Raw genomic sequence first — 120,133 nt, forward strand, 5'->3', positions numbered from 1 at the left:
TGAGATTAAAATATCAATTCTAGTTATTGTGTCGAAAACATGTTTGTGATTGAAGACGAAAACTTTAACCAATATCTTCACATTTTGATTTGTGTGCTTCATTTATTTACTTGCTTTTAGTTTAATTTCCTTTACATAAAAATCAGAAAACCCCCCTTGTTCTATTTAGGAAACCGAAACATTTTGACAACCAAGCCCTCTTTGTGGGAACGATCCTTTCTTGCCCTTGCTTCATTATATATTTTGGGTAGTAAGAAAGTGTAATTATTTTTGATGCCTACGACAGCGATCATAACGCTTGGCGATTTCCTTTTCGATTCACAAAACATGAATTTACTTCCTTAAAACATATGTAAAAACATTGTTTCCTAGGATGAAATCCTCACCTCATACCCATACATAATCACAACAGCATTCAAACAATTATGTCGATGTCTTATCTACAAAGTTTAATGGTTAAGCAATAAACCTCGTATTGTATTCCTTAATACTATGTCTATCTACAGTTCAATCATGCTTCGCAGTTTTGTTTTCAATATGCATGACTTGAAAGATACGTTAGGAAATGAAACAGTTCAAGTCAAATATCACTAACCTCAAGTGGAAGGATGATGTTGTCGTTGTAGCTTCTTATTTCTTCACTTCTTCAAGTCTTCGCAATACATGTAATGTCTCATATCCTAATACTTTCAAGCTAACCTATACGAAGTTGACTCTAGTACATAATCAAGCGACTCTTTAAATGAGTTTTGATTCACTAAAATATGACAACCAAACTTGACATACCAACGCTTGGTGGGTTCAACCGAGCTATGCTCTAACAATCTCCCCCTTTATCAATTTTAGTGACAAAACTCTTACATCATATGGATAAACAAATTACAAGAATTCATTACACATACGCTTGATTCCCGAATTCAACAACACAATAACCTGTATACATTCAATCCTTTAAATGTCGTTGTTGACATTATAATGACAAAGCTAATAGTCGCCCTAAAGGTAAGATAGGTAGATTTTCAATCTGCACGTCTTTGTTATTCACTTGGTAATGATACGTTACTCCTCCTTAGTCTATGCTTTCACTCTTTCATTAGATAATCGTTTAAGCACCATTGTCCTTTTTCTTAGTGATACCAATCAATATAAAATCAATGCCAGTATCACTTGTTTACTCCATATATTCCTCCCCCTTTTTGTCACAAAATGACAAAGAAACGAAAAAAATGAAGGACAAACCGAAAAGAATCTTACAAATCTCAAAAAACTTGTAACCTATAGAGTTAAGCACGAGGGTTCCACACACCATTTCTGATAACCAATATCAAAACCGAAACTACAAAGTAATTTGTTTTGATATGTTATAAAGGAAATAATTTCCCGAAGCAGTTTTCCCTAATAGTTTAGCAAACCAAAAAACAACTAAGCACCTTAGTCCCTTTGCTAAACCGATTGTACAAATACAACCGCTTTGTTCGATAAGACCAAAATAAAGATAACTCTATTTTTCTCATCAGGTTCTAATTATCCATATAACTTAGACCTTTAACTTTTAAACAAGACAAGTACTAGGTTAGTTAACTAGTGTTTCTTGTTAAGGCATTCGATTAGACTTGAATAACCGAAACCTCCACTTTATAAGTCTAACTAAGATCATAATTAACTTAGTTTCTCTTATCCGGAATCGAATTGGACTAAATAACTTATCCCGTAAACTTTTTCTTTCGTTAAGCCATCAACAATTCATACAAACCAAATAAATCAACTTGCATAATTATTCACCTCAACCGGAAGCAATTGAAACAACATAGACATTAAAGCACCGCAATTGCACCAAAATTTTGTAAGCATAAAAAATTGATACCACACAATAAAGCAAGATAACAATAGTTTTTATTAACCGGAAACAATTGAATCACACACACATCCATACACAAATAATGGAAACATCAATTGTACCGAAATTTTGTTAAGCAAAGGCAATAAATATATGAAATATAAAATCAGGCTTTTATTAAACAGGAAAACGATTAACTAACAAACTCGTTACCTCAAATTTCGCATTCGCTTCTCCAATATGTTTGCATCTTCGTCCAGGGAGAATTGATATCGAAATATCATTATGTTGTCATCCTTATGCAAAACAAAAGAATAACAACAACTAACCTTTACCAGAAAAAGGTTGAAAATCTATTTTAACAATTGCAAGAAAAATTTGAAAACCGCCGAAACACATATGCTTTTATGCTAAACCAAAACAATTCAGCATATTGTGACTTTTTCACATATTGTTTCCATCAGAACCCCTCATGATCCTTTGATAAAGCCTACCAACATGGGCTAGAACTTAATCCTGCTAAATCAAAAAGTCACCCAAACCATAAGGGTTCACAACATTATGAGATCGAATATCAAGGTAATAAAACCGAAATCAAACATCCATAAACATCCGTAGCAATAATATAAAGCATTCAAGCACAGGCTATGCAAATCAAAAACTATCACAAGAAAAATTATAAATCAATTAATTTTATTCATAATAAGATAGTTTTATTCATAATAGACTTACATAAAGTAGCCTAGTTTCAAATAAGAATTTAATCTTGTCTTTTCTTTGCATGCCTTACTGGAAAATTCCTTTAGAAGAATCTTGGTTTTGGCTTGATCCATTTTAGAATATTCTAAATTTCTTCTAAATTTTCCAATGTCTTCGGGCCATCTATATCTTGCAGTAGATTCTTTGTATCCAGAGATACTCACCTTAGCAGCAATAAGGTTATCCTTGAGAAGATCTCTTCTTCCAATGAGTTTCATTGTTCCCTCCAACATATTTTGAGCAAGAATAGTTGAGACACATGTCTTGACAGGGAACGAACAATAATTAGAACAGATTCCATATATTCTTTTCTCATAATATGTGCAGCTAGACTCAAGAGTTCTTTCAATCTTTTCCATACAAAAATTACAGATAACATCATACCGTTCTTTTCCTTCCACAATGAAAGGGATCATATGAAGAATTTTTGAACGAGGCAAAGTAATGCATGAGCTAATTATTTCCGAAATTTCTTTCGTCAAGTCTTCCTTACTTTCTACATAAGGTGAAAGCATTGTAACACTACATCACAAGAGAAGCACATTCAGACTTATTTATAATCCCTACTTTCCCTTTTTCTTTTCTTTTTTCAAAGCAAAAGACTCAAAAAAAAGATTCCCTAACCAATTACCGAACCACAACACTTTCCTTACAGAAATGAGGGAAAAATCACTAAGATTTGAGGGGTTGTAGAATCCTGGTCGACCCCCTTTTTTCTCTTCTACTGTGAAGTAGGTTATTAAAAGATATTTGAACATTGATATCGCTGGATATCTCTAGATCCTTTTTGAGTCTAAGAACTAGTGAAAAAGCAGGGGTCTAACAACCACACCAATATTTCGATTAACAACCTGTACGGACTAACTCCAATATACTTTTAAGAGAATCAACTAGACAGTCAGACTCAATCTTAATAAAAGTATATCAAAGATTATATCTCACTTTCTCGATTCAATACTTACTCAAGCAAATAGAAATCTCCGAGTCTAATTGAATACAAGAGAAATCACTTGAACGGTACCAAAGACCAATGTTCAGGGATCAATCAATTTTTATCAACAACCAAAGGTTGGATTTCCCAATTGATTGATTCAACGCACAACCTGTGATATTTCAATTATATAAAAAAATATAATGCAAAAAATAAATAACACAGACACCAGAAAAAAATTTAACGAGGAAACTGCAAATGCAGAAAAACCCCGGGCCTAGTCCAGATTGAACACACACTGTATTAAGCCTCTACAGACACTAGACTACCACAAACTAACTTCGGTCTGGACTATAGTTTAACCCCAATCAATCTCACACTAATCCAAGGTACAGTTGCGCTCCTTACGTCTCTGATCCCAGCAGGATACTACGCACTTGATTCCCTTAGTTGATCTCACCCATAACTAAGAGTTGCTACGACCAAAAGTTGAAGACTTTAATAAACAAATCTGTATCACACAGAAAAGTCTACGATAATATATAAATTTATCTCCCACAGAAATACCTACGAGTTTTTGTTCCATCTTCTGATAAATTAAGGTGAACAGGAACCAATTGATAAACCAGACTTATATTCCCGAAGAACAGCTCAGTATTATCAATCACCTCACAATAATCTTAATCGACTAGCGAAATAAGATATTGCGGAATCACAAACGATGAGACGAAGATGTTTGTGACTTCTTTTATATCTTGCCTATCAGAGAAATCAATCTCAATCCAGTCTTACGATTGTACTTAGTACTATAGAAACAACAAGAGCAGATCACACAACTACAAGAAAGTAGTATCGGTCTGGCTTTACAATCCCAATGAAGTCTTCAAGTCGTTAACCTACAGGGTCTCGATAAAAACCTAGGGTTAAAAGAGAATCGACTCTAGCCAATACAACTAGTATTACACAGGAGGTGTGGGGATTAGGTTTCCCAGTTGTTAGAGTTTTCCCTTACATAGTCTTTCAAATCAGGGTTTGTAATCAATGTTAGCTTAGTAACAAAGCATTCAATATTCATCGTTAGATGAAAACCTGATTAGATTCAAGCTAATATCTTTCAACCGTTAGATAGAAACTTATCTTGTTACACACAAATGAAATGCACGTTAATTTAGGTTTGGGTAACCGTACCCAAACATGTACATCTAGTTGGTTCAACAGTAGTTAACCAAATGGTTAGCATATGAGCACTTTCATATCAACCATATTCTTCTTTACCATAACCAGTTCAAATGACTCAAATGAACTAGTTAGAGAGTTGTTTAATTTCTTAGATCTTATAGAAGTATACGAGACACAATCGAAGCAAAAACGATTTGATTCACTCGAATCGATTCATAAAGTTTATAGCCACGATTTGCAAACTTGCATTCCTTAGTTTATATAAGTTAAGTTCATGAATAATCGTTTTTAGAAAATAACCAACTTAAGTACGCGGACTTAATTACCCGGAATAAGTTTGTTTTCAGTTCACAAACTCCAGCAGAAATTCTCGGGATGAGAACCTCCGACAGTACGCGGACTTGGTACGCGGACTCTAGTTCCGGTTTTACTGAGAAGCAAAGTACGCATACTTTGGTTCAAGGAATAAGAACTTATACACGTATGAGTTACCACACAGTGTTTATATCCAACCATACTACACCTTATCCTGGTTTTAGCAACGCTTAGATTTCGGAGGTGTGCAACGATATAGACGTTGCACAATTTGTACCGTTTATATCCGTTGTGCACCAATATATCCGTTGCGCAAATTAAATTAATTTTGATTTATTAAAAAAACTTGTGGTGCAACGTTTTCAAACGGAGATAACCGTTGTGCATTTTTGATATATATATATTTAATAGTTCGGTTTTTCCTTTTTTCTTTTTATTTTCTGTTTTTCTTTTTTCTTTTTTCTTTTTAGACAATATATTTTCCCCCTTTAGTATTCCCATGCACCTGTTTCTCTCTCTCTTATTTTTCAGACAAATTTTTTTCCCGAGAAGAGAAAAGAGAAGGTCGTTTTTCATCATAGATCTTCTTAGGTTTCAGATGTTTCCTCAAATCAAAACCTTCATTTCAACATCTCAGATAACCTAACCAAAACCCATCTTTTATCATCACAGATCTACTATCTCAGATAACCTAATCAAAACCTAGAAAATCAATTTTTTTCCCTGAAATCTAAAATCAAACTATTCAATAGTTGATTCGGCATCAGTTTGACAGTTCAGTAAGGATTATCATTAGGTATAAACGTTCAACTCTGGTTAATTTTATTTTTTTATCATTTGATAGTTTGTGATTTTGACCTAACTCTGTGAATAGTATCTGAAAGAGTTAGGGATTGTGATTTTGGCGTTCTTTTTTTTTTTTTTTTTTTTGTAATGGGTAGTTTTGAAGAATTGGTTATGTTTTGATTCAGTTGAAGTTGAAGTTTCTGTGAATGACTCAGCTGTGTGAAGAGTTGTTGTGTATTACGGTTGGGTTTGTGGCTTTGGGGTCGATTTTAAGTCATCAGATGCTATTTTGAGCCATTTGTGTGTAAAGTTTTAGTTTGTGTGTAGAGTCTTTTGGTAATTTTTGGTTTCAGTTTTCATATGTTTTGGTTTAGCAACAAATTTCCGTAAGTATAGATTTCAGATTTCACTAAGTATAGATTTCACTAAGTATAGATTTCAGCTTGCATGTTTGAAGACACAGAGCTATAATTATTATTGCTGTCTATATTGGTTTCTGTGTTAGTATGAAGCAACAAAATTCTTAAGTATGGTATTTGTGTATTGTCGCAGGGTTGTGGGCTTTTGGTATCTGAAGGTGTTTATGTATCGAGCTTGTTGGCTGTTCTCGTAGATAGAGGTTTGTTCGCTGCAGAAATTTTAATATTTTGTTTGTACTTGTCTTAGTAGCACTCAAGATGTTGTATGCTTTTTGATTCTTTTGTATTGAATGTTCAACTTCTTAATCTTTTTTTTGTCTGTTTACTTAGGTATTGACGTATTGAGCGCGACTATTTACCTCGGTTTATCCGTGGTTCATTATTATTTTTCTTAGACTTTAGACATTTTATCTATGCTGTTATCACTCAATTAACTTCATAACTTTCATCTTGATCAATCATGACTTTTTTGTGTTAAAATAGGCTAGGATAGCACTTGAGCGAAGGAAGTTTCTGAAGAATGCTGAGACGGCTGTGCACCGGCAAGCTATGTGGTCTAACCTGGCTCACGAAATGACTGCTGAATTTCGTGGTAGTTACGCAGAAAAGGTAAATGGTAACTCCTGTTTGTTCCCCCTCGAGTGGGTTTGAATTCCAATGGATCGTATTATTATGTATCTCGTGTTTTTTAGGTTCTTACATTCTTTTCCAACTCCTGCAACACAAGCGTATCTGCAGCAAGAGCTGGAAAAGCTACAAGATTTGAGACACAAAGCCAAGTTAGATGGGGAACTGTGGGGCGACCGTGTTTCTAGCTCCTTGGATCAGAATTTACATTTGGTTCCCAAGGCAACTCGCTTATGGGAGTCTTTACTTCCGCGCAAGAGTAAGCACATATTATTGACATTGGTAATCAAGTAGTAATAACCATTTTAGTTGTAAACTTCCCCTAACTGGGTCTGGGCTAATTGTATTAGTTCTTACTTTGTGCCTACTGAAGTCTAACATCAATTTATTGTTTATTACTTAGGTCAGCATGAAGTTTTTGCTTCGTGTCGTATTGAGGATTTGATTGCTCATCGTGAACATGGTTGAAGCTTTTTTTTTCCTTAGTGTTTTAGTTGGTACTTGTCTGACCAACTCTGCAAAGTCAACAATTTCATTCAGGTACCGAATATCCGGATCATCTTTGCTTGCAGCGATGGATCGAAGTTGTCAAGTTCGATGTCTTATTTATTCACTCTGGTGACACGGTATCAACACGTGCAGATGATAGAACTGGTGAATGGAAAGGTTTCAACTCGTATCCAATCAAGTGAAGAAGTACTTTCCCGAGTGGATGATAGAAGTTGTCTGGTTCATCCTAATGTTGACATTGCAGAAATGTTTAGGCGCTGGACACATGCTTTATGACGTATTCATAAGAAGTCTCTCCATCTGGTATGTAACCTTGTGTAAGTGTTCATAGAGCACAGATAATCAACTAACTTTAACTTACCGGTGTTAACATGGTGCTTATATCTCTGGCTATTTCCTTCCAATTTCCAATGAGACAGTATACTTTTGACTAAGTCCTTACATTCACATTATCAACTTACTTTAACTTACTGGAGTAAGTCTGATGCTTATATTATCTTCTTTCTTGATAAGCATGGGTTGTTAGATTTTTTTGATTGATGGTAATTGGTACTACAGGTCAAGGCAAATATTTGCGAGGGTCCGGAACTTTTACTGGAGTTAACCTGATGCTTATATTATCTGCAGGGTGTTTGTACTTAACCTTGTAATTGATATTAACTCTTGAAGGAAAATTGTGTCAGAACATGAGCAGATAGCATCTCGCATTATGGGTTGCAAATGGGTTTTATTCTGTAGTTGAATTCGACCCATCTATAGATACTGAGTTGCAGATTACAAGCTCTGACTCTTCTAAAAAACAATTCAAGTTTGATCATGTCTTTGGTCCCCACAGAAATCAAGGTAATTGGATTGAGTCTAACTAGGAAGATTTAGTTGTACAACACTTAGTTTTGTCGATTTTATATATCCGTGCTTTGTTAAATGATATCTATGCATTGAAGTTTAATTTGCAGAGGCTGTTTTTGCTCAAACGTCGCTGGTGGTGACTTCCGTGTTGGATGGGTTCAACATATGCATATTTGCCTACGGGTAGACAGGTACTGGCAAGACATATACAATGGAAGGGACTCTAGATGATAAAGGAGTCAATTATAGGACCTTGGAAGAGCTCTTTCGGATTTCAGAGGAGCGAAGTGATACCATGCGATATGAGATTTTTGTTAGCATGTTGGAAGTCTATAATGAGAGAATTCGTGATCTTCTTGTGGACGAGTCCAACCAACATCCCAGAAAGTAAGGCATTCTCTTCAACCTTTTCAATTTTATTAATTTGTGAAATCTGATTTTAAAAAAGAATAGCAAAGTATTTATGTTGGTTAATGTATTCAAGGTTGGAGATAAAGCAATCAGCAGTGGGAACACAAGAAGTGCCAGGGCTAGTTGAAGCTAGTGTTCACAATACAGTTGAGGTCTGGGAGCTGCTACAGACTGGAAGTCGAAACAGAGCTGTTGGATCGATAAATTGTAATGAACTTAGTAGCCTCTCTCATTGGTAAGCAATAATTCATCTTATATTCTAGTAAAAATTGGTGATTCTATCCCCTCTTAGTTTATCCGAAGAACATTGTGGGTATCCATAATAGTATGTGTAAGCTAGTTAGGTCAGTGAATCAAGGATTTATTAATGTTTTAACATTGATGTTTTGAGTTATGTTGTATGGAGATGAAATAAAAATTACTATCTTCTGATAATCCAAATATATCATATATATGCAGCTTGTTCCGTGTTACTGTGAAGGGTGAGAATTTGGTGAATGGGCAGAGGACTAGGAGTCCCTCTGGCTCGTAGATTTGGCAGGTAGTGAGCGTGTTGGAAGAACTGAAGTCGAGGGTGAAAGGCTGAAGGAGTCACAGTTCATTAATAAGTCCCTCTCTGCCCTTGGTGATGTCATATCTGCTCTAGCATCAAAGACATCTCACATTCCTTGCAGGAATTCTAAACTCACCTATTCGCTGCAGAGCTCCCTTGGTAAGTGTTCTTAATTCTCTCTAGGAACAAATTGAACGTGCAACTGTGTATTCCTTGAGTCAGTTCTCTGTACTCGTGTAAAGTCCGTAACTGACTGGAACAAAAAAAATGCAGGAGGAGACTGCAAGACCCTGATGTTTGTCCAGATTAGCCCAAGTTCTGCAGATTCAGGGGAGACCCTTTGCTCTCTGAACTTTGCAAGTCGGGTCAGGGGAATTGAGCATGGTCCTGCACGTCAACAATCAGATCCTACCGAGATTTTCAAGTACAAATAATGGCAACATTGAACTACTTCTTTATCTTACGATAATTGAATCACCTCTTTATGCACTACATTAACATTAACTTTGCTTTCCCCACTTGTGTAACAGGCTGAAAGGTTAAAGCAGGACGAAAAAGAAACAAAGAAGTTGCAGGATAGCTAGCAGTCCTTGCAATTAAGATTTGCTGCGTGTGAACAACTCTGTAGAAGTTTCCAGGAGAAGGTATCAACAACATGATAAGAAAGATAAATGGACATTTTTTTTTCATTTGCTCTCTTCCAAAATGTTCAATTGAAATAACTCAAAATTCTTACAAGTAGACAATTCTTTGAAATCCTTAACAGCTACGAGACTCTGAGAATCAACTTGCAGAAGAGAGAATCAGACTCCAACAGGAAGCTCGAGCTGTTGCTGCATATTCGACTAAACCACAGTACCCTCCAGAGCCCCAGCAGAGAAGAAGCTACCACTAGGTCCTTCAAAGTTGAGACCACCATTGAGAGGAATCACCAACTTCATTCCCCCCTTCGTCACCTCTTCAACCCTGCAAAGTTGTTGCCACTGGTCATCCAACCTTTTTATTGCTACACTCCATCCAGAGTCGAAACAAGGTTAGTCATAGTTTCAAATTTAGAAACTTGTGTTTCTAACGTTTGGGATTTTGCATAAGTTGTTTAATATTGTATGGGTTTATGGTTCATCTATCTATTCTGATGTATGAATTGTTCTTGATGGATTTTGATGTTCAATAATTGTTCTTGATGATATTGAGGTTCCATTCTAAATTGGGTCTTCTAGTTCATCTAGAATGGTATATGCATGCAGGTGCAGAAATCTGCCGGAACTAAAGCAGGCGACATTTTTTTTTTTGCCTGAAAATAATTTTGCAACTTATATAAACGTAGGTAAAAACATCCGTTGCACAAAGCACCTAAAATGAGAAATGGGACCCACGGAAGTGTTATTCTATTAATAATACCGTTGCACAAAAAAGAACAATAAACCGTTTCCCGAACAATTGTGCAACATTTATAAGAGTTGCTCATATTAATTTGTGCAACGCCAAAATGCGTTGCACACAATGCGCAACGCCGTTTTGCCAACAGTTTAAACGTTGCAAATTTATGCGCAACGTTTATATACGTCACAAAAGGCTGTTTTTGGTGTAGTGATTATGTAATCTAAACTCTCATTTCAATCATTGAAACATTCTTAGAGGACGTTATATAGTTGTTATTCACACACTATTTTTCGTCAAAGAAATTTTCATTAATTGAAACTTAATATGACTTTCGTCACTAGTAAAGATGAACTTGACCAAAGCGAAAGCTTACCAACACATATTTCGAGAAATAGATAAGCGAGATAAACTCGGCTCGAAGTAGCAAATGTGCATAATCAAAGTCTATATGGAAAAACGACTTTTGTCTCAAGATTGGAGATATAGTAGATAGACTTTTTGAGTGATAGATAAGTTCAAGTCTCCGCATACCTTTTAGTCGGTGAAGTTCCACCAGTTCCTTGAGTAGTTCTTCGTCTTTGTATGACGATCACCATGGAGTCTTGAGCTCAACTACACTTTCTATCCTAGTCCGAGACTTAGCTATAAATAGACTATAAATCAAGACTTATAGTTTTGATCACTAATATTGACAAACATGCTTGAGATATCAACGCATGTGAGTTCGACCGAGCAGTGCTCTAACAATCTCCCCATTTGTCAATTTTAGTGACAAAACTATCAATACATATGGAATACAAAAATAGATAAATAAACTTTTGTAGCTTCTCTTCCACATGTATGATCTTCTTGGTTCTTCAACATTACTCGAAACCTTCGTCACTTCCAAGTACTCCAATGATCCCCAAGGTTGTAAGTTTAGTATCACCGTTGTTGAAAATCTGTAGCCATAACAATGAAAAAACAAGATTCTCAATCATTGTTATACAGTGTCATAGTATTATTACACAACATCAAATTTCAATTGTATCACAACTTCGACAACAATACTATGGTGATATGTATCATTCCCCCTTAGTCAATACTCCATCTCACATGGAAACCACTCCCCCTTACATAATGATCCGAAAACCATATGTATTTATAGTGTGAACTACACATTAATTCTCCCCCTTTTTGTCAATAAAATTGGCAAAGGTACGAAAACTAGTGGGATCCTAATGAAATTTCCATAGAGACATTTCATGACCAAAAGAAATCACATATCAACTTTTTAGATGCAATCATATAGCCGAAGCTAAATGCTTTCATCAAAGAGTTTATAAAGATACAAGATAACCCCTATAATATTCCACAGCCGCACTCCCCACAAAAATTTGGCAATTAAGTGCAAGTTCAATTAAGAACTCTCCCCCATAAAATGCCATTCCCGAAAGAACATCAAGAGAGACCTTATTGTTACAAGAAAAGAAGGATTTCTTTGGACTATTACACTAAGCAACTTGACAGAAAATCAACCTACTGAAACAAATGCAGAATTGAAATAAACACTTACTGGAGTTCAAAACTCAATTGCCCAAAAGATCGAGATAAGCATAGAGGCAAGAGTTTTAGGAAAAACTAATGAACCAAAACAACACCAATAGACTGTCGTAAGTGTTGAACTGTAGGAATGTCTAATAGTTTGGTAAGAATATCATCCAATTGTTGTTCGGAAGGCACAAATTACATATTTATGATACCATTTTCATAGAGATCTCGAATAAAATGGTACCTTATATCAATGTGCTTTGTTCTTGAGTAGATTCTCAGTGATTCGAATCGCGCTAGAGTTATCACAAAAAATCTTCATTATTCCAGTGTCAATTCCATAATCAGCCAACATTTGTCTCATCCATAGAAATTGAGTACAACATGAGCCAGCAGCAATATATTCTGCTTCACATGTGGACAGGGACGGTGAATTTTGTTTCTTGCTATACCAAGACACAAGATTCAGTCATACGTAGTAGAAACCCCCTGATGTACTTTTTCTATCTTTTACACATCCTGCCCAATCAGCATCTGAATAAGCAGAAAGGTCAGTGTTAGTATCAAAAGTGTAAGATAGACCATACCTGACTGTGTGATTTACATATCGTATGATCCTCTTTGCAGCTGCAAGATGAGATTCCTTTGGATTAGACTGAAATCTAGCACAACAACCAACACTAAAAGCAATATCGGGTCTAGTAGTTGTAAGATATAAAATACTACCAATAATGGATCGATACATTTTTTGATCTACATTTACTCATTTCTCATCTATGTGTAGTTTACCAGTAGTGGGCATAGGTATCAGTTTTGGAGTTGACTTATCCAGACCGAACCTTGAGACAATATCCTTTGCATATTTTTCTTGGAATAAGTAAATGACATCCTTATGTTTCTGAATTTGTAATCCTAAGAAGAACTTTAATTCACCAACATTGCTCATTTCAAATTCTTTGCCAAGTGAGACTTGGAAATCATTTGCAAGTTTCTCAGAAGTTGAACCACAGATGATATCATCTACATAGACTTGAGCAATGACAACATCTTTCCCACTCCATTTGTAACAAGGTTTTATCATCTCCGCCTCTCGAAAAGCCTTTCCTAAGAAGAGAAGTAGTAAGTTTTTCGAACCAGGATCTAGGTTCTTGTTTTAACCCATATAATGCCTTTTTAAGCTTAATAACATGATCTGGTAAATCAGGGTTTTCAAACCCTTTGGTTGAGCGACATAGACTTCTTCCTTTAGAATTCCGTTTAGGAACGCGGATTTTATGTCCATTTGAAACAGCTTAACCTTAAGAAAACAAGCATGAACTAATAACAACCAAATGGACTCAAGGCGTGCCACAGGAGCAAAGGTTTCGTCAAAGTCGATTCCTTCAATCTGTGAATATCCTTGAGCGACAAGTATGGCTTTATTTCTGACAATTGTGCCAAAATCACCAGACTTATTCTTGAATATCCATTTAGTACCAACAATATTGATATTGGAGGGACAAGGTACTAGTTCCCATACGTCTTGTCTTTGAAATTTATTTAACTTTTCATGCATTGCATTCACCCAAAAGGGATCGATAAGAGCTTCATCAATATTTCTCGGTTCTACTTGTGAAAGATAACAACCAAAATTGCAATATTTCTCACATGGAAACCACTCTCCCTTACATAATGATCCGAAAACCATATGTATTTGAAGTGTGAACTACATATTAATTCTCCCCCTTTTTGTCATTAAAATTGGCAAAGGTACAAGAACGGGATCCTAATGAAATTTCCGAAAGAGACATTTCATGACCAAAAGAAAGCATATATCATCTTGTTTAGATGCAATCATAAAGCCGAAGTTAAATGCATTCATCAAGGAGTCTATTAAGATACAAGATAACCCCTAAAATATTCCACAGCCGCACTCCCCACAAAGATTTGGCAATTAAGCACAAGTTTCAAAAGAACTTTCCCCCATAATATGTCACTCCCGAAAGAACAATAAGAGCGACCTTAATTTCAAAAATAAAAGAAGGATTTCTTTGGACATAACAAATTACATACAAGTATGAATTTGAATCCGAAAAAAACTCAATTAAATTAATCATAAGAGAACCCATGATTTACTCAATTGGAAATGCTCAACACAAGTAAACTTATGGAGACTTAAAAACACTCAATTAGATTAATCACAAGAAAACACACAATTAATCTAATCGAAATACACAACTAAACTAATCACAAAAGTAATCAATTTAATTGGTCATACTCGACATAAGAGAATCTATGGAGCGATGACTAAGTTAATCATGAAAATAATCAACCCAGTCAAAAACGCTCAAACATAAGAAGACTTACAGAGTCATAACTAAATAACTAAACAAGATGATTAATTTAGTTCAAAATGCTCGACATAAAGTATGTCACGGAACAACAACAAAGCTAATCATAAAAATAATCAACTTGGTTGTTTAGTGCTCAGTATAAGACACATTACGGAGCCTCACATAAAATATGGATCAGGGAAGATCAATTACTGCGGAATACGCAAGGATTCATTCTATTTTTCCATCACCATTTGCACAATGACATCCAATAGACATAATCCTTTAGAACAAAAGATTTAACCTATCTTCCATCAAAAATTGACATAATAGGCTTAACTTTTGTATTTTTCAAAAGTCAATCAATACATACATATCAACTCACGAACGATTTTACTTTTGACAAAGTATGGGACAATCAAGTTCACGGATGTAAACACACATATCCCATAAAAATATTGCAATATATAAAACCATAAAGATTAATACTGCAAAAATCATCTTCCAAACAAATTTAGAATATAAACCAATAAATCTAAAAACCTGAAGATGAAAACGTTGGACATAGCTCTGTGTAATCACAATAATGGTTATTCCTAACTCTAGTTATTCTTCTAAGCAAAACAAGAAAAATAGAAGATTTACTAGGCAAACTAAAATCAACAAGATAAGAAAAAACGGACTCCAGTGTCATGGCCGAACACGAACTACAATCACATAGACGGTTCAGAAACTTCACGAGTCTTGAGATCTTTGAGCTTGTGACTGACAGCATCCCTTGCAACTTCAGAGAAGAAATTCTCTTTGTGAAGATCATTGATGTGAGATTTTATGAGACCAAGGTGAGTGGTAACCTTTTCTAACTCAGTTTTCAACAAATCAAGACTTTTCAAGGTATCAACGAGCTGCAGTTTAGATTCCTTAAAGTATTTAAGAAAATCATGAACTACTTAGGCAGAGATCATCTCCTCTTCTCAACATCCTCATGCATGTAGGCAAAGTAACATGAGGCATTGGGATGATCATATTTAACAAGAGTTCTTTTCTTCCTTCTTTTGGACTCAAAACTAATACCTTTATCAAGAAAACCTTTAACAAAACCCCTAGCATGTGAAGAGGAAGACATTCTTGACAACCCAAAATAACCACGAGTATGCAAATGTGACTCAAGGTTTTGGTATTTAAGGGTTTCTTAGGGAAGAAGGTTGTTAGGGTTTACAAACTGTTGACCCGTGATGGTAACCGTGTACACGTACAAATATAACATGACCCTCAAAGAAAAACAACAAAAAAATTTTGCTACATGAAAGACTCATACATGGCTCAATAAATTCCATGACCTTGATGAAGAAGTTTAGAGAACAATTGTAGCAGGCAATAAGAATTGCAAAGAGATAAAAAATACTAGACACACACATACTTTTTAGGCAATATTATCTTCAGACACTAGTTTAGCTATAGACGATAAGAAGATAGCTCAACTAATCTGAATACAAAAATTGCCATAGTATGCCTGTTTTTTACACAACTTGCTCAACAGGAGTTTTATGAGCAAGTTCGTATCCCTTGTAATTAATTAGCACAAGTATGAGCCTTGAGCTCATCAAATGTCCGTAGATTACAGTTGACTCTATTTTTCCAAAATCTTGAGGAAAAACGATTATGATGTGAAAAGTTATCATAAAATTTGCTATCATCAAAATAAGATGCATAGTTTTTATTTTTATCTGAAGTATCTTGACCAGGGAAATTTGACAACCTGTTAATGATCTCTTTATATCCTTCAATTATCATTTTTAGATTGTCTTCGCCATCTTTGCTTCTTTCTTCTGGTTCCTTTTTCACATCGAGAACAACATCATTTACCTTTCTATCATAAGAAGATTTATGAACTCTTCTTCGATGAAATGATTTAGGAAGACTGACTCTCTTTTGAACATTTGAGGAACATCTTGAACTGACCTTCCTGGTATAGAACACGGGGAGATTACTAAAAGAAATTGGTTTAGACATGTGAATGTCGATTACACCTTCAAAAATCAAATCTAAGGTGTGTTGAAGACGATCAATAGATTTGTCATTCAACCTGAATTTTATCTCTCGTTCAACATGTCCTTTTGAATCACAAAATAGACATACTTTCTGATCAAAGAGGAGATCAGGAGAAACAGTTTTACAACCATTGTCAAGAGACTTTTTTCTTCCATGTGGTGTAGAAGACACAATCACATCATTTTTTTCAGGAAGGTATTCTGATTTTACTTCTGGTTTAGGAACGTTTTCAGTCGTAGCAGAAGTACTTGGTATATTAGACTGCTTAGAGCATCCTTGAATAGAGAGTTTACTAAAGCGATGTTCAATTTCCAAGGCATCCTTTTTCAGGATAGCCTCAAGAGTCATACGTGAAGAATGGTCCCTCTTTTCTTAGTAGTAGAATCTCTTCCTCGAATAATACTGTTGGGATCATGATTCCTTTGAACCAAGAGGTGTCATGGAGGGACACGTTCTTGTTTGACAGGAGTAGCCTGATCAGTGCTCTTCTCCTCGTCACTATAAATATCAGGATCAGTAACAGTTGGGGTAACTTCAACTGAATCTGGGATTTCTTTGACTTTTTCAATTGTCTCAGTTGGAGGCAATTCAGCATGAGGATTATCATGATGAAAATTACTTATCATCGATAATAACATTAGAAGATTCCATCATGACCTGGGTTCTGAGATTAAACACTTGAAAACCACGACTATCAGAAGCATAGCCAAGGAAGATACCTTCATCACTTTTGGTATCAAATTTCCCTTTGTGTTCTCGATCTTTTAGAATGTATCACTTACTTCCGAACACTCTGAGATAGTTTAAGTTGGGTTTTCTACCATACCACAACTCATAAGGAGTCTTTAGGTTTTTAAACAGTAGGTAGACACGGTTGATCAAGTAGCATGTTGTAAAGACAGCTTCTCCCTAAAACCTTAATGGTAAGTTTTTGTTATGGAGCATTACCCTGGCCATTTCCTGAATGTTCCCGTTTTTTCTTTCTGCAACTCCATTGGCTTGAGGAGTGATGGGTGGTGAATATTGTTGAATAATCCCCAGTTCCTCACAAAATTCAAACACCTTACTATCCTTGAATTCAGTTCCACGGTTGCTTCTAATTTTTTTTAGTTTGCGACCTTGTTCGTTCTGGATTCTTTTTACAATATTCTTGAATTCATCAAGGGTTTAATTCTTATGAGATAGAAATGCAACCCAAGTGAATCTGGTGTAATCATCTACCATAACTAAAGCATACTTCTTACCAGCAACCGTGGGTTATTGAATTGGTCCGAAGAGATCCATATGAATTAAATCAAGTGGAGCTTTAGTGAGAATATCTCGAGATGATTTATGGTGAACTTTCGTTTGTTTACCCTTTTGACAGGCACCACATACACCATCAATATTTGCATTGATTTTGGGAACGCCTCTAACAAGTTCTTTGTTAATATTCTTAGTTAGAAGACGATAATTGATGTTACCAAAACGCTCATGCCAAAGATGCGTAGATTCCACCTTAGTCAAATTGCAACAATTTATGAACTGAGTATCCAGAAGATAACAGTTGTTTTTACCACGAGTTCCCTGAAAAATTACTTTCCCAGTTTTGTCTACGATGTCACATCCATTCGCATTGAAGAAAACTCTATGGCCTTTATCACAAATTTGACTAATAGAAAGAAGATTTGCAGTCATACCTTTTACGTATACTACATCATGGATTTCAGGTACGCCAGGAAGTTTGAACGTCCCCTTCTTGCTTATGTAGCAGCAACTCCTATCTCCAAATGTCATCGGACCTCCTTCATAGTCGTTTGAAGAAACAAACAATGTGAGATCACCTGTCATATGTCGGTTACATCCACTATCAAGAGACCACTGAAAGAGCGATGCTGATTTTAAAGTAAAAGCTCCCATAATAACACTACTTTCCTGTGTTAAGATTTCTTGTTAGTTTTGTACATCCTTTTAGAGTAGCAACCAGTTGTTCAGTTTTCTTATGAAGATTAATTGCAACTTTCAAACTCTTTTGGAAGGACATACAAGTATATTGAAAGTGATTGGAGGAATCACAAAATAAACATGGACCAACATATTTAAGCTCGTATGAGCAGTTCTGAGTCATATCAGTTTCCACAACGTCTGGACGTTGTTTACCATCTGACTTACGACTGTTCTTCATAGAAGAGAAACTAGAGTTATTTGAATCCATCAAAGGAATTTTGACAGATTTCAAATCCTTAAGCATTGAAATTTCTGCAACAAGATCAGAGTTGATCCAGATTTGTTCATCCAACTTTTTCTGGAGAATAACCAGTTTATCAGAACTTTCTTTACGATTGTTTTTCAATCTTGGTGAAGCGTTTCTAGAGATTTTACTGTCCATATAGTCATATCGCTACAAACACATACTTATAAGATCTTTAAACGTGTTTGTCTGCTTTGATACCAATTGAAAAAGCGGGGGTCTAACAACCACACCCAATATTTCGATTAGCAACCTGCATGGACTAACTCCAATATCTTTTTAAGAGAATCAACTATACAGTCAGACTCAATCTTAATAAAAGTATATCAAAGAGTTATATCTCACTTTCTCGATTCAATACTTACTCAAGCAAGTAGAAATCTACGAGTCTAATTGAATATAAGAGAAATCACTTGAATGGTACCTAAGACCAATGTTCAAGGATCAATCAATTTCCATCAACAACCAAAGGTTGGATTTCCCAATTGATTGATTCAACGCATAACCTGTGATATTTCAATTATATAAACAAATATAATGCGGAAAAGAAATAACACAGACACCAGAAATTTTGTTAACGAGGAAACCGCAAATGCAGAAAAATCCGGGGACCTAGTCCAGATTGAACACACATTGTATTAAGCCGCTACAGACACTAGACTACTACAAACTAACTTCGGTCTGGACTATAGTTTAACCCCAATCAATCTCACACTGATCCAAGGTACAGTTGCGCTCCTTACATCTCTGATCCCAGCAGGATAATACGCACTTGATTCCCTTAGCTGATCTCACCCACAACTAAGAGTTGCTATGACCCAAAGTCGAGGACTTTGATAAACAAATTTGTATCACACAGAAAAGTCTACGATAATAGATAAATCTATCTCCCACAGAAATACCTACGATTTTTTGTTCCGTCTTTTGATAAATCAAGGTGAACAGGAACCAATTGATAAACCAGACTTATATTCCCGAAGAACAGCTCAGTATTATCAACCACCTCACAATAATCTTAATCGACTAGGGAAAGAAGATATTGCGGAATCACAAACGATGAGACGAAGATGTTTGTGACTTCTTTTATATCTTGCCTATCGGAGAAATCAATCTCAAGCCAATATTACAATTGTACTTAGTACGATAGAAACATCAAGATCATATCACACAACTACAAGAAATTAGTATCGGTCAGGATTCACAATCCCAATGAAGTCTTCAAGTCGTTAACCTACAGGGTCTCGATAGAAACCTAAGGTTAAAGGAGAATCGACTCTAGCTAATACAACTAGTATCACACAGGAGGTGTGCGTATTAGGTTTCCCAGTTTCAAGAGTTCTCCCTTATATAGTCTTCAAATCAGGGTTTGTAATCAATGTTAGCTTAGTAACAAAGCATTCATTATTCACCGTTAGATGAAAACTTGATTAGATTCAAGTTAATATCTTTCAACCGTTAGATCGAAACTTAGCTTGTTACACACAAATGAAATGCACGTTTATTTAGGTTTGTGTAACCGTACCCAAACATGTACATCTATTTGGTTCAATGGTATTTAACCAAATGGTTATCCATATGAGCACTTTCATATCAACCATATTCTTCTTTACCATAACTAGTTCAAATGACTCAAACGAACTAGTTAGAGAGTTGTTCAGTTGCTTAGATCTTATAGAGGTATACAAGACACAATCGAAGCAAAAACGATTTGATTCACTCGAATAGATTCATGAACTTTACAGCCACGGTTTGCAAACTTGCATTCCTTAGTTTATATAAGTTTAAGTTCACGAATAATCGTTTTTAGAAAATAACCAACTTAAGTACGCGGACTTAAGTACCCGAAATAAATTTGTTTTCAGTTCACAAACTCCAGTAGAAATTCTCGGGATGAGAACCTCCGACATTACACGGACTTGGTACGCGGACTCTCGTTCCGGTTTTCCTGAGCAGCAAAGTACGCATACTTTGGTTCAAGGAATAAGGACTTATACACGTATGAGTTACCACACAGTGTTTATATCCAACCATGGTTATGTAACCTAAACTCTCATTTAAATCATTGAAACATTCTTAGAGGACGTTATATAGTTGTTGTTCACACACTATTTTTCGTCAAAACAATTTTCAAGTAATTGAAACTTAATATGACTTTCGTCACTAGTAAAGATGAACTTGGACAAAGCGAAAGCTTACCAACATATATTTCGAGAAATAGATAAGCGAGATAAACTCGGCTCGAAATAGAAAATGTGCATAATCGAAGTCTATATAGCAAAATGACTTTTGTCTCAAGATAGGAGATAAATTAGATAGACTTTTTGAGTGATAGATAAGTTCAAGTCTCCATATACCTTTTAGTCGATGAAGTTCCACCAGTTCCTTGAGTAGTTCTTCGTCTTTGTATGATGATCTCCATGGAGTCTTGAGCTCAACTACACCGAGACTTAGCTATAAGTAGACTAGAAATCAAGACTTATAGTTTTGACCACTAACATTGAAAAACATGCTTGAGATAGCAATGCATGCGAGTTCGACCGAGCAGTGCTCTAACAACTAGACTTTCATAGTCATCTTTGTCTATTATTACAATAGGATTGTTTTTCTTAGACTTTGTTTTAGATGACTTCTTTTTGGATACCTTTTCATATTTTGGTATCCACTTGTAGGTAGACTTTGAATGAAGATTCTTCATCTCCAGTGACATTGCATCTTTTCATTTTCGAACATCAGATCTCATATCCTTATTGAAAAAGGCATTACCCTTTTGATTATTTATCCTTTTAGGAATGTTTCTTTTAGGATATGACTTTGAATTCATGTAATAATTCGTTTGTCTCACAGGACAATGATGATCTGAGAGGTTTTTGGAAGTGAAACTATTTAACTCTTTTAAGAAAAAAGATAGAGCATTCCACATCATTCGAATCTTACACTCCCTTTGGATATGACCTTTATCTCTACAATAAAAACAATGCTTATTGAAAGGTGTATAGTTTTCCGATTTACCTTTATGAGAGTTTCGGTCATGATGCAGCTTCTTAGTTGGAATCTTCCTCTGTTTTCATTTGGAGATCTTTTCTGTCCGAGTCTCACTTGAGCACTTGGGCGAATCATGCGTGCATACTTTTTTAGGTGGATCTTCTTGAGTGGACGAGCATACATCCTTTACGAATTTTACTTATTTATTGATTGATGAAGTATCAATCCCATCATATCCTAATCCACGTTTGTTTCCATGACTTATACCTGCATCTAACATGGAAGATAAATTGATTATGCTATCATTGAGTCTTCTCAACCTTACATCTTCTTCTTCTAACATCTTGATTTTTTCAAGAGCTTCAGCTAGTTGATCCTCAAGAGGATTTTTCTTGAATAAATCAAATTCATATTGTTCGTTGCTCGTTGATTGTTGAGAATTAATCATGTCTTTTGTCTCAAGAAGTTTTTTATTCAACAAGTAATGTTTCATGTTGAGGTTCTCAAACTCAAGGGTTTTTAAGTGAAGACTTTCTTTGTAGTCTTTGAGTAGATATCTGGAATTCTGATATCCATAGAAGAAGCCAGGAAATACTTTTCTTAGTTTCCTATTTTCTCTGCTGAGAGGAGCAAGAAGTCCAAGCACATCTGAGGAAGACAGTCTTTTTGTGGATACAACTCCTAGTAGTGAGGAAAATTCAGATAGATCATCTTCAACATCTTGATCAATTTTTGAGTCACCATCTTCAGAAATCTCATCAAGTTGCTTTTGAAGGCAAGTTCGCCAGTCACCAGAGTCTACATTATAGTGGTCATCATGTTCAGTAGATTCACAGAAGGTGTTATTCTCAAGTGTTGATTTATCATCTTGACTTACGTTAACTGAATCGACCATTAGATTCAATTTCTTATAGGTTGGATCGCACCAAACACATATTGTTAGATATTTTCGTGTTTTCCTACTCTGATACCAATTGAAAAGGCGAGGGTACCCAAATATACCTCAAGCTAAAACTTTTCCTACCTATAAGTCTTTTCTCCGAAAGTGATTGTCTATGGACTGAGTCGATACAATACAACTAATCGGTTCACACTTCGTTTGATCGTCTATGGATACGAGATTGAGACAATACAACAACGAAGTGTGTTTACTTGATAAAAAGGTTCGTACTTAACCAAACACAATAGGATTACTTATCGAGTAAATAGGAATTAACGTTTTTGTAATTTACTTAAATTATAATAACAAACAATTATAATTGCGGAAAATAAAATTAAATGACACAACAAGATTTTGTTAACGAGGAAACTGCAAATGCAGAAAAACACTGGGACCCTGTCCAGAATTGAATACTCTCAGGATTAATCCGCTATACAAAATAAACCAACTTCGTATAGTTGAGACCAAGCAACTAAACCTATAGTTCACCTAGTTCCGTTTGTATTCCCACGCCTCCAACTTATGAATAAGTCACGTACTTGGAACAATTCCTTTGGTTCGTGTTCCAAACAGTAAAGGAACAACAAATCTGTTTGGTAGCAACTCTCATCAACCAAGTGATGTGAGTTCGACAAAGCCTCTTCTGTTTATCTCAATAAACTCCTTCCTCAGGTTCTTAGATCTATCTTATTCTCAACTACCGAAGTAATTGTTAAGATTTTTCAATCAATACTTTTAATCACAAAGAATTGTATTGATGCCGATTTACACAACTAAGCAATCTAATCTATCACCAGGATAAATTGATTATAGTTGGATTCTCTATACCGAAATAAGTATTGTACACACCAAAGATTATAAACCCCAAATCAGAAATCTTCAATATATTCTTAGATCTTCAATAAACACCTGCACACAACAACTTGAATCTCGTGTGATCAATCACGCATAGAACGGAGTATGTTGACAATGGATTATCACAAGATGTTTTTAGATCTACAAACAGTATAAAGATCCTTGTCGAAACTTCGATCTAGTTTGAGTGAATCTTATATCAGAAGAGAAGATTCTCAAGCATAAACAAACTGGGTGCAATCAAAGTTCAACCACCGTTAGTCAATCAAATCAATCGAAAACAAAAGATAAACCGCAATTATCTAGTTTCCCACCTACGGTACTAATAGAGATTCTCAATCCCAAAGAAGACTTTAAACTGAGTGTCCGTAAGATATTTCGCCTAATTAGGTTACTCTCCTCTCCGAATAGGCGGCTTCACCAGTAACCACATAACCGAGGAAGTTTGCTGTCACGAAGGATTAGTTTGCTATAAATGCAAACTTCAAGTATTTATAGACAAGGAAGTTTGGACGCCAAGGAATTTCCAAAACCGGAAATATTCTCAAGATATGCAATAAAGTCCAGATTTGGTTTTCATAATTCCTGGAAATGCTCTATCCAAAATAATGACCGAAAATATCTTTGGAAAATCTCTAACTAGTAAATGCACATTACTAATTCTCATTTTCCTAAAATAAAATTAACAACCTTAATTTAAAGATTCTTAACTTATTTATATTTCGATCCTGGGATTTTCTTCTTTTATCTATTAAGGAATAACTTTGAACAATTAAAGATAAACATTACTGCACGTGTTCAAAGTATGTCCACATCCTTACTTTATAAGTCCTCTTTCATACTTACAATCTTGAAACCGATTTTCCACTCTTCCAAACAAGTTTAGAATTGGTTCATCTGACTTTCAATAACTATGTGATTGATCAAGAACACCCAATCACAAATCATGGGTTTAACGGTTCTACCTCCATGTGAGTACTGTGCATAATCACACTAGCTTTCCAAAATTCAGTTGACTAGGTTCTATGATCGGTTCCCCACATATATATGGTATCTAACTTGAATGTGTTGCACATGTTCATAGGATTGGTTCCCCTTTGCCTAAAAACGTGTTGCACATGTCCATAGGATTGGTTCCCCTTTGCCTAAAAACGTGTTGCACATGTCCATAGGATCGGTTACCCTTTCTTCTATAAACTTGTTGCACCTCATACAAGGATTGAATCCCCTTTGTGATGTTTTGCACCTCTTACAAGGATCGGTTCCCCTTTACCCAGAGTCGATCATACACAAATCACAAACTCGATCATACCATCTCAGGTGATTATTTAAGATCGGTTTCACTAATAAAAGTCATACCAATACATAAGTCAGGCCTTTGTGAATAGTTTTACCAAGAACACAAAAAAGTCATGAGCAGTTATACTAATCACACGTATTGGTTGTTCACAAGATATGCAATGAATAACAATACCAATAACGCCTGGCGATTTACTTTTCGATTCACAAAACAAGTTCATGAATTTACTTCCTTAAAACACATGTAAAAACATTATTTCCTAGGATAAAATCCACACCTCATACCCATACATAATCGCCTGGCGATTGGTTGTAGCTTCTTACTTCTTCAAGTCTTCGCAATACTTGTAATGTATCATATCCTAATACTTTCAAGCTAACCTATATGAAGTTAACTCTAGTACATAATCAAGAGACTATTAAATAAGTTTTGATTCACTAAAATATGACCACCAAACTTGACATATCAACGCTTGGTGGTTTTAACCGAGCTATGCTCTAACAAGCAGGATACTACGCACTTGATTCCCTTAGCTGATCTCACCCACAACCAAGAGTTGTTACGACCCAAATTCGAAGAATTGATAAACAAGTCTGTCTCACATAGACAAGTCTATATGATTGAATAAATCTGCCTCCCACAGAAATACCCAGGAGTTTTTGTTCCGTCTCTTGATAAATCAAGGTGAACATGAACCAATTGATAAACCAAACTTATATTCCCGAAGAACAGCCTAGTATTATCAATCACCTCACAATAATCTAAATTATATGATGCCGAAACTAGATATTTTGGAATCACAAACGATGAGACGAAGATTGTTTGTGATTACTTTTCTATCTTGCCTATCGGAGAAATAAATCTCAAGCCAATTTTACAATTGTACTCGTACGATAGAAACAACAAGATCAGATCACACAACTACAAGAGAAGTAGTATCGGTATGGCTTCACAATCCCAATGAAGTCTTCAAGTCGTTAACCTACAGGGTCTCAAGAAAAAACCTAAGGTTAAAGGGGAATCGACTCTAGCAATACAACTAGTATCACACAGGAGGTGTGGGTATTAGGTTTCCCAGTTGTTAGAGTTCTCCTTTATATTGTTTTCAAATCAGGGTTTGCAATCCAAGTTATCTTGGTAACAAAGCATTCAATAATCACCGTTAGATGAAAAAACTGACTAATATTTTTCAACCGTTAGATCGAACTTAGCTTGTTACACACAAATGAAATGTACCCTCATTTAGGTTTATGTAACCGTACCCAAACATGTACACTCATGTTGGCTCAAACATTAGTTAACCGAGGTTATCCATATGTTTATTCTCATATTAACCTTATTCATCTTATCCGTAACTAGTTCAAATGACTCAAATGAAACTAGTTAAAGAGTTGTTCAATTGCACAGAAAAAACAACTAAAACCAAATCGGTTTGATTCACTCGAATCAATCATGAACATTATAGCCACGGTTTGCAAAGATTGCATTCCTTCAGATTTAAATGTATAAGTTCATGAACAGACCGATTTGACAAAATAACCAGCTTAAGTATGCATACGGGTATGCGTACTTAAGCAACCAGATTTGAGTTTGTTAAGTTTCTAAACTCAGCAGGAATTCTCGGTTGGAAAACTTTCTCTAGTATGCGTATGGGTACGCATACTTAAGGTGACTAGTTTAGGAGTTTTTAATTCCCAAACTCAGCAGATATTTTTGGTTCGAAAACTTCCTCTAGTATGCGTATGGATATGCATACTTAAGGTGACTGGTTTAGGAGTTTGTAATTCCTAACACAACAGATATTTTCGGGTTGAAAACTTCCACCAGTATGCGTACGAGTACGCATACTTATGCTGTCTCCTTCACCAATATTGTATACACACAAATGCATACACTTGGTTCCCGGTTTATGGATTTGTACACTAATGTGCGAACACACTATATTTGCTTACATCCAAAGATGGTTATCTCATCAACTCTTAATTTCAATCATTGAAACTTTCTTAGAGGACGTTATATAGTTGTTGTTCACAAACTATTTTTCTTCAAAACGATTTTCAAGTAATTGAAATTACCATAATGAAACATTCCAAGGCTACACCAAAAGATTGTATCACACAAACCATGTTATATGCAACTCGGCAATTTTCATATGATCTTATTCGGACTTTCGTCACGAATGTAAGGTGAACATGGCTAAAGCGAAAGCTTGCCAACACATATTTCGAGAAATATATAAGCGAGATAAACTCAGCTCGAAATCTCAAATGTGTATAATAGAAACCTATATCGTAACACTACTTATGTCTCAATATAGGAGATAGAGTAGAAATAGACTTTCCAAGTGATAGATGAGTTTAAGTCTCCACAAACCTTTTGTTGATGAAGTTCCACAAGCTCCCCTTAGTAGTTCTTCGTTTTCAAATGATGAACGCCGAGATATCTAAGCTCAACTACACTATCTATGTCCTAGTCCGAGACATCTATAAATAGGCTAGAAATCAAGACTTATAGTTTTGATCACTAACATTGACAAACATGCTTGAGATAGCAACGCATGCGATTTCGACCGAGCAATGATCTAACAATCTCCCCCTTTGTCAATTTTAGTGACAAAACTATCAATACACATGGATTACAAAATAAATAAAAATTGAAGCTTCTCATCCACATGCTTGATCTCCTTAACATCTTCAACACGACTCGAAATATTCGTCACTTCCAAGTACTCCAATGATACCAAAGGTTCTAAGTTTAGGATCATCGTTGTTGAGGATCCGTAGCTATAACCATGATAAAACAAATGCTTTCAATGATTGTTATACAATGTCATAGTATTATTACACATCATCAAAGTTCAATTGTATCACAACTTTGAAAACAATACTATGGTGATATGTATCACCCCCCCCCCCCCCTAGTCGATACTTTATCTCAACATGAAAACCCCTCCCCCTTACATAATGATCCGTAAACCATATGTATTTGTATTATGAACTACACATTAATTCTCCCCCTTTTTGTCAATAAAATTGGCAAGGTACGAAAATTAGTGGGATCCTAATGAAATTTCCACAGAGATACTTCATGACCAAAAGAGAACAACATACCAACAAATTTAGATGCAATCATAAAGCCGAACCTAAATGCATTCATCAAGGAGTTTATAAAGATACAAGATAACCCCTAAAATATTCCACAGCCGCACTCCCCACAACGAAAAGGCGATTAAGCACAAGTTCAAAAGAACTCTTCCCCATAAAATGTCATTCCCAAAGGAACAAAGTCGACCTTACTTTCACAAGAAAAGAAGGATTTCTTTGGACATAATCAAATCACATGAACATATGAATTTGAATCCAAAATATTCAATTGAATTAACCACAAGAGAACCCGTGATTAATGCAATCGAAAAAATACAACCAAATTAATCACAAAAAAACCCACGATTAATTTAATTGGAATACACAACCAAATTAACCACAAAGGTGATCAATTCAATTGGTCATGCTCGACATAAGAGAACTTACGGAGCAACAACTAAAATAACCACAAGAGAATGATAAATTTAGTTGGTCATGCTCAAACATTTACGGAGCAACACAGTACATACACAAAAATGTGGATCGGAGATCGACCAATACTACGGAATATACAAGGATTCATTCTATCTTCCATCATTATTTGCATAATGACATATTGTTGATGGTGGATTTTCGACAAAGGTCAAAATCGTAAAATCATGATACTGCATGTTTCTGAAACGACTTCAGGAACGCGTGTGATGATTCGTGTTTTACGAGCCATGATGAATATGTTTGTCGAAAGGCCTCCACTAGCTGAGCGCTCGATGCCTCGTATTTCATCATGCCCTCTATATAGAATAACATGATTGGGTCGTTCTCCGTATGATTGAGAACTTAACACCTTCAGGACGTCGGTGATACTCATTGTTCCCTGACTACATAGGGAGACCCCCCCTCTACATAGAAGAACGATTGGGCGGTTCTCCGTAATATTGAGAACAATAACGCCTTCAGGACGTCGGTGACACTCACTGTTCCCTGATTATGTAGAGAGACCGTGTATAGATTCAGGCGGTTCTCCATACATGATTTCTGAGAGGGAAAAACGCCTTCATACATCGGCAACACTCGTTGTTTCCTGACTATGCACCTTTCAGGACGGGTATGACGCTTTAACTGGATAATATTCCTTCTGCAATAGATTAATTCTACTGTGACATTCACCACTGAATTCCTAGAAGATAATCTATTCTATCTCCGATTTCGTGATCGAATCCACGGCTGATCTCATGAAATTGTAATAGATAATCTTGTTACTCCGATTTCATGGTCGAATCCACGGCTGATCTCACAGAATGGTAATAGATAATTTTATTACTCCGATTATATAGTTGAATCCACGATCCTATGGGATGGTAATGCTCATTTTATTATTCCGAATCCATGGTTGAATCCACGACTGATTCTATGGATTGATAATAAATAACTACTCACCTTTATTACTCAGTTTCATGAACATTCTCCATTGAATTTCATAAATTAGTAATAAGTACTCAACAACCGGGCATCTGGACCATCACTGAGTAAGCCCCAAGAAAATGGTGCAAGTGTTCTCGACAATGATGCACGATCGAGCACTCGAATGCACGAACGAGCATTCGAAAATATGAAAAAATGAGGAATCCTACACAAAACAGGAGAAAGAAAATAATAATATTAAAATAATAAAGAGGCTCCCAGGGACCGGGCCCACCGGACGGCCGACCATGCCCTAGACGTGGCCGGTCCCCATGCCTCTTCCATTATTTTTCCTTATTTTATTATTTTCATGAACTCATGAAAACTCCTTGTTTGAGAACAACTCATGGTTTCTCCATATTTTCACGGTTTCATGAAAAATAATAAAAATAGGGAAAGGTGTCGTGGGACCGGGCTACCTGGACGGCTGGCCATGCCCTAGCCATGGCCGGTCCCACACCTTACAATCCCTAATCTTCCATAATTATTATTTCCCTCATCTCATGAAACTCCTCAGTTTGAGCAAAAATCATGGTTTCTTTATATTTTCTCAAATATTGCTCAAACCATGAAAAAGCCAAAAAGTCAAATGGTCACATGACTGACTAGGCTATTCACGAAAAATATTCAAATATCATTATTTTAATATTCTCAAAATTGATGAAACGAGCAAAGTTCTACTTTGCTCATTCGAGCAAAATCAGGAATTTTAGTCAAAGATCAAACTCTTCTGAAAATCCAACATATTGCTCAAACGCACACCAGAAAATACCGAAACTCTCAGGACTGAGACACTGGCATTATGGTGACACGAGCATGCTCCCTTGACCGACCAAGGGTGGCCCTAAGTCTTGCAATGAGCCGGTCCCACACGTTTTCATGATTTTAACCTAATTTGTGCAATTGCTCATATTGGGTCCAAACTCTTTCCAACCAACTTGGAGTTTGCTCAAACGACCATCAGTTGGTCCCACGACCACCAAGGGCCGGTTTCATTCCCTCTTGGTCGATCCCTCACTTTTCTATAATTAGGTTTTATCACCTAATGCTCAATCGAGCACTACTTCAATAAACAATGAAACCGGCATTTAATCATCATTTTTTCACCAACTGGCCAACTAAAGACCCTGGTGCATGCTCACTCGAGCACTCAGGCGCCACATGGACGTCCATCATCCCATGTGGTCAGTACCTCTATCACTCATGACCTAATTTTAGCGATTCATCAATTGATGAACAATTGATCAAAAATTAGGGTTTCGAATAAACGCCCCACAAATCATCATTCTGAGCAAAATTCAAACACTAATAAATTTATGCCGATTCATCAATCAACATCTGGATTAATTATATAATATTCGGTAATCTACCAATATTTTGATTAATATTTTATTGGGTCACGCCACCAATAAATAATTCGTCGAATTGAGCAATAGTTTCTCAGTTGCTCGAATATTAATCCAACTATCAATATTCAGTAATTTATCAGTAATTCGTCGAACTGAAAAATATTTTCTCAGTTGCTCGAATATTGATCCAACTATCAATATTTTATCGATGCTCAGTTGCTGATCCAATTATCAATATTCAGTAATTCGTCGAATCGAGCAATACTTGCTCAGTTGCTCGAATTTAACAGTATTTGCTTAGACGAGCAATATCAACATAAGAACACGTATGTTCAATCCATGAATCACTGATCATTCGTCACTCATGCTCAATTCAACAAAACTTAGATTCACTGCCTAATCAGTCAACAACTGACTAATTAATACACGTATGCCTTGCAGACTTCACAAATCATGAGACATCAATCATGTCACATGGGGGGATATCAATTAGATTTTTGGTATAGTGGCATACGGCACGTGGATTCATCCACGATGAGAAATGTGAGTAAGTCGTGCAAACGGTTGAAGGAGTTAGCAAAGTAGTGGGTGGACGGTTAACCAAGTCTCCGCACGGCCTGGAACTGGTTTCACTACGATTTCCCACTTTCCCACTCTTTCACTCAAGAAACCGTCACACTTACATGGATAAAGGTGTTTACTATTCTGACAATATAAATAAGTCTCTGGATCCATGATTGAAACATGACAATTCTTCGTGTCATCACTCTCAGAAATTCCATCAATCGACCAGAACTTACTTTGAACTCAACAGTTCACAGAAAACTTGCATAAACCTTCAACACATCCACAATCCTTGATCATCATTGATCCCACACAATTCTCAGCTTCCCTCCTACAGATCAACCTATCTCCCTCTTTGTGACCGAATTGACTCTGGAACGGCCATTGACTTGGTTTAGGCCGGAGTCCTACAGATTGATCTATCGAATCTAAGCACTCCCTTTGCAGTGCATATGTGTGAGGTTGAGAAGTTTGCTCGGTTGAGGAGTCTCGACAACACGTCCATCTCTTCAATTCCCTGAAAAAATCAGCAAATCGTTTTTCCCCATCTACACATATAACAGACTTAATCCTTGTGAACAAAAGTTCTATCCTTTCTCTTATCAAACTAGTGACATAAAAGGCTTTAACTTTTTTTTGTCAAAAGTTCATTCTATCTTTTATCAATACATTCGTATCAACATAATAGAGATAACTTTTGAACAAGTATGGGATAATCATAGTTCACGGACGCAAACACACATATCCCATAACAATTTGCAATACATACAACCATAAAGATTAAAATTGCAAATATAATCTTCCAAAAAACTTAGAATTTAAATTAATAAATCTAAAAACATTGAAGATGAAAATCGTTGGACATAGCTATGTGTACTCACAATAATGGCTATTCCAAACTCTAGTTATTCTTCTAAACAAAAACAAGAATAAAAATTCTCATAATAAGATTTACTAGACATTGAGACCTCTGAAGAATTCTTTATCATCCCCGAACTCCTTGTCGTCAACAGCCATGGGAACATAAGGTTCGTGGAGCAAGGAGTCAATTCCAACAAAGCTTCTAGGTTGATGATGTTGAACCACGTCCTTCTGAATTTCAAGAGTTCTCATAACAAGAGCCTTTATTTGCTGAATCTCCTTCCTTGTTTCCTTCAATTCTTCAAGAACACCAGAAAACTTCTGAGAATTTGAAGGAACAACTCTTGGCTTCCTCACATTCCTTCTTTTTCTTTTTAAAGTTGGAGGCAACGAAGTTTTCTCTTTTTCCTTCATGATTGATGGCTTAACAATCGTATTAACATATTTTCCATCAGAAGACATGATGCTTGGAGTATCCATACGAGTATGGGTTTGTGAGAGGAATTCACAATTTAAACTCAATAGGAAATCTTTAGATGAAAGGAGTTTCATAGAAAGAAAAAATAAATGTATGGTTACGAAAACTTTATCCACACAGGTTCATGCACGCACAATCACAACCCTAAAGAGAGTAGAATTGTAGAGAATAACCCTCTTTTGTTGATTCAATAGGGAAGTCCCTTCCAACATGAAAGAATCCCAATCTCAAAAAATAAGAAAAACAAAAACATGTATTTCTCTTTAAGCCTTAGGTGTGCACAATCTTGTCTCTTTTAATCAGGCACATGAGACAAGATGCACAAAAACAACACAATCAAGTTGTGCTGTGGTAAACAACAATTTGTCCACCATACCCTTTTTTAGAGGAATTCATAGACCCCTGTCTATCAACATGTTTATACCATACTCTTTTCTCTAGTGGTCTTGACCTATCTTTGGAAACCAACGTCTTTGAAGACGATAATATCTTACATACCTCTGCGGTTTGTTGAACAAGTTTAAGCTTGTCTGCCAGGCGATTTGCTCTTCGTTGAAGTTTATTGACATATCTCATCTTGTATTTGTACTTGAAACACTTAGACAGTTCATGACCTTTGAGTGAACAATAAGACCATGTCAATGGATAAGATGATTCAGATCCCAAAGATGTGCAAACGTCTAGACACAGATTGGTACCTGAAAAATCAGACAAAGAGTTTCCAAAAGAAGGATTAATTTTTTCTTCCAGACTGGTTGAATCTTCTAGAAGGATATCAAGATTGATGTATGTATTGCTACAATTATCAAAATCAATATCTTCACAAAGAAGTGAAACACTTGTTTTGTCTTCATCATAATCATAGTGATCCGACATTTCGTCAAGGGTTACAGCAATACCTTTGTTCCCAATGTATTTTCTACGGTTTGGACACTCATTTGCAAAATGGCCGAAACCCTTACACTTAAAGCATTGTGGCATATCCTCGTCAGCATCCCTGTTTTTAGGAGGAATGCGATTATGAGGTTTAACTGGTGACCTAGGTTTGTCTCTGGAAAACCGTTTACTTCTCTTTAATAAGAGATATCTAAACTGTCTTGTGATCATCGAGACCGATTTGTCAAGATTTTCATCTGATGAATCAGTCTCAGAAAGATCATCCTCAGAGACGAAAACACTTTTACTTTTGTCAAGTAATTTAGTGTTTCTTTGTGCTTTGAAGGCAACATCTTTTCCGGTTTTGGATGTATGCTCATGATCAAAGATCTTTAGCTTTCCAACCAACGTATTTCTGGAGAGCGTATCAAGGTTATTTACTTCAATGATAGCATGCTTCTTAGAATCATATCTAGATGGCAGCGATCTGAGAATTTTCATCACAATGTCCTTTTCAGGAATAGTCTTACCCAATGAAAAAGATGCATTAACAATTTCAGACACTTTGTGATTAAACTCATCAAATGAATCTTCATATGCCATACTAAGGTTCTCCCAATCGGAATTAAGGTTTAGAATCCTAGCTTCCTTCTCGCTGGTATTACCTTCAAATAGGGTTTCTAAGATATCCCAAGCATCTTTTGACCGAGTGCACGTAGTCACATGGTACTGAAGATCTGGGGTAACGGCATGAATGATGGCATTCAAACCTTCGGAGTTTTGCTTTGCAGCAAGTATCTCGGCAGCATCATATCAATTAACTACATAAACCCATGATTGAAAATCACACGATTAAAGAAAAGCTCGCATAGCAATTTTCCACCATAAGTAATTAGAACTATCGAAGACTGATGGTACGTTTATATAGATAATACCTTTGTCCATATCAGATCGCTACAAACACAGACTTATAAGGTCTTTAATGTGTTTTCCTGCTCTGATACCAATTGAGGACAACCATACCCAACAATTCATTTGGAAATCTGAGAGGACTTACTCCAATACACTTTCTAGAGAATCAACTAGACAGTCAGACTCAATCTAGAGAAAAGTATATCAAATAGTTTAATATCTCTAACTCTTAATTCAATCCGCAATCAACAAATAGAAATCTGCGAGCCCGATTGAATATAAGAGGAGTAAACTTGAACGGTACCAAAGACCAATATTCAAGGATCAATCAATCTCATTCAACAACCAAAGGTTGGATTTCCTAATTGATTGACACAACGCACAACCTGTGATATTTCAATTATATAACAAAATATAATGCGAAAATGAAATAACACAGACACCAGAATTTTGTTAACGAGGAAACCGCAAATGCAGAAAACCCCCGGGACCTAGTCCATTTCGAACACACTATATTAAGCCGCTACAGACACTATCCTACTACCAATTAACTTCATACTGGATTGTAGTTGAACCCTAATCAATCTCACACTGATTCAAGGTACAGTTTTGCTCCTTACGTCTCTGATCCCAGCAGGATACTACGCACTTGATTCCCTTAGCTGATCTCACCCACAACCAAGAGTTGCTACGACCCAAAGTCGAAGACTTGATGAAAAAATCTGTCTCACATAGAAAAGTCTATAGGATTGAACAGATCTGTCTCCCACAGAAATACCCAAGAGTTTTTGTTCCGTCTTTTGATAAATCAAGGTGAAATAAACCAGACTTATATTCCCGAAGAACAGCCTAGTATTATCAATCACCTCACAATAATCTAAATTATATGATGGCGAAACTAGATATTGTGGAATCACAAACGATGAGACGAAGATTGTTTGTAACTAATTTTTAATCTTGCAAACCAACTAGTATCACACCGGAGGTGTGGGGACTAGTTTTTCCAGATGCTAGATGTCTCCTTTATATAGTTTTCAAATCAGGGTTTGCAATCTAAGTTACCTTGGTAACAAAGCATTCAATATTCACCATTAGATGAAAAACCTGATTCAACCAAGCTAATATCTTTCAACCGTTAGATCGAAACTTAGCTTGTCACACACACAAATGAAATGTATTCATTTAGGTTTGAGTAACCGTACCTAAACATGTACACTTAGTTGGTTCACAAATAGTTAACCAATGGTTAGCCATATGACCACTTTCATATTAACCGTATTCATATATTTCTCATAACTAGTTCAAATGACTCATAAGAACTAGTTGAAGAGTTGTTCAATTGCTTATAACTTTTTTCATAGAAATGAAACAAGATCATTTTGATCCACTTGAATCAGTTCATGAAAAATATAGCCACGGTTTGCAAAGATTGCATTCCTTATAATTTATTGTTTTAAGTTCATGAACTACCAATTGAGATATCACCAGCTTGAGTACGCGTACGGGTATGCGTACCTTAGCTACCGGATTTGAGTTTACAAACTCAGCAAAAAAATTTGGTTCGAAAACTTCCATGAGTACGCGTACGGGTACACGTACCTAAGGTGACTGGTTTACTAGTTTGCAAACTTACAAACTCCAGCAGAAATTTTCGGTATGAAAACTTCTGTGGGTACGCGTACGGGTACGCGTACTCAACCTGTCTCCTTCACCAATACCGCATGCACACATATGCACGCACTTGGTTTCCGGCACATGGATTTATACACTAATGTGCGAACACACTATATATGCTTATATCCATAGATGGTAATATCAACTCTACATTTCAATCATTGAAACATTCTTCTATAATGTTATAACAATCGTTATTCACGACTATCGTTATCAAAGCTATTTTCAAGATTGAAATGGCATCATGACTTTCGTCACGGGTAAAGATGAAAATGGCTAAAGCGAAAGATTACCAACACATATTTCGAGAAAAAGATAGGCGAGTAAACTCGTCTTGAAATAGCAAATGTGTATGTATGAAAACTATCATACTTATACGACTTTGTCTCAAGTGTAGGAGATAGAATAGACTTTTGAGTGATAGATAAGTTCAAGTCTCCACATACCTTTTAGTCGGATGAAGTTCCACCGGTTCCTCGAGTAGTTCTTCGTCTTCGTAAGATGATCGCCATGGAGTCTGGAGATTCAACTACACTTGAAATAAGTAAACTAGAAATCAATACATATATTTTTTATCACTAATATTGACAAACATGCTTGATATAGCAACGCATGCGAGTTCGACCGAGAAATTCTCTAACAATCTCCCCCTTTGTCAATTTTAGTGGCAAAACTATCAATACATATGGATTACAAAAAAAAGATAAAACTTTGTAGCTTCTCGTCCACATGCTTGATCTCTTTGGTGCTTCAACATTACTCGAAATCTTCGTCACTTCCAAGTACTCCAATGAATCCAAAGGTTGTAAGTTTAGCATCATCGTTGTTGAATTTCCGTAGCCATAACAATGAGAAAACAAAAGCTCTCGATCATTGTTATACAGCGTCATAGTATTATTACACAACATCAAAGTTCTCATATCACAACTTGGAAAACAATACTATGGTAATATGTATCACTCCCCCTTAGTCAATACTTCGTCTCAACACGAAAATCACCTCCCCCCCCCCCCCCCTTACATAATGATCCGAAAACCATATGTATTTGTAGTGTGAACTACATATTAATTCTCCCACTTTTTGTCAATAAAATTGGCAAAGTTACGGAAACGGGATCCTAATGAAATTCTCATGGAGACACTTCAATACCAAAGAAAAGTACATATCAACTTTGTTTTGATGCAATCATAAAGCCGAGCTAAATGCATTCATCACGGAGTTTATAAAGATACAAGATAACTCCTCAAATATCCACAGCCGCACTCCCCACAAAGATATGGAAATTAAGCGCAAGTTCAAAAGAACTCTCCCCCATTTGATGTCATTCCCGAAAGAACAACAAGAGCGACCTTACTTTTATAATAAAAGAAGGATTTCTTTGGACTCCAATACCTAAAACATGATTTTGTTATCCAAAAATTCTCAATCAAATTAGCCACAAGAGAACCCATGATTAATCTAATCAGAACACACAACCAAATGAATCTATGATTAGTTTAGTTGGAAATTCTCACACAAGAAGACTTATGGAGCCACACAGTATATACATAAAATATGGATCTGGGAAGATCAATACTGCGGAATATACAAGGATTCATTCTATTTTCCATCACTATTTGCATAACGACATATGATAGACATAATCCTTGTAAACAAAAGATTTTAACCTATCTTCCATCAAAGAATTGACATAATAGGCTTAACTTTTGTTTGTCAAAAGTTCATTCATTCTTGTATCAATACATGCATATCGACATATAAACGAGATAACTTTTGACATCTTATGGGACAATAATAGTTCACGGACGCAAACACGCATATTTCAATATATAAAACCATAAAGATTAATACTGCAATCATTATCTTCCAAAATAATTTTTTATAATTTAAACAAATAAACCTAAAAATATGAAGATGAAATCGTTGGACATAGCTATGTGTACTCACAATAATGGCTATTCCAAACTCTAGTTATTCTTCTAAACAAAACAAGAATAAAATTCTCATAAGAAGATTTACTAGACATTAAGACCTTTGAAGAATTCTTTATCATCCCCGAAATCCTTGTCGTCAACAGCCATTAGTACATATGGTTCATGAAGATAGGAGTTAATATCAATAAACCTTCTTGGCTGATGATGTCGAACCAGGTCCTTCTGAATTTCCATTGATCTAAAAACACAAACCTTTATTTCCTGAATCTTTTTTCTTGCCAGCTTCAACTCTTCAAGAACATCAGAAAACTTCTGAGAGTTTGAAGGAACAACTCTTGGCTTCCTCACATTCTTTCTTTTTCTTTTTAAAGTTGGAGATAATAGAGACTTCTCTTTTTCCTTAGTGATTGATGGGTTAAAAATCATATTGATATCTTTCTCATCAGAAGACAAGGTGCTTGGAGTATCCATGAAAGCACGGTTTTGTGAGAGGAGTTCACAATCAAACCTCAACAAGCAGTCTTAAGATATAAAGAATATCAGAGAAGGAAAAATGAATGTAGGGTTTTTAAACCTTTAAACGGGTTCGTACACGTCAAACTGACAACCCTATAAAGAGTAGAATTGTCGACAATAACCCTCTTTTAATGACATACATGGAATTCCTAAAAACTAAGAAAATAATAAAAAAAACTTTTCCTACAGCCTGAGAGGTACAAAATCTTGTCTCTTTTGATCAGACATATGAGAAAAAATTTACAAAATCAACACAATCAAGTCGTGTTGTGGTGAACAACAATTTGTCCCCCATGCTCCCCGAGGGAGGAATCCACGGACATCTGTCTATCAAAACGATTTGACCATACTTTCTTCTCTAATGGTCTTGTTTTGTTCTTGGAAACTAATTTCTTCGATGAAGATAATATCTTACATACCTCAGTTGTTTTCTCCGTGAGTTTAAGCTTGGTGGCAAGACGATCTGCTCTTCGTTGAAGCTTGTTGACATATCTCATCTTGTGTTTATACTTGAAACACTTGATCATGACCCTTAAGAGAACAATAGGAGCATGTCAATGCATAAGATGATTCAAGAGCTTGTGAAGTGCAAGATGCTAGGCACAAAGTAGATCCTGAAGTATTAAACATAGAGTTTCCAAAAGAAGGGTTATTTGATTCTTCCATATTTATTGGATTCTCTTCTGAAAGATTAGCAAGATTGATGTATGTATTGCTACAATTATCAAAATCAATATTTTCACATAAAAGAGCAACACTTTATTTTTTGTCTTCATCAGAATCATAATTGTCAGACATCTCATCAAGCGTCGCAGCAAGACCTTTGTTCCCAGTGTATTTTCTACGGTTTGGGCAGTCGTTAGCAAAATGACCAAAACCTTTACACTTAAAGCACTGAGGCATATCATCATCATAAGTTTCATCTGTGTCCCTATTTTTGGGAGGAATACTATTATGAGGTTTAACTGATGCTTTTGCCTTATCTCTGGAAAACCGTTTACTTCTCTTCAACAGAAGATCTCTAAATTGTCTTGTCAAGATCTTCATCCGATGAATCTGTCTTAGAATGATCTTCTCCAGAGATATACACATTTTTAATTTTTATCAAGTAATTTTGTGTCTTTTAGTGCTTTGAACGCAATATCCTTAGATTTGGATGAATGCTCGTGATCAAAGATCTTAAGATTCCCAACCAGCGTATTTCTGGAGAGATTATCCAAGTTATTTCCCTCAACGATGGCATGCTTCTTAGAGTCGTATTTAGATGGCAGTGATCTGAGAATTTTTCATCACAATGTCCTTTTCCGGAATAGTCTTACCCAATGCAAAATATGCATTAACCATTTCAGACACTTTGTGATTAAACTCATCAAATGAATCTTCATCTTCCATACGAAGGTTTTCCCAATCGGAATTAAGGTTTTGAAGCCTAGCTTCCTTTTCACTGGTATTACCTTCGAAATAAAGTTTCTAATATATTCCACGCATCTTTAGACCTAGTGCATTTGACACATGGTGCTGAAGATTTGGGGTAATGGCATGTATGATGGCATTCAAAACTGTCGGAGTTTTGCTTTGCAACAAGTATCTCAGCAACGACGTATTCGCCAATATTTTTTGGAACATTAATGTTACCTATTGCAACAATGGGAGCATCATAGCCATTAACAACATATACCCATGATTGAAAATCACGCGCTTGAAGAAAAGCTCGCATAACAATTTTCCACCATAAGTAATTAGAACCATCGAAGACTGGTGGTACATTAATAGAGATAGCACCTCTGTCCATAGAGTCATATCGCTACAAACACAGACTTTTGAGGTCTTGAACGTGTTTTCCTTCTCTGATACCAATTGAAAATACGGGGGTACAACAACCTCACCCAATATTTCGATTAGCAATCTGTATGGAATAACTCCAGTATACTTTCTAGAGAATCAACTAGACAGTCGGACTCAATCTAGAGAAAAGTATATCGAGGAGTTAATATCTCAATCTCTTGATTTGATCTTTACTCAAGAAAATAGAAATTTGCGAGTCTTTATCAAATACAAGGATAAAAACTTGGATGGTACCAAAGACCAATATCCAAGGATCAATCAATTTCCAATCAACAACCAAAGGTTGGATTACACAATTGATCGATACAACGCACAACCTGTGATATTTCAATTATATAACAAAATATAATGTGGAATAGAAATAACAAAGACACCAGAAGTTTTGTTAACGAGGAAACCGAAAATGCAGAAAAACCCCGGACCTGGTCCATATTGAACACCACACTGTATTAAGCCGTTACAGACACTAGCCTACTACAAACTAACTTCGGTCTGGATTGTAGTTGAACCCTAATAAATCCCACACTGATTCAAGGTACAGTTGTGCTCCTTACGTCTCTGATCCCAGCAGGATACTACGCACTTGATTCCCTTAGATGATCTCACCCACAACTAAGAGTTGGTACGACCCAAAGTTGAAGACTTGATAAACAAATATGTCTCACACAGAAAATCTATAGAATTGAATAAATATGTCTCCCACAGAAATACCCAAGAGTTTTTGTTCCTTATTTTGATAAATCAAGGTGAACAGGAACTAATTGATAAAGCGGACTTATATTCTCGAAGAACAGCCTAGTATTATCAATCACCTCACAATAATCTAAATCGTATGGTGGCGAAACTAGATATTGTGGAATCACAAACGATGAGACGAAGATGTTTGTGATTTCTTTTTATCTTGCCCTACCGGAGATATAATCTCAAGCCAATTATTCAATTGAACTCGTACGATAGAAAATGGCAAGATCAGATTGCTCAACTACAAGTAAAGTAGTTTTGTATGGCTTCACAATCCCAATGAAGTCTTTCAGACGTTAACCTACAGGGTCTCGAGAAGAAACCTAAGGTTAAAGGAGAATCGACTCTAGCAAACCAACTAGTATCACACAGGAGGTGTGGGGATTAGTTTTTCCAGATACTAGATGTGTCCTTTATATAATTTTCAAATCATGGTTTGCAATCTAAGTTACCTTGGTAACAAAGCATTCAATATTCACCCTTAGATTAAAAACCCGATTCAACCAAGATAATATCTTTCAACCGTTAGATCGAAACTTAGCTTGTCACACACACAAATAAAATGTATTCATTTAGGTTTGAGTAAGCGTACCTAAATGTGTACACTTAGTTGGTTCACAAATAGTTAATCAATGGTTATCCATATGAGCACTTTCATATTAACCGTATTCATCTTTCTCATAACTGGTTCAAATGACTCATATGAACTAGTTGAAGAGTTGTGCAATTGCTTAGGTATTTATTCATAGACACAATTGAAACAAAATCGGGTTGATCCACTTGAATCAATTCGAACAATATAGACACGGTTTGCAAATATTGGATTCCTTATAATTTATTTGTTTTAAGTTCATGAACTACCGATTTGAGATATCACCAGCTTGAGTACCCGTACGGGTATGCGTACCTTAGCTACCGAATTTGAGTTTACAAACACTCAGCTGAAATTTTCGGTTCGAAAACTTCTGTGAGTATGCGTACCTAAGGTGACTGGTTTACTAGTTTGCAAACTTACAAACTCCAGCAGAAATTTTCGTTATGAAAACTTTCGTGGGTACGCGTAAGGGTACGCGTACGGGTACGCGTACTCAACCTGTCTCCTTCACCAATACCGCATGCACACATATGCACGCACTTGGTTTCCGGCACATGGATTTATACACTAATGTGCGAACATATCATATATACTTATATCCATGTATGGTAATCTCAACTCTACATTTCAATCATTGAAACATTCTTCTATAATGTTATAACAATCGTTATACACGACTATCGTCATCAAATCTATTTTCAAGATTGATACATCATCATGTCTTTCGTCACGGGTAAAGATGAAAATGGTTAAAGGGAAAGCTTACCAACACATATTTCGAGAAAAATATAGGCGAGTAAACTCCGCTCGAAATAGCAAATGTGTATGTATGAAAACTATCATACTTATACAACTTTGTCTCAAGAGTATGAGATAGAATAGACTTTTGAGTGATAGATAAGTTCAAGTCTACACGTACCTTTTATTCGGATGAAGTTCCACCGGTTCCTCGAGTAGTTCTTCGTCTTCGTAAGATGATCGCCATGGAGTCTGGAGCTTCAACTACACTTGACTATCCTAGACCGATACTTAGTCATAAGTAAACTAGAAATCAAGACATATAGTTTTGATCACTAATATTGACAAACATGCTTGAGATATCAACGCATGCGAGTTCGACCGAGCAATGCTCTAACAAGTATAAATACACTTTCCAAGTGATAGATGAGTTCAAGTCTACACATACCTTTTGTTGATGAAGTTCCACAAGCTCCCCTTAGTAGTTCTTCGTCTTCAAATGATGAGCGCCGAGAGATCTAATCTCAACTAAACTATCTATGTCCTAGTCCGAGACATCTATAAATAGGATAGAAATCAAGACTTATAGTTTTGATCACTAACATTGACAAACATGCTTGAGATAGAAACGCATGCGAGTTCGACCGAGAAATGCTCTAACACATGGTATTATTACACAGCATCAAAGTCCAATTGTATCACAACTTTGACAATAATACTATGGTGATATGTATCACTCCCCCTTAGTCAATACTCCATTTCACATGAAAACCACTCTCCCTTACATAATGATCTGTAAACCATATGTATTTGTCGTGTGAACTACACATTAATTCTCCCCCTTTTTGTTAATAAAATTGGCAAAGGTATGAAAACTACTGGGATCTTAATGAAATTTCCATAGAGACACTTCATGACCAAAAGAGAACAACATATCAACTTTGTTTAGATGCAATCATATAGCCGAAACTAAATGCATTCATCAAGGAGTTTATAAAGATACAAGATAACTCCTACAATATTCCACATCCGCACTCCCCACAAAAGATTTGGCAATTAAGCACAAGTTCAAATAAGAACTCTCTCCATAAAATTTCATTCCTGGAATAACAACAAGAGCGACCTTACTTTCACAAGAAAAGAAGAATTTCTTTGGACATTAACAAATCACATGAAACATGAATTTGTATCCAAAATACTCAATTAAATTAACCACAAGAGATACCATGATTAGTTTAATCAGAAATGCTCACATAAGAGAACTTATGGAGCTGCACAGTATTTACACAAAGATGTGGATCAGGGAAAGACCAATACTGGGGAATATTCAAAGATTCATTCTATTTTTCACCCATATTTTAATAGAGACATATACTAGGTTTCCCAGTTGCTAGGGTTCTCCTTTATATAGTCTTCAAATCATGGTTTGCAACCGATGTTACCTTGGTAACAAAGCATTCAATATTCACAGTTAGATGAAAAACTGATTAGACTCAAGCTAATATCTTTCAACCGTTAGATCGAACTTAGCTTGTTACACACAAATGAAAAGTAACTTCATTTAGATATGAGTAATCGTACCTAAATGTGTGCACCTTGTTGGCTCAACAATAGTTAATCGAAGTTAGCCATATGAACACTTTCATACCAACCATATTCATCTTAACCATAACTAGTTCAAATGACTCAAATGAAACTAGTTCTAGAGTTTTTCAATTGTTTATATTCTCATAGAAGTATATAAGACACAATGGAAACAAAATCGATTTTGATTCACTCGAATCAAGTCATGAACATTATAGCCACGGTTTGCAAAAGATTGCATTCCTTAATATATAAATGTATTAGTTAATGAACAAACCGATTTTAGAACATTATCCACTTAGGTATGCATACGGGTACGCGTATCTAAATGGCCGGACTAAGTTTTGGTTTCTCCAATACGCGAACTGGTACGGATACCTTCCAAACTCAACAGAAATTCCCGGACCTGAACCTTACGCCAGTATGCGTACCGGTACGCATAAAAGGTTCCCGGACTTTCACAAAACCAACTAGTACGTATATGGGTATGCATACCATGGTTCCCGGACTTGGATTACATATATGCAAGTACGCGTACTATGCTTATATCCAATTCTTTTAAACTCCATTTCAACCATTGAAACATTCTTGGAAGACGACAATAGCTGTCTCACACAAACTATTAGCTTCAAAGCAATTTTCAAGTGATCGAATGAACAATACGAAACATTCCGAGTCTACATCAAATGACTGTCTCACACAAATCATGTAAGATGTTACCAGGCGATTTTCACATGATCATCTTTTGACTTTCATCAAGAATATAAGATGAACTTGGTCAACGCGAAAGCTTACCAACACATATTTAGAGAAATATGTAAGTGAGTTAAATTCAGCTCGAAATATCAAATGTGTATAACTGAAGTCTATATAGCTATAAGACTTTTGTCTCAAATAAGAGATAGAGTAAATAGACTTTTGAGTGATAGATGATTTCAAGTTTCCACATACCTTTTGTTGATGAAATTCCAAAAGTTCCCCTTAGTAGTTCTTCGTCTTCAATCGATGAACGTCGTGAAGTCTAATGCTCAACTACACTTTCTATCCTAATCCGGGACTTAGCTAAAAGTAGACTATAAATCAAGACTTATAGTTTTGGCAACTAAACTTGACAACAAGCTTGAGATAGAAATGCTTGCGAGTTTCACCGAGCAGTGCCCTAATAGGAACTACAACAGGTTTCTTGATGAGTAGCGTGTGACCTGGAGCTACGATCTCCGATCCTTCCCCTGTTTACTTCATAGACAATAGTTGTTTATAATTTTATTTTGAGTAGTGGAGTCTTTATCTGAATGGTTGACCTCACGAGTAACTACGGATTTGTTTTTCCTTGATATTTAGTTCAGGGCTAAAATTATAAAACCCTGTATTTAATGTGCTGTCATTCTGCAAAGAAAGAGAGCCGTTTAGAAGTGATGAGTGCCTATGCGTCTTTGCTTACATATGTATTGAGCAATTCAATATACTTATATATGAAATTTATTCATAATAGTGTTGGTTACAAAAATCCCAGATATTCTGTAAATTTTATTTATCTCTCACCTGCATTATTCTCTAATGCATGGCTTGCTGAGTATTTTCCCTATGCTATGTCCATAGCTGAACTCTTAATATTGACATGATATGACAACTAATGTTCGTTCGCAGCTGAGCAGCATGAGTTTCCCGAAGTGTCAGGATTAAGATGTGCATGAAAATACTCAATTAGAGACACGCAAGCTGCGCTGCTCTCTGAGATAAAAATTAGTGATTTTGTGTCAACGCGCAAAATTCATTAAAATTGATTAATTTTGTGTCAGCTCGCAAAATTCAATTTTCTAACCTAATTTTATCAATTTACAAAATTAGGTTTTTCGGTCTGTGCAATATCTCGATCTCTATTGGTCGAGACTAAACCTATGCAAACTAGGAAATTTATCCATCATGGATTAGTTGGAGCAGGATCCTACCAAAAGTTGGAAAACAAGAAATAAAGGGAAACTGTGAAAAATAAAGGGGGCGCGGTAGCACCGCTTGGTTGTCCGGTTTTCCCTAGATGGTGCCTCGCATGGCCGACCGTCCATGCCATATATCGTTGTATGTCGGCCCCTCTTTCCCATCGACCAATCAAATCGCTCCAAAGTCGCAGCCTATACTCTTAATTAAAGTTAGAAGTTGGCTGGCCGATGCGCTTAATTTCTTAAGAAATTAAATCTAGATTGTTCATGTCAGTCTTAAAACGATCATGGACGTCCAACTTGGCCGACCAATTTAACGAGCTTGGACTTCTCCCGGCGTGACCAAACAAGCTCCATGATACTCAACGACCAGCCCTCTGTTATTTCATCCAATCAGAACTCTCTTAGCACGTAAGCAGCATCCGCAATTGCTAGCCAAAGTAGGCTAGTCGAGCCGCCTGAAAAGGGTCTTAATTAGGTCATTACCGCCCATGGAAACCAATGAGGTGACATTATGTTCAAGTTTGAGCAACCAATGAGGTGCCATTATGTTCGCTGACAGCCCGTCTTTGGCTTCGACCAATCATATCTCTTCAACTTGGTCGGACGATATCCAAAAGGTCACCAAAGATTGGAAAAACAGCTGGGATCATTTGGTAAATAATTTAAGTATGAGCTACATGCCAAAAGTGTTAGATCATTGCTCGGTCGAACTCGCATGCGTTGCTATCTCAAGCATGTTTTCCAATGTTAGTGATCAAAACTATAAGTCTTGATTTCTAGTCTACTATATCTAAGGTCTCGGACTAGGATAGAAAGTGTAGTTGAGATCAAGAACTCCATGGCAATCATCATACAAGACGAAGGAATACTCAAGGAACTGGTGGATCTTCATCGACTAAAAGGTATGTGGAGACTTGAACTTATCTATCACTCAAAAGTTTATTTATCTCCCATCTTAAGACAAAAGTCGTTTTGCTATATAGACTTAGATTATACACATTTGGTATTTCGATCCGAGTTTACCTCGCCTATCTATTTCTCGAAATATGTGTTTATAAATCTTTCGCTTTGGCCAAGTTCATCTTTACCTAGTGACGAAAGTCATGTTATGTTTCAATCACTTTGAAAATTGCTCTGACGAAAAATGGTTTGTGAATAACAACTATATAACGTCCTCTGAGAATGTTTCAATGAGTGAAATGAGAGTTTAGACTATATAACCATTTGGAGGATATAAGCATTGTTTTGGAAACACATATATGCATAAGTCCTTATTGCTTGAACCGAAGTTTGTGAACTTTGTTGATCAAGTGAACCGGAGAAGTGTTTGAGCTAAGTCCGCGAACTGGCGAATTTCTCAAACCCGAGAATTTCTACTGGAGTTTGTAAACTCCATCCGCGAACTTGAGTAGGTTATGTCTAAAAACGATGTTTAGTGAACTTATCTTTATAAACTAAGGAATGCAATTGCAAACCGTGGCTATAGAGTTCATGAACCGATTCATGTGAATCAAATCGTTTTTGCTTCAATTGTGTCTTGTGTAGTACATGAGATTTCCTTGCAATTGAAAAACTTTCTAACTAGTTCATTTGAGTCATTTGAACTAGTTATGGTGGAGAAGAATATGGTTGATATGAAAGTTATCATATGGCTAACCATTTGGTTAACTATTGTTGAACCAACTAATGTACAAGTTTGGGTACGGTTACACAAGCCCAGGAACGTGCATTTCATTTGTGTATAACAAACTATGTTTTCGATCTAACGGTTGATAAATATTAGCTTGAATCTAATCAGGTTTTCATCTAATGATGAATATTGAATGCTTTGTTACCAAGCTAACATTGATTGCAAACCCTGATTTGAAAGACTATATAAGGGAGAACTCTAGCAACTAGGAAAACTGATCCCCACACATTCTGTGTGATACTAGTTGTGCTAAGCTAGAGTCGATTCTCCTTTAACCTTTGGTTTCTTCTTCTAAACCAGGTTAACGACTTAAAGACTTCATTGGGATTGTGAAGTCAGACCGATACTACTTTTTTTTGTAGTTGTGTGATCTGATCTTGATGTTTCTATCGTACGAGTATAATTGTAATAATTGGATTGAGATTTCTATCTCTGATAGGCAAGATAAAAAGTAATCACAAACATCTTCGTCTCATCGTTTGTGATTCCACAATATCTTTTTTCGCTGCGTCGATTAAGACTATTGTGAGGTGATTGATAACACCAGGTTGTTCTTTGGGAATATAAGACCGTCTTATCAATTAGTTCATGTTCACCTTGATTTATCAAAAGACGGAACAAAACTCATAGGTATATTCGCCGGAGACGGATTTATCTATTATCGTAGACTTTTCTGTGTGATACAGATTTTTTTATTAAAGTCTTCGACTTTGGGTCGTAGCAACTCTTAGTTGTGGGTGAGATCAGCTAAGGGAATCAAGTACGTAGTATCCTGCTGGGATCAGAGACGTATGAGAATAATTGTACCTTAGATCATTGTGAGATTGGTTGGGGTTCAACTACAGTCCAGATCGAAGTTAGTTTGGAGTAGGCTAGTGTCTGTAGCGGCTTAATACAGTGTGTGTTCAATCTGGACTAGGTCCCGAGGTTTTTCTGCATTTGCAGTTTCCTCGTTAACAAAATTTCTGGTGTCTGTGTTATTTCTTTTCCGCATTATATTTGTTTATATAATTGAGATAATACAGGTTGTGCGTTGTTAAATTAATTAGAATATCTGACCTTTTGGTTGTTGATTTAAATTGATTGACACTTGGATATTTGTCTTTGGTACCATACAAGTTTATCTCTCTTGTATTTAAATTGAGACTCTCAGTTTGCTTGAGTAATATTTAAATCGAGAGATAGAGATAAAAACTCTTTGATATACTTTTTATCTAGTTTGAGTCTGACTGTCTAGTTGATTCTCTAGAAAGTATATTGGAGTTTGTCCATACATATTGCTAAGCAAAATATTGGGTGTGGTTGTTAGACCCACGCTTTTTCAATTGGTATCAGAGCTGGCAAACACGTTTAAGACCTTATAAGTCTGTGTTTGTGGCGATCTGACTCTATGGACAAAAACATCTCTAATAACGCAACATCAGTTCAGAGTCTCTCATGCGAGACTCAAAGTCATGGAGCTTTCGAGAAAAACTCTATCTCATGTTCCTTAACTGAATCTGCGTTCGAATGGTAAAAATATCTTGATGAGAAATTGGATGATCTTTCCGATGACAGTGATTCAGAAGGAGGACAGAGCATTGATGAGGAAGTCTCTCAATATATCAAGTTGTTTAAATGTTCTTTGAAAGAAAAGAAGTCAACAACTTGCTTGAGTAAGTTCATGGCTCCTCTTTGTCAAGAAAACAGAAAATTGAGAAAACTCTTTAAAGGATATGATGGTGGATATAATCTCCTAAAATCTATCGTTAAAGATCGTGAAGAATATGTACGCACAAAAAGGGCCTAATATGATAATCTTATTCGAAATCTCTTCGTGTTGAAATAAAGACTTGCAGATGCTGAAGCAAGATATGACTCTCAACAAAAATGTTTTAATGACAAAGAACTCGGTCTTCTCGCCAAAGAAAAATCCTTCGAGACTGACCTTGCAGCTGCTCTTAATAAAGTAAAATCACTGGAAGAGAATCTGAGAAGATTCAATTATAGATCTACAAAATTATATTTTATGCTTGGAGCATGTAAAGAACATCGTGAGACACGTGGTCTGGGCTATAAGGGAATAGACGCTCCAAAAACTAGTAAGATCAATTTTGTTAAAGACGTTGAAAATTTCTCATGTGAAAAGCTTTTCGCAACTTGTAATGTGACTAAAAACAAGGATTCCACTTCTTCCAAATGTACTCACACGAGAACAGTTAAGAATTCCTTTAACTGCTATTATTGCGGAAACAAAGGACATTCTGAACGAAGATGTCGTTTTCGTTTGAAGAATGAAAAACTTCACAACATTCTGGTATGGATGTATAAATAAGTTATCAAACCTGTCTCTCACAGTGTTAGAGTAAAAGGCACCTTCAATAACCAAGAAAATCTTAATCATGTCCTTGGAACAAAAAATGCCTACAGTGGTGGAAGAAAGAACGACAAAAGAATATCTGACTCCATAAACTATTCTGAGAAGACGAAAAGACATAAGAGAAAGAAAGAAAGGTCAAGTTCCTTATCTCTCCCTGAGAAAGGCTGCGGATCCAAGATTTCAGCTCCAGATTTCTTACATATCAACAATCGAGTCTCAGAACTTAAGATAAGCATAAACGGACTCAATCGGGGAATCAAAAAAACATGGAAAGCAGTTGGCTCAGGTACTCCTAGTTCCTCTCATAATAAAACTTCTTCAATCTTGTCTAAATCCCCTTGATAGAGAAAAAGAAGAAGTCAACATTGATGAGCAAAATGCTCATCTCACAACGCCATGACTGCTCTCTATAACATCCTTTTTTTAAAATAAATTAAGAAGGATGATCCTTGTTCTCAAGAAGCTGTCTTGAGAAAGCTATCATGGTTGTGTGTTTTCTTTTTGATGATCTTAAATTTTTGTTGAGCCTCGCTCCATCCTTTTCTCCTTCGTGAAGTTTGTTCTATTTATCCTCTTTTGAGGGAAATTCCTTGTTCAACTGTCCTTCCACCGGGTTTTTGATCCTCCATTTTTCCTTGGTCACATAAGTATCATGACCACTAGTGCACGTTCACCAGACCCACACGAACGATTCCTAGGATGTTTATGGAACCTCTTATATATATACATGTCATCAATTGACACCTTGTTCCATAATGTCAAAAATATTCTACTGAATCTTCTCTTTGTGCACAATGGATGGAAGTAACAAAGATGTGGTCGAGGAAGAAAAGACTATCGAGTTCCATGAAGATCCTGCTTTCATAATATGTCATCATGTTGTTGATCATGAAAAAAAAATACCAGTTCAGATGTCTTCACAACTAGTAGGAAATCTTCTTCGGGATTTTGAGGTCGTTCCTGAACAACTTGGAATTGCAACAAGGAATCTTGAATTCCTGAAGAATGAACTAATGAAAGCAACTGAAGAACTTGTTCTTGTTCAATCTCTCGTTTTTGAACATGTCTAGGGTTTTTCAAATCATGTTCTCCATTTGATTTAGTTTGCCTAGTAAATCTTTTATTTTTCTTGTTTTGCTTAGAAGAATAACTAGAGTTTGGAATATCCATTATTGTGATTACACATAGCTATGTCCAACGTTTTCATCTTCATGTTTTTAGATTTATGGTTTAAATTCTAAATTTGCTTGGAAAATGATTTTTGCAGTATTAATCTTTATGGTTTTATATATTGCAATATTGTTATGGGATATGTGTGTTTACGTCCGTGAACTTGATTGTCCCATACTTTGTCAAAAGTAAAGTCGTTCATGAGTTGATATGTATGCATTGATGAAAGAATGAATTGACTTTTGACAAAAATACAAAAGTTAAGCCTATTATGTCAATTTTTAATGGAAGATAGGTTAAAATCTTTTGTGTTTAAGGATTATGTCTTTTGGATGTCATTGTGCAAATGGTGATGGAAAATAGAATGAGTCCTTGATTATTCCACGGTATTAGGTCGATCTCCGATCCACAAGTTTTGTCTACATACTGTGTTGTTTCATAAGGTGTCTTTGTTGAGCTCTATCGACTGAGTCATTCTTTTGGTATAGTTCTTGTTCCATGAGATACTTTGTGTCGAGCATGACCAATTAAATTGATTACTTTTGTGATTAGTTTGGTTGTGTATTTCGATTAGATTAATTATGGGTTTTCTTGTGATTAATCTAATTGAGTTTTTTTTTAAGTCTCCATAAGTTTACTTGTGTTGAACATTTCCGATTAAGTTAATCATGAGTTCACTTATGATTAATTTAATATTTTGGATTCAAATTCATACTTGTATGTGATTTGTTATGTCTAAAGAAATCCTTCTTTTCTTTTTGAAATTAAGGTTGCTCTTGTTGTTCTTTCGGGAATGACATTTTATGGGGGTGAGTTCTTTGAACTTGTGCTTAATTGCCAAATCTTTGTGGGGAGTGCGACTGTGGAATATTATAGGAGTTATCTTGTGTATTTAAAATCCTTGATGAATGCATTTAGCTTCGCTTTATGATTGCATCTAAATAAGATGATATTTGCTTTCTTTTGGTCATGAAACATCTCTTTCGGAAATTTCATTAGGATCCCGTTCTTGTACCTTTGCCAATTTTATTGACAAAAAGGGGGAGAATTAATATGTAATTCACACTACAAATACATGTGGTTTTTGGATCATTATGTAAGGGGGAGTGGTTTCCAAGTGAGATGGAGTATTGACTAAGGGGGAGTGACATATCACCATAGTATTGTTGTTAAAGTTATGATACAATTGAACTTTGACGCTGTGTAATGATACTATGACACTGTATAACAATGATTGAGAACTCTTGTTTTCTCGTTGTTATAGCTACGGATTTTCAACAACGATGATGCTAAACTAACAACCTTTGGGATCATTGGAGTACTTGGAAGTGACGGAGATTTAGAGTAATGTTGAAGATTAGGCATGTGGAATAGGAGCTACAAAAGTTTATTTATATATTTTTTGTATTCCATATGTATTGATAGTTTTGTCACTAAAATTGACAAAGGGGGATATTGTTAGAGCATTGCTCGGTCGAACTCGCATGTGTTGCTATCTCAAGCATGTTTGTCAATGTTAGTGATCAAAACTATAAGTCTTGATTTCTAGTCTACTATAGCTAAGGTCTCGGACTAGGATAGAAAGTGTAGTTGAGCTCAAGCACTCCATGGAAATCATCATACAAGACGAAGGACTACTCAACGAACTGGTGGATCTTCATCGACTAAAAGGTATGTGGAGACTTGAACTTATCTATCACTCAAAAGTCTATTCATCTCATATCTTGAGACAAAAGTCGTTTTGCTATATAGACTTAGATTATACACATTTGGTATTTCAAGTCGAGTTTACCTCGGCTATCTATTTCTCGAAATACGTGTTTGTAAAGCTTTCGCTTTAGCCAAGTTCATCTTTACCTAGTGACAAAAGTCATGTTATGTTTCAATCACTTTGAAAATTGCTCTGACGAAAAATGGTTTGTGAATAACAACTATATAACGTCCTCTGAGAATGTTTCAATGATTGAAATGAGAGTTTAGACTATATAACTATTTGGAGGATATAAGCATTGTTGTGGAAACACATATATGTATAAGTACTTATTGCTTGAACCGAAGTTTGCGAACTTTGTTGATCAAGTGAACCGGAGAAGTGAGTGAGCCAAGTCCGCGAACTGGCGAAGTTCTCAAACCCGAGAATTTCTGCTGGAGTTTGTAAACTCCATCCGGGAACTTAAGTCCGCGAACTTGAGTAGGTTATGTCTAAAAATGATGTTTAGTGAACTTATCTTTATAAACTAAGAAATGCAATTGCAAAACGTGGATATAGAGTTCATGAACCGATTCATGTGAATCAAATCGTTTTTGCTTCAATTGTGTCTTGTGTAGTACATGAGATTTCCTTGCAATTGAACAACTCTCTAACTAGTTCATCTGAGTCATTTGAACTAGTTATGGTGAAGAAGAATATGGTTGATATGAAAGTTATCATATGGCTGACCATTTGGTTAACTATTGTTGAACCAACTAATGTACAAGTTTGGGTACGGTTACACAAGCCCAGGAACGTGCATTTCATTTGTGTATAACAAGCTATGTTTTAGATCTAACGGTTGATAAATATTAGCTTGAATCTAATCAGGTTTTCATCTAACGGTGAATATTGAATGCTTTGTTACCAAGCTAACATTGATTGCAAATCCTGATTTGAAAGACCATATAAGGGAGAACTCTAGAAACTGGGGAAACTAATCCCCATACATTTTGTGTGATACTAGTTGTGCTAAGCTAGAGTCGATTCTCCTTTAACCTTTGGTTTCTTCTTCTAAACCAGGTTAACGACTTAAAGACTTCATTGGGATTGTGAAGCCAGACCGATACTACTTTTCTTGTAGTTGTGTGATCTGATCTTGTTGTTTCTATCGTACGAGTACAATTGTAATAATTGTCTTGAGATTTCTATCTCCGATAGGCAAGATAAAAAGTAATCACAAACATCTTCGTCTCATCGTTTGTGATTCCACAATATATTTTTTCGCTGCGTCGATTAATACTATTGTGAGGTGATTGATAACACTAGGTTGTTCTTTGGGAATATAAGACCGGTTTATCAATTAGTTCTTGTTCACCTTGATTTATCAAAAGACGGAACAAAACTCATAGGTATATTCGTGGAAGACGGATTTATCTATTATCGTAGACTTTTCTGTTTGATACAAATTTATTTATTAAAGTATTCGACTTTGGGTCGCAGCAATTCTTAGTTGTGGGTGAGATCAGCTAAGGGAATCAAGTACGTAGTATCCTGCTGGGATCAGAGACGTAAGAGCATAACTGTACCTTAGATCAGTGTGAGATTGGTTGGGGTTCAACTACAGTCCAGATCGAAGTTATTTTGGAGTAGGCTAGTGTCTGTAGCGGCTTAATACAGTGTGTGTTCAATCTGGACTAGGTCCCGGGGTTTTTCTGCATTTGCGGTTTCCTCGTTAACAAAATTTCTGGTATCTGTGTTATTTCTATTACGCATAATAATTGTTTATATAATTAAAATAATATAGGTTGTGCATTGTTCAATCAATTAGAATATCCGATCTTTTGGTTGTTGATTTAAATTGATTGACACTTGGATATTTGTCTTTGGTACCATCCAAGTTTATCTCTCTTGTATTTAAATTGAGACTCGCAGTTTGCTTGAGTAAGATTTAAATCGAGAGATAGAGATAAAAACTCTTTGATATACTTTTTTATCTAGATTGAGTCTGACTGTCTAGTTGATTCTCTAGAAAGTATATTGGAGTTTTTCCATACAGATTATCTAGTTGATTCCATGTGAGATGGAGTATTGACTAAGGGGGAGTGATACATATCACCATAATGTTATTGTTGAAGTTATGATACAATTGAACTCTGACGCTGTATAATAATACTATGACACTGTATAACAATGATCGAGACCGGTGCTTTCTCATTGTTATAGCTACGGATCTTAAACAACGGTGATGCTAAACTTACAACCTCTGGGATCATTGGAGTACTTGAAAGTGACGAAGATTTCGAGGAATGTTGAAGATTAGACATGTGGAATAGGAGCTACTAAAGTTTCTTTATCTTTTTTGTATTCCATATGTATTGATAGTTTTGTCACTAAAATTGACAAAGGGGGAGATTGTTAGAGCATTGCTCGGTCGAACTCGCATGCGTTGCTATCTCAAGCATGTTTGTCAATGTTAGTGATCAAAACTATAAGTCTTGATTTCTAGTCTATTATAGCTAAGTCTCGGACTAGGATAGAAAGTATAGTTGAGCTCAAGGACTTCATGGCGATTCATCATACAAGTAGAAGAACTACTCAAGGAACCGGTGGAACTTCTCGACAAAAAGGTATGTGAAGACTTGAACTTATCTATCACTCAAAAGTCTATCTACTCTATCTCCTACTCTTTGAGAGAAGAAGTCATATGCTATATATATAGACTTTGATTATACACATTTGGTATTTCGAGCCGAGTATACCTCGCCTATATATATCTCGAATTATGAGTTGGTAAGCTTTTCGCTTTAACCAAGTTTATCTTTACCATGTGGCGAAAGTCATGATATGTTTCAATCATCTTGAAAATTGCTTTGACGAGAAATGGTGTAACAACTGTATAACGTCCTCTAAGAATGTTTCAATCATTTAAATGAGAGTTTAGATTACATAACCAATGGTGGACATAAGCATTGTTGTGGAAACACATTTATGTATAAGTCCTATTCCTTGAACCAAAGTTTGCGAGCTTTGTTGATCAAGAGAACCGGAAGAATGGCGTGAGCCAAGTACGCGAACTCATCCCGCGAACTGCCGAAGTTCTCAAACCCGAGAATTTCTGCTGGAGTTGAAAAACTACTTGCGTGAAGCTAAGTCCGCGAACCGGTGTAGTTCTCATACCCGAGAATTTTTGCTGGAGTTTGTAAACTCTGCCCGGTAACTTAAGTCCGCGAACCTAGTCTGCGAACTTGAGAAGGTTATATATCTGAAGATGATTTCTGAACTTAAACTTAAAAAGACTAAGGAATGCAGTTTGCAAACCGTGGATATAAAAGTTCATGAACCGATTCAAGTGAATCAAATCATCTTTGCTTCAATTGTGTCTTGTGTAGTACATGATATTTCCTTGCAATTGAACGACTCTATAACTAGTTCATCTTGAAGTCATTTGAACTAGTTATGGTGAAGAAGAACGTGGTTTATATGAAATGCTCATATGGCTAACCTTTTGGTTAACTATTGTTGAACCAACAAGTACATACGTTTGGGTACGGTTAACAAACCTAGAAGCGTGTATTGTCAAGTTTGTGTAACAAGCTAAGTTTTCGATCTAACGGATGAGAAATATTAGCTTGAATCTAAATCAGGTTTTCATATAACAGTGGATATTGATTTCTTTGTTACCAAGGTAACTTAATTGCAAACCCTGATTTGAAAGACTATATAAAGGAGACATCTAGTATTATGCAAAACTAATCCCCACACCTCACGTGTGATACTAGTTTGCATACTAGAGTCGGTTCTCCTTTAACCTTTGGTTTTCTTCTCCTAAAACCAGGTTAACGACTTAAAGACTTCATTGGGATTGTGAAGCCAGAACGATACTACTTTTATCGTAGTTGTGTGATCTGATCTTGGATCTTCTATCGTACGAGTACAATCATATTGATTGGCTTGAGATTGATATCTTCGATAGGCAAGATATAAAAAGTAATCACAAACATCTTCGTCTCATTGTTTGTGATTCCGCAACATCTTGTTTCGCTACCATGCGATTAAGATTGTTGTGAGGTGATTGATAACTCTAGGCTGTTCTTCGGGAATATAAGACCGGATTATCAATTGGTTCCTGTTCACCTTGATTATTATCAAAAGACGGAACAAAACCTTTTAGGGTTTATCTGTAGGAGACAGATTGATCCTTTGATAGATTTGTCTGTGTGAGAAAGATTTGTTTATTGTCAAAGCCTGCAATTTTGGGTCGTAGCAACTCTTAGTTGTGGGCGAGATCAGCTAAGGGAATCAAGTGCGCAGTATCCTGCTGGGATCAGAGGCATAGGGAGTACAACTGTACCTTGGATCAGTGGGAGACTGATTAGGGTTCAACTACAGTCCAGTCTGAAGTTAGCTTGGAGTAGGCTAGTGTCTGTAGCGGCTTAATACAGTGTGTGTTCAATTTGGACTTGGTCCCGGGGTTTTTCTGCATTTGCGGTTTCCTCGGTAACAAAATTCTGGTGTCTGTGTTATTTCTATTTCCGCATTATATTGTTTTATCTTTATAATTGAAATAATACAGGTTGTGCATTGTAGATCTTCAATTAGAATATCCAACCTTTGGTTGTTGATTTAAATTGATTGATCCTTGGATATTGGTCTTTGGTACCATCCAAGTTATTCCTTGTATTCGATAAAGACTCGCTGATTGTTATTAGCTTGAGTAAAGATCGAATCAAGAGAGAGATATTAACTCCTCGATATACTTTAATCTAGATTGAGTCTTACTGTCTAGTTGATTCTCTAGCAAAGTATATTGGAGTTATTCCATACAGATTGCTAAGAGAAATGTTGGGTGGTGTTGTTAGAACCCCGCTTTTTCAATCAATTTCACAAATAACTTAATTATTTGACCTAAAAGCACTGTGTGCTATTTTTTGCGGCAAGTCTCACAACTTGACATGTTATATATGACTTCTTGCCACCTAGCTTGCGCGTGATTGGTCGAAATAATTAGGTCTTGCAAGCAAGACCCGCTCAGCAGCTTGCTACATATTTGTTAGAGCACTGCTCGGTCGAACTCGCATGCGTTGCTATCTCAAGCATGTTTGTCAATGTTAGTGATGAAAACTATAAGTCTTGATTTCTGGTCTACTTATAGATGTCTCGGACTAGGACATAGATTGTGTAGTTGAGCCTTAGACTTCAAGGCGCTCATCATTTGAAGACGAAGAACTACTGAGGAAAGCTTGTGGAACTTCATCAAAAAAAGGTATGTGGAGACTGAAACTCATCTATCACTTGGAAAGTATATTTCTACTCTATCTCCTATATTGAGATATAAGTCGTGTTACGATATAGTTTTCTATTATACACATTTGAGATTTCGAGCTGAGTTTAACTCGCTAACATATTTCTCGAAATATATGTTGGCAAAGCTTTCGCTTCGACCGAGTTCATATTATATCCTTGACGCAAGTTAAAAGATGATCATGTGAAAATTTCCGAGTAACATCTTACATGGTTTGTGTGATACCATCATTTTGTGTAGACTTGGAATGTTTCGTTACGATTATTTCAATATCTTGAAAATTTCTTTGATGCTAATAGTGTGTGAAAACGGCTATTGTCATCCTCTAAGAAAGTTTCAATGATTGAAATAAGAGTTTAGAACACTCAACCATTATTGGATATGACATGTTGTATACTCTTGCACATATGTAATCCATGTCCAGGAACCATAGTACGCATACCAGTATGCGTACCTGTTGGCTTGAGAAATCCGGGAACCTAAGTATGCGTATCGTTCGCGTACTGCGTAAGGTTCATGTTCGAATATTTCTGCTAGGATTGGAAGTACGCGTACCCGTTTGCGTACTGGAAAAACCCAATCTTGGTCCGGGTATTTTAAGTGTGCGCACCCGTTTGCATACTTGAAGGTTAAAGTTCTTAAATCGGTTGTGTACATGAACTTAAACATTTATGTAATAAGGAATGCAATCTTTGCAAACAGTGGCTATAATATTCATGAATTGATTCAAGTGAATCAAACCGATTTTGCTTCAATTGTATTCTTGAATAATTCTATGAGAATATAGCAATTGAACAACTCTTTAAATAGTTTCATTTGAGTCATTTGAACTAGTTATGTTTAAGATGAATAAGGTTGATATTAGAGTGATCATATGGCTAACCTCGGTTAACTATTGTTGAGCCAACATGGTGTACACGTTTCGTACGGTTACATAAACCTAAATGAGGGTACATTTCATTTGTTTATAACTAGCTAAGTTCGATCTAACGGTTGAAATATATTAGCTTGGTTGAATCAGGTTTTTCATCTAACGGTGAATATTGAATGCTTTGTTACCAGGTAACTTAGATTGCAAACCCTGATTTGAAAACTATATAAAGGAGACCTCTAGCAACTGGGAAACATAATCCCCACACTCTGTGTGTTACTAGTTGCATAAGCTAGAGTCGATTCTCCTTTAACCTTAGGTTTCCCCTGAGATCCCGTAGGTTAACGACTTAAAGACTTCATTGGGATTGTGAAGCCAGACCCAATGATTTTCTCTGTAGTTACGTGATCTGATCTTGTGGTTTCTATCGTGTTGACTACAATTGAAAGGATTGGCTCGAGATTTATATCTCTGATAGGAAAGATAGAAAAGTAATCACAAACACCTTCGTCTCATCGTTTGTGATTCCACAATATCTTGTTTCGCTAGTCGATTAAGATTATTATGAGGTGATTGATAATACTAGGATGTTCTTCGGGAATATAAAACCGGTTTATCAATTGGTTCATGTTCACCTTGATTTATCAAAGGACGGAACAAAAACTCATAGGTATTTCTGTGAGAGACAGATTTATCTATTCCAATAGACTTTTCTGTGTGAGATAAATTTGTTTATCAAGTCTTCAACTTTGGGTCGTAGCAACTCTTGGTTGTGGGTGAGATCAGCTAAGGGAATCAAGTGCGTAGTATCCTGCTGGGATCAGAGACATAAGGAACGCAACTGTACCTTGAATCAGTGTGAGATTGATTAGGGTTCAACTACAGTCCAGTCCGAAGTTCATTGGTAGTAGACTAGTGTCTGTAGCGGCTTAATACAGTGTGGTGTTCAAAGCTAGACTAGGTCCCGAGGTTTTTTTTCATTTGTGGTTTTCCTTGTTAACAAAATTCTGGTGTTTGTGTTATTTCTTTTCCGCATTATATTTTGTTATATAATTGAAATGTCACAGGTTGTGCGTTGTATTGATAAATTAGGAAATCCAACCTTTGGTTGTTGACTGAAATAGATTGATCCTTGAACATTGGTCTTTGGTACCGTTCAAGTGACTTCTCTTATATTCAATCGGGCTCACAAGTTTCTATTTGCTGATTGCAGATTGAGTTAAGAGTTAGAGACATAAACTCTTGTATATACTTTTATTTAGATTGAGTCTGACTATCTAGTTGATTCTCTAAAAAGTATATTGGAGTAAGTCCTATCAAATTTCCAAACGAATTGTTGGGTTTGGTTGTTATACCCTCGTATTTTCAATTGATATCAGAGCAGGCAAACACATTAAAGACCTTATAAGTCTGTGTTTGTAGTGATCTGATATGGACAGAAGTGTTATCTCTATAAACGTACCACCAGTCTTCGATGTCTCAAATTACTTACGGTGGAAAATTACTATGTGTGCCTTTCTTCAAGCGCGTGATTTTCAATCATGGGTTTATGTAGTTAATTGCTAGGTTGCTCCCGTTATTTCAGTAGGAGATGCGACCGTTCCAAAGGATATTGGTACATATGACCCTACTGAGATTCTTGCTCCAAAGCAAAATTCCGACGGTTTGAAAAAAAAAATTCATGCCATTACCCCGGATCTTCAGCAACATGTGACTACGTGCCCTCGGTCTAAAGATGCTTGGGATATCTTAGAAACCGTATTTGAAGGGAGTACATGTGAAAAGGAAGATAGGCTTCAAAACCTAAATTCCGATTGGGAAAACTTTCGTATGGCAGATGAAGATTCATTTGTTTGACATTGTTAATGCATCTTTTGCATTGGGTAAGACTATTCATGAAAAGGACATTGTGATGAAAATTCTCAGATTGCTGCTATATAGATACGAATCTAAGAAGCATGCCACCGTTGAGGGAAATAACCTTGATACTCTTTCCAGAAATACTCTTGTTGGAAATATTAAAATACTTGATCATGATCAGAATACAGTTAGAACCTTTGCGTTCAATGCTGTGACCATTGCAAGTGAAGCTTTTAACTTGTCATGGGCTGATGAATGATGTTCTAATCACTTTGATCCTAATAGATCACTGATTACACAAAAGATCAAGGATATTGTGAAGAAAAGCAAACAATCCGAGAGATTGTCTTCTCTCTCTATTGCTTCTGATGATTCAGTCCAAGAGAAAGCATCTCAATATCCTAAAGTCTTACGTACTACTGAAGGATGTACATAATTTTCAGCCTTCTCGGCAGAAGTTCCCATTAACTCAAATTCATGTTCTGAATGCGAGTCTGATACTGAGATCCTAGATTTCCTGGACAACTGTGAAGAAATTCACCAGGAAAATATTCAACTGAAAGATATGTTGAAGAAACTTGAATCATCATTTCAGGTGAAAACTCTTGAGATTGACTGTCTTAGTGATGAATTCACCAGAACTCTATTTCTAAAAGAAAAAGAGATTAACTCTATCAAGTGTGACCTGCAAAGGTTGTCCGGAAGCTCGGACAAAATTTCAGCAATGTTGTTTGGTCAAAAGGCTTTTGGAAACACAAAAGGTTTAGGGTTCAAAAGTAAGACTGTAAGCACAACTAACTCATTTGTACCAGCCGGCTCTGGATCAATTGATCTTGCTTGTCGTGATAAACATAAGTCATCTCTGCAAAGCAATATCTCTTCTCTGTTTTGCTCTTTTTGGGGAAGTGCGAGTCATGTTCAGAGCAAGTGCTGGAAATTCAAGAGAAACAACAAAAGAATTTCCAAACTTCAAAATGACATGCAAATGATGAATCTGACTCTGGAGAAGCAGTCTGTGACGCCTGGGAATAAGAAGAAGTCTAAAAGAATCAGAGTCAGACGAGGTAAGTCTGCTCATCCAACAAACCATGAGATGTCACCTTGTGACAAAAGAAGTGAACATTTTGTTCACTCCATTACTATCTAATTTTGTAGTAATGAACTGTATCCTTATTTTGGACTTGAGAAATAAGGATTATGTCAAATTTGTTCAAGTCTTGTAATTGTTTGTTGATTTCTTTTTTTCTATTTTGAGCAAGTAAATATTTTGTTGTTGAGATAGATAATGGATCACGAACTGTGGATAATTTTTCAAGTTCCTTTAGGGTTTTGCTATCCTAGAGTCTATTTTATATTCATTTTTGAATAATACTTTCCTTTACCTTTCTCTCTATAAAAAGATACAGTCTCATGGCCCCTATAACAAGAGGTACCACAAAAAAAGATGTTGTTGAAGCTGTCAATGTGTATCTATGTGAAGGATACGATTGATAATCCAGATTCTTTCTCCAACTGCCTACTGTCTGTTTGTCATTCTGATAATAACTTTAGGGCTATGGTGAAAGATTTCATCGGATAAAGAAATGATTTAAAATCTCGAATCATTTCGTCTTTAGAAGATATCTCTTACTATGAACAAATTTTGTCTCTAACCAAGAACACTCTGCGTGAACTGAAAAGAGAACTTAGTGAGTTAACTGATATTTCTGAAGATGTGGAGGAATTGAATGATCCCATTATCAATGGTTTTTCAATAATAAAAAGGAATTCTCTGTAGATGCCCTGAGAAAGCTCTACAATGTCTAGAAAACTTTTATAAGAATTTTATTCTTGTGTTTTTTTAAGAATGATAACTAGGGTTTGGAATAACCATTATTGTGATTACACATACCTATGTCCAACGTTTTCATCTTCAATGTTTTTATATTTATTTATTTAAATTCTAAGTTATTTGGAAGATGAGTTTTGCAGTATTAATCTTTATGGTTTCATATATTGCAAATTTTTATGGGATATGTTGTTTACGTTCGTGAACCTTAATTGTCCCATACTTGTTCAAAAGTTATCTCTATTATGTCGGTATGAAATTATTGACAAAAGATAGAATAAACTTTTGAATACAAAAGTTAAGCCTTTTATGTCATTTTTTGATGGAAGAAAGGATGAAATTTTGCTTACAAAGATTAAGTCTATTATATGTCATTGTGCAAATAGTGATGAAAAATAGAATAAATATTTGTTTATTCCGCAGTATTGGTCTTTCACTGATCCACCTCTTTGTGCATATACTGTGTTGCTCCGTAAGTTCTCTTATGTCGAGCATGGCCAATTGAATTGATCATTTTTGTGGCTAATTCAATTGTGTTTTTTGGATACAAATTCATGTTCTCATGTGATTTGATTATATCCAAAGAAAATCCTTATTTTCTCGTAAAAATTAAGGTCGCTCTTGTTGTTCTTTCAAGAATGACATTATATGGGGAGAGCTCGTTTTTGAACTTGTTCTTAATTGCCAAATCTTTGTGGGGAGTGCGGCTTTGGAATATTGTAGTAGTTATCTTGTATCTTTATAATACCCTTGACGAATGCATTTAGCTTCGGCTGTATGATTGCATCTAAATAAGTTGGTATGTTATTCTCTTTTGGTCATGAAGTATCTCTATGGAAATTTCATGAGGATCCCACTAGTTTTCGTACATTTACCAATTTATATTGACAAAAAGGGGGAGAATTAATGTGTAGTTTCATACTACAAATACATATGGTTTACGGATCATTATGTAAGGGGAGTGGTTTTCATGTCGAGATGAAGTATTTACTAAGGGGGAGTGATACATATCACCATAGTATTGTTGTCAAAGTTGTGATACAATTGAACTTTGATGTTGTGTAATGATACTGTGACATTGTATAACAATGATTGAGAGCATTTGTTTTCTCATTCTTGACGCTACGGATCTTCAACAACTATGATGCTGGGTTGAACACGTTTAGAATCATGGAGTACTTGGGACTGACGAAGATTTCGAGTCGTGTTGAAGATTCCAAGAAGATCAAGCATTTGGATGAGAAGCTACAAAGTTTTATTTATTTTGTAATCCATATATATCGATAGTTTTGCCACTAAAATTGACAAAGGGGGAGATTGTTAGAGCATTGCTTTGTCGAACTCGCATGCGTTGCTATCTCAAGCATGTTTGTCAATGTTAGTGATCAAAACTATAAGTCTTGATTTCTAGTCTACTTATAGATGTGTAGGTGAGCCTTAGACTTCACGGCGTTCATCATTTGAAGACAAAGAACTACTAACGAGAGCTTCTGGAACTTCATTAACAAAAGGTATATGGAGTCTAAAACTCATCTATCACTTGGAAAGTCTATTTATACACTATCTCCTATATTGAGACATAAGTCGTGTTGCGATATAGTTTTTACTTCGAGCTGAGTTTAAGTCGCTTACATATTTGTCGAAATATGTGCTGGCAAAGATTTTACTTCGACCAAGTCAAAAGATGATCATGACTTACATTTGTCGAAATCTTATGTTCTTGACGCAAGTCAAAAGATGATCATGTAAAAATTTCCGAGTAACAACTTATATGTTTTGTGTGATACAATCATTTGGTGTAGACTTGGAATGTGTCGTTATGATTATTTCAATATCTTGAAAATTACTTTGATGCTAATAGCGCGTGAAAACGGCTATTGTCATCCTCTAAGAAAGTTTCAATGATTGAAATAAGAGTTTAGAACACTTAACCATTATTTTATATGACATGTTGTGTACTCTTGCACATATGTAATCCATGTTCGGGAACCATAGTATGCATACCCGTATGCGTACCTGTTGGCTTGAGAAATCCGAGAACCTAAGTATGCGTACCCGTTCGCGTACTGGCATAAGGTTCATGTACGAATATTTCTGCTGGGATTGGAAGTACGCGTACCCGTTTGCGTACTGGAGAAATCCAATCTTAGTCTGGGTATTTCAAGTATGCGTACCCGTTTGCATACTTGAATGTTAATGTTCTAAAATCGGTTGTGTAAATGAACTTAAACATTTATATAATAAGGAATGCAATATTTGCAAACCGTGGATATAATGTTCATGAATTGATTCGAGTGAATCAAACTGATTTTGCTTCAATTGTTTTCTTGTATAATTCAATGAGAATACAACAATTGAACAACTCTTTAACTAGTTTCATTTGAGTCATTTGATAACCTCGGTTAACTATTGTTGAGCCAACATGGTGTACACGATTAGGTATGGTTACATAAACTTAGATGAGGGTACATTTCATTTGTGTGTAACAAGCTAAGTTCGCTCTAACGGTTAAAAGATGTTAGCTTGGTTGAATCAGGTTTTTCATCTAACGGTGAACAATGAATGCTTTGTTACCAGGTAACTTAGATTGCAAACCCTTATTTGAAAACTATATAAAGGAGAACTCTGGAAACTGGGAAATTTAATCCCCACACTTCTGTGTGTTACTAGTTGCATAAGCTAGAGTCGATTCTCCTTTAACCTTAGGTTTCTCTCGAGACCCCGTAGGTTAACGACTTAAAGACTTCATTGGGATTGTGAAGCCAGAACCAACTATTTTCTCTATAGTTGTGTGATCTGATCTTGCTGTTTCTATCGTGTTGAGTATAATTGAAAGAATTGTCTCAAGATTTATATCTCTGATGGGCAAGATAGAAAAGTAATCAAAAATACCTTCGTCTCATCGTTTGTGATTCCACAATATCTTGTTTCGCTAGTCGATTAAGATTATTGTGGGGTGATTGATAATACTAGGCTGTTCTTCGGGAATATAACACCGGTTTATCAATTAGTTCATGTTCACCTTTATTTATCAAAAGAAGGAACAAAAACTCATAGGCATTTCTGTGGGAGACAGATTTATCTATTCCAATATACATTTCCGTGTGAGACAAATTTGTTTATCAAGTCTTCGACTTTGGGTCGTAGCAAATCTTGGTTGTGGGTGAGATCATCTAAGGGAATCAAGTGCGTAGTATCCTTCTAGGATAAGAGACGTAAGGAATGCAACTGTACCTTGAATCAGTGTGAGATTGATTAGGGTTCAACTACAGTCCAATACGAAGTTCATTGGTAGTAGGCTAGTGTCGGTAGCGTCTTAATACAGTGTGGTCTTCAAAGCTGGACTAGGTCCCTGGGTTTTTCTGCATTTGCGGTTTTCCTCGTTAACAAAATTCTAGTGTCTCTGTTATGTCTTTTCCGTATTATATCTTGTTATATAATTGAAATATCACAGGTTGTGCGTTGTATCGATCAATTAGGAAATCCAACTGTTGGTTGTTGATTGAAATTGATTGATCCTTGAACATTGGTATTTGGTACCGTTCAAGTTACTTCTCTTATATTCAATCGGGCTCGCAAATTTCTATTTGTTGATTGCAGATTGAGTTAAGAGTTAGAGATATAAACTCTTGTATATGCTTTTCTCTAGATTGAGTCTGACTGTCTAATTGATTCTCTAGAAAGCATATTGGAGTAAGTCCTCTCATATTGCCAAACGAATTGTTGGGTGTGGTTGTTATACCCCCGCATTTTCATTATTTTTCTACAAAATACTCGAGACATCAAACATATCACAAAATGGAGGATGTTCATCAGGGTATTGGTCTGGCGGTTTACGGGGTGCGGCGTGCAACACGCCCATTATGAGAAAGTGTCAGGAAAGGCGGATAATTAGTGGCAGTAGAGAAATAGTGGGTGTAAAACCAACCAGTCTTCACTTCATAATAGAAACGTGGTTTTCACTATTTTACATGATCCTCACTTCTCCATCACTCAACTACTTCCACTTTCTATGAGATCAGTGTGTGTTCGACTATGACTTGTATAAATATATTTTCAATCTATTTAAAACAAAAATGGTTCATTAACGCAAGAATCCAGAAAACACCAAGAACTTATAGCTAACGTTCCGCAAGCAGGTTCTACATTCTGATACAAGTCATAAAACAATCATACCTCACAAAGTTCATCATTCTGATCTCAACACCTTCTCTGCTTCCTTCCCTAAGATCAACCAATCTCCTTCATTTTGTGACTGAAGCAAGACTGGAACATCCATTTCTTTGTTTAGGCCAAAATTGTACAAATTGATCTCTCGGATCTAAAGTACTCATGTGCAGTACATTTGTTTAGGGTTTAGATTCGTTTCTCATCAACACACCCAATTTACCATTTTTAGAAGAATCAGTTTTTACCATACTACAGCCCTGAACACATAGAATAAACATGTAAGGTGAGAAAAGGAATCCATGTGTCAGCCCTTTCTCACTCACAAAATGTCCTTCAGGAGTTCCATTTATAATGATAGAAAAAGAAATTGTAGTTACATAATTATGTTAGAGTAATGCTCAGTTGAAGCCACAAGTTTTGCTATATCAAGCTTATTGTCAATGTTAGATGATCAAGACTATATCTTTATTTATAGTCTACTAAGTCAAGTCTCGCACTAGGTTAGAATTTGGTAGTTGAGTATCAGACATCACCCTCGAAGATGGACGAAGACATTTGAAGAAATTATGTATCAGGTATGTGAAGACTGAACCATTCTACTTTACTCAATATCTTACCATTCTATAGTTGAGAATATGTAATGTGACTTCTTGTAGATTAAGAAATAAAAAATTTCGAGTCAAGCTTGTCTTGTTAAAAATCTCGAAATATGATTCTATCATAGATGTTCAAAGTTCCTTAACAGTGTTGGTTTGAAACAATTTATCGTTTGAGAATTAATTTGTGGATTAATTGAAAATTCCCCACACGGAAGTTTCAAACATCATAAGAGAGAATTCAGAACTTTTGTTATTTCTGCTCAGGGTAGGTTGGCAAACCAGTTTGCCAATCATAGATATCTGAGTTTCAGAAATACAGGGAAGGTCATCGAACCAGTTCGCAAAACAAAATTTCAGTTGTGAACAGTTCACGACCCGTGGTGATTTGAATTTTTTGTGTTGGTATAAAAAGCTTAAGGTTGGCGAACCCAGTTCACGAACCGTGTACATCTGAGTTCATAAACCGAGTATGGCTGGTGAACCTATTTCGCGAACAGTGTACATTTGAGTTCTTGAGATGAGTAAGGTTGGTGAACCCGGTTCACGAACCGTAGCTTCCTAACTCATGGAATTTACCCTTACGGTTCACGAACCGTTTCACCAATGGTCCCAGTAAAATCTAGAAGATGCTCAAAGATTTATTTGTTAAACATGTTTAGCATTGCTATGACTCTCTGGAACACTTCTAAGACTTCATTAATCACTTAAACACTTATGTATGTGCATCATGATTAAAATCTTAGGTATTTTAATGAACATCAATTTTCCTTATTGTTCACATGGAATATTTGCAAAAACCGAACATTCATTATACACGGTTCCGTAACCGGACCACGGTGTATATTCTTATATTGTATTTTCAAGTCGTAAAGTGTTTGATTGATTCTCAAATTATCTTAGATTGAATTCTAAGCAACCCTCAGTCTTGAAAAAATATAAATAAAGATGCTTATACAACTGGGAAATTCAATCCCTGACACTTTTTGTCCTAGTTGATAGATAGAGTCGTCCTCTATGAACATAGGTTTCCTTTGAGAAACATAGGTTTACGACTGAAAGACTTCTCTTTGGGAATTCGTGAATCCAGGTCCGACTATCTTTACTTTGATAGTTCGTCAATGCTGATCTTGCTTTTCTGTCAACGGGGTTTTCGTAATCTCTTTCAGGCAAGATAGATATAAATCGCAAAGTTGTTTTCGTTTCATACTTTTTGATTCATAAAGATAGATATCTGAAAATTGATCTTAAGTAATCTTTTGAAGATTATTTTTGAGAGGTGATAAAATATCCAGGATTTTACTATAAGTGAGTGTAAGTGTTCCGGATTGTGAGGTTTGCTAGCTTTGTCTATTTCAAACAGATTTCCAAGCCTTGATCTTTCATCTAAATGGAAATCATAAAGGCTTATCTGTTAGAGGAAGATAAGCCTTTTTGCGGTTTCCTCGTTAACAAAATCTTGCTGTGTCATTTACTTTTACTTTCCACAATTATAATTGTTTTGTTATAATTAAAAGTAAATACACTAGTGCACTAAATCATTATCACTTGATATTGATCCTATAGTAAATCGATTTTGGACCGTAACTATTATCAAGTGAATACCTTGTCATTGTATTGTCTCGACTTTGTCTATAGACAATCACACTTGGTATCGTACTTATAAGTTGAGACGAAAAACATGTTATATTTGGGTACCCTCATCATTTCAGCTTAATCTTGAGAAAACAAGCATGAGCTAATAACAAATATAAGGACTCAAGGCGTGCAACATGAGCAAAGGTTTCATCAAAATCTATTCCTTGAATATGTGAATAACTGATTATAGATTTTTCGTGGGTTGTAGTAATGAAGGTTCAAACTCTCTGATTTGTGAAGGATAATTTTTTAGACTTAATAAAAAAGATAAAATTATATACAAAATTATTAACAATGGGTGCGAGAGGTAACCAAGACACTAGATTCCACTACTATGCAAAATTGAATGATAAATATTTCAAAACTCTATTCAATTCTTAAGTCCTCTTTTATCTTTAATTCACTATCAATCATACAGATTCTCAAACATTATTTGTAAACCTTAAGCATAGATTATCAAGAGATTAAACCAAGCATAACCTATCAAACTGAATAACAAATAATTAAGACAATCATTCAAACAATTTAAAACTCTGCAAAAGCAGCGATTAGGTGAATTATATAATTAAATGAAATAGTTACCCATTTATGTTGCGTGAATAGCTTCCTCCATTTCCTTGGTTACGAGGGAGTTAGCTCATCATAGTATAAATGCTCTCAAAATAATTTATTATGGCTCAAAAATGGTTTACAAATGATGAGAAGAAGAGAAAATGGTGTAAAAGCTAATGTGCGACCCACAGGAAGCGTCACACAAGAACGATATATATAAAATGTTGTAGTCTTTAGGAAACTACGACCCACACTCCACTGTCGCTGTCACTGTTGAAGAACGACAGTCTCTTACAGTCTATTGTTCTTCGTGTTCATCTTCATGCAGCAGCAGAAACAGAGTTTTGTTAAACTCTGATTTCATCTTCTCTAGCTCTCCCTAGCTCCCAAAACTCTCTACCCCTTTTCCAAACTGTTTTGCCTTGTATTTATAGTGAATTGGAGCCAAAAATCTGACCATTGATTGCATATATTCTCCATTTAATCCAAGTATTCTCAGCTGCCAATAATAACGAAAATTTCCATTTTTAATCCCATGCACGCGTTAACTTTGATCCTGCACGCTCCCAAATGTCTTCTCCACGCCTCAACACTCTTCCAACGCTAGTAGGACTCTTCCATGCACACAAGAACTCCATTTTTTCTCGGGTTACAATGCACGTGCTCTGTTTTGGGCTCAAGGATCATCACGCGTTTTCCAGCCACTTCTGATCGAACCCACTGCCCATAATGTGTTCCTCGTGCCATATCACATCTTCCTACCAAGTTTGAGCGATTGAATCTCCCTAAAACACCTTCATTTTGTTGATTGAAACTCTAACAGTTGAGAACTTCATTTCCCGCCAAAAAAAAAGTTTTTGAATTTAAAGAGATGAAGTGCCCCTAATCGTCTGTGGAGTGTAAATAGCAAATGCCCAACTGAGGTGCCCCTTAGTAATTGGGTTGCCCCTTAACCAAAATGAGAGTCCGAATAACAAAAGACCCCCAGGGATGCCCCGCATAATTTTTCGAGCAGATCTTTCCAAAAATGTTTATTTCCTAAAAATACATAAAAACACAATATCAGTACAAAATAGAGTTCCAACAATACGGACATTGAGGAAAAATTAGACACAAAAATGTGTCTATCAAATACCCCCCAAACTTATTATTTGCTAATCCTCGAGAAAAACTAATAAAAAATAAATAAAACCGAGTTAATCTCGGGAGGATTTACCAGAGGTGTGCCCACAAAACCATTACTCCAGACCCTAGCTTATCTATGCAGAACCTTGGAAGGCACTAAAGAATCTCCTTGGTTGGCATACTTATTGACTATAGGAGGAAGTACCCTGATGCGAAATTCCAATTGATGTACACGAGTTTGCACTCAAGCATACTAGAATTCATATAAAGTGACAGAGCTCTACTCAGATAGTTGCACTATGGACATCATATTCGGAGTCAAACTAATCATATGGATAGAAAAAGGAGATGGAAATAGAAAAATGTAAATGGTTTTGATGTTAACCAAATGATCAATGTTTCACATATCTGTCTGAAGGCCACTGCCAGAATGAACCTATCCTAATGGACTGAGATACCAGTCTGATTAATATCAATACAACTGGCATATACAAGGGAACCAGTGGTCAATAACTTAAATCTAGATCAACAAACTAGCAAATACAAGGGAACCAACAGTTGACTACACAGAACAATAACATTTTTTTTAACTTAACGGCATGAATAGATCTTTTTGATCCAAGCGCATGCTTCTTGTCAGCAGATTACACGATAGTTCCCACGGGTCCTGCATTCCACGCTTGCTTAGGCGACGGAAACAGGGAGAACACACGCATATTGCTATCCAAGTGTTAATACTTATTCCGATTGGTCTAACTGGTCCGGTCTTTTTTTTTTCTTTTTCTTTTTTTAGTAACTCAGTCACTCTAATTCATCCTAGCAGTGGTAACAACTTGAATCGTGTGCCCCACCTAATCACTTAGAGAAACATAGTTTAAAATGAAAAAATAAAATTAAAAAAAAGAAATGAAAAGGACTCAACGATATATGGTGCAACTATCATGTTATTTCTAACACCTGAGCTCTGTGCTTTTATGAATAGACTCTATAGATGTTTCCATCTAATCAGATTGGTTCCTCAACTCCTATAACCAAGATGTTCCCATCCACTTAGATTGCTTAGTGCAAACCTTAATAGGAATAAATTTCTAGGCTCTGGAGTTTACTAATTACAACTAAAAAGTTTCTCCCATACCCCCAAACTTAAGTATAACATTGTCCTCAATGTTCTAAAGATGAAACTAAAAGCATGAACAAGGAGAAACTGTTACCATTTGAAGCGAAAGAGTTAAGGAAAGATATTACCGTGTTGCATGAGCATGGGATACCTCCCAAGAAGTGCTAAGTTTAAAGTCTTCAGCCAGACTTTGGAAAGGATTAGTCACCTCATAGAATCATATAGAAGTAGTCGGAATAACTGTGGGTCACCTGGATAAAAAAGTATTACCCACAAGAAGAGGAAACTGCAACAGACCAAAAAGATGCCGAACATACCCTTGTTTAAGACAACTACATCTAGTTGTGGCTCAGGTTCAAGATCTATAACTGGGTCTAGATAAATAAAATTCATTGGCTGCATTTCTTCATAGGTGGGATCCGAATCATTAGGTCCTAGAGTCTGGAAAAACTCAAATATGATCTTAGAAGCGCACAATAATAACCTAAATAACTGAGGATCCTCTAAGTCAATAAGATTTGACTTACATAATTGACCACAATGAGAGTAGTGGTCATTCTTAAGCAAATGTGTCGATTCTAATTTCCTAAAGCATTTAGGTTTAGTCTCACAACTTAATATTCGACACATTTGGAATATAAACGTTCCCACAGTTGGAAGAAAACTATTTGGTGGAAAACAAAGTCAATCTGGGGATCATAGCCTGGGCAAACCACATCAACCAGAGGATGGGTTTCTAATGACTGAACTTCTTCCTGGACATCATTAGGTTCTGGAAAATGAGTATGAAGGTAATCTTGTAAAATTGTCGAGGCATAGATATCAAGTCCTAAGTGAAGGGACTTTCTGAGAGTTAAAGGTAAGGCACTAGGAAGGTGATAATCACCCCCAAACTTAGAGTTTTGGGTATCTCTAGATAGACTAGCTACAATTTCCCTAATTTCTAGGTCATCAAATTCCTGGAAATGGTCAATTGATTCTTCTAAGTCAGGTTCATCCTCACTCATCTCTACGAGTTCATCTTCTTCGTCTAAGACTATTGTTTCTAAATCGCTAGACTCTAAAACATTATTCTCAGAATAAACTCGTTCCTCTAAATCATTATCGGCTTTGTAAACAGGAAATACTACATCGTCTAAAACGAGGGTATCTCTAGTCAAATCCTCGTCCTTTTGAATAGGTGAATAATTATTAAAATTATTTGGATTTGAACTAGAAATAATATTATTATTGTAAAGCTCAATTGGAGTAACCATTTCCTGATCATTATTCTTACATAAGTATGATTCTCCATCAACACTATCCTCATCATAATAACATGAAAAAGATCGAACCTCATCAAAACAAGTAGTGCTACCAATTCTAACCTTGTCATCTTGATTATGAAAATAACTATCCTCATTTTTAAGGGTATTATTGGAAACACTATATTGGAAAGTAAGATTATTTCGAGCAAGTCTTTCGTTTGTCTCAGCCATCAGCTTGAGGGATTCCTCTATAGAAAGTTCACTCATTATTGTAGTTCTTTCGTCTAGAATTACACTATTCATCTCAGCTAACTTACGCGTCGACTCAGCTAACTCCCTGAGGGACTCTTCTAAAGGAAGAATAGGAACATAGGGATCATAAAAAGGACTACTTTTCAATAGTTTGATTGTATCCTCTAGAGACGAAGAACTAGTACTATAATCTTCTTGCTCGTAAGACTGATGCATGTGTGGATAGTAATTGGGCTCACCAGGGTATGACCCATATCCTTCCAAATGATGGCGTTCCCAACCACTATTCCCAAAATGGTCATAGAAAGGATGATGTCCATATTAAAATTCAGGTCGATAATCATTGTATTGGCTTCTATCATACTAGTTCGACATTCTTAATTGCAAGGAAATTCTACACAATCACAAACAAGGCTGACTCGACTAAATCAAACCTATAAAATCTAGCAAACAACAAGCATGATGGCTCCACTTAGATTGTTTCTAGACCAGCTTCTAATCCTTCGAAAGGGAATTCGTTACAATTTAAGCAAACCCCTCTGGAATCAATCCGAGTCAAAGTAAGTTTAATTGAGGCGAGGGAAGCTCAGTGGAGCTTTGATACCCAAGGCCTCACCGCTATCACAAGGCGGCGCAGTCACGCATTCAACTCACAGAAACCATCATGAACTTCGAAGTATGCTGAAAAGAGTAACCAATATTTTTCGAAAGATTTTCCTACCAAGCTCGTTACCCTATCGGTCTCGTTCTAATCAAATTTTAAGCTTGGGTTCGCGTTAGGTTTCGTTTTCCTAAGGCGGGCAAGAAGGGAGCGGTGATGAAATCCGAACCCTTATCTTGTATTGTCCAGGCCTTGCCCTTTACTAGGAATTTAAAAACAGTCCAAATTCGTCATCAATCAATGAATCACCTTAAGGAATACAGTAACTCGCTTACAGGAGATTCGCGAGTGTTTCGATGGACTTACCTCCCGTACCAGACGGGGGATGAACCGTTGAAGTCGACTCGGGCCATGACTCATATGTCATGTACGAACCCGAGGGGCCGAGACGATATTGTAATCGTCGTCCCTCCCTGCAAACAGTTTATATTTAATTTTTTTTGTATTTTTTTTTATATAACCCTTCTGTAGGGTTTAAAATTAAAATAAATTGTCCAAAGTCTAGTCCAATGAAAAGAAATACAAAAATAATAATAATAATTACAAAAAAAAATGGAAAGTCTCTTAAAAAAAATAAATAATAATTCTCTCTTTTTTTTTCTCTCTTTTTTCTTTTTTTTTTTGCTTTGTCTTTTTTCCTTCTCTTTTAGCTTTAAGCTTTGATTCCAAGGTCTTTAGTATCCAACTTCAAACCTGTAATACAAAGACACAACCAAAGAGACGTAAAAAAGAACAAATAGAATAATAAAAATAATAAAAACCTAAAAATTCTACCTAAGCACAAATCCGCGTCGGCGGCGCCAAAATGATTATAGATTTTTCGTGGGTTGTAGTAATGAAGGTTCAAACTCTCGGATTTGTGAAGGATAATTTTTTAGACTTAATAAAAAAGATAAAAATTATATACAAAATTATTAACAATGGGTGCGAGAGGTAACCAAGACACTAGATTCCACTATTATGCAAAATTGAATGATAAATATTTCAAAACTCTATTCAATTCTTAAGTCCTCTTTTATCTTTAATTCACTATCAATCATACAGATTCTCAAACATTATTTGTAAACCTTAATCATAGATTATCAAGAGATTAAACCAAGCATAACCTATCAAACTGAATAACAAATAATTAAGACAATCATTCAAACAATTTAAAACTCTGCAAAAGCAGCGATTAGGTGAATTATATAATTAAATGAAATAGTTACCCATTTATGTTGCGTGAATAGCTTCCTCCATTTCCTTGGTTACGAGGGAGTTAGCTCATCATAGTATAAATGCTCTCAAAATAATTTATTACGGCTCAAAATGGTTTATTGATGAGAAGAAGAGAAAATGGTGTAAACAGCTAATGTGCGACCCACAGGAAGCGTCACACAAGAACGATACATATGAAATGCTGTAGTCTTTGGGAAACTACGACCCACACTCCACTGTCGCTGTCAGTGTTGAAGAACGACAGTCTCTTACAGTCTATTGTTCTTCGTGTTCATCTTCATGCAGCAGCAGAAACAGAGTTTTGTTAAACTCTGATTTCGTCTTCTCTAGCTCTCCCTAGCTCCCAAAACTCTCGACCCATTTTCCAAACTGTTTTGCCTTGTATTTATAGTGAATTGGAGCCAAAAATCTGACCATTGATTGCATATATTCTCCATTTAATCCAAGTATTCTCGGCTGCCAATAATAACGAAAATTTCCATTTTTAATCCCATGCACGCGTTAACTTTGATCCTGCACGCTCCCAAATGTCTTCTCCACGCCTCAACACTCTTCCAACGCTAGTAGGACTCTTCCATGCACACAAGAACTCCATTTTTGCTCGTGCTACAGTGCACGTGCTCTGTTTTGGGCTCAAGGATCATCACGCGTTTTCCAGCCACTTCTGATCGAACCCACTACCCATAATGTGTTCCTCATGCCATATCACATCTTCCTACCAAGTTTGAGCGATTGAATCTCCCTAAAACACCTTCATTTTGTTGATTGAAACTCTAACAGTTGAGAACTTCATTTCCCGCCAAAAAAAAGTTTTTGAATTTAAAGAGATGAAGTTCCCCTAATCGTTTGTGGAGTGTAAATAGCAAATGCCCAACTGAGGTGCCCCTTAGTAATTGGGTTGCCCCTTAACCAAAATGAGAGTCCGAATAACAAATGTCCTCCGGGGATGCCCCACATAATTTTTCGAGCAGATCTTTCCAAAAATGTTTATTTCCTAAAAATACATAAAAACACAATATTAGTACAAAAATAGAGTTCCAACAATACGGACATTGAGGACAAATTAAACACAAAAATGTGTCTATCAATAACCTTGAGCTACAAGTCTTGTTTTATTTTGAACCTCCGTTCCAAATTCATCTGACTTGTTCTTAAATATCCATTTGGTACTGACAATATTTACATTGGATGAACAAGGAACAAGATCCCTAACTTCTTGTCGCTTGAATTGATTAATCTCATAGCGCATAACACTGACCCAAGTAGGATCATTCAGAGGTTTATCAATATTTCTAGGCGCAGCTTGAGATAGGTAGCATGCGTAATTGCATAAGTATTGAAGCTAACTTCTTGTCTTAGCAATTGAGTCTTTTCCACCAATAATATTTTCGGTATCATGATCCATATGAAACTATAAATTTCGAGCATGGGTTCGTTCATCAGGGACACCCTTGTCAGGGATTTTATTCTTGTCACTAGAGCAATCAAAATCAGAGACAGTGGGAACCACTTCTTCCGATAGAGGTGCTTTCTTGATCGTCTCAGTTGTCTCCATATGAGGTAACTCAGCAGGAGAGTTATCATGATGAAAACTGCTCAAATCATCAATAATAACATTTGTCGACTTCATCGTGGCATTGGCTCTGAGATTGCATACTCAAAAACCACGACTATCCGATGCATAGCCGAGAAAAATTCCTTCGTCACTTTTGAAATCGAATTTCCTTTTTTGTTCTCGATCTTTCAGAATGTATTACTTTCTGCCAAACACATAGATATAACTAAAGTTAGGTTTCTTACCATACCATAACTCATATGGAGTACTTAGGGTTCGTGATCGTAGGTAAACACGGTTAATCAAGTAGCATATCGTAAAGACAGATTCTCCCTAAAACTTAAGAGGTAAGTTTTTGTTGTCAAGCATTGCCCGAGCCATTTCTTGGATATTTTTGTTCTTCCTCGACCCCATTAGCTTGTGGAGTTATTGGTGGAGAGTATTGTTGAATAATTCCCAGTCTGTCATAAAACTCAAATACCTTAGTATCTTTAAATTATGTTCCACGATTGCTCTTAATTTTCTTCAGTCTGCGACCTTATTTATTCTGAATTCAATTCACAATAATCTCGAATTCTTTCAGGATATCATTCTTATGAGCCAAGAACGCCACCAAAGTAAATCTGGTGTAATCATCGACCATTACCAAGGCATATTTTTTCCCTCCAACAGTAGTTTGTTGGATAAGACCAAACAAATCCATATAAGTCAAATCAAAAGGAGCTTTGGTGGCAATGTCTGGTGATGACTGATGTGGAACTCTAGCTTGTGTACCTTTCTGACAAGCACCACAAACACCATCTAATTTGGCACTGATTGTAGGTACACCTCTAACAATTTAATTGTTAATGATCTTGCCAAGGAGGCGACAATTTATGTGACCAAAAAACTCATGTCAAAGTTGAGTAGATTTCACCGTAGTCAAGTTACAACGAAGATTAAACTGAATATCAAGAAGATAACAGTTATTTATGCCACAAATTCCATGAAAAATTGCTTTTCCATACTTATCTACAATCTCACATCCTTCTGCACTAAAAATAACTTTATGGCCTTTGTCAAAAAATTGACTAACATAAAGAAGATTAGTAGACATACCTTTGACGTAAACAACATCATGGATTTCAGGCACTCCTGGAAGCTTGATATCGTCCCTTTTTTACTAATATAGCAACAACTCTCATCTCCAAAGGTTACATGTCCTCCATTAAAATCATTCATATCAATGAACCATAAAAAGTCACCCGTCATATGCCGGCTACACCCACTATCAAGAAACTATTGAAAGGGTGAGGATGACTTCAAGGCGAAAGCTCCTAGACTGACATTAATTTTCCTTGTATTAGGATGTCTTGTCATGCCTTTTGTAAGTATTTCAATGTTGAACAAAAGTTTTTTAGCTTTCTTATACAAAATATTGACAGATTTTAACTTTTGTTTAAAGATCTTACAAGTATGTTGATAATGATTGAATGAACCACATAACATACAAAATCCTACATAAGTGGTGTGAATATCATCAGGTCCTTTCAACGAAATATGAGTTACATCAATGTCGAGGCCTCGTTTATCACTTGATTGACGATAATTCTTTAAACAAGAATCAAGAGAATCATGAATTAGATGTTTCTTTTTCAAATTTCAAATCTATTAGAGCATTTATCGGTCGAACTCACGAGTGTTTCTATATCAAGCTTGTTGTTAAATTTTTGTTGTCAAAAACATATCTTGATTTCTATTCTACAATTAGTTAAGTCTCGGTCTAGGATAGTCATCATTTGCGTTCTGTCGTTTGAAGGCGAAGATCAACCGAAGATTTTGAAGAACTTCATCGATAAAAGGTAAGTGAAGACTGAACCACCTATTTCTGAAGTTATATTCACTTTTCTATCTTGAGACTATTATCCCATAACTAATTAGACTAGCTTGCATAGACAAAAATTTCGTATCGAGAACTAATTATTTAGTTTACGAATTTCTTGAAATATAATGGCTAAGCTTAATGAACATTTGTTCATACTTGATCAAATTCAGTGGAGAACAATTTATTGTTCGGAACCAAATCATGATTCAAGTTTATCATTCGAAAATAGCCTGGAACAGTGATAAGTGTCATTGTTATTTATTCAGGAATGTTTCGAATTGATTTTGAGAAATATAGAACTACTATATTCGGAATATAAGACAGTGTTATTAGTCTTACAAACTGAGAAAACTGTTATATGTCTGAAGACGTATTACATGTATTCGTACACGTAGCGGAGTAGTTATATATCGACTTTCAAATTTGTGTGATATGCATATTCGTATGTACATCAGGGGAAAATCAGTTTGTTTCTTGATCCGAATATGTATGTAAAACAATTGTGGAACTTTGGTAAGGGAACCGGGTTAAAATAATCAAACCGGTATGCGAGCCAAAACAGTTTATGTTCTAAAACCAGTTTAATACCCAAATCGGTAGCAAGATGAATGTTCTGTGAACTCCGGAACCGGCAAAGGTCTAGAATTTGAAAACCGGTACATGAACTAAAAAGTTTCGTAGTCTCCGGAACTTTGAGTTGATGCAAAGTTTGCAAACCGGTAAGTGAACTGAAAAGTTTTGTAGAGTCCAAAAATTGGTAATTGCATAAGTGTACAAACTAGTTTATGAACTGAAAAGTTCTGTAGACTCCGGAACACGGTAATTGCATATAAGTTTGCAAACCGGTCCGCGTACTGTGACTCAGCCAATTGACGAACGATTCAAGTAATTGTACTTTTTACGTTTACAAACTTTGTCGACCATGATTCAATTACGATTAAATTATTTCTATGAAGTAATTTGCATTTGGTCATTTCTCTAATTAACACTAGACTCAATTGATCACATGATTGTGATTCAATATTAATGTCTTAGTGAACATGAAAATGAGTGTTAAGCTTTTAAGTTCAAATTGGCTAGTTTCGGCTAACAATGTTGAACATAGTCTTTATACACAGTTCGGTTACGGTTTACCTAACCGTTGTATATATCTTGTATATGTGATTAAGATTCAAAGCTTTCATCAAACAGTGGATATTGTTTTCTTGGTTCCAAAACTATCTTAGCTTAAATCTAAAGCAACCTAGGCTTTGAAGTCTAGATAAGGGGAACTCTTGGCAACTTGGATCTTTGAATCCTGACACTACTCCTAGTTTTATCTAGAGTCTTCCTCTCCAGAAACCCTTTTAGGGTTTAGCGACTATAAAGAATTCACATGGATTCGTGAAGCCAGGTCTAGTTATCTTTTATCTTGATAACATCTTGATCTTGATTCTTTGTAGAGCTTGCTCCAACGATCAAGATAGATAGTAATCAACATAGTCTCTTTGTCTCATACTTTGTTGATTCCATAAGTTTTATACTTGTGAGGTGAACAATAATCAAGGCTGCACTTCGGGTTGCATAAGTCCGGATTTTGAGGATAGCCAAACTTTTGTCTAAGTTGTTATAGATTTCCATCACCTGGATCTATCGTTTTCTTTGATCATCCGTTTAGATCGTAAATCAGAAGATCAAATATAGGCTTAATATGTGGGAGGCATATTTGGTTTAAATTCTTCAATTGAGGTTGACGCAACTCTTATTTGTGGGTGAGATCAACTAAGGGAATCAATTGCGCAGAGTCTTACGAGATTCAAGAGGTGTGAGGAGCACGACTGTACCTTAATTGGTGAATTTCCTTTTAGGGCTCAACTACATTCCAGAACGAAGCTAATTGGTAGTAGGCTAGTGTTTGTAGTGGATTAATACAGTTTGGTGTTCAATCTGGACTAGGTCCCGGGGTTTTTCTGCATCTACAGTTTCCTCGTTAACAAAATTTCTGGTGTTTGTGTTATTTATTTTTCCACATTATATTGTTTATCTTTACAATTGAAATATCACAGGTTGTGCGTTGATCAATCAAAGTATCTAGGTCCAACCTTGTTAGTTGAAAAAGACTTGATTGATCCTTGGACACTGGTCATTGGTACCGTCTAAGAACTCTCTTTGTAGTTAGGTTCACGGATTCAATTCTGTAAACGTTCTAATAATAAGAGAGAGAGATATATATAACTCTAGGAACTTTCCTTGATTGAGTTTTTTTACTCTCAGAGCTGTGTTGAGTTTGTCCATACAGATTGTCTAAGAAAAATTTGGTGGTGTATCTTGGTACCCCCTGCGTTTTCAAAATCCTCAAGGGTTTTTGTAAATTTAGCCTTTCATTCAGATAGATTGGGAATATACTCCTCGATGAGACGGATTTATACATCCAACATCTTTTGAAGAGCCAATTCTCTTTAAGATCCTTCTCGGAGGTCAGAATTCTTCATGTATAGTTTACAATGTAGTCCATCAATTTTCCTTATCAATCGTTGTTTCTCATGACAAAGATTTTATTTTAACCAAATGAATATTTGAAAACACTAGGTACCAAAATACACCACCAACTTTTCGTAGGCAATCTTTATGGACAAAATCAACACAACTCCGAGCGTTAAAACTCAATCAAGGAAAGTGTTTAGAGTGATATCTCTATCTCTTTTGCGATTAAAACATTTACAGAATTCAATCTTGAACCTAATCACAAAGAGAGTTCTTGGATGATACCAAAGACCAATGTCCAAGGATCAATCAAGTCGTATCCAACAAACTAGGTCGGACTTCTTTACTCTGTTTAATCAACACACAACCTGTGATATTTCAATTATAAAGATAAACAATATAATATGGAAAAAGAAATAACACAGACATCAGAAATTTTGTCAACGAGGAAACCACAAATGCAGAAAAACCCCGGGACCTAGTCCACATTGAACACAAAACTGTATTAAGCCGTTACAAACACTAGCCTACTACCAATTAACTTCGGTCTGCAATGTAGTTGAGCCCGAACTCAGTCTCACATTGATTCAGGTACAGTCGCGCTCCTTACGCCTCTTAAATCCCAACAGAACTCCGCGCAATTGATTCCCTTAGATGACATCACACCAACTAAGAGTTGTTTCAACTCAATTTAAGACTTTAAACCAAATTTGCCTCCCACAGATTAAGCCTATAATTAATTTCCTGATTACGATTGAAACAGATGATTAAATCAAGAGTAGGATCAAGGTGATAGAAATCGATAGAACCTTGACAAAGTATGGCTATCCTCAAAATCGGACTTATGCAACCCGAAGTGAATCCTAGATTATTATTCACCTCATAAGTATAAAACTTGTGGAATCACAAAGTTGAGACGAAAAGAACTTTGTGATTTTTATATATCTTGTTCAAGTGATAAATCAACAGTCGAACAAGATCAGGATACTCAAGTTATCAAGATAAAAGATAACTGAACCTGGATTCACGAATCCCAATGAAGTCTTTGATAGTCGCTAAATCCTAAAAGGGTTTCTGAAGAGGACGACTCTAGATACAACTAGGACACACCAAAAAGTAGTGTCAGGATTCAAAGTTTCCAGTTGCCAAGAGTTCCCCTTATATAGACTTCAATGCCTAGGTTGATTTAAGTTTAAGCTAAGATATCTTTGGAACCAAGCAAGCAATATACACCGTTAGATGAAATCTTTGAAACTTATTCAAATAAACAAGATGTGACTACTCGTTTTCCCGTAGTCTACGTAATGTGTACAACTCAGAGGATCATATACTAAGTAGTATTGATGCCTCTATTGAACTGATGATGCTTAGTAATAAATGGTATTCACGATCGCAATAATAACGAAGAACACAAATATAATGTAAAAGCTTCTAAGTTATCATGAGACACGAGAGATTACGTGGTTCGACTTTCGTCTACGTCCACGGGGTAATGAGTGATTGTTTTTTATTGAGTATGGTGGTTACAAAGATCTTGATGGTGGTTACAGAGATCTTAAATGCTTCCCAAAGTAATAGAGAGAACTCAAGTTCAACGATACTTAAGTTCCAAACATTAAAGAGGTATAAGCTTAAGACTAGATCTTCTCTCCTAGATATTGAATGCCCTTAGTTGGTTGGTGAGGCTTGGTATTTATAACCCCTTATGCTATAGGTATATCTTTGCTTCCTCTGGGTCCATCGTTCGCTGATATACCTTTCGTACCAATGGTACCTTCGTTCACAGCATGCTTTCTTCAGTCGCACTCTGCCACCTCAGCTGACCCACGTTCCTTCGGGAACTTCCCAACCTTAGTACAGGTTGTACCTTCGTTCACCGCCAGCTTCTGCCAATCGGGTTCTGCCACGCCTTCTCTCTTCACGTGCTTTGATTATGCGTGTAGATAAGAGATTTGTGCATTTGATGCTGATTAGATGCGTCATCTAACTCTGTCCCTTTGCCAACTGCCTCCTTGTAGACTAGGATTTTACGCTTCTTATCTAAACCGTCGAGGCATCCTTCCTTGGGACTGGATAAAATAGATTTGCGAAGGTATCCTTTGTTACTCAGGCTTCTCTGTCTAGCGAAGGCTACACAGTTAAGTTTGTATGCGGCCACTAAGATCGTGACACGTACTCCGCAGAATATTGGTATTCACATTTTTCCCCTTTTCTTTCATATTCTACCGTTTGGTAGAATTGGAAGAAAACTTCCGTTATGCCGCCATTTTTTCACGTACCGAGTGAGTGGTCCCCACATGTCCTTTCATGCAATAACTTCTCCTTGAATCTCGGGACATCCAAATTTTTGGATTCTCCAGCCGCCTATAAGATGGGAATAAAGAGAAGGAATTTTCATTAACTGTTTTTCCCTTCCTCGAACTATCGCTCTCCATCCCTTTCTCATAGATTTTTTCTCCTGCTGCTAACTGCTCCATTTTTTCTTTTGCTCCTTCGAAGTTCTGATCAGCGTCTGATTGTGAAAGTAAGTGGTTTTTACTCATTGTTGTTGCTTTCATACTTCTTTATGCTTAGTTCTGCATCTCCTCTTTCGATTGCTGGATGTTGTTGTGGTGCTTTCATGTGAGAATTATAATTCTTTTTTTCTCATTCTAGTTGTATGAGGGCTTGGGTTTCATCCTATTTTGCATTTTGATGATGATCTTTCCATGATTGTCCTTCGTATGCAACTCCGATCATGTGATGAATGACCCTTAATTTTTGCCCCGTGATGAGTTTAAACTCTTCCTTTTGGTTGGTTTAATAAAACCCATGCCCAATGTATGTTGATTTTTTCCCCTGATCTGTTTTTGTAATGGACTTTGATCTTTCGTCCGCCATTGTTGATTGGGATGTTTCTCATGTTGGTGTTAGGAACCATTGGTCTTCCGAAGAAGAATGCGGATAAGGAGCGTAGGCCCTCTTCGTCTACGGACTTACCTCCGAGAACGGATCATCCTGGTGCTATGTTATCTCCATCATATGAGGATACTGAGATATCTGTGAGTACTGGGATGACTATGGTGTTTGAGGCTGATGTGGTCGCAGAGGTAGAAGAAGTTGTTGTTAGGGATCTTCCACCTCTTCCGCCTTATTATGAGCTGCAAAGGTTGTCACTTCGTGACAACGATATCTACTCCCATCTGACCTTAGTTGAGATTAATGAATCTTCTTATCTTGATCGCGGTAAATGCTGGGCGTATACTCCCTTTCTTATGACTGATCCATGGTTTTCAGGCTCTGCTATCGCGGAACCCAGCATTCCTCATACTGCCTTTTTTGCCTATGAAACGTGACGGGCACCATCCTTGGTTTTCCAACCCTGCCGCTTCTGACGAGGTAACCTTCGTTTTTCTTTGAAGGTTGGAAGCTTCGAATATGTTTGCTTTAATATCTTTGTTTTGATATTCTGATGGCTTTCTTTTATAGTCTGCCCCTGCTTCGTCTGCTGGGACTGCTTCGGGATCTGTTGCTAGAACTGTCCCTGGATCTGCTAGTAATTCAGTAAAGAAGAGAAGGGTTTCTCCTAGTGTGGTTGAGTCGTCTTCTGCTGGAGATCATGTAGTTAGGGCGTTCCTTTCGGTGGCGACGCAGTATGGTGGTGATTTCTGGCGCATTCTCCGGTATTTATGTGATGCTTCAGTTGTTAGGGAAAAGCCGACAAAGCTTTTTAATTCTGATCCTAGCTCAGGAGATGTCGTGGGTTCAAGGTCTTCCTCTCTTTGATTGAAGTATTTCTTTTTGATGCCTTTCTAGAACAAAGTATGCCCCTTCGTGGGTTCTTTTGATGTTTTCAACTGTGGTTGATGTGTGTTTTCCCCCCTTTTTTCCTTGAAAGTCGATTCTCGTTGCTTTTAAATGGAAAAAAGCATCTTTACTTATGTGCTACTTTTTAATTCATAATTGTTTTTGTGTTTGTCTTGAGCAGTCTTTTTCTCTTGAGGTACTCTTGGTAGACTTTGCCCCTTTGCTGGGTTTGGCAATCTTCGTAATTGTCTCTGGTTTGCTGACAGCGTGTATATTTTATCAGCAATAGTCTTCATTCTGGTTCCTGGCATATCACACTCAGTCATATATTAATCCAAAGGCCGTTTCCTTTGTTATTTCTATCTGAATCACGTGATAGAGTTTGAGCCACCAATTTTCTTCATTTGCTTATCTGTTCTGTATTTGCACGGGTTCGATTCTTGAATAACCTTCGTTTCTGAGATTAATAGGTTCCTTTTGGCATAAAGTATACTTTTACCTAAGTTGCATAGGGTTAAGCGTGCTGGATCCGTAACCGAACCATGTATAAATACTATGCTCAACATGGTTAGCCGAAACTAGCTGGTATGAACTTAAAAGCTTAACACTCATTTTCATGAACAAAAAGACATTAATCTTGAGTCATAATCATGTTATCAAATGACTCTAGTGTTTTATAGAATTGGGCAAATGTAAATTATTTCATATAAATAATTTAATTGCAATTGAACACAATCGACATAGTTGGTGAATGCACAAAGTACAAATACATGAGTTGTTCGTGAATCGGCTGAGTCATGGTGAACGGACCGGTTTGCAAACTTGTGAGCAAAACCGAGTTCCGAAGTCGATCAAACTTTCTCAGTTCACGTATCGATTTGCAAACTTAGGTGCAAAAATAAATTCTGAAGTTGATAGAACTTTCTCAGTTTGCGAGCCTGTTTGGAAGCCTTAAGACTTTACCGGTTCCGGAGTTCACATAACCTTTTCAGTTTGCGTGCTGGTTTGGGTAATAAACTGGTTCAAGAATATAGAATTGTATTGGTTCGCATACCAGTTTGGATACTTAAAACATGTTCCCTTACCAAAGTTCCAAAATGGATTGCATACGAATATACATACCTATCTGGATCACGAAACAAACTGATTTTCCCATGATGTGCATACGGATACGTGTATCACACAAATATGTAAGTCGATATGTAGCTACTCTGCTACGTGTATGAATATATGTAATACGACTTCATACATATAACATTTTTCTTCGTTTGTAAGACTGATAACACTGTCTTGTATTCCGAATATAGTTCTACATTTCTCTAAATCAATTCGAAAACATCAATCACACATATCACTGTTGCAGGCTATTTTCGAATGATAAACTTGAATCATGATTTGGTACCGAACAATAAAATTTTCTCCACCAAAATTGATCAAGTATGAATAAATGTTCATTAAGCTTAGTCATTATATTTCGAGAAACTCGTAAACTAAATAATTAGTTCTCGACTCGAAATTCTTGTCTATGGAAGCTAGTCTAATTAGTTATGCGACAAACGTCTCAAGGATAGAAATGTGAATATAACTTAAGAAATAGGTGGTTCATTCTTTACTTACCTTTTGTTGATGAAGTTCTCCAAAAGCTTCGGTTGATCTTCGCCTTCAAACGATAGAACGCAAATGACGACTGGTACATTTCTCAACTACCTCTATCCTAGACCGAGACTTAACTAATTGTAGACTAGAAATCAATATATAGTTTTGACAACTAAATTTGACAACAAGCTTGAGATAGCAACACTTGTGAGTTCGACCGAGCAATGCTCTAACAATCTCTCCCTTTGTCAATTTTAGTGATAAAACTATCAATACATATGGATAACAAAAATAAATCTTTGAAAAACTCCTTGATCCATCATGCCTTGATTTCCTTGGTTTCTTGAACTCTCCTTGAAATCTTCGTTATTCAAGTCGCAATGATTATGAACGTGTTCAACTCAGCATCGTTGTTGTTGAAGATCCGTAGCTATAACAACATTCGTCGTTATACAAAAACATTGTATTATTATCTTCTCTTCAAAGTTCAATTGTATCTCAACTTTGAAGTAATACTATGGTGATATGTTTCTCCCCCTTAATCAATACTTACATCTTTTGTATAATAGGTGAAACCTATTGCTAAATGATTCACCCCCCCCCCCTTACATAATGATCTGTAAAACATATGTATGCAGTATGAAACTACTAAATAATTCTCCCCCTTTTTGTCAATAAAATTAACGAAGGTACGAAAATCGCGGGATCATATTGAATACAAACAAAAGATATCTCAAGTTTAAGGAAGATGGAGATACTACATAAAAACATAGTTAAAATGCTACTCCTCATATCAACTTATCTAGATCATATCACATGGTAATAAATACTTAGCGTTCATCCTAGGAGATTATAAAGATACAAGCATCCCCTTTAAAAATTCCACAGCCACACTCCCAAAAAGATATAGCAATTAAGCACAAGTTCATTTAAGAACTCCCCCCCCCCCCCCCCCCCATTAAATGTCATTCCCAAGAGAATAACATGAGCGACCTTGTTTTTGTGAAAAATAAGGATTTTGGAGGAAATTAACAAATCACGAGGATTTGCATCCAAAGTATTGACATAAATTAATCTCAAGGCCATTTACGAACAACGAGATAATTTTACTCGATTTTACTCAACATAAGAGAATCTTACGGAGTGTGTCAAGCAGCAAAAACACAAAAGCTCACAAGAAGATCAATACTGCGAGAAAAATCTCAAAGAGTTTGTTCTATTTTCTTTTTTATAAAAACATAATAGATTAACTTCTGAGCATATATGAAATATTAGTTTGATTCATGAGAACGTAAAGGCACAAATATTTCATAAGACTTTTGCAATAATTAAACCAATAATGATTACATATTACAAGTTCATTTTCCAACAACTCTAGAATTTAAATAAATAAATCTAAAAACATGCAAGATGAAAAACGTTGGAAATAGCTATGTGTAATCACAATCTTTGTTATACCAAACCCTAGTTATCCTTCTCAGGAACAAATTCTCAAAAGAAGTTTCCTAGATATAAAATAGAATAAACAAAATAAACTAGATTTTTCCTCTTCATCATCTTGATGGTCATATGCAAAATAGCAATTTACATCAGCAGAATCAACAACTTCATCATCGACCAGAGTTCTCTTCTTTCCTCTTGTTTCAATACCATCGTGATTAAGAGATTTCTCTATGCTTTCAAGAATTAGAGACATAGGAGACATGCTTGGTTACGGAGCCTTGGATGTGAATTTCTCAATAACAAGTTATGGTATATAAAGGAGTTTGTAAATATATTCTCTAGGATGCACGTCGGTTCGTGACCTGATTTAGATATCAGGGTTTTGCACGGTCAAGATGGAAAGGTGTGTGTACCTTTCGATGGTGCGAGACTGGTTGATTCTAACGGGTTTTAGAACATAATTTTTGAGGGTAGAAAATAGTTTTTTTATAATATTTTATAAAGCATACAACAATTTATCAATACTGCAACTATCCTTCCTAGCTATGACAAATATTCTTCCTTGAATATTAATGCATTCTTAGCTCAACAAACGTGAGTTTAGAGCATAAAAGAATTAATATATATATGAGAAGATTTTAATCAGAGAACATCAGCTCAAGAATTCATAACATTCAAATCTGTTGAACTTATCATGAAGGGGCTGCAATATGAACAAATTGTTGCATATCAAAAACAAGTACTACTTGAGGAAAATAGTACACCTGTCACGCAATATATCCGACAAGATTTTTCATGGATAAGGTTCCAAAACCTGCTTGCATAAGGGTGAGTTGTACACTCATCGTCGGAATAATGTTATTGTTTTCTTTTGCTCTTTCTTTTGAAACATGAAAAATGATCATAGAAATTACTGTCATCAAAATAAGAGATATCATTAGAACTCTTACCTGAAGTTCCTTGTCTTGAATCAGACAGTTTGTCGATAAGATCCTTATATCCTGTAATGATCAAATTCAGGTTAGCTTGTTGAGTTTGTTTCAAAAGTTTCCACCCTTTTAGGAGGTAAGTAGGAATTCTTTCGAATCCATACTTGAGATGGCGTCACCAAGTTCTTTTTAAAGCCGCGATTTTGCATACTACCATTTTGACTTGTTTGAATATTCGTGGACCATGAAGTACTCACATTTCTATAAGTAGATTTGATTAAATGTGGTTTCACCTCAAGAGGTTTAGACATTCGAATATCAATTACACCCTTCATAATTAAATTCAAGGTGTCTTGAAGATGGTCAAACTGAAAAAAATTTGACCTCAGTTTACACTTTCTTTGAACATGTCCTTTTGTGTTGCAATAGAAGTACACTTTCTGAGTTTCAATGAAATAAGAACAGGTAGTTCTAGTAGCTCCGTCTTGTAAAGAACTTTTCCTCATTGGAGACACAGTTTCATCTTGGTCAGAGAATTTCAATTGATCATCTCCTATCAAAGTAAATAGTACTTTGTTTATTAGTTTCTGATTGCGATTTTGTTAGAGTATGATGAACATAATTTGCTCTTACTTTTTTTTTAACTCACCGCCTTGTCCAGAAGTTGTTATCATGGTAGTTTCTTTGGATTCACTATCGCAACATAGAGCAGTGTTCTCACTCGTCGATTGAACGATCTCCAAGGCATCATCTACATGAGACATCCTTGTTTTAGAATCATATATAAAAATAATACCAATAAGAGTATTGACTTTGTGTCTCAGCTGAATGACCTCTGAAGTCTGAAATTATATTCGCTTGAAAATTGCAGAGCTTCCATGACTGCTTCCTGTTATGCTTCTGAGTCAGACTCATCTGTAGAACAATAGTAATGACACTTATCAATACCCAATTGTTTTATGGAAACACAATGTTCGTCTCTAAGAGAGCTTGACAAAGACTCTTTTACAGGATCCATGGAAACAGTTTCTTTTAAACTGGTGCAGCGTTTATCGGAGATTTTACTCATGTCCATATAGTCAGACTGCTTCAAACACAGACTTATTAGGTTTTAATGTGTTTGCATGCTTTGATACCAATTGAAAACACTGGGGGTACCAAAATACACCACCAACTTTTTCGTAGGAAATCTGTATGGACAAACTCAACACAACTCCGAGAGTTAAAACTCAATCAGGGAAAGTGTCTAGAGTTATATGATTAAAGTTTTTTGAGAGTCGTTGTTGTAAATAGGATTCGTTTCAGACTTGTGAAGGAAATGGAATTTTTAGATTTAATAAAAATATATATACAAAATATTAACAATGGGCGAGAGGTATTGGGACTAAGGATTTGGCCGAATTCACTACACAGGGTTCATTCATATATTCTTTGACAATTTAAAACTCAATAAAATTAACATGGACTCTGATTTTGCCAAGATAGATTCTCAAAACATCGATTGTAAGTCTTAAGCATGATGTATCAAAACACCTAAGCTAAGCATACATCATCAAATTAAATAACAACCAATTAATTGAAATCATATTTCAATTTTAAATTAATGCAAAAGTCATTAAAAAGAATAAAATAAATTTACCCGTGTATGAAATTCACCCTCCTCCGTCGTCCCAGTGTTGGGTTTAGCTCATCATGATAAAAACACGCTCAAAATATTTATTTATTGCTCAAATGGTGTTTACAATGAAGAGAAGAAGTGAAAATGGTGTAAACAGCTAATGTGCGACCCACAGGAAGCGTCACAAAAGAACGATAAAAGGGAAGTGCTATTGTCGTTGTGGTTCTAAGACGCACACCTACGACCCACGCCTGTGAGTCTGTTTCACTGTTGATAAACGAATGTCCTTGCGAGTCTGTTCTTCGTGTTCTTGGTGTTCTTCATCATCAGCAGGAGCAGAAACAGTGTTTCATCAACTCTTGATTTCTCGCTCTTGAGCTCTCCTATCGACCCCAAACTCTCGACACCTCTTCTATGAGTCCCCAGCACTCTATATATACTCCACAGGATCAAGAAGTCTCGCTATAACTCGAGATAATTCTCTCTTAACTCAGTTTGATGAAAAAATATTCTGGGAATATTTTCTTCCCTGATTTAGCTTCTCACGCGTAGATTTCCATCCTGGTCACTCTAGAAATGTTTACACACGACCCACAATGTTGCTAGAGCCCTCATGCATGAGCAGAACACGCTCAAATCTTCTCCAATCTCGTGTCCAACCCGTGTTTCCCTGTTTTGCATTCCGTGAATTATCCAGCTAATTATGGACAAATTTGATCGAACCAAAAGCCCAAAACGTGTTTGCTAGGACATATCACAACTTCCTACCAAAAGTCATCCATTGAATCGCCCTATAACACGTTCAAAAATTCCAACAAAACATCTGCCAGTTGATAGTATTTTTTTCCCTCCAATTTTTGGTTTTTGAATTTGAGAAGAAGGACACCCCTTATCCAGTGGTCGCCCCTTATCCGCTGCTGGAGTCCGAATAACACATGTCCCTTGGGGTGTCTTTAGTAATTTTTCTGGGGTGTTTCCAACATTTTTTCTGGGTTCCTCCGGTGCATTTCTGGGGTGCTTCCGGTGCATTTCTGCGGTGCCTTTAGTACTTTGTCCTGGGGTGTAAAACACTACTTTTCGAGCCCATTTCGCCGCAAGGACTTATTTCTCTAAAATTTCCTACAAATACATAAATTAACACAATAAATACAAAATCGAGCACGAACAATACATACAAATGAGACATATTAGACACATAAATGCGCCTATCAACACCCCCAAACTTATTATTTGCTAGTCCTCGAGCAAAACTAATATGGAAAATAAAATCTTAACTCACTAGGTGTCCCTAGTGACCGAGTTAATCTCGGGAGGGTTTACCAGAGGTGTACCCACAAAACCAATACTCCAGACCCTAGCTATCTATGCAGAACCTTGGAAGGCACTAAAGAATCTCCTTGGTTGGCATACAATCATTGACTATATGAGGAAGTACCCTGATGCGAAATTCCAATTGTTGCACACGAGTTTGCACTCAAGCATACTAAAATTCATATAAAGTGACAGAGATCTACTCAGATAGTTGCATTATGGACATCATATTCGGAGTCAAACTAATCATATGGATAGAAAAAGGAGATGGAAATAGAAAAATGTAGATGGTTTTGATGTTAACCAAATGATCGATGTTTCACATATCTGTCTGAAGGACACTGCCAGAATGAACCTATCCTAATGGACTGAGATACCGTTCTGACTAATATCAACACAACTGGCATATACAAGGGAACGAGTGGTCAATAACTTAAATCTAGATCAACAAACTGGCAAATACAAGGGAACCAGCAGTTGACTACACAGAACAATAACCATTTTTTTTTAACTTAACGGCATGAATAGATCTTTTTGATCCAAGCGCATGCTTCTTGTCAGCAGATTACATGATAGTTCCCACGGGTCCTGCATTCCACGCTTGCTTAGGCGACGGAAACAGGGAGAACACACGCATATTGCTATCCAAGTGTTAATACTTATTCCGATTGGTCTAACTGGTCCGGTCTTTTTTTTTTAGTAACTCAGTCACTCTAATTCACCCTAGCAGTGGTAACAACTTGAATCGTGTTCCCCACCTAATCACTTAGAGAAACATAGTTTAAAAGAAAAAAAAAATAAAAAAAAATGAAAAGGACTCAACGAGATATGGTGCAACTATCATGTTATTTCTAACACCTGAGCTCTGTGCTTTTATGAATAGACTCTATAGATGTTTCCATCTAATCAGATTGGTTCCTCAGCTCCTACAACCAAGATGCTTCCATCCACTTAGATTAGTTAGTGCCATCCTGAATACGCATAAATCTCTAGGCTCTGGAGCGTATTTATTTATTGCAACTAAAAGATTTTCCCATACCCCCAGACTTAAATCTAACATTGTCCTCAATGTTCTAAAGATGAAACTAAAAGCATGAACAAGGAGAAACTGTTACCATTTGAAGCGAAAGAGTTAAGGAAAGATATTACCGTGTTGCATGAGCATGGGATACCTCCCAAGAAGTGATAAGTTTAAAATCTTCATCCAGACTTATGAAAGGATTAGTCAACTCGAAACATAAAGTAACAGTCGAAATAACTGTGGGTCTTCAAAACTAAATAGAGATGACCAAAGGAAACTGCAATGAACCAAGAAAGTGAACAAGACTAGCATGCCCTTACTTAGTTTCCTGATTAAGAAATTTATATCTAATTGTGGTTCAGGTTCAGGTTCTATGAAAGGGTCTAAATAGAAAATTTTCATTGGCTGCGTTTCTTCATAGGTGGGATCCGAATCATTAGGTCCTAGAGTCTGGAAAAACTCAAATATGATCTTAGAAGTGCACAATAATAACCTAAATAACTGAGGATCCTCTAAGTCAATAAGATTTGACTTACATAATTGACCACAATGAGAGTAGTGGTCATTCTTAATCAAATGTGTCGATTCTAATTTCCTAAAGCATTTAGGTTTAGTCTCACAACTTAATATTCGACACATTTGGAATATAAACGTTCCCACAGTTGGAAGAAAACTATTTGGTGGGAAAACAAAGTCAATCTGGGGATCATAGCCTGGGCAAACCACATCAACCAGAGGATGGGTTTCTAACGACTGAACTTCTTCCTGGACATCATTAGGTTCGGGAAAACGAGTATGAAGGTAATCTTGTAAAATTGTTGAGGCATAGATATCAAGTCCTAAGTGAAGGGACTTTCTGAGAGTTAAAGGTAAGGCACTAGGAAGGTGATAATCACCCCCAAACTTAAAGTTTTCAGTGTCTCTAGATAGACTAGTTACAATCTCCTTAATTTCTGGATCATTAGATTCTTGAAAATGGTCAATTGATTCTTCTAATTTATTATCAGGTAGTGCATCTTTACTCATCTCTACAGGTATATCTTCTTCATCTAATACTATTGTTTCTAAGTCGCTAGACTCTAAAACAACATTTTCGGAATAAACCTGTTCCTCTAAACCACTATCGGCTTCGTAATCAAAAGGAAAAACTACATCGTCTAAAACGGTGGTATCCCTAATCAAATCCTCGTCCTTTTGAATAGGTGAATAATCATAAAAATTATTTGGATTTGAACTAGAAATAATATAATCATTATAAAGCTCAATTGGATTAATAGATTCCTGATCACTATGCCTACATATTTCAGATTCTTCATTACTACTATCCTCATCATCATAATAGTACAAAGATGATTGAACCTTATCTAAATAAGTAGTGTCTTTTATTCTAGTCTCGTCCTCTAAATTAGGAAAATATTCACTATTGATATCAAGGGTAGAATTAGAAACCCTATTTTGGAAATTTAGATTATTTCGAGCAGCATTAGCCAACTATTCATTTTCTTCCTCTAGACGTGCCTGAATTTCACTGAGCATAACACTTATACGTTCACCACTCTAGTTTATCATCTCAGAATATCGTGTACACTCTTCTTTTGAACTATTCATTGCAACTAAACGTTTATACGTCCTTTCAACCCGTTGTTGGGTCTCTTCTAGAGATGGAACAGGTTCAGAAATATCATAATCAGGACTAGTTTCCAAAAACGAGTAACCAGTACTACAGTGTTCCTGATTTTCTTGCTCGTAAGACCAATTCGCGTGTGGATAGTAATTGGGCTCACCATGGTATGAACCATGGTCATAAAAATGATGATGTCCATATTCAAATTCAGATCGATACTCATTGTATTGGCTTCTATCATACCATTTCGACATTCTTAATTGCAAGGGAATTCTACACAATCACAAACAAGGCTGACTCGACCAAATCAAACCTATAGAATCTAGCAAACAAAAAGCATGATGGCTCCACTTAGATTGTTTTCTAGACCAGCTTCTAATCCTTCGAAAGGGAATTCGTTACAATTTAAGCAAACCCCTCTGGAATCAATCCGAGTCAAAGTAAGTTGAATTGAGGCGAGGGAAGCTCAGTGGAGCTTTGATACCCAAGGCCTCACCGCTATCACAAGGCGGCGCAATCACGCATTCAACTTACAGAAACCATCATGAACTTCGAAGTATGCTAAAAGAGTAAACAATATTTTTCGAACGACTTTCCTACTAAGCTCGTTACCTTATAGGTCTCGTTCTAGTCAAAATTTTAAGCTTAGGTTCGCGTTTGGTTTCGTTTTCCTAAAGCGGGCAAGAAGGGAGCGGTGATGAAATCCGAACCCTTATCTTATATTGGCCAGGCCTTGCCCTTTACTAGGAAATTAAAACAACCGTATTCAAATCCTCAGCATATATTCACCTTAAGGCATAAATAAACCCGCTGACAGGGGATTCGCGGGTGTTTCGAAAGCTTACCTCCCGTACCAGACGGGCGCAGAACCGCTGAAGTCGACTCGGGCCACGACTCCTATGTCATGTGCGAACCCGAGGGGCCGAGACGATATTGTAATCGTCGTCCTTCCCTGCAAACAGTTTATATTTATTTATTTATTTTATATAACCCTTTCGTAGGGTTTAAAGTTAAAATAAATTGTCCAAAGTCCAGTGCAAAGAAAAGAAAAAAATAATAATAATAATTACAAAAAAAATGGAAAGTCTTTTAAAAAAAAATTCTCTCTCCTTTTTTGTTTTTTTTCTCTCTTTTTTTCTTTATTTTTTTGCTTTGTCTTTTTTCTTTCTCTTTTAACTTTAAGTTTTGATTCCAAGGTCTTTAGTATCCAACTTCAAACCTGTAATACAAAGACACAAACAAAGAGACGTAAAAAGAACAAATGGGATAATAAAAAATTATAAAAACCTAAAAATTCTACCTAAGCACAAATCCGCATCGGCGGCGCCAAAAGATTAAAGTTTTTTGAGAGTCGTTGTTGTAAATAGGATTCGTTTCAGACTTGTGAAGGAAATGGAATTTTTAGATTTAATAAAAATATATATACAAAAATATTAACAATGGGCGAGAGGTATTGGGAATAAGGATTTGGCCGAATTCACTACACAGGGTTCATTCATATATTCTTTGACAATTTAAAACTCAATAAAATTAACATGGACTCTGATTTTGCCAAGATAGATTCTCAAAACATCAATTGTAAGTCCTAAGCATGATTATAAAAACACCTAAGCTAAGCATACATCATCAAATTAAATAACAACCAATTAATTCAAATCATATTTCGATTTTAAATTAATGCAAAAGTCATAAAAAAGAATAAAATAAATTTACCCGTGTATGAAATTCACCCTCCTCCGTCGTCCCAGTGTTGGGTTTATCTCATCATGATAAAAGCACGCTCAAAATATTTATTTATTGCTCAAATGGTGTTTACAATGAAGAGAAAAAGAGAAAATGGTGTAAACAACTAATGTGCGACCCACAGGAAGCGTCACAAAAGAACGATAAAAGGGAAGTGCTATTGTCGATGTGGTTCTAAGACCCACACCTACGACCCACGCATGTGAGTCTGTTTCACTGTTGATAAACGACTGTCCCTGCGAGTTTGTTCTTCGTGTTCTTGGTGTTCTTCATCATCAGCAGGAGCAGAAACAGTGTTTCATCAACTCTTGATTTCTCGCTCCTGAGCTCTCCTATCGACCCCAAACTCTCGAAACCTCTTCTATGAGTCCCCAACACTCTATATATACTCCACAGGATCAAGAAGTCTCGCTATAACTCGAGATAATTCTCTCTTAACTCGGTTTGATGAAAAAATATTCTGGGAATATTTTCTTCCCTGATTTAGCTTCTCACGCATAGATTTCCATCCTGGTCACTCTAGAAATGTTTACACACGACCCACAATGTTGCTAGAGCCCTCATGCATGAGCAGAACACGCTCAAATCTTCTCAAATCCCGTGTCCAACCCGTGTTTCCCTGTTTTGCATTCCGTGAATTATCCATCTAATTATGGCCAAATTTGATCAAACCAAAAGCCCAAAATGTGTTTGCTAGGACATATCACAACTTCCTACCAAAAATCATCCATTGAATCGCCCTATAACACGTTCAAAAATTCCAACAAAACATCTGCCAGTTGATAGTATTTTTTTCCCGCCAATTTTTGGTTTTTGAATTTGAGAAGAAGGACACCCCTTATCCGCTGCCGGAGTCCGAATAACACATGTCCCTTGGGGCGTCTTTAGTGATTTTTCTGGGGTGTTTCCAACATTTTTTCTGGGTTCCTCCGGTGCATTTCTGGGGTGCTTCCGGTGCATTTCTGCGGTGCCTTTAGTACTTTTTCCTGGGGTGTAAAACACTACTTTTCGAGCACATTTCGCCGCAAGGACTTATTTCTCTAAAATTTCCTACAAAGACATAAAATAACACAATAAATACAAAATCGAGCACTAACAATACATACAAATGAGAATATTAGACACATAAATGCGTCTATCATTATATCTCTATCTCTCTTGCGATTAGAACTGATACAGTGTATTCGTACTTCTTTAGAGAACTTAGTTAACCTCAAGCTAAGTTTAGGGAAGAATCCTATTCTAGGCAGGAATCCTTGTTTAGGCAGAATTCCAAGTTGGGGAAGAGTTTTTGTTTTAGGAAATACTCTTAGTTTAGGAAATAGATTCCTAAAAGAAGTCCTTGGTCGGATGAGTACGATGAAGGATATAAATAGAGGGTTTTGGCTAATAGCTAAACACATATTCTAGGGGCACATAAAACCTATAGAAAGCTTGGAACAATACTTGCACAAGCTTAGAAAACAGTTTAAGGTTGATCCACTATTTAGAGAAGATTGTGAACGTAACAAAGAGAGAATTGTAATCATTTTCTTGTTCATAATATATAGAAGATATTTTCTTCGAATTACTACTTGTGTTCTGTTTTCTAAAGTTTCCCGTCTATTATTATTCTGAATTCCGTCTTTATAGTAATAGCTAACAAGGTATAGAGATCAAAATGTATCAAGAATATTTACAAAATTGAATCTGTGAACCTAATCACAAAGAGAATTCTTGGACGATACCAAAGAACAATGTCCAAGGATCAATCAAGTCGTATTCAACAAACTAGGTCAGACGTCTCTACTCTGATTGGTCAACGGATAACCTGTGATATTTCAATTATAATGATAAACAATATAATATGTAAAAAATAATAAAAACACAAGAAATTTTGTCAACGAGAAAACCGCAAATGCATAAAAACCCTGAAACCTAGTCCAGATTGAACACCAAATTGTATTAAGCCATACCAATTAACTTTGGTCTGCAATGTAGTTGAGCCCGAACTCAGTCTCACACCGATTCAGGTACAATCATGCTCCTTACGCCTCTTGAATACCAGCAGGACTCCGTGCAATTGATTCCATTAGATGACATCACACCAACTAAAAGTTGCTTCAACTCAATTTAGGACTTTAAACCAAATTTGCCTCCCACAGATTAAGCCTATAATTGATTTCCTCATTACGATCGAAATGGATGATCAAATCAAACGTATGAACAAGATGATGGAAATTGGTAGAACCTTGACAAAGTCTGTCTATCCTCAAAATCCGGACTTATGCAACCCGAAGTGCAGCTGAGATTATTATTCACCTCACAAGTATAAAACTTGCGGAATCACAAAGTTGAGACGAAGAGAAATTTGTGATTTTTATCTATTTTGTTCAAGTGATAAATCAACAATGGAACAAGATCAGGATACTAAAGTTATCAAGATAAAAGATAACTGGACCTGGCTTCACGAATCCCAATGAAGTCTTTGATAGTCGCTAAATCCTAAAAGGGTTTCTATAGATGACGAGTCTAGATACAACTAGGACACACCAAAATGTAGTGTCAGGATTCAAAGATTCCAGTTGCCAAGAGTTCCCCTTATATAGACTTCAAATCCTAGGTCGCTTTAGGTTTAAGCTAAGATAGATTTGGAACGAAGCAAACAATATTCACTGTTAGATGAAATCTTTGAAACTTATTCACATAAACAAGATATACACTCTGGTTAGTAAACCGTAACTGAAACGTGTATAAAGACTATGTTTAACATGGTTAGTCGAAACTAGCCGGTACGAACTTAAAAGCTTAACACTCATTTTCATGAACGCAAAGACATTAATCTTGAGTCATAATCATGTTATCAAATGATTCTAGTGTTTTAGAGAATTGAACAAATTCAAATTATCTCATAGAAATAATTTAATTACAATTAAACACAATCGACATAGTTGGTGAATGCACAAAGTAAAAATACATGAGTTGTTTGTGAATCGGCTGAGTCATGGTAAGCGTACGGGTTTGCAAAGTTGTGAGCAAAACCGAGTTCCGGAGTTGAGAGAACTTTTTCAGTTCACGTATCGGTTTGCAAACTTAGGTGCAAAATTGAGTTCCAGAGTTGACAGAACTTTTTCAATGTGCGAGCAGGTTTGGAAACCTTAAAACTTTACGGGGTCCGTAGTTAACATAACCTTTTCAGTTTACGTGCCGGTTTGGGTATTAAACTGGTTCAAGAACATAGAAATGTATTGGTTCGCATACCGGTTTGGATACTTAAAATCGGTTTCCCTTACCAAAGTTCCAAAATGGTTTGTATACGAATATACATACCTATCCGGATCACGAAACAAACAGATTTTCCCATGATGTGCATACGGATATGCGTATCACACAAATCTATAAGTCGATATATAGCTACTACGCTACGTGTATGAATACATGTAATACGGCTTCAGACATATAAAAAATTTCTCAGTTTGTAAGACTGATAACACTGTCTTGTATTCCGAATATAGTAGTTCTATATTTCTCTAAATCAATTCGAAACATTCCCGAATAACATCAATGACACATATCACTGTTGCAGGTTATTTTCAAATGATAAACTTGAATCATGATTTGGTTCCGAACAATAAATTATTCTCCACCGAAATTGATCAAGTATGAACAAATGTTCATTAAGCTTAGTCATTATATTTCGAGAAATTCGTAAACTAAATAATTAGTTCTCGACTCGAAATTCTTGTCTATGCAAGCTAGTCTAATTAGTTATGAGATAAACGTCTCAAGGATAAAAAAAAGTGACTTTAGAAATAGGTGGTTCATTCTTTACTTACCCTTTGTTGATGAAGTTCTCCAAGAGCTTCGATTGATCTTCGCCTTCAAGTGGTAGAATGCAAATGATGACTGGTACGTTTCTCAACTTCCTCTATCCTAGACTGAGACTTAACTAATTGCAGACTAGAAATCAAGATATAGTTTTGAAAACTAAATTTGACAACAAGCTTGAGATAGCAACACTTGTGAGTTCGACCGAGAAATTCTCTATCAATATTAATATCAACATTGATGGTTCTAGAACACACTCGGGATTCGTTAATTGACAGCTCCTATCAAAGCAAGGGATCGTCATGTCGGTTGTAACATCGTTATTACACGAAACTGCTCTGTTACCGATTGTAAATGCAGAGGATACCAAACACACCCAACCTTTTTTCTTTGATAGGAGTAAGAACTAATGAAGCACTTATAACAATCAAAATATACGAAAAAAAGTAAAAAAGCATACAAATAAGACTTTTGTTAATAAGGAAACCGAAATAGCAGAAAAACCCCGGGACCTCGTCCAAATTTGAACACCGTAATGTATTAAGCCGCTACAGACACTAGCATACTATCAGATTTCGGATTGGAATGTAGTTGAGACCGAACCCACCCTCCAAGCGATTCATTTACAGTCACGCTCCTTACGTCTCTTGAGACTCACAAGGCTCTACGCACTTGATTTCCTTAGCTGACATCCTTTACAGCCTAAGAGTTGCTTCAGCCGAGGTGAATACTTTTGATACCAATCTTCCTCTAACAGATAAGGCTATTTGATTTTGGTTTAGATCAAAGATCAATGTGCGGAAATCTGTTTGCATTAGACAAAGCTAGCAAACCTCACAAATACGGAACTTACTACTCCCGAAGAGCATCCTAGATTCTTAACCACCTCTCAAACAATCTTCAAAAGATCAACTAAGATCAGTTTTTCAGATATCTATCTTGAGGAACCATAAAGTCTGAGACGAAGATAACTTTGTGATTTCCATCTATCTTACCTGAAAGAAATTACGAGAACCTCGATAACAAAAAAGCAAGATCAAGATACACGAACTATCAAGGTAAATGTTAGAGGATAGATCGGTTGAACTCACCAAGCATTGGTATGTCAAGTTTGGTTGTCATATTTTAGTGTGCCAAAACTGATCTAAAGTCGTTTGATTATATACTAGAGTCAACCTCGTTTAGGTTAACCTTGAAAGTCTAGGAATGTTGAGACATACAGGTATTACTCCGAAGACATAAATAATGTGAAGAAGTAACGAACCACAACGACAATATCATCCTTCCACTTGAGGTTAGTAATATTGGCTTGAGTTGTTTCATTCCTAACGTATCTTTCAAGTCGTGCTATATTGAAAACATAAATGTGAAGCTGTATATACTGTACATATTGTATAATACTCTAGTGATGTGACATGGTCATATTTTTATGATCATAGTATTAGGTAATTAGACTACGAAGTATAACGCTTATCTTTTGAACTTTGTAGATATGACATCGACATAATCTTGTATATACTTTTATGATTATGTGGATGGGTTATGGTGAAGATTTAATCCTAGGAAACAATGTTTTACATTTGTTTAAAGGAAGTACATTCGTGAACTTTTTTTATGAATCGAAAGGGAAATCATTAGGCTTATTGGTACGGATACTCATTGCAAATCTTTGGATTACCAATATGTGTGAGATGGTAGAACCGCTCATAAATTTGTTATGTATCTTGGTATAACTAGTCACAATGCCTGACTTATGATTTGGTATGACTAGTTTTTATTAATTGGTGTAACCGATCCTAAGTAATCACCATGAGATGGTATGATTAATATTTGTAATTGGTGGGACCGATCACAGAGTGTTGCGTAATCGATCATTGTAATTGGTAACCGGTCCTGGTAATTGGTCTAACCGATCCTGGTAACTGGTGTGACCGATCACAAGCAATACCATGAGAATATGGTAACCGGTCCTGGTAATTGATGTAACTGATCTTGGTAACTGATATAACCGGCCCAGGTAACTTGTGTGACCGATCACAAGTATTTCCATATTGAGGTATAACCGATCCTAGTGATTGGTAGAACCGATTGAACCCATGTATGTGATTTGATATTTGATCAATCACATAGTAATCTTGGAATACATGTGAACTAGTTCTAAACTTGTTTGGAAGTGTGGTGTAACCGATTGCGATAATGTAAATCCATGTAAATATGAATAAGGATTTACAGTGAAGAGATGTCAACATACTTTGAACACGTACAATAACTCTTATCATTTATTGTTCAAAGATATTCCTTAGTACTCAAGGAGATCTTGCGCCGAAATAAATTGAGAATCTTTTAATTAAGGTTTTTGGTTTTATATGCTTTAATTACCAAAAATTAAATTCATATCTAAAGAATAAAAATTAGTATTGTACATTTACTAACTGGAGATTTTTTATTGAGAGATTTCAAAAATTTTGGACAAACATTTATTGGAATTAGGAAAACCAAAATTTTCTATTCCTTGCATATCTTGAGAATATTTTCGGTTTTGGAAATTCCTTGGTGTCCAAACATCCTTGGTATATAACTACCTGAGTTTGCATTTCTAGCAAACTATCCTAAGAGCTAAGAAAACTTCATTTTTGTTGTTTCTGGTGGAGCCGTCTATCTGGAGAGGAAAGTATCCGAATTAGGTGAAATCTCTTACGACCGCTCGTTTAAAGACTTATGTGGGATCAAGAAGCTCTACGAGTACCGTTGGTGGGAAACTAGATAATTGCAGTGTTATTAGTTTTCGATTGATTTGATTGACTAATGGTTGTTGAAACTCTGATTGCATATAGTTTGTTTATTATTGAGAATCTTCTCTTCTGATATAAGATTCACTCAAACTAGATCGAAGTATCGAAGGGATCTTTAGAACTGTCTGTAGATCTAAAGACATTTTGTGATAATCCATTTTTAACAGACTTCATTCTGTGTGTGATTGATCACAAGAGATTCAAGTGGTGTTGTGCAGGTTTTTATTGAAGATTAAAGAAGATTTGAAGATGACAAAGTTTTCTTATTTAGTTCTCACATCTTTGTGTGTGCACAAACCTTGATCGGCTGGGATCCAACTAAAATCAGATTTATTCGATTGATTAGTTAAGTAAGATCGACATTCTCAATATATCTCTTTGAGATTTATTTTGATTGAATGTGAATCTAAACTTGACTACGTTGGTAGTTATTGGATAGATTGATCTAACCAGGAAAAGGAGTTTATTAGATTAAACGGGAGAGCCTTTGCGTATGACTTAAGATATCTTTATCTTGAAAGAATCGAAAGAGTTGTTACCAAACATATTTTTTGTTCTTTTACAGTTTGGAATACGATCCAAAGGAATTTTTCCAGTGCGTGCACTCATTGAAGTCGGAAGCACATGGATACTGAGGAAACTAAGTGAAAATGCGGGGGTCAAACAACCACACCCAACAATTCGTTTGGAAATCTGAGAGGACTTACTCCAATATACTTTCTAGAGAATCAACTAGACAGTCAGACTTAATCTAGAATAAAGTATATCAAAGAGTGTAATATCTCTAACTCTTAATTCAATCCGCAATCAGCAAATAGAAATCCGCGAGCAAGATCGAATATAAGAGGAGTAAACTTGAACGGTACCAAAGACTAATGTTTAAGGATCAATCAATCTCAAACAACAACCAAAGGTTGAATTTCCTAATTGATCGATACAACGCACAACCTGTGATATTTCAATTATATAAAAAAAAATATAATGCAGAAAATAAATAACACAGACACCAAAATTTTGTTAACGAGGAAACCGCAAATGCAGAAAAATCCAGGGACCTAGTCCAGTTTGGAAACCACACCGTATTAAGCCGTTATAGACACTAGCCTACTACCAATTAACTTCGGACTGGACTGTAGTTGAACCCTAATTAATCTCACACTGATTCAAGGTACAGTTGCGCACCTTACGTCTCTGATCCTAGCAGGATACTACGCACTTGATTCCCTTAGTTGATCTCACCCACAACCAAGAGTTGCTACGAACCAAAGTCGAAGACTTGATAAACAAATTTGTCTCACATAGAAAAGTCTATAGGATTGAATAAATCTGTCTCCCACGGAAATACCCAAGAGTTTTTGTTCCGTCTTTTGATAAATCAAGGTGAACAGGAACCAATTGATAAGCGGAACTTATATTCCCGAAAAACAGCCTAGTATTATCAATCACCTCACAATAATCTTAATCGACTAGCGAAACAAGATACTGTGGAGTCACAAACGATGAGACGAAGATGTTTGTGACTACTTTTCTATCTTTCCTATCAGAGAAATAAATCTCAAGCCAATTTTACAATTGTACTCGTACGATAGTAACAACAAGATTAGATCATACAATTACAAGAGAAGTAGTATCGGTCTGCTTCACAATACCAATGAAGTCTTCAAGTCATTAACCTACAGGGTCTCGAGAAGAAACCTAAGGTTAAAGGAGAATCGACTCTAGCAGTACAACTAGTATCACACAGGAGGTATGGGGATTAGGTTTCCAAGTTGTTAGAGTTCTCCTTTATATAGTTTTCAAATCAGGGTTTGCAATCCAAGTTACCTTGGTAACGAAGCATTCAATAATCACCGTTAGATTGAACTTAGCTTTTTACACACAAATGAAATGTACCCTCATTTAGGTTTATGTAACCGTACCCAAACGTGTACACTCATGTTGGCTCAAATAGTTAACCGAGGTTATCCATATGTTTACTCTCGTATTAACCTTTATTCATCTTAACCATAACTAGTTCAAGTGACTCAAATGAAACTAGTTAAAGAGTTTTTCAATTGTATAGAAGACACAACTGAAATCAAATCGGTTTGATTCACCCGAATCAATCATGAACATTATATCCACGGTTTACAAAGATTGCATTCCTTAAGATTTAAATGTTTAAGTTCATGAACAAACCGATTTTACAAAATAACCAGCTTAAGTATGCGTACGGGTATGCGTACTTAAGCAACCAGATTTGAGTTTGTTAAGTTTCCAAACTCAGCAGAAATTCTCGGTTCAAAAACTTCCGTCAGTATGCGTACGGGTACGCATACTTTAGGTGACTAGTTTAGGAGTTTATAATTCCCAAACTTAGTAGATATTTTCGGTTCGAAAATTTCCTCTAGTATGCGTACAGGTACGCATACTTAAGGTGACTAGTTTAGGAGTTTGTAATTCCTAAACACAAGATATTTTCGGTTCGAAAACTTCTACCAGTATTGTAGCGCCCCCTAAGCTAGCAGCTGACTAATCCAAGAGATTAACTAAATAAAGAGGCACTAAAAATCTAAATCATTTACTTAAACAATCAATTAAGAAATCCGCTACAAAACTTAAACCAAAACTAGCCCGCTCTGAATTTTATATACAAGAACTCCTCTCAAATGATACATATATAATAGTCATTTGGTTTACAAATATAATATACAACATAATAAACATATCCGAAGTCAACCAACTAACGGAATCAACCCTTGAAGCTTTCGCTGCGTAACTCTGATCTGTCTCTGAAACTAAAAGTGGGAATGGGTGAGCACATCATCCCTAAAAGGGGTGCCCATTAGGAATAACATTTAACTTTCAACTAATCATGGCAAGATTTGGAAAACAATAATGTTTTCCCAAACATGAAAAAGTGACCAAGTCACTGAAATAAACAAACATGTATATGGACAAACTCCTTCTTCAATCAATGTATAATATTCGTGCTAACCACACTCATTAGTTATTGATATCACCAAGACCATGATGAACCACTTTAAGCAATAAAATCTGAATTCATGTACATATAAATGTGAAGGAGCGCATCCTGTATACCACAAGTGGAAATTCGTATTTTCCATAACAATTCATATGACAAACAAACATTACAAGTCCTTTCCAAACCATGGAAAGATTCACAGAATCAACAGAATTATCATAATGCAATTTAAATAAAGCATGGAATGCACGAATAGACAATGCATGAGTTTGTTAAGCATAAACTTTTGTAAAAGCAACAATAATGGTTACAAAAGAGTCAAATGTATTCCCACCTCTTATTGATGGCAAGCCACGCCTACCTCGAGATCCACGATCCACTGGTTCATCCTTTGAATCGATCGTTGTTAATATTGACTAACTGTTAATCATACAAGAAGTCTAAGAATCTAGCCAAAAGGCTCACACATGAATCATACAAGTCTTTCTAATGATTCTAAGTCCATTTATTTATCATTCTATATCTTTAGCATAGCTAAGGTTTACTAATTGAATTAGGTTGGTTTTATAGTCCAATAGATAAGTCTTATAAATATCTACAACTCTGTAGAAGGAATCAAAGGCTAAAACAGAACACAAAGGTCCAATACATGTTCCTTAGGAAAAATGGCTATAAGCCCAAGTTCACTAAATAGTCCCATTAAACTAAGGCCCAGTCTAATTGGATCAACTAACGGTCATTAACTGTCAAACTAACAGTCAACGGGTCTCTAACAGTCAACATCTAAGGTCAGGTCCAAGGTCAACTGAGTTAAGGTCTGATCCGACTCAGTCAAATATCTGAGCTAGCTAAGAACATCATAATCAGTCAGATAATCTGACTAGGATGACTAACATGCTTAAAACTCAAAAACATAAGTTCATACAATCACTAAACATTCTATTCATTCAACTAGAATTGAATAATTCAATACAACTAATTATAAACCTACCTGCAACACTAGCAGTTCCAAGCTTTCACAGCCGACTCCAATTCCAACTCTAGGAAACATCAACAACAACATTCATCAACCACCATACACAACACCCTCAACTGTAAGACCCTTCTTTTTACTGAAGTACACTTGCAATACCAGATACACCATTACCTCACTTCACAAGGTTTAACTTATTCTTCCATTGCACTGTAATTCCATCACCCATTCAAATGCATCTCAGACCTCCTCCATGTATTGTGATCACTAACTCAATTACAAATAGAACTTCAGAGACAACACCACTACAGAGCCACAAACATCTACATCTGCAACACAACACTAGTATAACTCCATCATCATTATTATTCTTTCTTTTAGCTCATAACACCACCAGTTCACTTCCAAAGGCATACCCACATCAACCTCAGTTCAAATCTTAGATACACAACTATAAAATGTAAACAATTCAACACAACTTAAACTACAAACCCGTATGCATTCAATTTATCAACTCAGACATCCATCAGATGCAACCATTCAACTCCAACACAAAATACTTTCAAGCCTCCTGTAACTCAATCCAACATTTCACTAAAATCTAAATTGAACTTCATAAAATCAATTTTATCTTAAATATAACTAAACCCATCTAGGATTCATTATCTCTTATCCAATTTACATCAAACAGATTCAAAATAAAGATTCTCAAATTACCTTTTCTGCAGGTTATATATCAGCCGCTTGAATCGACACCACCACCATCGACTAAAACTAACTCTGCTCCTCTTCTCTCAATCTCAGACTCACAACCTTTCTCACCTTCATCAATTAAGCATAAACAACTTATGTATACTCTTCTCATGTAACTAAAATCACCAGCAAACCCTAATTCTCGATTCTTAAATTACTCTTCTTCTTTATAGACAAATCTTCTAAATAAAACTATAACCTTCTTCTTCACATCCTGATCTTCAAAACCCATCTCTTAGTTTTTTTCTTAATCATCACCTAATTCGATTTCCAGTTCAATTTACAGAAAATCCTAATTCAATTCTCAAATATTTTATTCTCTAATTCAACCTCAGAACATCAATCAAAACCTTCCAATTTACAAACCCTAATTTTAAATATTCATACTTCAACCTATACTCTAATTCACGTCAAACCCCAACTTCGACTTATAACATCAACTCTATATTCATCTTCCCATGTCCAATCAAACAAAGCAGTAACACCTTATTCTTCAATACGTGAATACACCAAGCTTCTAATGAATCTCTCAAACGAAAACACTCTCAATTCATCTCTCGAGCAGCAACAGAGAAGGAGAGAAGAAAAAACGAAAGAGCAGAAGAAGAAGAAGAAATAAGAATGAAAGAAAAAAGAGGGATCGAGTTTATCTACTCGACTAGGATAAGGTTGACTAGAATTTCTAAGGGAACCCGAGAAAATGATAGGGGAATCCCAGGACGGTCTAACTACGAAAAGACTATTTTTCCCTTCAAACTCATATGCTGATATCTTCTTCGTCCGATGTCCGATTGACGCGTTCGAGTAGTCCATTCTGCGTAACTTTTCGATACCTAGCTAACGGTACTATTTTCATATCTAGATCGTTATTAGACTAATTCCTAATAATTAATGTTCGTGTTAAACTAATCGAGTTATTATCGGCTAATAAGTCTCTTGACTAGTCTAATGGCGTTGACGAGCTGAAGGGTCTTTACAAGTATGCGTACGAGTACGCATACTTATGCTGTCTCCTTCACCAATTTTGTATACACACATATGCATACACTTGGTTCCCCGGTTTATGGATTTATACACTAATGTGCGAACACACTATATATGCTTATATCCAAAGATGGTTATATCATCAACTCTTAATTTCAATCATTGAAACTTTCTTAGAGGACGTTATATAGTTGTTGTTCACAAACTATTTTTCCTCAAAGCGATTTTCAAGTTATTGAAATTATCATAATGAAACATTCCAAGGCAACACCAAATGATTGTATCACACAAACCATGTTAGATGTAACTCAGCAATTTTCATATGATGTTCTTCGGACTTTCGCCACGAATGTAACATGAACATGGCTAAAGCAAAATCTTGCCAACACATATTTCGAGAAATATATAAGCGAGATAAACTCAGCTCGAAATCTCAAATGTGTATAATATAAAACTATATCGTAACACGACTTATGTCTCAATATAGGAGATAGAGTAGAAATAGACTTTCCAAGTGATAGATGAGTTCAAGTCTCCACATACCTTTTGTTGATGAAGTTCCCACAAGACCCCCTAGTAGTTATTCGTCTCCAAATGATGAACGCCGAGAGATCTAAGCTCAACTACACTATCTATGTCCTAGTCCGAGACATCTATAAATAGGCTTGAAATCAATACATAATTTTGATCACTAACATTGACAAACATGCTTGAGATAGCAACGCATGCGAGTTCGACCAAGAAATGCTCTAACACTAAGTGAACTAGGGGTAGTTGATTGGTCTCAACTATACGAAATTGGTGTAGATTTTGTATAGCGGCTTAATTCTGAGAGTATTTATTTCTGGACTAGGTCCCGGGGTTTCTCTACACTTGAAGTTTTCCTCGTTAACAAAATCTTGTTGTGTGATTTACTTTTGTTTTCCGCAATTATATTTGTTTATATAATTTAAAGTAAATTACACAAACGTTAACTCCGATATACTTGATAGTGATCCTATAGAGTTTGGTTAAGCCCATACCTATTTTCAAGTATCACATATTGGTAGTCGTATTATCTCGATCTAGTATCCATAGACAATCATACAAAGTGTGAATATCGATTTGTTGTATTGTCTCGACTCTGTCCATAGACGATCACTTTCGGTAAAAGGACTTATAGGTTGAAAACAAAAAGATTGTGTTGTATTTGGGTACCCTCGTCTTTTCAATTGGTATCAAAGCGGGCAAACACGAAAAGATCTAACAATATGTATTTGGTGCGATCCAACCTATAAGAATTGAATCTAATGACTGATTCTGTTAACGTAATACAAGATACCAAGAGTTCTGAATTAACTCAAGATTGATTTACGTATTGCTACAAGGAGTGCAACACTTATCTTTTCATCTTCATTTGAATCATAGTAATCAGACATTTCATCAAGAGTTGCAGCAAGACCTTTGTTCTCAGTGTATTTTCTACGATTTGGACACTCATTAGCAAAATGACCAAAACTTTTGCACTTGAAGCACTGTGGAATATCCTCATCATCAGTACCGACAGTGTCCCTGTTTTTAGGAGGGGCACGGTCATGAGGTTTGACTGATGACCTGGGTTTGTCTCTGATGAACCGTTTACTTATTTTCAAAAGAAGATCTCTAAACTTCCTTGTGATCAGTGAAACTGAGTTGTCAAGATCTCCATCTGATGAATCAGTCTCAACAGGATCAACAACAGAGTTGCCAAAACTTTTACTTTTGTCAAGCAATTTAGTGTTCTTTTGTTCTTTGCAAGCAATATCCTTCCCATATTTGGATGTATGCTCATGATCAATGATCTTTAACTTCCCAACAAGAGTATTTATGGAAAGTGTATCAAGGTTATTTCCTTCAACGATGGCATGTTTCTGAGAATCATATCTAGCTGGCAACGATCTGAGAATTTTCATCACAATATCCTTTTCAGGAATAGTCTTACCCAATGCAAAAAATGCATTAAAAATTTCAGATACTTTGTGATTAAACTCATCAAATGAATCTTCATCAGCCATACGAAGGTTTTCCCAGTCAGAATTTAGGTTTTGAAGCCTAGCTTCCTTTTTAGAGGTATTCCCTTTAAATACCGTTTCTAAGATATCCCAAGCATCTTTAGACCGAGTGCACGTAGTCACATGGTGCTGAAGATCTGGGGTAATGACATGTATGATAGCATTTAAACCGTAAGAATTTTTCTTTGCAACGAGAATCTCATCAGGCTCATACCTACCAATATCCTTTGCAACAGTTACACTGTCTACTGTAACCAAAGGAGGATTATAGCCATTAACAACATAAACCCGTGATTGAAATCATGTGCTTGGATAAAGAGACGCATATCAATTTTCCACCATAAATAATTCGAGCCATCGAAGGCTGGTGGTACGTTTATAGATATAACGCTTATGTCCATAGAGTCATATTGCTACAGACACAGACTTATGAGGTCTTAAACGTGTTTGCCAGCTCTGAAACCAATTGAAAAAGTGGGGGTCTACAACCACACCCAATATTTCCTTAGGATCTGTATGGACTAACTCCAATATAATTCCAAGAGAATCAACTAGACAGTCATATACAATCAAGGAAAAACATCCAAGAGTTATAGCTCTATTTCTCAATGTAATAAACAAATCAAACAGATAGAACCCGTGAGCCTGATTATTATGAGAAACAACTCGAACGGTACCAAAGACCAATGTTCAAGTGTCAATCAATTTCAATCAACAACCAAAGGTTGGATTTACCAATTGATCGAACTACGCACGATATGTGATATTACAATCATATAAATAAATATAACGCGGAAAAGAAATAACACAGACATCGGAAGTTTTGTTAACGAGGAAACTGCAAATGTAGAAAACCACACTGTATTAAGCCGCTACAGACTCTAGCCTACTACAAGTTAACTTCGGACTGGAATGTAGTTGAGCCCTAACCAATCTCACATTGTTTAAGGTAAAGTCACGTTTCTTACGTCTCTGAATCCCAACATGACTCTGCGCACTCGATTACCTTAGCTGATCTCACCCACAACTAAGAGTTGCTACAACCCAAATTCGAAGACTTGATAAACAAATATGTCTCCCACAGAAAGGTCTATTTTGATAGATAAATCTGTCTCCCACAAAAATACCTACAAAGTTTTTGTTCCGTCTTTTGATAAATCAAGGTGAACAGAAACCAATTGATAATCCGGTCTTATATTCCCGAAGAACAACCTAGAAATATCAATCACCTCACAATAACTTAATTATATGGTAGTAGAACAAGTTAATGTGGAATCACAAAGAATGAGACGAAGAGCTTTGTGATTACTTTTTATATCTTACCTATCAGAGATAAATCTCGAGCAAATCTTAGAGAAGATAGTACTCAATACGAAAGAACAAGTAAGACCAGAACACGCAACTACAGAGAAAATAGTTGGGTCTGGCTTCAGAATCCCAATGAAGTCTTTAAGTCGTTAACCCATAATGGTTTTAGGAAAAACCTAGGTTAAAGGAGAATCGACTCTAGTCGGAATTAGTACCACACATGAGGTTTGGGGATTATGTTTTCCAGTTGCTATAGTTCTCCCTTATATAGTCTTCAAACCAGGGTTTGATAACTTTGGAACAAAGCAATCAATATTCACCATTAGATGAAAACCTGATTTAAGATTCAAGCTAAGTTTTCTTAAAACTAAAGCAATATCTCTCCACAGTTAGACGGTCTTAGATTGTTACACACAAATGAAATATACCTTCATTTAGATATGGATAACCGTACTTAAACGTGTATATTGAGTTGGATCAATAACTATTAACCGAAGTTATCCATATGAACACTTTTCTCTTAACCATGTTCATCTTAACACTTCCAGATCAAATGATAATCAACTGAATCTAATTTTGTTACTCATAGAGTTGTTCAATTGTTTATATTCTCACTGAAGTATACATTACACAATTGAAGCAAAATCGGATTGATTCAAAAGAATTAGTTCACGAACATTTTAGCCACGGTTCGCAAAGATTGCATTCCTTAACATATAAATGTATTTTTTCATGAGTGTGAAATTATACTTAACCGATTTTAGAACTTAACCACATAAGTTTGCAAACGGGTACGCAAACTTAAGTCCGGACTTTGATCTTTTCCGACAGTTTGGTAAACGGGTACGCATACTGTCGTTCCAGACCGCATTCAGGTGAAATAGTTTGCAAACGGGTACGCAAACTTAGTTCCCGGACTTCGACAGTTAAAACCGTTCTCATACGGGTATGCATACTTGGTTCCCAGACCTGAATCATTCTTACAACAGTTTGCATACGGGTATGCATACTGTGCTATATCCAGACAATGATTAATTGTTCTAAACTCCCATTTCAATCATTGAAACATTGTTAGAAGACGACAATAGCTGTCTCACACAAACTATTAGCTTATAAGCAATTTTCAAGTGATCGAATGATCAATACGAAACATTCCTAGTTTACATCAAATGACCGTCTCACACAAATCACGTAAGATGATACAAGGCGATTTTCACATGATCATATTTTGACTGTCGTTAAGAATAATGATAAACATAGTTAAAGCAAAAAGCTTTCCAACACATATTTCGAGAAAGATATAAGTGAGTTAAACTCAGATCGAAATATCAAATGTGTATAAAGTAAAGTCTATATAGTTATATGACTTAGTCTCAATAGGAGATAAAATAGAATAGACTTCTGAGTTATATATGAGTTTAAGTCTCCACATACCTTTGGTTGATAAAGTTCCTCCAAGATCCCCTCAGTAGATCTTCGTCTCCAATCGATGAATATCGTGAAGTCTAAAGCTCAACTACACATTCTAACCTAATTCAAGACTTAGCTATAAGTAGACTAGAAATCAAGACTTCTAGTTTTGACAACTAAACTTGACAAACAAGCTTGAGATAGCAACGCTTGCGAGTTCGACCGAGCAGTTCTCTAACACTTAGGTACGGTTACGAAACCGTGTATATGGCCATTCGGGTTGGCATGTTAGCCAAAGAACTAAAAGTAAATTGATATTAATTCAAACACTTAAGAGTTTAATCATGATGCACACACATAAGTGTTTAAGTGATCAATGAATTCTTAGAAGTATTTAAGAGAGTTTTAGTAATGCTAAACATATTATGAAAATAAGTCTTTGAGCATATACTAAAATATAAACTGGGATAGTTGGTAGGACGGTTCGCCAACCGCACGGCTTGTTCACGAGTCAGGGTGCAACATTTCGTGAACCGTGTTAGCCAACCCTACTAGACTACCGAATTCAGTAGACAACAGTTTGCGAAACGGGTTCGCTAACTTCTATCCTATTATACCAACTTTGAAAATTAGGTTCACTATGGTTTTCCAACCGGGTTCGTGAACTGTACCCAACTGAACTTGCGGTTTGCAAACTGGTTCGCCAACCTTCCTATATTTCGGAAACTTAGATATTTGCGGTTTGCGAACTGGTTCACCAACTTAGCCTAAGTAGAACTATCACTAAGTTTAATGTTTCTCTTTTATGATGTTTGAAACATCCCCAAGTGATAAAATCATTTGCATGGAAAATTTTCAATTGATCCACAAATTAATTCATAGAACTAATATTGTTAAGGACCGTTGAACATCTTTGCTTAGAATCATATGTCGATATTTTTCACAATACGATAAGCTTGAATCTAAACTTCGTTTTTATAAATATACTAGAAGTCATACGACATAGTCTAAACAAATAAAATGGTAAGATAATGATCAAAATAGAATGAATCAGTCTTCACATACTTGATATAGAAGTTCTCCAAATGTCTTCGTCGATTTTCAGCCTTCAAGGGTGATGTCTGATACTCAACTAAATTTTTTAACCCAGTCCGAAACTTGACTTAAGAGAATAGAAATCAAGATATAGTTATGATCACCTAACATTAATAACAAACTTGAGATAGCAATACTTGTGGGTTCAACCGATCAATGCTCTAATAGTAGGCTATTGTCTGTATCTTCTTAATACAGTTTGGTATTCAAATCTACACGAGGTCCCGAGGTTTCACTATATTTGCGGTTTCCTCGTTAACAAAATTCTTGTGTGTTTGTGTTTTTTACTTTTCCGCATTGTTGATTGTTAAAAATACTAGAGAGGTTCATACTCTTATCGAACGAATGAAAAACTTGGTGGTGTACTTGTTACCCTTTCCTTTTCAATTAGTATCAGAGATGGTTCGTGTATCAACGTTGTCACAACTGATATGACGATCCTTGCTTTGATAGAAGCAGCCAATTAACATATATGAGTGTGTAATAAAAACCCTCAATGTTGATCTGAATATTGATTTCAATGAAGTAATTGATAATCTTTGTCATGAAAAACAATGTCTAAGAAGTAAAATTAATGGACTTGAACTATATATCAAGAATTCTGATCTTCGAGAAGGATCTGAAAGAGAAAAGTTTCTTCAGAAGGAACTGGATAATAAAATTTGTATTAACAAGGATATTGTTGGCATGTTAGCCGAATTTAAGGCTACTTTATCAAAGGTTTTTGCGGATTTGAAATCTAAAAAGGATATATCTAACTCCTTGAAGAATCTAAGTCTCTTGATTTATGCTTAAATAATTATCGTCAATCAGGAGATAAGCGAGGTCTTGGCTTTGTTAAACCTGGTCTGACTCAGATTTCATCGAAAGGACCTGATGATGCATCCACCACTTCTGTTATCCTGTATGTTTTGTGGTTCTTGTGATCATTACCAGCATTCTTGTAAGCTCTTTAGACAAAAGTTAAAAGATGCCAATGTTCTACACAAAAAGGCTGAAAACTTATGTCCAATATTAAAAGACTTACAAAAAGCATGACAAGATATCCTAATCCAAGGAAAAGTAATGTCAGTATGGGAGCCTTTTCCTTAAAGTCAACCTCACCTTTTCAGTGGTTTCTCGATAGTGAGTGTAGCCAGCACATGGAAGGTGACTTTTCATGGTTTGTGAATAAATACGATTTTAAAGGAAGACCTGTGACTTTTGGAGATGAGAGTTTTTGCTACATCAGCAAAAAGGGGACAATCAAACTTCCAAGAGTGCCTGAAATTCATGATGTTATTTATGTCAAAGATATGTCTGCTAATCTACTTTCTGTAACATAGATTCAGCAATCCTGTTCTAATACATGATCACAAAGGGTTTGTCCAATGCTATCAGTGCAAGTAGTAGTGTATGGTTGCATACTTAAAATAAATATTCTTAATTTTATCATAATTCTAGTAAGAAAATTACTGTCGGTATCAATAATACAAAGAATAATGTGATTCAGGTAAGTACTTGGATGATAAATAATACAAGTAATAACGTGTATGTTCATTTTAAAGAAGTGCTCTATCAAACTATTAGAATTGTCCTCTCTATCTATGTGTATCAAATATCTTCGAACAATATTTGGGTTGTTGTAGTCATACAAATAAAATCCAAGCCGCTGCTATAAAGTTATATTCGGTTGTAAGGCCGGTTCCTATGGAGGTACCAAACCACACATATGCCATGCCATGTGGCCTAGAAAACTAGCCGCACCACTATGGTAACAAGGTTAAGCGATGGAGTCTCTATCGAACGGTGGTGACTAAACCATTATCCATCATCAAGACTCGATCACTGGCAATTTAGTCTGTCGTTCATTGAGTATTCCCTCTCCAACGCCTATTTCTTTATCGCTATAAATATGTGAAATTCAAATACAAAATTTATCCTAAATTTTTTACACAATATTTTTTCTCTATATCTTCTCCAAAAAGAATTTGAATGACACAATTTGAAAGCCAACTTGATTTAGCAACCCAACTTGATTTTTTTGGAGTGGTGCTTGAAGCCGCTGTTAGCAAGATATGTGATAATTATAAAGAAAAAAGTAAAAGTAAAAAGCAAATAAATCTACAAGTTTTGGATATTAACCAAATCAAACTTGCAGCTAAGAAAAGGCAAAGAAGAGTTCAAGGCAGGGAAAAAATGAAGGCAAAGAAGAAGATAAACAAAAGAAACTCTATTCATAAGCGTATATATTGATTCGAAGTCATGTGAAATAATAAAAAAAAAAGATAAACAAGATGAAGAACATTGTCCCTAATTTTTATTTTTAAAGTCTTTTAAGTTATGATTATCTAATTTACATCTTATTATCTGGATTCACTTTCAAGGCGATGTAGATTAATTAAAAAAAAAATAGATTTATGAAAAGCAATGTTGAAAATTATTATGTTATTTTTAATTTATTATTTGACATAATCTATACAACTCACTTAACTTAACTTAGCTAAACTAGCAGACAACTTACTTAACTTAACTTAACTAAATGCATACAACTTCCTTAACTTAATTAAATGCATAACAATTTTCAAATTGAAAATATTTTCCATTTTCGTTGCGCCATTCCGCCCAACACCTTTGCTCCACATCAATTTTGTTTTCATAATTTCTTCGGTTGCATAACATAAGCAAGGCAAAAGAAAAAAAAGTTTTCATTCTTATTGATTGATCGGAAGCGACCACACAACTGATTTGCATCTCGATTATTGAGGTTCAATGTTTCTTCTTGAAACCTCTGAAATATGTTTTCTCAAAAAGGGAGTTGTGGATATTGTTGTGCATGATTGATATTATCCAGTGTAAAAAAAAACATAATTCTTGAAAATGCATTCACCTTCAGTTAAGGAAAATCTACGACCCCGAACTGCCATGTTGAATATGTATAGTGAAAGTATGAAAATTGCAAATATGAAATTTTGAGCGAACGAATGAAAATTGGAGTGAAGGTGTGAGTTGAAATAAAATTGGATTGGGTATTTATAGAGTGATAAATTTAGGACCGTTGGATGAGATATACTGAGTGATTAAATGTTAATAGCTGGCGGTCGACAATTGACCGCTCGATGGAAATTTAACTGAGCGATGGATATTACACCGCTCGATAAAGAATCGACCTCGCCTGGCTAAGTGGAAAATTTTCCACTTAGCCAGGTCTGTTTGCTGGTTTTCCAGCTTCATAGTGGGTGAAAAACTGGAAAACTTGCCAGTTTGCTATGCCCATAAGAATTGGCCTAACATTGATTCAACAATCGTAGTGTAATACAAGACCACGAAGGGTTTGTTCAATGTGATCCTTTTAAATAGTCCTTAACTCTTACGAGGTCAGGGGCATGTGGAAACCTATCTTCGTTAATAACACTCCTTACTCCATAGATTTGGATGTCTAATGTTAGCTTGCTGATTTATGATTTTCTGGGTTGTACTAATGAGGTTCAAACTCTCGGACTTGTGAAGGATAATTTTTTAAACTTAAAAAAAAAAAGATAAATATATACAATAAAAATATTAACACTGGTGCGAGAAACTGGGACTAAAGATTCAGCCGTTTTTTTTTTCTTCAAATGGTTCAGAAATTAATTCTAGCAATTATAGTTCAAAAACAAAACGAATATTAACTCTAGTTTATTGCCAAGATAGATTTTATAAAATATTACTTGTATTTCTTAAGCATGGCATATCAAAAATCCCTAGGACTAAGCATACTCCATCAAATGAAATCACAAGTAATTAATTTAAAATCTTAATTCAATTAAAATTAGTGCAAAAAGTAAATAAAAGAATTACTGAAATTACCACATGGATGAAATTCGACCTCCTCCGTCGTCCCAGTGTTGGGTTTAGCTCATCATGATAAAAACACGCTCAAAATATTTATTTATTGCTCAAAGGGTGTTTACAAGGATGAAAATGGAGATGAAATAATAAAACAGTGAATGTGTGATCCACAGAAAGCGTCCAAAATAAACGACACAGAATAAGTGCTATTGTTACTGTGGCTCTAAGACCCACACCTACAACCCACGATAAACGACTTCTGGTGCAGGTCCGTTCTTCGTGTTCTTGGTGTTCTTCATCAGCAGCAGCAGCAGAAAAATGGCAGCTCTGCAACTCGTGAGTTCTTCATTCTGTAGCCTCCAAAACTTCCCCAAACTCTCGACAATCTTTCTCTGACCTCCAAGGACTCTATTTAAACCCGAAGCATGCATCGAATCTCCTCCATAACTCCAAAAATCCTCGGCAGTGAAAGAAAATATTTTCGGATATTTTCTTTCCTGTTTTAGCTTTTCACGCGTTTTCTCTGGTCCAGCACGCTCCAATTCGACTTATTCACGCCTCAACACTCTTCCAACGCCAGCAGAACTCCCCCATGCACACAAGAACTTCAATTTTGCTCGTGTTACAGTACACGTGCTCTGTTTTGGGTGTGTGAATCATACCGAAAATTCCAGCCAAATTTGATCGATCATGTCACCCATACTATGTTCCTTAACCTATATCACATCTCTATACCAAATTTCAGCCATTGAATCGACCCATAACCCCTTCATTTTGACGATCAAAATTCTGCCAGAACTGTTTAGAAATTTCCCGCTTTTTTCCAAAATTTGAATTATGAGAAGAAAAGTGTCCTCCCCCTAATCCTGTATGGGTGTCCCTTTAGCAATTGGGGTGGAAATAGTATTTTTTCTAGGTTCTTCCGGTACATTTCTGGGACGCTTCCGGTGCATTTCTGAGGTGCCTCCGGTACATTATCCTTGGGTGTAAAACACTACTTTTCGAGCTCATTTCTCCGCAAAGGCTTATTTCTCTAAAAACATCTACAAAAACACAAAATAACACAATAAGTACTTAATCGAGTCTAACAATACAGAATATTGAGAACAAAATAGACACATAAATGCGTTTATCACTTGCTATCTTGAGTGTATGTTGTCTAGATTGCAGTAACTACACTATCATTAACCCACATTATTTTGAAAAGTATCAATATGAGTTCTCTCCTTCTAAATTTAATTTTGTTGTGAAATATGCGGTATTTCTTTCACTAGAATTCAAAGCTTTATTTTTCCCTCTTTGTTTCCAAAAATCCTCTTAACATCCTACTGTTACTTCAACCTTCCATTCAACAAAATTACACTAGGAGAAAGAACAATATGATGAGTAGCAAGTAAATTTCCCAGTTGGACCTCAAGCTTAGAAATTTGAGTTATAATATTACTAAAGTTGGATTTTTTCAATTTTGTAAGCTTATGTTAGGTATTGAATTAAAGTTTTTGAGAGTCTATAAGCATGAGAGACACTAACATATCATACTTCCACCTACATCAATTAGATCCATGCAAGTGATATCCCCAAACCAAGATTTATTAAATCTAAAAGGTATTTGAGTATTCAAGGATTTAATAATATAGTAGTTGTTACGCCATCTAAGGGTAGTAGCACATTTATCAAGTATTTATAAGATGAGCATAATGACATTGTATGTTATTAATCTATGTATATGGGTTGCCTATGTAGGATATATTATATAAGTTAGCATTGTCCAACAGAGATTTAGAGGCACCAAGTTGAGATTAAATAACTTAATTCTCTTAATCTTTTTCATCTTGAAATAATATAAAGTTGAGATCACTTATTAAAACCCATGGGGAACCAGTTTGTTGAGTTATACCACCCGAGTAGTTCCATTGGTTTCCCTAAAATTATTATCAATAGCACCATAAACAAAAGAAAAGATATAATAGTTATTCTACATTAATTTTGATAA

The 120,133-nt window shown here is 35.9% G+C and overlaps 1 long non-coding RNA gene and 1 pseudogene across 1 annotated transcript; both read left to right on the plus strand.

Moving 5' to 3' along the window:
- Nucleotides 1-5,562: 5,562 nt before the first annotated feature.
- LOC113354382 lies at nt 5,563-7,177 on the plus strand. Its single transcript, XR_003361849.1, has 4 exons — nt 5,563-5,817; nt 6,360-6,426; nt 6,710-6,835; nt 6,954-7,177. It is a non-coding gene; the product is annotated as an uncharacterized LOC113354382 (long non-coding RNA).
- Nucleotides 7,178-7,511: 334 nt separating this feature from the next.
- Nucleotides 7,512-84,907, plus strand: LOC113352582 (annotated as a pseudogene).
- The last annotated feature ends 35,226 nt before the right edge of the window (nt 84,908-120,133 follow it).

Source organism: Papaver somniferum, chromosome 2 (assembly GCF_003573695.1).
Source record: "Papaver somniferum cultivar HN1 chromosome 2, ASM357369v1, whole genome shotgun sequence".
Lineage (NCBI taxonomy): Eukaryota > Viridiplantae > Streptophyta > Magnoliopsida > Ranunculales > Papaveraceae > Papaver > Papaver somniferum.